General features: G+C 41.4%; 10 protein-coding genes, 1 long non-coding RNA gene, 1 other non-coding gene and 4 pseudogenes across 19 annotated transcripts in view; 12 read left to right on the forward strand and 4 right to left on the reverse strand.

The window, feature by feature from the left end:
- The first annotated feature begins 1,301 nt into the window (after nt 1-1,301).
- LOC114852937 (cytochrome P450 2J1-like) lies at nt 1,302-15,561 on the forward strand (annotated as a pseudogene).
- Nucleotides 15,562-16,208: 647 nt separating this feature from the next.
- On the forward strand, nt 16,209-19,733 carry LOC129602925 (cytochrome P450 2J4-like). The gene is made up of 9 exons (XM_055508406.1): nt 16,209-16,514; nt 16,617-16,782; nt 16,918-17,067; nt 17,728-17,888; nt 18,125-18,301; nt 18,391-18,529; nt 18,628-18,815; nt 18,968-19,109; nt 19,299-19,733. Exons 1-9 carry the CDS (start codon nt 16,314-16,316, stop codon nt 19,472-19,474), a joined length of 1,500 nt encoding a protein of 499 aa, XP_055364381.1. The 5' UTR covers nt 16,209-16,313; the 3' UTR covers nt 19,475-19,733.
- A 3,422-nt stretch (nt 19,734-23,155) lies between these two features.
- Nucleotides 23,156-39,594, reverse strand: LOC114854723 (cytochrome P450 2J4-like). Its single transcript, XM_055508418.1, has 9 exons — nt 38,741-39,594; nt 38,057-38,224; nt 33,296-33,446; nt 32,841-33,001; nt 24,144-24,320; nt 23,916-24,051; nt 23,638-23,825; nt 23,428-23,569; nt 23,156-23,347 (listed from the first exon to the last, which is right to left on the reverse strand). The coding sequence occupies exons 1-9, from the start codon at nt 38,939-38,941 to the stop codon at nt 23,172-23,174; spliced, it is 1,500 nt and encodes a 499-aa protein (XP_055364393.1). The 5' UTR covers nt 38,942-39,594; the 3' UTR covers nt 23,156-23,171.
- A 6,880-nt stretch (nt 39,595-46,474) lies between these two features.
- Nucleotides 46,475-53,290, reverse strand: LOC114854736 (cytochrome P450 2J4-like; annotated as a pseudogene).
- Nucleotides 53,291-53,998: 708 nt separating this feature from the next.
- Nucleotides 53,999-56,841, forward strand: LOC129604031 (uncharacterized). The gene is made up of 2 exons (XR_008694564.1): nt 53,999-54,712; nt 55,050-56,841. It is a non-coding gene; the product is annotated as an uncharacterized LOC129604031 (long non-coding RNA).
- Nucleotides 56,842-60,259: 3,418 nt separating this feature from the next.
- On the reverse strand, nt 60,260-68,212 carry LOC114854721 (cytochrome P450 2J4-like). The gene is made up of 9 exons (XM_029149362.3): nt 67,789-68,212; nt 65,882-66,044; nt 65,649-65,801; nt 64,852-65,012; nt 64,048-64,233; nt 63,087-63,222; nt 62,809-62,996; nt 62,599-62,740; nt 60,260-62,518 (listed from the first exon to the last, which is right to left on the reverse strand). The coding sequence occupies exons 1-9, from the start codon at nt 67,987-67,989 to the stop codon at nt 62,343-62,345; spliced, it is 1,506 nt and encodes a 501-aa protein (XP_029005195.1). The 5' UTR covers nt 67,990-68,212; the 3' UTR covers nt 60,260-62,342.
- A 1,996-nt stretch (nt 68,213-70,208) lies between these two features.
- LOC114854735 (cytochrome P450 2J4-like) lies at nt 70,209-76,070 on the reverse strand (annotated as a pseudogene).
- A 3,435-nt stretch (nt 76,071-79,505) lies between these two features.
- LOC114854720 (cytochrome P450 2J4-like) lies at nt 79,506-85,120 on the forward strand. Of its 3 annotated transcripts, XM_029149359.3 has the most exons (10): nt 79,506-79,650; nt 81,524-81,636; nt 81,739-81,904; nt 82,040-82,189; nt 82,792-82,952; nt 83,188-83,364; nt 83,449-83,587; nt 83,678-83,865; nt 83,994-84,135; nt 84,313-85,120. In XM_029149359.3, the coding sequence occupies exons 3-10, from the start codon at nt 81,817-81,819 to the stop codon at nt 84,486-84,488; spliced, it is 1,221 nt and encodes a 406-aa protein (XP_029005192.2). In that variant the 5' UTR covers nt 79,506-79,650; nt 81,524-81,636; nt 81,739-81,816; the 3' UTR covers nt 84,489-85,120. The 3 variants fall into 3 exon arrangements, with proteins under 3 accessions (XP_029005192.2, XP_029005191.2, XP_055364380.1); XM_029149358.3 differs by lacking the exon at nt 79,506-79,650 and having other exon boundaries at nt 81,374-81,636; nt 81,721-81,904; XM_055508405.1 differs by lacking the exon at nt 79,506-79,650 and having other exon boundaries at nt 81,377-81,636.
- Nucleotides 85,121-86,384: 1,264 nt separating this feature from the next.
- On the forward strand, nt 86,385-93,334 carry LOC114854731 (cytochrome P450 2J4-like; annotated as a pseudogene).
- A 2,039-nt stretch (nt 93,335-95,373) lies between these two features.
- Nucleotides 95,374-95,513, forward strand: LOC114854856 (U4 spliceosomal RNA). Its single transcript, XR_003785834.1, has one exon. It is a non-coding gene; the product is annotated as a U4 spliceosomal RNA (small nuclear RNA).
- A 4,594-nt stretch (nt 95,514-100,107) lies between these two features.
- On the forward strand, nt 100,108-109,250 carry LOC114853163 (cytochrome P450 2J4-like). Of its 4 annotated transcripts, none has more exons than XM_055508407.1 (9): nt 100,108-100,353; nt 100,745-100,907; nt 101,047-101,196; nt 107,031-107,191; nt 107,334-107,510; nt 107,599-107,737; nt 107,827-108,014; nt 108,129-108,270; nt 108,428-108,561. In XM_055508407.1, exons 1-9 carry the CDS (start codon nt 100,153-100,155, stop codon nt 108,454-108,456), a joined length of 1,350 nt encoding a protein of 449 aa, XP_055364382.1. In that variant the 5' UTR covers nt 100,108-100,152; the 3' UTR covers nt 108,457-108,561. The 4 variants fall into 4 exon arrangements, with proteins under 4 accessions (XP_055364382.1, XP_029002035.1, XP_055364383.1 ...); XM_029146202.3 differs by having other exon boundaries at nt 100,110-100,353; nt 108,453-109,250; XM_055508408.1 differs by having other exon boundaries at nt 100,220-100,360; nt 108,453-109,250.
- Nucleotides 109,251-111,997: 2,747 nt separating this feature from the next.
- LOC114853164 (cytochrome P450 2J5-like) lies at nt 111,998-115,088 on the forward strand. The gene is made up of 9 exons (XM_029146203.3): nt 111,998-112,253; nt 112,678-112,840; nt 112,987-113,136; nt 113,422-113,582; nt 113,759-113,935; nt 114,010-114,148; nt 114,237-114,424; nt 114,537-114,678; nt 114,769-115,088. Exons 1-9 carry the CDS (start codon nt 112,053-112,055, stop codon nt 114,942-114,944), a joined length of 1,497 nt encoding a protein of 498 aa, XP_029002036.1. The 5' UTR covers nt 111,998-112,052; the 3' UTR covers nt 114,945-115,088.
- Nucleotides 115,089-116,704: 1,616 nt separating this feature from the next.
- LOC114852938 (cytochrome P450 2J5-like) lies at nt 116,705-125,315 on the forward strand. The gene is made up of 15 exons (XM_055507657.1): nt 116,705-117,009; nt 118,146-118,308; nt 118,454-118,603; nt 118,858-119,018; nt 119,247-119,423; nt 119,513-119,651; nt 119,757-119,944; nt 120,412-120,553; nt 120,740-120,913; nt 123,269-123,303; nt 123,936-124,112; nt 124,192-124,330; nt 124,518-124,705; nt 124,849-124,990; nt 125,073-125,315. The coding sequence occupies exons 1-15, from the start codon at nt 116,809-116,811 to the stop codon at nt 125,237-125,239; spliced, it is 2,343 nt and encodes a 780-aa protein (XP_055363632.1). The 5' UTR covers nt 116,705-116,808; the 3' UTR covers nt 125,240-125,315.
- Nucleotides 125,316-126,228: 913 nt separating this feature from the next.
- Nucleotides 126,229-130,776, forward strand: LOC114853162 (cytochrome P450 2J5-like). 2 transcript variants are annotated; one of them, XM_029146201.3, is made up of 9 exons: nt 126,232-126,534; nt 127,670-127,832; nt 127,978-128,127; nt 128,321-128,481; nt 128,710-128,886; nt 128,976-129,114; nt 129,220-129,407; nt 129,882-130,023; nt 130,210-130,776. In XM_029146201.3, exons 1-9 carry the CDS (start codon nt 126,334-126,336, stop codon nt 130,383-130,385), a joined length of 1,497 nt encoding a protein of 498 aa, XP_029002034.1. In that variant the 5' UTR covers nt 126,232-126,333; the 3' UTR covers nt 130,386-130,776. The 2 variants fall into 2 exon arrangements, 1 of the variants encoding a protein (XP_029002034.1); XR_008694561.1 differs by lacking the exon at nt 130,210-130,776 and having other exon boundaries at nt 126,229-126,534; nt 129,220-129,792; nt 129,882-130,018.
- A 463-nt stretch (nt 130,777-131,239) lies between these two features.
- LOC114853161 (cytochrome P450 2J1-like) lies at nt 131,240-135,195 on the forward strand. Its single transcript, XM_029146200.3, has 9 exons — nt 131,240-131,553; nt 132,121-132,283; nt 132,377-132,526; nt 132,855-133,015; nt 133,648-133,824; nt 133,904-134,042; nt 134,230-134,417; nt 134,561-134,702; nt 134,785-135,195. The coding sequence occupies exons 1-9, from the start codon at nt 131,353-131,355 to the stop codon at nt 134,958-134,960; spliced, it is 1,497 nt and encodes a 498-aa protein (XP_029002033.1). The 5' UTR covers nt 131,240-131,352; the 3' UTR covers nt 134,961-135,195.
- Nucleotides 135,196-136,356: 1,161 nt separating this feature from the next.
- The window catches only part of il23r (interleukin 23 receptor), a 9,301-nt gene continuing 4,484 nt past the window's right edge, over nt 136,357-141,173 (forward strand). For both annotated transcript variants that reach the window (XM_029146186.3, XM_029146187.3), the window contains exons 1-13: nt 136,357-136,682; nt 136,771-136,866; nt 137,104-137,233; nt 137,323-137,498; nt 138,238-138,361; nt 138,464-138,630; nt 139,137-139,273; nt 139,358-139,574; nt 139,684-139,766; nt 140,000-140,201; nt 140,283-140,486; nt 140,642-140,740; nt 140,819-140,965. In XM_029146186.3, the coding sequence (XP_029002019.1) occupies nt 136,806-136,866; nt 137,104-137,233; nt 137,323-137,498; nt 138,238-138,361; nt 138,464-138,630; nt 139,137-139,273; nt 139,358-139,574; nt 139,684-139,766; nt 140,000-140,201; nt 140,283-140,486; nt 140,642-140,740; nt 140,819-140,965 (1,747 nt within the window). In that variant the 5' untranslated portion in view covers nt 136,357-136,682; nt 136,771-136,805. The remainder of the gene's footprint in view (nt 136,683-136,770; nt 136,867-137,103; nt 137,234-137,322; nt 137,499-138,237; nt 138,362-138,463; nt 138,631-139,136; nt 139,274-139,357; nt 139,575-139,683; nt 139,767-139,999; nt 140,202-140,282; nt 140,487-140,641; nt 140,741-140,818; nt 140,966-141,173) is intronic.

Raw genomic sequence — 141,173 nt, forward strand, 5'->3', positions numbered from 1 at the left:
ACCACAGGCAAACGGCAACCTTGAACAGGCAACAAGGAATGCGGCAACAGCCAAATACCTCCAACGAGTAAGGCAAGTCCTAAGAAGCCAGCTCAATGGCAAGAACAAATCCCGGGCAATAAACAGCTACGCTCTGCCAGTGATCAGATACCCTGCGGGAATAATAAGGTGGCCAAAGGAAGAGATACAGACCACAGATGTTAAGACACGAAAGCTCCTCACCATGCAAGGAGGGTTCCACCCCAAATCCAGCACCCTGAGACTATACGCTAGCCGCAAGGAAGGAGGCCGAGGACTAGTGAGCGTGAGAGCCACTATCCGGGATGAAACATCCACGATCCATAAGTACATCAAGGATAAGGCCCCGACAGATGACGTGCTGAGTGAATGTCTCAGGCAGTGGAGAACAGAGGATGAAATGCTGGAAGAGGGACCATCATGGGAGGACAAGCCCTTACACGGGATGTACCACCGGAACATAACTGAAGTGGCTGATCTCAACAAATCCTACCAATGGCTTGAAAGGGCAGGGCTGAAGGACAGCACAGAGGCACTCATCCTGGCTGCACAGGAGCAGGCCCTGAGCACCAGAGCCATAGAGGCCCAGATCTACCACACCAGACAAGACCCAAGGTGTAGACTGTGCAAAGAGGCCCCTGAGACGATCCAGCACATAACTGCAGGGTGTAAGATGCTGGCAGGCAAAGCATACATGGAACGCCACAACCAAGTGGCTGGCATAGTATACAGGAACATCTGCGCGGAGTATGGACTGGAAACCCCTAGGTCAAAGTGGGAAACACCTCCCAAGGTGGTAGAGAACGAGCGAGCAAAGATCCTGTGGGACTTCCAGATACAGACAGACAGAATGGTAATGGCGAACCAACCAGACATTGTGGTGGTGGACAAAGAGCAGAGGAAAGCCGTAGTGGTGGATGTGGCAATACCAAGCGATGGCAACATCAGGAAAAAGGAACATGAGAAACTAGAGAAATACCAAGGGCTCAGAGTAGTTTCAAAGGCATCAGTATTGTATTACTTGGGCAGCTGAAGGCATATGATTCCCTTAAAATGGAAATCAGACTCAAATCTGCCACAACAATGATGTTTAGAATAAAGATATTTAGACACGCCATTTATAAATCAAAGTTTGAAGAAATCATAAATGAAATAAAACAGTTGCGTATACTCCAAAAACTGATTTTTGCCCCCAATAAAACATTTATAATTTTTAAGTATTGTATATATGAAAAATAGGATTTCAAACGATTGTTTTTTCTTTAAATAAACATAATGGAAAAATGTTCAAACACATACCATATGTAGAAAAATCAAATCAGGTTGGTCAATAGGGCTATACCATTAAATTACATAAGTCTTCTTACTGTAAGTTATGTAATTTAATGGTATAACCCTACTGACCAACCTGAGTTTATTTTTGAGTGTAGAATCATAACTGAATGTGTGTAATTTCAACACTGAATAACAACAATAAATCTCTGTCTGTTTTCAGTTTGCAAAGAAGTATGGAAACGTTTTCAGCCTTCGTCTCTTTGGTGGAAGGGTTGTGGTCATTAATGGCTACAAGCTGGTGAGAGAAGCCCTGGTAGAAAGAGGAGAGGACTACACTGATCAACCAATCAAGCAGCATAGCGGCATTTAAAGAGTTGGTTAAGAATACTGGTGTGTGCTGCACCTTTTTAAAATCATATTTATACAGTATTTGTGTGCACATAGGCAACATTTAGTTTTAAAAGCGTTAAAATACAAAAAATTAAATACAAATAACACAATAATTTGAACCCTGAGCAACAGCATCAGAACAGTAGGAATGTAAAGATTCACTAACTTTTAGCTTAATGCTTTACCATTTCCAGATGGTATTGTGTTGTCCAATGGGTCTCCATGGAGACACCAGAGGAGGTTTGCTCTTCACGCTCTCAAGAACTTTGGTTTGGGTAAAAAGACTCTGGAGCTGTGCATCCAGCAGGAGTGTCACTATCTCACTGAGGCTCTAGCACTTCACCAAGGTACCAAATATCATTTTGGTTTAATAAATGTATTAATTAATCATTAGAATCAGAATCATTACTATCACAACAATCTTTGCTCCAAATCTACATTGGGAAATCAGGTGCTTGTGCAAAAGTGCATGTGATTCACTCTTACAGCTTAATTTAATTATTATATCACCTTGTTGGTTTTCAAGGTTTGTGACTCAGAATGAAAGTTAATTGGTGCGAGCACTTCCTGGTCTTTGGTCAGGTGAAATTTTGTGCAAAACAAAATGGAAAAGATGATGTGCAGTGGTGCATGCAGTGGGGTTGTTTATTTATGTACATACATATATGATATAAAGAACTAGATTAATTTACTACAACCACTAACATCAGGCTACTGTGTTTTTGAATTCTCCTGTCTGGTGTCTGTGCTTGTGGTCGCATAGATCGCCAACACTCTCCCGAGGTTGATGAAGTGGCTGCCTGGACCTCACAAGACGATCCCAGCTCTGGTAGAAGAGATAAGTTCCTTCACAAAGACCAAGATCAGAGAGCACAAAGAAACCCTGGACCCCTCCTCACCCAGAGACTACATTGACTCCTTTCTCTTAGAAATGGAAGAGGTGAGTCTACACAAAAGAAATTACTGTATTCTTGCCCCTAATAAAACATATTTATATTTCTTAAGTATTGTATACATGAAAATAGGATTTCAAATGATTGTGTTTTTTGAAATAAACAAATGCAAACATGTAAAAAAATGAAATAACCTTTACTTAAACCTATGAAATAGGTTCGTCTTTAGTGTTACACTATGCCATTAAATTACATAACTTAGAAATAAAGGATTACTTTAAGTTATTGCAATTTTTTACATAAACCTTAGATTTTGTTCAAATACCTGATGTACATGAAATGAGGAATTTCATAATAACGTTAACTATTTAATGAGTTCATGGTTATATAACATATCTATATAAAATGAGATACTGTAAGACACACTTTATTGATTTCCATGGGGAATGTTTGTTTTCTGGTGGATTCAACTAGGTTGAAACTGACAATCTTATGTTGTCCACACTGAAACTACTGTATAGCCACTGAGCCATTGGAGCACTATTTACAAAAGTGTTGAAGGAATTGGTACATTATTGGAAAAGCAATAGCAAAAATAGCTAGCCTAGCTGTTTAATTTTGAATTATGTTTATATATTATATTTCAGTGTTCATTTGTACCCAATCAGCCTTATTTTATAGTTATATTTATATACAGTATAACCTTTTTAAAATATATACAATATCAATACATTAAATGTCACCTCTTGCGTAATATTTATATGATGAAATTAAATTGAAATTTTACATGTAATTAAATTAAATGAAGTTTTAGGCCTCATTATTTTTTTGAATGTGTGTTCACTTTGGTCTAGTTAACAAAGAGTCTAAAGAACTAAGAAATTGAGTACTTGCTGGTTTCTGTCACACAGAAGGAAGGCAAGGGTTCTAGATTTGATTTAAACAACTTGTGCTTTTGCACAATGGACCTGTTTGGTGCTGGAACTGAAACTACCACCACTACTTTACACTGGGGACTGTTGTACATGATCCACTACCCTCACATACAAGGTGTGTTTGTTTGCCTTGTGTTTACTCTTGAACATCATGACATCATACACAGTTCATAGATTCACTGTTTCCTGTTTCCACTGTGAACAGAGCGAGTCCAGGCTGAGATAGATGCTGTGGTTGGTTCCTCCAGACAACCTTCTGTGTCTGACAGAGACAACATGCCCTACACTAATGCTGTCATCCATGAGATCCAGAGATTTGGTGATATCGTACCAGTTGGTGTGTTTCACATGACAAGCAAAGACACTATCCTTAACAACTACACCATCCCAAAGGTACAGGACAGACAACTGAGAAGCAATTACCATACTTATTGTACTTCAGAAGAGATCCTTTTTATGTTTTTTTTTTCGAGGTTTTCATACAGTATCTACATATTAAATGTGTTGGTACTTGCAACCACCTTTTCCTTCAATATTATTTCCTGGGGGAAACTCCACACTCCTTCAACCCTCAACACTTTCTAGACCAGGATGGCAAATATAGGAAGAGAGAGGCCTTCCTTCCTTTTGCAGCAGGTGAGTCACAGCTAATACTAAATACTTCGCTACTGGTTGATTAATAGGGAACAGGGAGTAACATGAAGTCAGACAAGCCTCGACAGACTGGAGCACAAAACGCAAAATCCATGACAACGTGGGTTTAGACTTACAGCAGTCTACCCTGTCCTCTGGACTTTTGTTAGCGTCCTCTTGGTTTGCTGTTGTTTGTCATGTAATTTTGTAATCAGTTTGATTAGCGTCATCGTTTTTAGTGTTTTAATTAGTATTATAGGGTCTAGTTTGTGCACAGTCCCTGTCAGTTCGTCTAATGGTGATACGTGGTGCCTTGGTGATGTTCGCTGATGTCTGGTTTGTACTTGTTCAATATTTCTGTGTCTATTGAAGTAGTTGCCATGTTATTTTCTTAGTTTGACCTTACATACAGTAGTACATAAGGTTTTCTGCATTTAGCAGTGATTTTTTGTTCCTGTTTATGTTTATGTAGATCACTTTGTTTTTTTCTGCTTAGCAGCGTTTTAAGTTAGTTAGTAATTTACTTGTTTGCCTTTGTTCCTGTATTTTATTATTTTATTATTTAATTAACCCTACGCAGTGCTGTGGATTTAGACTGGATCAATGGCAGCAGTGTTTTAGTGTTTCTGTGTGTTTTTCTGCTGTTGGCTGATCTTTGGAAGAACAGAGCCCCAAAAAACTTCCCTTCAGGTCCGTGGTCCCTGCCTGTGATTGGAGACCTTCATCGCATCATATTCGCCAGCCTTTCTTCTGCAGCTCACTGAGGTATGAGTTCAGTCGTTTTTACAGTTTGTATGTTGTTGGTCCTGTAAAAGTCACTCAGTTGCCACCAGATGTGGTTTAGATGGTGTAAACTGTACTGGGACTAAAAAGTTGTTCATTGGGTTCTTGTTGCATCTCGTTTTAAGAGGCATCCATTGGCAGCTAAAGCTTAAATGCAATTATCATATGTTTGGAAAAGATAGTCCCTATGGAGCCAAACCGGTGCCATAAGTTTTGAAAATGAAATGAAAACATTTTATAACTGAAAGCCTAAATACTGGTGTTGTAACTTGAAGAAAAAATAAAAGTGTATTCAAAGTGTTTTTTACAATTTCCAATTCAAATATAGACTTATTTTTTTTAGTTTCAGATTTTAGATTTTCTAATCTTGTTTCTTTTATCTTAGAAATTTTTTATCTTATCTATCTTTTTTTATCTTAGAAATTTTAGAACAGGGGACAAGACTTGCAGAGCTGTGCATGTGGGACCGCCACTTTAGACCGCAACGCCACTGTGACACCTTCCAGATGTTGGCAGAGAGTATTCACATGCTGTCTGTTATACATTATACCTTAGTATGTTTCTACTGCAATTCTACTAAATTCAACTGCAGTGTAGTAGAATAATGCTACACCGCAGAATCAGTGTAAAAGCATGCTTTTCTATTCCCCTGGCCAGGGGAACTTTGAAAGGTTTGACATTCTTGACTTCTTGCAGCCAATACATCACAGCAGCTTTGGACGTTATCACGCCATTCAATGGTCATTATCAGTAGTTATCAGCCCATAAGTATGGGCCGGTAGGTGAATAGGTGCAGTAGGTTGCCGTCACTGATCCGTAACGTTGATCACGGCTCGAATGATTTGACCAGCAGAGTCAGTAGGGGCGCTGTTGAGCGGTTTTTGTTCAGACGGGAGGATCTAAGTTTTCCATTTTGATTTATTAGAAAGCATAACTTAGCAAATAGACCCCCCACCCATTATCTGAACCTAACCCTAATCACAATAACGTCCAAAGCTGCTGAACGTAGCAACTTACCTAGATGCTAGCGGTTAGCGAGTAGGTAGAGCAGGCACCTACTGGTCCGTACGAATGGGTCCATAAGTTTTGATCAGCCCATTCGTTATGGGTGATAACATTTGAAGCGGGTGTACGTAACATAGAAAGTCAAGCTTTACCTTGTTAGAAAGCTGAGACATTTGTGATTCTGAGCCTATAATAAGAAATAGGTTTAACTAACAATAAAAACATTATAATTCTAAATGCCAAAAAAGTCGGAATTAAGTTAAGGTCAGTGCTCCTTACCTCCTAACCCTAGAGCACTATCGCCAGGTGATTTTCACCCCACCAAAAGTATTTAGATGATTTTCAATATGTTTTTAATTCTGTTTTTTCTGAGTTTCATGGTTCCCTGGGTAGCTTCAACAGTTTTCTTCAGTAACTTTCAAGCATGTTTTTAGGAAATTCCTATGCTTATATTTTCCATTTTGTTACATATACCACAGTTGAAAAGAAAAGAAAACCACTCTAATTTATCATGTGTTGTCATATTTTGATCTTAATTCTTTTTTTGGGTATATTATATGTCGGGTAAACTTACCCAACAATAGTGATGGTGTAACTTCTTATAGTTAAAGTGTTAAACGGGTGAAAGTCACGTCAAACATTCATAAATGCATACATGTTCCATTTTGTCGCAAGGATCCAGGGAAGGAAACAAAAAAAGCTTTTACTGTAGGTCTAACACAAAACACAGAACACAAACCTTAAACTAAAAGACTTTTTTAAGGCCCTTTTTCATGCCTGTATATTTCTTTTATATAAATCAGTGTAAACACTACTGCATATTTGTTCTTTATTGGAATCTTAACAGAATATAAGTGGTTTTGTACATTCAGTTTATAAAATATCTCAAAACAGACACTGTTTTTGTCCCTAATTAATTAGTTAATTAAAATCCAGATGATTAGAGAAATCATCTCATGTTTGTGTAACTGTTACTTTGCTTCATTATAACTAACATATTCTGTTTTGTTCTTTGAAAACCACAAATGAGTTTCCTTGCCAATGACACCAAGCTCAACAATATAGGCCTTATCATTTAGAAACCAATTTAGTTTGAGTATCGCCTAATTGGCTCCTAATGCACAAAATAGGGAAAACAATAAGGTTAAAAGTGTGCTTACGCATGGATACTAAACACTTTTAACAACACCGAAGAACCCACATCTCCAGCATTTGAAGACTACAGTATGCTAATAAGAACAAAGGTTTTGTTTTGAAACAAATAACGGTATTTAGTTGAGTCTCAACACATTCAGTTAACACAGTAGATTAGCAGGTTTGTGGTGTCATTAATTCCTAATTTCTTTAAGCGTCATTGAGTTTGTTTTTTTCCCCTAAGGCCTTGTGATGTCCAATGTTTCCATGGAGACACCAGAGGAGGTTTGTTCTTCACACTCTTAGGAACTTGGGTTTGGTGGAAGGGTTGTGATCATTAATGGTTACAAGCTGGTGAGAGAAGCGCTGGTTGAAAATGGAGAGGACTACACTGATCGGCCCACCTTGCCGGCATATGTTGCAATAATTAGGAGCACTGGTATGCGCTGCATCTCTTAGCAAAAAATTAATTATATTAAAGATTCATTAACTCATAGTCCCATTTGTTACTGTTTCCAGAAGGTCTTGTGAGGGCAAGTGGTTCCCCCTGGAGACACCAGAGGAGGTTTGCTCTTCACACTCTCAGGAACTTTGGTTTGGGTAAGAAGACTCTGGAGCTGTGCATCCAGCAGGAGTGTCACTATCTCACTGAGGCTCTAGCGCTTCACCAAGGTACCAAACATCATTTTGTAACACTGATTTAATCAATGTATTAATTTATCATTAGAATTAAAATCATTCTGAAAATCTAAATAGAAGCAGGTGCCTTAGCCCATGTGCAGGTGATTCTCTGTTGACTTGTTGAATGAAAGTCAGCTGCAGTCAGCACTTCTTGGTCTTTGGTCAGGTAGATTTTTGTGCAAAGTGTGTATTAAGAGTGGTCCATTGTCTTGAGTTGGCTTTGGTATGGTGCCTAAAACGTACAGTATTAAAACCATTTACACCAAACTGATTTATGTCTGTTCCATCATGATTTCACATGTTGCTGATGTGCTTTGTTCTCGCAGCAGATGTGAGCATGGTAACTGCTCATGGAATGAGCAGTTTACAGCAAAGGCCACTTCCTCTCACTGAAGAGAAGACAAGGATTCAGCTCATAATATGTATTGCATTCTGGGAGGTGCATAGTCACAGTACGTGGGAAATATTTTCTGCACAAAGCAAGCATTGGGCTCATCAGATAAGGAGGCTACACACCAGTACTCACACACCTATTTCTTGCAGAGCAGAAGGGAGGAAACTTCAAAGCTATGGCACAGCTAACGAGGCTTCAGCAAAATATGTTAAATGCAGTATTTTTCAACACAAATGGTGTAATTACTTGAGCACATTGAGGGCATGCTGAACAGTTAATGACATTTTATTCTGGTACATTTTTGCAACATCGATCGTTATTTTCTTAGTCTCAACATAAGCCAAAACATGTAGGTCTGAGAGGTTCACAGGTTACTTGATACTGTAAGTTGTCTATACGGTTGACTGTAATTAGAAATCACAGCTGTGTGAATTTACAAATGTACAATAAATAAAGTTTGTATGTGTAAACATTCTCTCTTTTGTTGACAGGAAAGCCTTTCAACACTCCGTCATTGAAGAAAATTTGATTTGTGAAACTTATAAATGATCTGACCTGTGCTTTCATTTATTTAGTTTTTTATTATTTTTTAATCCTTTTTTTCCTGAGAACTGTGCATTTGGATCTTCTCTGTATATATACATATATATACAGTACCTCTTTACAACACCAGTCTGTTTCTCTTAGTTAATAATTACACAGTACAACACTGTTTTTTTTGGAACAGGTTCCCAGCCTCTTTACTATAGGACTTATAAAGCTGAGGACTGGAGGATCTGCTTCCTTTGATGCTCATTTTTAACCAGGCTTATTACTCTGCCATAGAATTACACACAATTGTATTTTTAAGGCGAGGCAAGTAAACAAGAAGATTTTTAAAATATTGTTTGAGTAAACAAAACTTTTACACTATTAATCAGACTGAACACTGTGAAGACTCAGTTATCATAAATCAGTGATCAGATGGAGACCCAACACAGTGCTGTGGGTTTAGACTGGATCAATGGCAGCAGTGTTTTAGTGTTTCTGTGTGTTTTTCTGCTGTTGGCTGATCTTTGGAAAAACAGAGCCCCAAAAAACTTCCCTCCAGGTCCGTGGTCCCTGCCTGTAATTGGAGACCTTCATCGCATCATATTTGGCAACATTCATCTGCAGCTCACTGAGGTATGAGTTCAAACATTTTTAGAGTTAGTATGGTATGGGTAAATGTCACTCAGTTGCCACCAGATGTGGTTTACAATAGATGGTGTAAACTGTTCTGGAACTAATACTGGCTCTATTTGCCCCCGTGTTTGCTCTGGGTTCTTCCAAATAGATTAACTCTAAAAGAATAGAAAGTGTTGCTCATTGCAGGTCAAGAAAAATTGGCAAATTACTTTAGTCTGATATTTAAAAAATAATAGTAAAAGTAAATAAGTGAGAATAATTTTTAATTATTAGACATTAAATACTGTGTTTGTGGGGCATTAGCTCTGTATTTCTTAGGCAGCTGAAGGCATATGATTCATTGAAACTGGACACTGTATACTAAAATCTACCACCACAATGATGTTTAGAATAAAACAAGCCCAGAAGCTCCATCCAGTCTAAGCATGATCGACTATGCTAGCTGTCTTTGGTGAGCTTTTAATCCCGCTTTCAACACCGAAAAATAACAATAAAAATCTTCTGTCTGTTTTCAGTTTGCAGAGAAATATGGAAATGTTTTCAGCCTTCGTCTTTTTGGTGAAAGAGTTGTGGTCGTTTATGGATACAAGCTGGTGAGAGAATCACTGGTTGAAAACGGAGAGGACTACACTGATCGACCCATCAAACCGGCGTTTGAAGAATTGATTCAGAAAGCTGGTACTGTACAGATGGAGCGGTTCATTTTCGCTGATTTTAGTCGACTGTCAGTGCCCTTTCTGACGCTGATCACACACTTATCACACCTGTCACGATCGCACGGATGAGGACCCACATGCACAGCACAACACAGCTTGGAAGGTGATAAGGAAGGTTTTATTCCAGGTTATGCGGGTTCCACGAGGACAGGCAGAGACGGCGTCAGGGACAGGCAAGGTTCATACATGAGCGGTGGGATTACTATACCGAATCGTCGAGCGCAGGATCGTGGTCAGGCAGGCAAGGTCGGTAACAGGCAGAGTACAACACCAAGGCAGACAGAACAGGCAGGGATTAGGCAGGCTCAGAATCAGCAGTCAAAAAACAGGGTACACGAAACACGGCCGGATAGAATCAATGAACTGGGACTATGACGGGAACACACAAACAATAATCTGGGGGAGAACTAAGGCGACAGGTGGTGGTTAAATACAAGACGTTGATTACTGATATAAAACAGGTGTGTGTAATGAGGACCGGGAGTGAAGCGGGAACTGCTGTGGTGTGACCAGTAACGGAAGTGCTTACAAAATAAAACCGGAAACTGGAATCAAAAACAGAAAAGTCCTTTCAAAATAAAACCAAGAACGAAAACCTGACAACACCCTCATGAGCCGACTGTCAGCAGCCCCCCTCCTTGGTCTGTCTGGGGAAGGTGTTAAAAATGTTAAAGAGGCCACTCCCATTTTAGCACCAAAGATGCAATTCCAGGCTAAAACCAAAAGGTGGAGCTTTAGTATCTGACCTGTATGCCTGTACATCTGACCTGGGTCAAATACCAAATATATGCACAATTCTGACATAGATCTGATAATACACTGTTTGCTAGGGCAGACAGACAAACAGACAGACAGACAGACAGACAGGCAGACAGATAATAGTCTGTCTAAACATTCAACAAAAAAAGTTGAAAAAACTTGAAAAGTTGACTTGAGTTGAATGTTGAACTTGCTTTTTTTAATCATAGATAATCATCGGCAGCTTACGCTGCCACAGCTGCCAAACTACCTTCTGTAGGTTTATCAGTTGTATTGTTGTATTAGGTTGAATTGGACTTTACTAATGTACCTAATGAAATTCTTAAATTCTCATTCTTTATATTCGCCATGTTCACTTGTAGTGATGTAGTGATGGATGTAGTGTGTGTCAGTCTACCTGCTTCAGAAGCTGTTTCAAATTAAGAATTTGAATTTAATTCTTCTAATCAAGCTTAAATGAACATAACAATAGAGAGCTTCTTTTCAGACAACGACCAATCCACAGCACTAGTTAGACTGGTTTCACACTAACCCCTTCTCCCCAAAGCACCAGAGTCCTGCAGTGCTGTTACCTGATGTGATGTAACCAGATACATTTGTGAACTACTTAAACTGAGAATTCTTCAGAGATCCATCTCTTCAAAGAGCCTAGTGGTTAAAAAACACAACTTCCCACCAGTTTTTTAAACAAACCGTTTGTTAGTTGGTGGTTTAATATAAGAAACTTTTAAATCCTGAAGCCATAAACTTAACACTTTCTTTTTATAGTAGTGTAGTATAGTTTTAATTTTTAATAAATAACTTAAAGATTTTCCCTGAAAACATGGAAAGTCATCTTCCCTTTAGAGAAATAGAATCAGAATAGCAGTAAATTAACTATACTGAACATTGACTAACCTATAGTCTCATGCTTTACTTTTTCCAGAGGGTCTTGTGAGGGCAAATGGTTCCCCCTGGAGACACCAGAGGAGGTTTGCTCTTCACACTCTCAGGAACTTTGGTTTGGGTAAGAAGACTCTGGAGCTGTGCATCCAGCAGGAGTGTCACTATCTCACTGAGGCTCTAGCACTTCACCAAGGTACCAATTTTGTTTGTTTTCAGGTGTTGTGGCTCAGATTGAAAGTCAATTGCAAGTATGTATTAGAAATGGTGCATTGTCTTAGGTCATGGTGAAGTGGCTCAAGTTCTGTTTTTTCACCAAACAAATGTACTGAAACCAATTGGATTAAACTAATTTATATTGGTTCCATCATGATTCCACATGCGCTGGTGTGAATTTGTTCTTGCGGCTGGTGCAGGTTTCTGAGCATGGTCATTGCTCACAGAAGTTGACTTTAAGCGTTGTCCTTCAATGTCTAATCAGTCAATGAACCAGCAATGTAAACAGTAAACTGTTCACAATATATGAAATTCTTTGAGGACATGCTGAGCAATTGTTAGTCAGCCTGTAGATCTGAGGTGTTTACAGGTTCTGTAAGTTGTCTGTATAGTTGATTGTTATTAGGAATCTCAGTTGTGTCACTATAAATTTACATTAAATGCAGTTTGTATCTGTGTAAATATCCCCTTCTTTTTGTTTGACAGGAAAGCCTTTCAACGCCAAGTCACTGATAAACAATGCTGTGTCCAACATCATCTGCTGCCTGGTGTTTGGGGAGCGATATGAATACAGTGACAAGCAGTACCAGCGCATTCTTCATTGTTTTAATAAGATAGTCCACAGGTACAGACACATGCCCATTGTGAACAAAATATACACCAGTGTTGTATTACATTCAATTTTACAAATTAACATATAAGAAAAAACTAAGAAACTGAAGATGAACATAAATGTGTCATTAATGGTGGAAGACATTCTCAGTTAAAAGTCATAAGTACAAACAAAATGTGAAGATGACCCATTGCAAGTTTAATGTTTACTTACAGTAGGTATGAAGTTTTAGAAGTTATTATTTAGAATATTATATACTAACTAGTGGTGGGCGATACTGTACTTTGGTATTGATCTGATACCAAGTACATACTGAACGCAGTGTTTTGTGTTTTGTTTCAAATTGTATTATTAATTTAATAAATCCCAACAGTAAATATAAATATATAATATAAATTGGTGGTGTTACCACTGCATTTAACAGCCTTTTTTTTTCAGATTGTACAGGTTGCCATTGTTTCATTTCTGGCTTTTCCCCCTCCTGCTTGTTTGTTTCCTGGCCCGAGTCGTTAAGTCAAGTGTGATCTCAAAGCGAGGGAGGGCTGAGGGGGAAGGGAGGGGTGCTGGTGTGTGTCTGCTTCGCTCTGGCATAGAGGCAGAGGCACACCACTTACACACAGGCATTTAGAGATGCAGACAGACAACATAGTTAGGTCGTTTGAAGACTACGAGTAAAAATTCAACCAAAGTATCAATATTTTTGTCGGGGGAACAATATTTATCAATACTAGTGTTGGTATTGATATTATCGATGTTAGGATCGATCCGCCCACCCCTAATACTCAATAAACTAGATGGAATTTTTAACATATTGTTTTTACACATAAATGTACTGTTGTGACAGTTCAGCCCCAGTTGTCCTTGTTCTGTTTGGTGTCTGTGTTTGTGGTGTGTTGTCATTTCTGTTCTACGTCCTGTCTGTGCCTGGTCTGATTGTGCTAATCACCTACACCTGTTACCGTATCCTCTACTTAAAGGTTTCTCAGTCACTTGGCCTTTGTTGGACCATCGATGATGTTGTCAGAATCATGCTTGGGGAAGGACCCAAGTGCACAGCTCTGAGACTGAGTGACCTCAGGGTGGCACCCACCTTTGGGTGACCTGGGTTCCCTATGTCTGGGGGTGCCTGCCTGTGCCCGGAGGGGTGTTTCCCCCATGGGACACTACCCCTGCTTGGGTGAGGCACTGCCTGCCCTAGCAATCCGGCATGCTCTGGTTCCTGCGTGCTCTTTTCTTTGAGCCCTGGGCTGGGGTTGGGCCACCCTGCACATCCGTACAGTTTGTGTATAGGTTTGAGAGGAGATCCACATGGGGCAAGCTTGAGCATGCGTGACTAAGGGAATGTGCAAGTGAAACAGAGGAAGGAGGGTGGTTCTGCCTGCCTGGGCTTGGTGCCCCATGTAATAGTACCATGGTCCCTGGGTTTGGCTTGACTGTTTCTTAGGTGGTGGGGATCTGCTCAGCAGACCCTGGCGTCTTGCTTCCCAACTACATTACCACACTCATCCACTTAGGTCAGTCCCCAGTGTGAGGACTGGGCTACTGGGTAAATGGTATGTTAACTGGTCCACATTTATATAGTAGCTTCTTTCATTCACTCTCACATTCTCACACAGATGACAGCAGCTCCCATGCAAGGCTAGCTTGAACAAGGAGTAACTTGGGGTTCAGTGACTTGTCCAAGAACACTTCGACAAATTGACCATGGTGGGACCCGAACCGCCAACCCTGGGGTTAGATGGGCGACCTCCCAGCCAACTGGGCGTATATCTAATATTACATGTACACATTACACTGGTGTAATAAATTGCCATCTCGGGGTGTAGCTGCTAGGTTCCTCTCATCACCCTGGGCTTCACAAGTGGCATTGTTCATGCACCAATACCTGTTGTGGTGAATGATCTAGTTAAACTTGGGGAAGTTATAGCAGTTTAATACTGACATTACTTCATGAAACCAGGTATTAAAGTGTGACTTTTGATATTGAATTGCAAAATATGAAATGCATTTTTCAAACTGAACAATTATATTGAATTGCCAATTGACAAATGTATTGATATTTGAATTTTCAGTCTGATAGATTTCCATAGTGTCTTTACTTTCTGTTGCATAGATAGCCAACACATTACCAAGGCTGATGAAGTGGCTGCCTGGACCTCACAAGACGGTCGTCGCTCTGCTACAGGAGATAATTGCCTTCATAAAGACCAAGATCAATGAACACAAAGAAACCCTGGACCCATCCTCACCCAGAGACTACATCGATTCCTTCCTCATAGAAATGGGAGAGGTGAGTCTGTCGTCGCTTTGGTTTAGTTTACAATAAGTCTAAAGAATTGTGATTCTTGCTAATTAATTATTCTGGTTTCTGTCACATCAAAGGATCACAAGGATTCCAGGCTGAGATAGATGCTGTGGTTGGTTCCTCCAGACAACCTTCTGTGTCTGACAGAGACAACATGCCCTACACTAATGCTGTCATCCATGAGATCCAAAGAATGAGCGACATCTTCCCCCTCAATGTGCCTCGCAGGACAAGCAGAGACACTGTCCTCGACAGGTTCACAATCCCAAAGGTAACAATCCCTCTGCTTGCTGTAAATACATTTGGGTTCAAGATCAAAATTAATATGAATATTTTTAGGGCACAATAGTTCTGGCAACACTAAACTCTGTTCTTAATGATGAGTCCATGTGGGAAACTCCACACTCCTTCAATCCTCAACACTTTTTGGAACCTAATGGTAAATTCAGAAAAAGAGACGCCTTCATTCCCTTCTCAGCGGGTGAGTCAGTATAAAGGTTTGTGATAAAACAACGCCTCCTACAGCTGTGAATCAACTTATGTAGTGTTGTGTGTCCTCAGGTAAGCGTGTGTGTCTCGGGGAACAACTGGCCAGGATGGAGCTGTTCCTCTTCTTCACCTCCCTCCTTCAGAGGTTTTCCTTCTCCTCCTCTCCTGGAGAGCAGCTCATTCTGGAGTTCATCCTTGGAGCTACTCGCTGCCCCAAACCGTACCGCCTCTGTGCTGTACCACGATGCTAAATAAATTCTTTTACCATATATTAATTATCTGTGAGTCATTGTTTATATTTCGGTAGACAAAATATCATTGTCTTTGATATACTTTGAATCTGATGAAATGTGAATTGTTGACTCTCTTTTTTGTCATATACTGTATCTATTTTTTGTTCATCAATCATTTCCTGTCTATTTTTCCTCGACAACATGCCGATCTTATTACAATATAGTGTAAGTCAAAGCACAAAGAGGTTTTCTGACTTGTGAGACAAGGGTGCTGGTTCTCCTTATCCTGTTAAAGGGTGGACCAGCCTGGAACATACCCTCCAATTACTCCAGTTACACAGTATTGTTTATTGTGCAACACATCTGGCCTCTCAAATGAAAACCAGTGTTGGAGTTTGACCCTTCTAGCTGGTGATAGAGCTTATTCACATGCTGAGATATACATTAGATTCCGACATAACTCGTATGTCAGGTAGGTTTGCTGCTTAATATTTTACCAACCTTTTTCATCTGCACTGTTAAAGTAATGCTCTATAAACTGTCGTTGTAACCTAGTAATACAAATGGCATTATGTTCAATAAACTTTGTAATTTTGATTCTTGAAAATGTGTCATACACCAAACTGAAAAACCCCCAACCCCCCTAGTATAGTAGTTAATGGAGACTTTGCAGAATGTGCAAAATTTACAACTTGTTTTCAACATCAGGCTTAGTCATATGGGCTTTTATTCTGAAGGCATATACCTTTGACACAATAGCTCATAGTACTGCAGTTATTGCTCAACGAGCAGATGGAGACCTTACACAGCGCTCTGGGTTTAGACTGGATCAATGGCAGCAGTCTTTTAATATTTCTATTTGTTTTTCTGCTGTTGGCAGATGTTTGGAAAAACAGAGCCCCGAAAAACTTCCCTCCAGGTCCGTGGGCTCTGCCAGTAATTGGAGACCTTCACCGCATCAGACCCTCCAGACTTCACCTGCAGTTCATCGAGGTAGATATATATTAGGGTTTGAATCCTTGTTAAACAAATCTTGACCTCATTAGAGATATGCAAGATTGACAACTGAACTTTCAGTCCCCTGTTTTTGCTAAGTTTGCAGAGAAATATGGAAATGTTTTCAGCCTTCGTCTGTTTGGTGGAAGAGTTGTAGTCATTAACGGCTACAAGCTGATGAGAGAAGCCCTGGTTGACAATGGAGAAGACTACACCGAACGACCCACCTCTCCAGCATTTGAAGACTATGCTAATAAAAACAAAGGTTGTGTTTAACAAGAAATGAATGTATTCAGTTAAGGTCACAACACATTCAATTCATACAGTAAATTAGCATGTTTGTGGTGTCATTTACTTCCAATTTCTTTAAGTCTCATTGGGTTTGTTTTTGTTCTTTAAGGTCTTGTGATGTCCAATGGTTCTCCATGGAGACACCAGAGGAGGTTTGCTCTTCACACTCTCAGGAACTTTGGTTTGGGTAAGAAGACTCTGGAGCTGTGCATCCAGCAGGAGTGTCACTATCTCACTGAGGCTCTAGCACTTCACCAAGGTACTAAAGAATTTTTTAATCTAAAAACCACAATTAATCAGCTCAAATGAATTATTAAGGCAGTGCACTTGTCTAATGAGGTTTCTTGGTCTCAACTATAAACAGATTTAGTTTTCACTTTCAAATCTTCCCCTCTAATTAATAAAACCTGAAAAATAAAGATTTATTGTCAGAGGAGGCTCATTTCTTGGAAATACTACAGTTCCTCTGTTTGTAGGGCTAATACATCCTATCGGCACTCCACAGTGGAACCTGTGAAGTCACCTGACTCACTAACAAATGCAATATTTTAGCTCAAGGAGTGGGATTACAGCCTGCTACCCACCCTTTAAACTATTTAGGTAAATGAATAATCTTTAGTAGAATAAAAAGCAACCAGAGATGAGAATAATGACAGACTGGTCAGACAGGAGGTGCAGGAAGGGACTTAGGGAAAGACATGATAGAATAGAAGGTCCAGGAAATTTATTGGCTTGCTGGCTGGGTAGGTAGAACATTAGCCTGGGATGTGAGCGCCCTGAGGTCAAGCACTTCTTTCAGTCACCTGAGTGTCCTGCCAGCTCCCCAGCCAACAGGGTTAGTTAGGGATTAAAAAATAAATTAACGATTTGCTAAGTTTTGCTGTTTGTGTGTAAGGTATAGTATGTATTTATTCCACAGGAAAGCCTTTCAGTGTCCAGTCATTGATAAACAATGCTGTGTCCAACATCATCTGCTGCCTTGTGTTTGGGGAGCGGTATGAGTATACTGACAAACAGTACCAGTCTATACTTCAGACCTTAAATGAGCTAGTGCTACTACAAAGAGGTCTGTGGATGCAGGTGAGTCCACCTATGCATGTGCAATAGTCTTATTTGAATCATTTATGACTTCCATAAAAATGTCAAAGTTCCTCAGATCAGAGAAGTCTTGAGTGGTGAGAAAGTCGTGTGGAGTTTTCTTTATTGTCCGTACAATGGAAAAAAATCCTTCAAGATATTATAAGAAGTCCCACATGTCTATTCCTTGTACAGTAAAAGTGTGTGTCTTTATGTGACACTTCCTGTCTGTTCTATAGATCTATAATGCGCTGCCCTGGTTGATGAAGTGGCTGCCTGGACCTCACAAGAGGACGTTTGTACTGTTACCAAAAATGATTAACTTTGCAAAGTTCAAGATCAAAGAGCACAAAGAAACCTTGGACCCTTCCTCACCCAGAGACTACATTGACTCCTTCCTCATAGAAATGGGAGAGGTGAGTGTTCATCAGCACATTTATTATGTTTAAAGAGGTCAGATGGTCAGGTCTGATTTATTTCATTCCCATCTCTTTCTCTCACACAGAAGGAAGACAAAAAATCAGGTTTTGATTTAAACAATTTGTGTTTTTGTACACTGGACCTCTTTATGGCAGGAACTGAAACTACTACCACTACTTTACACTGGGGACTGTTGTACATGATCTACTACCCTCAAATACAAGGTGTGTTTGTTTGCCTTGTGTTTTCATTTCATCTTGACATTACTACACAGTTCAGAGACTTACATTGTGTTCGGTTTTCACTGTTTTACTGTGAACAGAGCGAGTCCAGGCTGAGATAGATGCTGTGGTTGGTTCCTCCAGACAACCTTCTGTGTCTGACAGAGACAACATGCCCTACACTAATGCTGTCATCCATGAGATCCAAAGATTTGGTGATATTGTACCCCTCAATGTGTTTCACATGACAAGCAAAGACACCACCCTTAACAACTACACCATCCCAAAGGTAGAGGACAGACAACTGAGAAGCAATTACTGTGCTTTGTGTACTTCAGAAGAGATCTTTTTTTTTGTTTTTTTCTAGGTTTTCATACAGTATCTACCTATTAAATGTGTTGGTACTTACAACCACTTTTTCCTTCAATATTATTTCCTCAGGGCACCAAGATCTTAGCTTCTATAAACTCTGTCCTTCACGATGAGTCAATGTGGGAAACTCCACACTCCTTCAACCCACAACACTTTCTAGACCAGGATGGTAAATTTAGGAAGCGTGAGGCCTTCCTTCCTTTTGGAGCAGGTGAGTCACAGCTAACACTAAATAGTCAGCTACTGGTCAATTAATACTGTAGACGTCAAATAAATTGAATAAGCAAAATAAATATGAAAGCAATATATCCACTATTTTTGCCTGTGTTCACTATAGTTGTTCAACAGAAGCTTGTTCTCTTTTGTGTGAATCAGCTCATGTAGTGTTGTGTGTCCTCAGGTAAGCGTGTGTGTCTCGGGGAACAACTGGCCAGGATGGAGCTGTTCCTCTTCTTCACCTCCCTCCTTCAGAGGTTTTCCTTCTCACCAGCTCCTGGAGAGCAGCCCAGTCTGGAGTTTAAGCTGGGAGCAACTCGCTGTCCCAAACCGTACCTCCTCTGTGCTGTACCACAATGAACTGTCCTAAAGTAAATTAATATAGTTTCTAATTTCTGTCCTACAGTACATTAATAATGTTATCACTGTTATGATTTGTTATACTTCTTGTTGTTCATCGTGTTGACACAACCACTCTCTGTAACTCTCTGGATTATTAATATGTACTGTTGTCGCCTTATTTTTGTAAAACACATGCACGTGTGGTTAAAAAGTATTATGCATTATTGCTATTTAACGCAAATTAAGAAGAAAATATTAAAGTGCTTAATGAATAATAATTTTCTTTAATGGAAACAAGAGGATGGTGTATTTTTTAATATCTGAGTGAGGAGTATGTCATGATCCGCCACGCAAAATGGCGGCTCGGGGCTATAAGAGTCAGTCTGGGCCAAGTCAGAGAGTCGTGAGGGCCAGGAGTTCATGACAACAGTTTATTTTCAGCCCAACACAAAACACTCCTTTAGAAAAAAAAATACCCCAGGGGGCAAACTTAACGGTACTAACAGGCAAGCTTAACGAGCTAGTAAGCAAAAAACACACACCATGGCAAGAACAAGGAACTAATACCTGGCATGAACACATAGCATAAGGCTAATACATGGCATGGACATGAGCATAGTACATAGCATGGACGCAAGGATGCAACATGGTAGAAACACAAAACTAATACTTGGCAAGGCTACAAAGCTCAACAAAAACATGGCTTGGACAGTGAACTATGGCTTAGCATGAACAGAATGCATACATGGAAAAACTAACACATGGCAAGGCAACAAGGCTAACTAACACATGTCATAAACACTGAACTAACATATGGACCAACTAGAGATGTCCAACTCGAGACCTCCCACTCGACTCAGGATCGATCTCTTGAAGCGGAAGTGTCGTCAAGCAGAATCTCCAGTGCGTTTCGAATCACGTGACCAATGAGGGCGATGCCGACGGCTTACCTGCAGTTTGAACGGACTGGTTGTTTCAATATGTCAGAGCTTTATAAACGTGGCAAGCGGACCGGAGATGATCTATAAGATGATAGATCGTCAGTTTTCACATTACGGATATCTATAATGTATTTATGACAAGTTCAAAATGTAATTAAAGACTAAAACTACATTTTGACAAGTCGCAATTCCAATAGAAATATCTTTATTAGTCAGACATCAGTGCCGTGCAAACGGCTTTTCTCCAAAGCTGGAGAGGTGGCGAGAATGTGATTAAAGTAATGTTCTGTGGAAAAATAAAATAAAATAAAAGTCTTTGATTTAACTAAATGACAAACATGTCTCCTCAGTGTAGTAATAAACAGAGTTGCAGAAGCACCAAATGCAGCTCTAATAACATCGGACTATCAAAAGTATTTACCATATCAAGGCTACTGTTATATTATTATCCACAGAGAAAAACAATTACACACCTTTGATTAAATTAGTTTTATTTGACAATAAAACATGGATTGAACAACCACGTATCAGCGAGGGTTTGATGGTCAGTCTGCTCTGATGCAGTTCTCACACACAACCAGCAGATGTCGCTCTTCTGACTGTGTCAAATGGTGTCGAGCAATGTGTCGATTTTAACCCAACTGTGTCATAGTTGCTCAGTGATTTATGAGGCTTCGTTTTCACCATCTCTAGAACTACTGCAACTAAGCATATAAAAAATATCTGTGTTTTATAGACCACACAACCCCAGATATATCTGTGAGCACCATAAAAAGCCTGTGTTTCTGTGGACACAACCAAAGTGAAAAAAAAACATTTATTTTGTACTGTATCACTGTCCACTGAGCGTCACTTACACACTCACTCTTCCCCCTCAGGGTGCAGCTAACCAAACAACACAGAACACATTATAAACAAATACAAACACAAATTGAATTACACCAAACTTATAACAGTCAACTCCTACAGTATCTTTAACTCTAACTTTAAGAACACTGAAACTGTTATTTTTCCCATGAGCCTCAGTGGCTCAGGGCGCGTCTTAGCCCCTGGGCTGCTACAATAAACTTGTTTGGAAAGTTACTCATATACTGTATAGCAGTAGACTATCTCCTAAGTACACTGAGCTCACTTATACACAGTTAATGAATATAAGTAAAAATACATTTCACAAGAATTTAGTGCAGGCCGCAAAAACCTACCCCTGGACTTGCCTGTAATCAAACATATTTCTAAATTTAAATAGTCAAAATAATATATACATGAAAAATAAGTTTGATATTAATTGTGCTTTTTTTAAAGTCCATAACTCAAATATGCTCAAGCATGTACTGTGTATACTGTAAAAAAATCGTACAAAAAAAATCAAATGACCTTAACTTATCCATCGTAATCCATGAAACAGGTTTGGGTTAGTATACACTTAAAAAGTAATCATAACTCAAACTTAGACTTTATGTACTTTAATTACATGTTAATTTCTATGTATTTCTATACTAGGTAAGAGGTGACATTTAATGTAAGGTTTATCAGTCAGGTTTGGGTTATACAGTTTAATTAAACTGCATAACTTAAGAATAAAAGTTTACATTAAGTTATTACAATTTTACACATAAACCGTATGTTTTGTGCAGATACCTGATGTACTGTACAAGCAATGAGGAACTTCATATTAACTTTAACTACTAATTAGTTTATAGTTATGTGAAATATCTACATAAGATAAAATAGATATAATATAAATATTTCCCCCATTGGGAAATTTGTGCTCTCTGCATCTGACCTTTGGCAGCCTCCTGCAGTATACGATACACTCACTGAGCTGCCAGACCACTACTTGTATGTGATGTGAATATTTTTAGAAAGTTATACGGTATATATTAATATAAATATATAAGGCTTATTGGTTTTGCAAAAACAACAACTAACTGTATAATTTTGTAAGTTGTTTCTATATTAAATTTCATGGTTCATCATTAACCAACCTTATGCATTTATATTTATATATAACATTTTAAAAATATTCACATCAAGTATTAGTGGTGCTCTGGTGGCTCAGTAGGTAAAACGTTAGTTTGGAAAGCTGGTGGTTTCCAGTTTGAGTCCAGTTGATCCCACCGGGTCATTGAGTAAGACACTACACACTACCTCCCGAATGTGATCCATATCTGGTTGCTTGCTACCCCCAGTGAGAGAACAGGTCAGATGCAGAGAACACAATTCGCCCATGGGAATAAACCCTAATATTAGGATAACCCTAACCTGACTGAAATACTTTACATTAAACGTACCTCTTACCTGGTATTTATGTGATGAAATCACATTAAAGGTATATATAATTAAATTACAATTCAAGTTTTAGGCATAATTATTTTTAAAATGTGCTAGTGGTGGTGGACTGGGTTTATTGTATACCTGTCTTTAACAGGGCAAATGAAAAAGGTTGGTAAATTATTACTGAGCAGCAAATGTACCTGACATACCAGTTGTGTGGGAATCTAATGTATATCTCAGCATGTGAATAAGCTCTATCACCAGCTAGAAGGGTCAAACTCCAACACTGGTTTTCATTCGAGAGGCCAGATGTGTTGCACAATAAACAATATTGTGTAACTGGAGTAACTGGAGGGTTTGAGAGAGTAAACAATTTACATTTCATCAGATTCACCATAATAAAGTTTAACAAAGACAATGATATTTTGTGTACCGAAATATAAACAATGACTCACAGATAATTAATATATGGTATAAGAATTTATTTAGTTTAGGACAGTTCATCGTGGTACAGCACAGAGGCGGTACGGTTTGGGGCAGCGAGTAGCTCCAAGGATGAACTCCAGACTGGGCTGCTCTCCAGGAGCTGGTGAGAAGGAAAACCTCTGAAGGAGGGAGGTGAAGAAGAGGAACAGCTCCATCCTGGCTAGTTGTTCCCCGAGACACACACGCTTACCTGAGGACACACAACACAACATGAGCTGATTCACAGCTCTAAGAGGCGTTGTTTTATCACAAACCTTTATACTGACTCACCCGCTGAGAAGGGAATGAAGGCGTCTCTTTTTCTGAATTTGCCATTAGGTTCCAAAAAGTGATGAGGATTGAAGGAGTGTGGAGTTTCCCACATGGACTCATCATTAAGAACAGAGTTTAGTGTTGCCAGAACTATTGTGCCCTAAAAATATTCAAATTAATTTTGATCTTGAACTAAAAAGTCTGTAGAGCAAGCAGAGGGATTGTTACCTTTGGGATTGTGAACCTGTCGAGGACAGTGTCTTTGCTTGTCCTGCGAGGCACATTGAGGGGGAAGATGTCGCTCATTCTTTGGATCTCATGGATGACAGCATTAGTGTAGGGCATGTTGTCTCTGTCAGACGCAGAAGGTTGTCTGGAGGAACCAACCACAGCATCTATCTCAGCCTGGACTCGCTCTGTTCACAGTGGAAACAGGAAACAGTGAATCTGTGAACTGTGTATGATGTTTAGATGTTCAAGAGTAAACACAAGGCAGACAAACACACCTTGTATGTGAGGGTAGTAGATCATGTACAACAGTCCCCAGTGTAAAGTAGTGGTGGTAGTTTCAGTTCCAGCACCAAACAGGTCCAGTGTGCAAAAGCACAACTTGTTTAAATCAAAACTAGAATCCTTGTGATCCTTTGATGTGACAGAAACCAGAATAATTAATTAGCAAGAATCACAATTCTTTAGACTTATTGTAAACTAAACCAAAGCGACGACAGACTCACCTCTCCCATTTCTATGAGGAAGGAATCGATGTAGTCTCTGGGTGAGGAGGGGTCCAGGGTTTCTTTGTGTTCGTTGATCTTGATCTTTATGAAGGCAATTATCTCCTGTAGCAGAGCGACGACCGTCTTGTGAGGTCCAGGCAGCCACTTCATCAGCCTTGGTAATGTGTTGGCTATCTATGCAACAGAAAGTAAAGACACTATTGAAATCTATCAGACTGAAAATTCAAATAGCAATACATTTGTCAATTGGCAATTCAATATCATTGTTCAATTGGAAAATGCATTTCATATTTTGCAATTAAACATCAAAAGTCACACTTCAATACCTGGTTTCATGAATTAATGTCAGTTTTAAACTGCTATAACGTCCCCAAGTTTCACTAGATCCTTCACCAAAAAGGTGAGACAGGTATTGGTGCATGAACCAATGCCACTTGTGAAGCCCAGGGTGATGAGAGGAACCTAGCAGCTACACCCCGAGATGGCAATTTATTACACCAGTGTAATGTGTACATGTAATATTAGATATACGCTCAGTTGGCAGGGAGGTCATCCATAATATCGATAATATCAATACCATCACTAGTATTGATATTGAGTGATACCCCGACAAAAATATTGATACTTTGGTTGAATTTTTACTCGTAGTCTACAAACGACCTAACTATGTTGTCTGTCTGCATCTCTAAGTGCCTGTGTGTAAGTGGTGTGCCTCTGCCTTTATGCCAGAGCGAAGCAGACACACACCAGCACCCCTCCCTTCCCCCTCAGACCTCCCTCGCTTTGAGATCACACTTGACTTAACGACTCGGGCCAGGAAACAAACAAGCAGGAGGGGGAAAAGCCAGAAATGAAACAATGGCAACCTGTACAATCTAAAAAAAAGCCTGTTAAATGCAGTGGTAACACCACCAATTTATATTATATATTTATATTTACTGTTGGGATTTATTAAATTAATAATACAATTTGAAACAAAACACTGCAATACTGGTTCAGTATGTACTTGGTATCGGATCGATACCAAAGTACAGTATCGCCCACCACTAGTTAGTATATAATATTCTATATAATAACTTCTAAAACTTCATACCTACTGTAAGTAGACATTATACTTGCAATGGGTCATCAGCACATTTTGTTTGTACTTATGACTTTTAACTGAGAATGTCTTGCAACATTAGTGACACGTTTATGTTTATCTTCAGTTTCTTAGTTTTTTCTTATATGTTAATTTGTAAAATTGAATGTAATACAACACTGGTGTATATTTTGTTCACAATGGGCATGTATCTGTGTAACTGTAATCAGTAATAACATAAGATATAAGTTAGGATAGGATAGAAGTTATTATGTATTGAAGTTTCATTTGTGTTTACCTCGATTTTATTTTGAAAGTGGGCTTATTTTGAAGGCGCTTTAAGAAGCCCGAGGGAAAACGAAACTTAGGCAGAAGCGAAGATGTAACTATTGATGTTAGACGTAAGACTTGGTTGATATTGAAGTATCTTATTCCCTCTACCGGCATGCAGCCAACGAGTTTTCACGGTGGTGATGGTGATGACGATGGAGCGAAGTTCACAATAAACATCAGTAAGGAAGCCGCTGGTGTCTGCTTTTGCCTAGAGGGGATTACAGTGAAAACTCGGACTGCTCTCCGACGCGAGTGAAACGCGACCTGCTGTTTGACGCAAGTGAAGACTACATCTACTCTTCTACGCGAGTGGACGGTGCATCACGGTAAAGGAACGATGGGCTTAACATCGCATGTCTACGCTTCCCGCAGACTAAGGACCGACAGATGAGTCGACATGCGTCATACCCACACAAGCAGCAAGAGTAGGCCCAGGCTTTGAAGCGCAACGTGTTACGTCAAAGTCAGAACTCGGACGCTGAAAGTTAAGAGAGGTCTAAGAAGTTGCAATTAAGTGCAACCTAAGGTACTGGGCATATTATTAAGCGTAGTGTGGGTTGAGAGTGTGTTGGTTTATTCGCTAAGGGCATAAGCAAGGTTGACACCATTAAAATATTAAGGTTTAAGTAAGTGTTCAACAAGTCTGTTTAAGTGAATGTTATTAGACATTTAAGAGTAAGTTCCAGTGTTCATAAAGGTTAACGAGAGTTAGAGGTTAACATAGGAGTTTAATTTACTTTAAGAACTACATTGTGTGTTATACATGTTAAGCTAACAATGTCAGAAGCAGGTGAAGCCATAGCTCAGTGTAGGGAAAGCGTAACCTCTAAAGAGGAATATGAAGCAAGTGGTGCTGAAGACCAACCAGAGCAGTCACTAAGACGGAGTCAAAGAGCAAGAACCCTAACAGAGAAGGCTAGAGAATTGCAAGCGGAGAGGATTAAAGCTCTTCACCAACGATTCACCTATATCTATGCAAAATGGAGAACACAAGTTAAGTCAGCTAAGCAGTCTTTATCACAAACAGAGGCCTTATCTGATGATCTGTTGAATGACATCATAGGTGATGTCACAGGTCTTTCAGCAGACGTCCAGCGTGTCTATGAGGATCTACGCAAAGTGACAGCTCCGAATCAGGAAGCACGCAGGAGAGTTGATCAATGCGTGGAGATTTCAAAGTTTATTGTTGACACAGCTGCAGGTCAATTAGGTAGAAAGCTCCCAGAAGAAGGTCAAGAATGGCCAGAAGGGGGCTCTGTCTTTGACTCAAGCATCTGTAAGTCAGGATCTGTCATGTCTATCCTGAAAGGTGCCTCAGATCGTTCAAGCAGGTCTTCAATAAAACGCCAAGAAGCTGCTGCTGATGTTGCTGCAAGCCAGGCTGTTCTAGAAGTATTAGAAGAGCAAGAAAGAGAGCAACTAGAAATACAGCACATAGAAGCAGAAGTCAAAAGGAAGATAGCTGAGCAAGAAGCAGCAGACATAAAGTGTCGCTTGAAACGAGAAGAAGAAGAAATCAGAATGAAATCACAGGTAGAACAAGAACATTTAGCGCTGCAAAAGACTTTAGAGGAGAAAAGGAGAAGAATACAGCATTTGGAGGTAGTAAAGAATTTAAGTGCAGCAAGAGCAAGAATGCTAGTTTATGATCAATCACAGGATGTAGAAGAAGAGCGGAAAGATGTGTTGGAAAAGACAGTAACAGTTAACAAAGTGCCTGTGTCTACAAATCCTGTCTCCGCACAAGGATCATCTAAGCCAGCAGCCAAGATCTTCTCATCAAATGAGGACACGGTAGAGCTTGTGAAGGTGCTGGCAAGCGCGTTAAGCTCCAACAGAATTCCTATTCCGGAACCTTTGGTTTTCAGTGGAGACCCTTTGTCATATAATGACTGGAAACTCTCTTTGAGACGCTGATTGATCAAAAGAACATTCAAGAAAAAGAGAAAATACATTATCTCCGTAGATATGTTAGTGGACAAGCTAAGAAAGCACTTGATGGATATTTCCTACTTGGAACTGAGTCTGCTTATGCTGCTGCATGGGCACTTCTGGAGGAAAGATACGGAAACCCATTCACAATCGCAAAGGCTTACAGAGATAAGCTCCAAGCATGGCCTAAAATAGGAATCAAAGACAGTTTTGACCTCAGAGAGTTTGTCGATTTCCTTCGTAGTTGTGAGGCTGCAATGGTTCACATTAAGGCTTTAGAAATCTTAAACGACTGTAATGAGAACAGGAGAATCCTGTCAAAGTTACCAGATTGGTTAACAGCAAGATGGAATCGGAAGGTTGTAGAGATTGAAGAAGAGCGTAGCAATTTCCCCTCTTTCAGTGACTTTGTAAAGTTTCTGTCAAGAGAGGCAAAAATTGTCTGTAACCCTATTACATCGTTGCAGTCACTGAAGCAATCTGTTGCAGAAAAGCCTAAGTATCAAAGTACTGAAGCAAAGACACTGAACACACGGTCCAGTGAAAGGATAATAATGACATGTATGTTCTGTAAGAAAACAGGTCATATTTTGCAGAAGTGCAAGAAGTTCATAGAAACTGCAGTGTCAGACAGAGTTAAATATGTACAAGCTGAAAGGTTATGCTTTGGTTGTCTCAGGCCTGGTCACCAATCTAAGAACTGCAAAGGCAGGAGCACTTGTGAACTGTGCCATAAGCGGCACCCGATCTGTCTACATGCAGAGAGAGACAAAGGGCAACAGATACCACAACAATCTGAACACAATATAAGTCAAGAAAGGTTGAGTGAAAGTCCAAAGAATCATAAAGAAACACTGACCGCAACTTCTAATAGAGTGATACGTCATCAAGCTAATGTACAAACAGCCGCAATTATTCCTGTTTGGCTTTCCTCCTCAACTCAGCCATCACATGAAGTCCTTGTGTATGCGCTATTGGATTCTCAAAGTGATACAACATTCATACTAAGTGAAATAGCAGAAGCTTTAGGAGCAACCAAAGAGCGAGTTAGGCTCAGGCTGTCTACTATGACATCGAAGACCTCAGTAGTTAACTCTCATAGGGTGAAGGACCTACAGGTACGCGGTATCTATGCCAACAAGAACCTCTGTTTACCAGTAGTTTACACACGGGACTTTATTCCAGCCAACCGAGCTCACATTCCGACAAATGAAACAGCAGAGGCATGGGCTCATCTACATCACCTCAAAGAAGAAATTGCACCCTTGCAGGATTGTGAAATAGGTCTGCTCATTGGGTACAACTGCTCACAAGCCTTACTGCCAAGAGAAGTTGTGGCTGGGGAGGAAAATCAACCTTATGCGCAGCGTACAGACCTTGGCTGGAGTATTGTTGGACACCGTGATCCCTGTTTAGATGCAGGCGATGCTATCGGCATCAGTCATCGCATAGTTGTAAGACAAGTGACTCCAAATGTGAAGTCTGTTGTCAACCTCAAAACTGAAGTACACTATGTGAGTCGAATCCAAGTAAAGGACATTACACCCTCAGACGTCCTACAGGTCCTCGAATCCGACTTCTCAGAAAGAGATAGATCAGGTGACCCTGTGTCACAGGAAGATCTTAAGTTTCTGTCAAAGCTAAAAGAGAATATCAAAAGGAATGGCACTGGTGATTATGAAATGCCATTACCATTCAAAGATGACAGTCCAAAATTACCAGTCAACAAGACGGCTGCAATTCATCGCTTAAAATGTCTTGAAAGAAGACTAAGGAAAGACATCAAGTACTACACAGATTATGTTAACTTTATGGAGGACATTATTTCACGCGGTGATGCAGAGAAGGTCCCTGAGGAAGAAGTGGACAACAACTTAGCTTGGTACATTCCTCATCATGGAGTTTATCATCCACAGAAGCCAGGGAAAATTCGTGTAGTATTTGACTGTTCTGCGAGGTATCAAGAGACATCTCTCAACGATCACCTCCTCACTGGCCCTGACCTGACGAACACTTTGGTGGGTGTTTTATGCCGCTTCCGCAAAGGTCCTGTTGCAGTTATGTGTGACATTGAAAGGATGTTCCACCAGTTTCACGTGAGAAGAGAGGATCAAGATTACTTAAGATTCCTCTGGTGGGAGAATGGAAACTTGGAAATGGCACCATCAGTTTACAGAATGAAGGTCCACTTGTTTGGAGCAGCTTCGTCTCCAGGCTGTGCCAACTTTGGCCTGAAACATCTAGCAGAGCAAGGGCAAGGTCAGTTCAGTAAAGGCACAGTCACCTTCATTCGAAGAAACTTTTATGTAGACGATGGGCTAATCAGCGTCCAAACTGAGGAAGAAGCCATTCAGCTTGTCAAGGAAGCAAGAGAGCTTTGTTCCACAGGCAAATTAAGACTCCACAAGTTTGTGACCAACAGGGAGAATGTAATGACAACTATCCCAGAGGAAGAATGTGCGGCAGTCAAACATCAAGACTTGCCTTTGAGTTTGCCACATATGGAGAAGGCTCTTGGAGTAGAGTGGTGTGTAACATCTGACTCCTTCAAATTCAGAGTTCAAATACATCCCAAACCATTGACAAGACGAGGGGTGCTATCTACTGTAGCCTCCATATATGATCCATTGGGGTTCATTGCACCATTTGTTCTTTTGGGAAAGCAAATACTCCAACAAATGTGCAAAGAGAATATAGGCTGGGACGAGGGACTTCCAGATCACCTAAGACCACGGTGGGAGTCCTGGATCAGAGATTTACCCAGTCTGGCTGAAGTAGGTCTTAACAGGTGCTTTTTGCCCCCAACATTTGGCCGCGTCAAAAGGTATGAGTTGCACCATTTTGCAGACGCAAGCGTATCTGGATATGGTGAATGTACCTACCTACGTGCTGTTGATGAGTTTGACAAGGTCCATTGTAGTCTGGTAATGGGAAAGGCAAGAGTTTCACCAGCTAAAGTTACCACCATACCAAGACTTGAACTCGCTGCAGCGGTTGTTGCAGTCCAAATCAGCGACATGCTCCGGAATGAGCTAGAAATTCAAGATTTAAAAGAGTTCTTCTGGACAGATTCTACAGTTGTTCTTGGCTACATAAACAACGAGGCCAGACGTTTTCAAGTGTTTGTAGCTAATCGCATACAGAGAATCAAATCAAGTACAAGACCTCAACAATGGGCTTATGTTGCCTCTGAAGACAATCCAGCAGATCATGCCTCTCGAGGTTTAACTGCAGAACAACTCAAGACCTCAAACTGGTTCATAGGACCAATGTTTCTTTGGCAGAGACAATTACCTAACAAAGAATTCAAGGTGGGAGAAATTACAGAAGACGATCCAGAGATTCGCAAGACTCTTGTGTGTAACACCAAAACAACGGAATGCAGATCACTGTTGGATCGTATGCAGAAATTCTCTGATTGGTCAAGAGTAGTAAGAGCTGTTGCTAGACTGAAATGACTTGTGCAAGAACACAAGGGATTGAAACAAAGAACCAATGAAAGCACAAGCATAGAAGAAAGAAAGGAAGCTGAACTCACTATTGTTAGGTTAGTTCAAGAGGAATCATTCTTAGATGAAATAAAGTCATTAAAATCAAAACATGGAGTTGTTAAGAGCAAAGACAGCAAGTTAAATATGGTGAGTCCATTCTTGGATGAAGAGGGCGTCCTGAGAGTAGGCGGACGCTTAAGTCAATCCACATTGCATCACCATGTGAAGCATCCTGCCATACTTCCAAAGAACAATCACATGACAAATTTACTCATCAAACACTTTCATGAAAGGGTACATCATCAAGGACGTGGAATGACAATGAATGAGCTCAGAGGTAATGGATGGTGGATTCTGAGATGCAGCAGTGCAGTCTCATCATACATCTACAAATGCGTCAAATGCAGAAAGTATAGAAGGTGTACAGAAGGACAGAAAATGGGTGACTTATCGCAGGACAGAACAGAAACAACTCCACCTTTCACTTATGTTGGCATAGACTGCTTTGGTCCGATTCATGTGAAAGAAGGAAGAAAGGATCTTAAAAAATATGGTCTCTTATTCACTTGTCTGTGTTCAAGAGCTGTACACATAGAAGCTGTTGATGACATGACAACTGATGCGTTTCTCAATGCCTTGAGAGCATTTATTGCCATAAGAGGACACGTGCGTCAACTGAGATGTGACCAAGGAAGTAATTTTGTAGGTGCAAAAAGAGAGTTCATGAAGCTCATGGAAGGCATGGATCAAGAGAGAATGAAGGCTTTTGGTTGTGAGTTTCTCTTGAACCCACCAGCATCAAGTAACATGGGTGGCGTTTGGGAGAGGCAAATAAGAACTATAAGGAACGTTCTCACTGCTATCCTCAACCAGTCAAAACAAAGGCTCGACAGCACCTCTCTCAGGACAGTGCTGTATGAAGTCATGGCTATTATTAATAGCAGACCACTCACTACTGAGCATCTAAATGATGCATTCGGACCTGAACCTTTAACCCCAAATCACATTCTTACAATGAAGTCCAGAATCATTGTGCCCCCCCCAGGACATTTTGTCAGAGAGGATCTTTATGTCAGAAAGCGGTGGCGTCAAGTGCAGTATTTGGCTAACGAGTTTTGGACACGATGGAAGAAAGAGTATCTCTTGAATCTACAGGAGAGACGAAAATGGCACAAGAGCAGAAGGAACTCAAAAGTCAATGACATTGTGCTGCTACATGATGATCTGGCTCCACGTAACGAATGGAAGCTGGCCAGAGTTACAGAGGTTTACCCAGGGTCAGATGATAGAGTAAGAAAACTTAGATTGTTGGTTACCGATACCACATTTGACAAAAAGGGAAAACCAATGAATAAAATAACATTCCTGTTACTTTGCTTGAGGCAGATTAAACTGTTTAATATTTGCCTGGAATATGTCAGTGTACAGACTATGACAAATGTTCCATATGTTATGTGTACGGTTGTTTATAGAAATCACACGTTACGGTTTGTGTGTTTTGGTGGGAGTGTAACTGTAATCAGTAATAACATAAGATATAAGTTAGGATAGGATAGAAGTTATTATGTATTGAAGTTTCATTTGTGTTTACCTCGATTTTATTTTGAAAGTGGTCTTATTTTGAAGGCGCTTTAAGAAGCCCGAGGGAAAACGAAACTTAGGCAGAAGCGAAGATGTAACTATTGATGTTAGACGTAAGACTTGGTTGATATTGAAGTATCTTATTCCCTCTACCGGCAAGCAGCCAACGAGTTTTCACGGTGGTGATGGTGATGACGATGGAGCGAAGTTCACAATAAACATCAGTAAGGAAGCCGCTGGTGTCTGTTTTTGCCTAGAGGGGATTACAATCTGTACCTGTATTCCCACACTTCCCTGCAGGTGGACTATCTTATTAAAACAATGAAGAATGCGCTGGTACTGCTTGTCACTGTATTCATATCGCTCCCCAAACACCAGGCAGCAGATGATGTTGGACACAGCATTGTTTATCAGTGACTTGGCGTTGAAAGGCTTTCCTGTCAAACAAAAAGAAGAGGATATTTACACAGATACAAACTGCATTTAATGTAAATTTATAGTGACACAACTGTGATTCCTAATGACAATCAACTATAGAGACAACTTACAGAACCTGTAAACACTTCAGACCTACAGGCTGACTAACAATTGCTCAGCATGTCCTCAAAGAATTTCATATATTGTGAACAGTTTACTGTTAACATTGCTGGTTCATTGACTGATTAGACATTGAAGGACAACGCTGACTTTCAATCTGAGCCACAACACCTGAAAACAAACAAAATTGGTACCTTGGTGAAGTGCTAGAGCCTCAGTGAGATAGTGACACTCCTGCTGGATGCACAGCTCCAGAGTCTTCTTACCCAAACCAAAGTTCCTGAGAGTGTGAAGAGCAAACCTCCTCTGGTGTCTCCAGGGGGAACCATTTGCCCTCACAAGACCCTCTGGAAACAGTAAAGCATGAGACTATAGGTTAGTCAATGTTCAGTATAGTTAATTTACTGCTATTCTGATTCTATTTCTCTAAAGGGAAGATGACTTTCCATGTTTTCAGGGAAAATCTTTAAGTTATTTATTTAAAATTAAATGTGGCCTATCTGGGCACTGTTGTGAGTCAGCTTCCAGACAGCCAGAGGGCACTCTGGCTCACGTGGCATTAAGGCCCTCTTGGTTGTTTCTGTTTTTTCATTTCCTGTCATGTCATGTCCTGTTATTAGGTTAATTAGAGTCACCTGTTTTAGGAGGTATTTAAGTTTCTGGTTTGGGTGCAGTCTTTGTTGGTGCGTTACTCGTCATGTGTTACTTGTTACTGGTTATGGGTTACTCGTTACTTGTCACATTATGTGTTACTTGTTACCGTGCCATTGTGCTCTGTCCAGGTTTGTGTGTTTGTTTGCTGATTATGTTAGATACTGTTGTTTGCATGTTTTGTGTTTTAGGATAGTTATTTAGTTTCCTGCTCTGCAGCGATCTTTAGTTTACCTGTGAGTTTTGTGTTAGTTTGCATGTTTTGTTTTCTGGTTTATCCTGCATACGCAGCGTCCTTAGTTCGTGTTGTCCTCTGTCTACATGTTTAATATATTAAATCATTATTTGTCAGTCCTGTCTATGGGTCGTGCATTTGGGTCCTACCTCCAGTTTGTAGGTCATTGTAGTCTGTCTCCCCGCTCTAGGAGCGTGGGTTAGAATACCTTTCAGTTCAGTTCGACGCACGTTTTAACCGTTCAGTCTAGTTTGACCCTCGCCAGTAACAGAATGCACCAACCATTTGGACCCAGCCGACCCTTTTCGTTTTGTTTTTCCCCGGTTAGTGTAGTGGAGCGCTACTGTAGGGGTAGTCTGTGTTAGCACTATAGCTTGTCTTGTTTGTGAGGCTGTGTGTTTGTGTTCACTGGGTGCTTGTCTTGTTTTCGTGCTTGTACGACTTGTTTAGTTTGTCTGTGTGTGTAACCAGTTCGAGTTCAGTGCCATGGATCCAGCTAGACCAGATCTGTCCCCACACTTTTTGATGCGCTACGGGGTCATTTTGAAAGCAGCCACTGAAGCTCCTAGGCCGGAGGCCAGGTTAGTAGCAGTCGAGCTGCTGGATGACATTTTGTGGGAGGAACCCTGGTTGTTTGAGTTCCCGGGTGTGGCAAAGCTGTGGGTTGAGGTGGGTGCGATGCGCGATGAGTTACAACGCGCACTACTTCGCCCCCCTCTTCCAGAATCGGGGTTTCGTTTTTGTACGGGGCCCCCGGACTTCCATGGACAGTCGCTCATCTCCAGCTCGTGGGTTGGCGCAAAGATGGGCGTCCCTGATTCGGCTCGCACAACGAACTTCACTGCGTCTGTTGCACAGCCCCCGAGACGTCAGCGTTCATGGCGGAAGACGCTGCGCTCGACGAGACAGCAATGGAGGGCTGCTGTTCTCGCTCCTCCAGACCGGCACTTGGAGGACCAAGTGTCGGAGCCCGCTGGCCGTCGGCCGGCAACCGTGTCAGCGGGAGACCCTCTTACCCAGCGCTCTTGGGAGGGAGCACTGGATGGGGAGTCACAGCGTGAGGATGCCGCTGTTCAGACTCCTACACCTGCACCAAGGCACTTCAAGGAGGAAGCGTCGACGTGTGCAGATCGGCAGTTCACTACTGCTGTGCCAACTCCACGGTTCCAGCGTTTGGAGGAGACGCAGGGCGTGGAAATACAGCGGGGCAGTCCCGTTGCACAACATCTGGTTCTGGTTTCGGCCCCTCGGCGTGGAACGTCAACGCCGCAGCCGAACTTCCCAGTACCTGCACCACGGTGCCATAAGGTGGTGGCGCCGTTCAGTGCGATTCAGCGCGACAGCACATCAGCTGTTGCCTTCACCTCTTCATGTTTGGCTCCGGTTCCGGCTCCACGTCTGGTTTCGTCTCTGGCTCCGGTTCCGGCTCCACGTCTGGTTTCGTCTCTGGCTCCGGTTCCGGCTCCGCGTCTGCCCTCGTCTTTGGCTCCGGTTCCGGCTCCACGTCTGCCCTCGTCTTTGGCTCCGGTTCCGGCTCCACGTCTGCCCTCGTCTTTGGCTCCGGTTCCGGCTCCACGTCTGCCCTCCAAGAAGGCGCTTATCTGAGGGTGGGGCTGCTTCTTGTTTTCCCCGAGGGCAGCACCACGTAAGGTTCCTGTCGCCAAGCCACGTTTGACCCTTGAGGTTCGTGGTGGTCCAGTGGAGGCCACGTTTCGTCGCGATGGTCCAAAGAGGACGCCGTTGGTTCCCGTTTGTCGTCGCGGTGGTCCAAGGAGGACGCCGCTGGTTCCTGTTTGTCGTCGCGGTGGTCCAAGGAGGACGCCGCTGGTTCCCGTTCGTCGTCGCGGTGGTCCAAGGAGGACGCCGCTGGTTCCCGTTCGTCGTCGCGGTGGTCCACAAGGGGCCCTAGGGCTCATGGGGGGCTATGCCACCGGACTGGTCGCCTTGCCGCCATAATCACCCGCTGCTACGCTGGCTCTGCCTCTACCGTCGACGCCCACCCAGGGAGCTGGGCCCGTGTTCAGGGGCACCAGGAGTGCCAGTTGACTCCCAGCGGCTGCTGGGTTGGACCCTGCCTCGTTGGCACCCACCATGAGACTGGTGGAGGACTCGTTATTTGTGGACTACCTCAGTTTGTTTTGGGACTTGTTTAACTATTGGGAGTTGCGTTAGTGGGGTTATGTTTTGATCAAACAAGTGTATGTGATGTTTTTTTTTTTTTTTTTTTTTTTTTTTTGTTTTGGAGTGTTTACGGTTTGGTTGGTTCATGTCTGTTGCTGGTTCTTGTCTTGTGTTTTGGTTTTGTTTGTCCCGCCTCCTCGCCTCCCTCCGCCTGCCCGGCTCGTCTAGTTCGTGCAGGTTCGCCGTCTGGGAGCCGGCTTTGAGAGGGGGGCTCTGTTGTGAGTCAGCTTCCAGACAGCCAGAGGGCACTCTGGCTCACGTGGCATTAAGGCCCTCTTGGTTGGTTCTGTTTTTTCATTTCCTGTCATGTCATGTCCTGTTATTAGGTTAATTAGAGTCACCTGTTTTAGGAGGTATTTAAGTTTCTGGTTTGGGTGCAGTCTTTGTTGGTGCGTTACTCGTCATGTGTTACTTGTTACTGGTTATGGGTTACTCGTTACTTGTCACATTATGTGTTACTTGTTACCGTGCCATTGTGCTCTGTCCAGGTTTGTGTGTTTGTTTGCTGATTATGTTAGATACTGTTGTTTGCATGTTTTGTGTTTTAGGATAGTTATTTAGTTTCCTGCTCTGCAGCGATCTTTAGTTTACCTGTGAGTTTTGTGTTAGTTTGCATGTTTTGTTTTCTGGTTTATCCTGCATACGCAGCGTCCTTAGTTCGTGTTGTCCTCTGTCTACATGTTTAATATATTAAATCATTATTTGTCAGTCCTGTCTATGGGTCGTGCATTTGGGTCCTACCTCCAGTTTGTAGGTCATTGTAGTCTGTCTCCCCGCTCTAGGAGCGTGGGTTAGAATACCTTTCAGTTCAGTTCGACGCACGTTTTAACCGTTCAGTCTAGTTTGACCCTCGCCCGTAACAGGCACACAGAAAGGAGATGCACATACGGAGCGGCAAATAACTACTATACTACACTACTATAAAAAGAAAGTGTTAAGTTTATGGCTTCAGGATTTAAAAGTTTCTTATATTAAACCACCAACTAACAAAAATGGTTTCCTTTAAAAAACTGTGGGTGGGAAGTTGTGTGTTTTAACCACTAGGCTCTTTGAAGAGATGGATCTCTAAAGAATTCTCTGTTTAAGTAGTTCACAAATGTATCTGGTTACATCACATCAGGTAACAGCACTGCAGGACTCTGGTGCTTTGGGGAGAAGGGGATGGTGTGAAACCAGTCTAACTAGTGCTGTGGATTGGTCGGCTCTCTATTGTTATGTTCATTTAAGCTTGATTAGAAGATTCAAATTCAAATTCTTAATTTGAAACAGCTTCTTAAGCAGGTAGACTGACACACACTACATCCATCACTACATCACTACAAGTGAACATGGCGAATATAAAGAATGAGAATTTAAGAATTTCATTAGGTACATTAGTAAAGTCCAATTCAACCAAATACAACAATACAACTGATAAACCTACAGAAGGTAGTTTGGCAGCTGTGGCAGCGTGAGCTGCTGATGATTATCTATGATTAAAAAAATAAAGTTCAACATTCAACTCAAGTCAACTTTTCAAGTTTTTTCAACTTTTTTTGTTGAATGTTTAGACAGACTATTATCTGTCTGTCTGTCTGTCTGCCCTAGCAAACAGTGTATTATCAGATCTATGTCAGAATTGTGCATATATTTGGTATTTGACCCAGGTCAGATGTACAGGCATACAGGTCAGATACTAAAGCTCCACCTTTTGGTTTTACCCTGGAATTGCATCTTTGGTGCTAAAATGGGAGTGGCCTCATTAACATTTTTAACACCTTCCCCAGACAGACCAAGGAGGGGGGCTGCTGACAGTCGGCTCATGAGGATGTGATAAGTGTGTGATCAGCGTCAGAAAGGGCACTGACAGTCGACTGAAATCAGTGAAAATGAACCGCTCCATCTGTACAGTACCAGCTTTCTGAATCAATTCTTCAAACGCCGGTTTGATGGGTCGATCAGTGTAGTCCTCTCCATTTTCAACCAGTGATTCTCTCACCAGCTTGTATCCATAAACGACCACAACTCTTCCACCAAAAAGACGAAGGCTGAAAACATTTCCATATTTCTCTGCAAGCTGAAAACAGACAGAAGATTTTTATTGTTATTGTTCGGTGTTGAAAGCAGGATTAAAAGCTCACCAAAGACAGCTAGCATAGTCGATCATGCTTAGACTGGATGGAGCTTCTGGGCTTGTTTTATTCTAAACATCATTGTGGTGGTAGATTTTAGTATACAGTGTCCAGTTTCAATGAATCATATGCCTTCAGCTGCCTAAGAAATACAGAGCTAATGCCCCACAAACACAGTATTTAATGTCTAATAATTAAAATTATTCTCACTTATTTACTTTACTATTATTTTTTAAATATCAGACTAAAGTAATTTGCCAATTTTTCTTGACCTGCAATGAGCAACACTTTCTATTCTTTTAGAGTTAATCTATTTGGAAGAACCCAGAGCAAACAAGTGGGCAAATAGAGCCAGAATTAGTTCCAGAACAGTTTACACCATCTACTGTAAACCACATCTGGTGGCAACTGAGTGACATTTACCCATAACATACCAACTCTAAAAATGTCTGAACTCATACCTCAGTGAGCTGCAGATGAATGTTGCCAAATATGATGCGATGAAGGTCTCCAATTACAGGCAGGGACCACGGACCTGGAGGGAAGTTTTTTGGGGCTCTGTTCTTCCAAAGATCAGCCAACAGCAGAAAAACACACAGAAACACTAAAACACTGCTGCCATTGATCCAGTCTAAACCCACAGCACTTTGTTGGGTCTCCATCTGATCACTGATTTATGATAACTGAGTCTTCACAGTGTTCAGTCTGATTAATAGTGTAAAAGTTTTGTTTACTCAAACAGTATTTTAAAAATCTTCTTGTTTACTTGCCTCGCCTTAAAAATACAATTGTGTGTAATTCTATGGCAGAGTAATAAGCCTGGTTAAAAATGAGCATCAAAGGAAGCAGATCCTCCAGTCCTCAGCTTTATAAGTCCTATAGTAAAGAGGCTGGGAACCTGTTCCAAAAAAAACAGTGTTGTACTGTGTAATTATTAACTAAGAGAAACAGACTGGTGTTGTAACGAGGTACTGTATATATATGTATATATACAGAGAAGATCCAAATGCACAGTTCTCAGGAAAAAAAGGATTAAAAAATAATAAAAAACTAAATAAATGAAAGCACAGGTCAGATCATTTATAAGTTTCACAAATCAAATTTTCTTCACAATCACAATTGATTGTAAGGATCCCGCCAACACATTTATAGCCCCCAAAAGACCCGGGAGGAAATCCAAGAGATGCAGCTCTCTGTCACCCCTGCGCCCTAGGGTCGCCTCAGTATGTTCATGTTTCGTGTTTCATATATTTAGCTATAATTATCTTATGTATTACATTGAAGATTATTTTAAATAATTATTGAGGACTGGGATGACTAAGCCCAAACCCAGTCTACCACTAGCAGATGTAAGTTGTTGCTGTCTGCACTAAATTCTTTAGAACCTCTTGCAACAGTGATTATTCATTAACTGTGTATACTGCGCCCAGTGTTCTTAGAAAATAATTTCCTACACCCTAAAAAATGCTGGGTTAAAACATAACCATAACCCAAGTGCTGGGTTACCCAATTTTAACCCAGCATGCTGGGTTAGTGAGACAAATTAACCCAACTGTTAGGTTCATTATTACTGTACGCATAAATTGGGTTATTTTATTCAACCCAACCTGATGAGTCAAATTAACCCTATTGTTTTGTTAAATATGACCTATACACTGGGTTGTTTTATTTGACACATCTGATGAGTCAAAATTAACTATATAGCTGGGTTAAATATTACCCATATGCTAGGTCATTACCTACACCCCAAATGTTCTGTTTTCCATTGGCAACTGGACTTGCTATTTCTTTTTGAAGACATGTAACCATCCAAACAATAGACTTCATGAAGTCTGGAGAAGTGAAGTTCAGAAATGAAAAAGCCTTTTGATTAAAAAACGGCACATTTTCAAGGAGAAACAGCAAGTTCAGTTTCCAATGAACAGAAACAGAACAAGAATTAATAAAACCCTCCTGTAAATCTAATCAAAAATATACAAATATAATAACAGTAACATCAATAATAATAATAGTACCCAACATTGCATAACCAGACAAACACAATACCAAGAAAGTATCTGAGTATTTAATTTCACTTGCACAAATATTTAATTTAAATGATTCACTTCAAAATCTAAATACAGTATATGAAAGTAATAAAGTACAACTTAAATTAAAATACCTTCCTAACACTCCAGCGGTCCCTTGTCCTTTAATACAGTACACTAGGTACTGGTGAAACTCTTTATTGTACTGTAGTTCACACCAAAAACCAAAAGGTCAGTCAAAAACAGCTTCCAGCAATGATTCTGTCACAAATGCAGAAACCTGGGAAGTTGTCGCTTCATCCTTGAGGCCCAGATTTTGTAGGACTGGTTGATTCCATCAGGTTGCTCCCCACCTGATGGTAACACAATACAGTATGAAGATTATTGAAACAATCTAGCTGTCTAATATCTGGCTTTTCACGAGATGAAGCTTGATGATAAATACAGTCACCTTTGTTGCTCACCTTTAACTGTCTCTGCCACGTGTCCGTTAAAGTAGTTCATCTGCATCAACTCTGTTCCTATAATAATATAGAACATTGAGGAGCAAGCACATTACATACAGTATCTTTAATCATACTTGCAGTTTATATATTTGACCCATACGCTTGGTGACAGTAACCCAAATGTCTAAAGGCATTGTTGACCAAAATTTGACCCAGCATAACCCCTCAATGTGGTTACAGAAATAACCCAGCACTTTTTAGAGTGTAAAAACTATATCTGTAAGTTTGAGTAACGGGTCATTGTTACATTTTGTACTGATAACTTGTTTTATTTATTTTTGTGCAAGGATTTTGTTCACATGGGACCTGTGTTTGTACTTTTATCTTTAAACTTCCATGTAGGCTGCAATTTAACAGTATAAGTTGTGGCTTATGCCATGAACCATCCCTGTTTACATTGATGGTTCAGTGACTGATCAGACAGGCAGGAGGCTGGCGAATGTGACGCGATGAAGGTCTCTGATCACATGCAGACACTAAAACACTGCTTCCATTGATCCAGTCTAAACCCAAAGCACTCCGTAGGTGCTTGACATCCCGGGCTAATGTTCTACCCACTGAGCCATCAACCCAATAATTTTCCTGGACCTTCTATTCTATCATGTCTTTCTCTGAATCCCTTTCCGCACCTCCTGTTTGACCAGTCAGTCAATATTGTCGCCTCTGCTTAGATTTCAATCTACTAAAGATTATTCTGCAATTCTCTGCTCAGACTGCTGCCCCCGCGACCCGTCCCCGGATAAAGTGGTTGAAAATGGATGGATGGATTATTCATTTACATAACTTGTTTAAAGGAGTTGTTAATGAGTCCAGTGACTTTATGGTCAGATGGGCTGTATTAGCCCTACAAACAGAGGCCTGTAGAATTTATTTAAGAGATTGACCTCCTCTGACAATAAATCTGTATTTTTCTAATTTTATAAATTAGTATGGAAAATTTGGAAGTGAAAACTGAATCTGTTTATTGTTGAGACCAAGAGGACACTAATGTCAATAAAAATTTGCCATGGTGTTTTTGAAAATTACACTATGTGCACTACCTTAATAATTAATAAATATTAGCCTTTTTTTATTAAAATTTATTAAATAATTTTATTAAACCTCCTTCCGTCACTTCCCTGCAGGAGGACTAGCTCATTAAAACAAGAAGAGACCTACATGTTCTGGCTTATGTTGAGACTAAGAAAATAACGATCGATGTTGCAAAAATGTACCAGAATAAAATGTCAATAACCGTTCAGCATGCCCTCAATGTGCTCAAGTAATTACACCATTTGTGTTGGAAAAATACTGCATTTAACATATTTTGCTGAAGCCTCGTTAGCTGTGCTATAGCTTTGAAGTTTCCTCCCTTCTGCTCTGCAAGAAATAGGTGTGTGAGTACTGGTGTGTAGCATCCTTATCTGATGAGCCCAATGCTTGCTTTGTGCAGAAAATATTTCCCACGTACTGTGACTATGCACCTCCCAGAATGCAATACATATTATGAGCTGAATCCTTGTCTTCTCTTCAGTGAGAGGAAGTGGCCTTTGCTGTAAACTGCTCATTCCATGAGCAGTTACCATGCTCACATCTGCTGCGAGAACAAAGCACATCAGCAACATGTGAAATCATAATGGAACAGACATAAATCAGTTTGGTGTAAATGGTTTTAATAATGTACGTTTTAGTACGTTTTGGGCACCATACCAAAGCCAACTCAAGACAATGGACCACTCTTAATACACACTTTGCCCCAAACTCTACCTGACCAAAGACCAAGAAGTGCTGTCTGCAGCTGACTTTCATTCTGAAAGAACAGAAGTCAACAGAGAATCACCTGCACATGGGCTAAGGCACCTGCTTCTATTTGGATTTTCAGAATGATTTTAATTCTAATGATAAATGAATACATTGATTAAATCAGTGTTACAAAATGATGTTTGGTACCTTGGTGAAGCGCTAGAGCCTCAGTGAGATAGTGACACTCCTGCTGGATGCACAGCTCCAGAGTCTTCTTACCCAAACCAAAGTTCCTGAGAGTGTGAAGAGCAAACCTCTGGTGTCTCCAGGGGGAACCACTTGCCCTCACAAGACCTTCTGGAAACAGTAACAAATGGGACTATGAGTTAATTAATCTTTAATATAGTTCATTTTCTGTTAAGAGATGCAGCACATACCAGTGCTCTTAATTATTGCAACATATGCCGGCAAGGTGGGCCGATCAGTGTAGTCCTCTCCATTTTCAACCAGGGCTTCTCTCACCAGCTTGTAACCATTAACGATCACAACCCTTCCACCAAACCAAAGTTCCTAAGAGTGTGAAGAACAAACCTCCTCTGGTGTCTCCATGGAGAAACATTGGACATCACAAGGCCTTAGAGGAAAAAAACAAACTCAATGACGCTTAAAGAAATTAGGAATTAATGACACCACAAACCTGCTAATCTACTGTGTTAACTGAATGTGTTGTGACTCAACTAAATACCGTTATTTGTTTTAAAACAAAACCTTTGTTCTTATTAGCATACTGTAGTCTTCAAATGCTGGAGATGTGGGTCGTTCAGTGTTGTTAAAGGTGTTTAGTATCCATGCGTAAGCACTCTTTTAACCTTATTGTTTTCCCTATTTTGTGCATTAGGAGCCAATTAGGCGATACTCAAACTAAATTGGTTTCTAAATGATAAGGCCTATATTGTTGAGCTTGGTGTCATTGGCAAGGAAACTCATTTGTGGTTTTCAAAGAACAAAACAGATTTTGTTACAGTTATACTGAAGCAAAGTAACAGTTACACAAACATGAGATGATTTCTCAATAATCATCTGGATTTTAATTAACTAATTAATTAGGGACAAAAACAGTGTCTGTTTTGAGATATTTTATAAACTGAATGTACAAAACCACTTATATTCTGTTAAGATTCCAATAAAGAACAAATATGCAGTAGTTTTTACATTGCTTTATATACAGGCATGACAAAGGGCCTTAAAAAAAGCCTCCATACAAATTCATGTACAATACACCATACATCCATCCATTTTCCAAGCTGTTTATTCCCACATGTGGGGTAGCGGGGGGAGATAAAGCCAAGAGAAGGGGGAGAAGCCAATCAACCTAATGCACATCTTTGGACTGTGGGAGGAAGCCGGAGAACCCGGAGAGAACCCACGCAAACACGGGGAGAACGTGCAAACTCCACACAGAAAGGCACCAGGGGATGAAACCCAGAACCTTCTTGCTGTAAGGTGACGGTGCTACCCACCGCACCATCGTGCCCTACACCATACATAAATGCTGTAAGAGCTTTTTTTTTTCTTCTTGTACTTTAAATAACTGTTTTGTTTCTATCCTGTTTTTGTCTTTTGTTTGTTGTTTTCTGTACAATGTTTCACTGCTGCTGCAAACAAAATGATTTTTATATTGTTACAATTTGATAAACGACTCATAAAAACGTTTATTCTTCACAAGAAAACGTTATTGGCATTTTAGGTGTAAAAAGGTATAGTTCACCCTTTTCATCACTAGGGTGACTCACAAAGCCATACTGCCATCTACTGAATAAAACCGGGCCCCGTGGGGTGGGGTCAATCCTCTGTTCCATTACAAGCCATGACTGACACATGTCAGAAACCCCTTGAAACAGTAAAGACAAGGAAGTAACGATTCCAGGCATATGCGATTTGCAGTGGATGTAAGTTTAAGGTTTGTGTTCTTCTGGCTAGCATAGTTTTAGACCTACAGTAAAAGCTTTTTTTTTCTTCCCTGGATCCTTGCCGACAAAATGGAACATGTATGGATTTATGAATGTTTGACGTGTTTTTCACCCGTTTAACACTTTAACTATAAGAAGTTACACCATTACTATTGTTTGGTAAAGTTTACCCGACATATAATATACCCAAAAAAAGAATTAAGATCAAAATATGACAACACATGATAAATTAGAGTGGTTTTCTTTTCTTTTCAACTGGGGTATATGTAACAAAATGAAAAATATAAACATAGGAATTTCCTAAAAACATGCTTGAAAGTTACTGAAGAAAACCAATGTTGAAGCTACCCAGGGAACCATGAAACTCAGAAAAAACAGAATTAAAAACATATTGAAAATCATCTAAATACTTTTGGTCGGGTGAAAATCACCTGGCAATAGTGCTCTAGGGTTAGGAGGTAAGGAGCACTGACCTTAACTTAATTGCGACTTTTTTGGCATTTAGAATTATAATGTTTTTATTGTTAGTTAAACCTATTTCTTATTATAGGCTCAGAATCACAAATGTCTCAGCTTTCTAACAAGGTAAAGCTTGACTTTCTATGTTACGTACACCCGCTTCAAATGTTATCACCCATAACGAATGGGCTGATCAAAACTTATGGACCCATTCGTACGGACCAGTAGGTGCCTGCTCTACCTACTCGCTAACCGCTAGCATCTAGGTAAGTTGCTACGTTCAGCAGGACGTTTGGACGTTATTGTGATTAGGGTTAGGTTCAGATAATGGGTGGGGGGTCTATTTGCTAAGTTATGCTTGCTAATAAATCAAAATGGAAAAGTTAGATCCTCCCGTCTGAACAAAAACCGCTCAACAGCGTCCCTACTGACTCTGCTGGTCAAATCATTCGAGCCGTGATCAACGTTACGGATCAGTGACGGCAACCTACTGCACCTCTTCACCTACCGGCCCATACTTATGGGCTGATAAATACTGATAATGACCATTGAATGGCGTGATAACGTCCGAAGCCGCTGTTAAGTATTGGCTGCAGGAGGCAATGTCAAACCTTTCAAAGTTCCCCTGGCCAGGGGAATAGAAAAGCATGCTTTTACACTGATTCTGCGGTGTAGCATTATTCTACTACACTGCAGTTGAATTTAGTAGAATTGCAGTAGAAACATACTAAGGTATAATGTATAACAGACAGCATGTGAATACTCTCTGCCAACATCTGGAAGGTGTCACAGTGGCGTTGCAGTCTAAAGTGGCGGACCCACATGCACAGCTCTGCAAGCATGTGGGTAAATGCGAACAGGTAAGTAAAAGAAGCTTAATACAAGACGTCAGGATACAGGCAGTGGTCAAACACAAAGGCAAAAGGGTGGCGGTACAAAGGTACAAAAGGATGCAGGCAAAAACGTGGTGAAAACAAGCAAACAGTCGGTAAACATGTAAAGCAGGCAAGCTAAGGTTCAGGCAGCAAACAGGTAAGTAGGACAAGAGCGCTGCCATGTGGTAGTAAGGCTCACGATCTGGCATCTGGTAAGGCTGGTGACTAAGTACGAGCGCCTGATTGACTACAGCTGTGGTCAATAACCGAAAGTAACGTTAGCACAAGACCTGGTAGCACCACACACCGGAAATTACAACAATAAAACAGGAAATGCAAATAACAGAATCCCAAACTCCCAAACTATGACAGAAGGGATATACTCCAACACTGGCTTTCACTTGAGAGGTCAAATGTGTTGCACAGCCAACAATAGCTGGAGGATTTGTTCCAGGGTGATTTGTTGGTCCCTTCAACAAGATCAGGAGAACCACAGCCTTGGTCTCAGAGCCAGTCAGACAACATCTTATTCATCTTATATTTTAACAAGCATGTTGTCCAAGAATATTAGAAGGGAAATATATCAAAATATAAACAATGGCTCACAGATAATTAATATATGATAACAGAATTTATTTAGTTCAGGACATTTCATCGTGGTACAGCACAGAGGTGGTAAGGTTTTGGGTAGCGAGTCGCTCCCATCTTGAACTCCAGACTGGGCTGCTCTCCAGGAGCTGGTGAGAAGGAAAACCTCTGAAGGAGGGAGGTGAAGAAGAGGAACAGCTCCATCCTGGCTAGTTGTTCCCCAAGACACACACGCTTACCTGAGGACACACAACATAACATGAGCTGATTCACAGCTGTAGGAGGCGTTGTTTTATCACAAACCTTTATACTGACTCACCCGCTGAGAAGGGAATGAAGGCGTCTCTTTTTCTGAATTTACCATTAGGTTCCAAAAAGTGTTGAGGATTGAAGGAGTGTGGAGTTTCCCACATGGACTCATCATTAAGAACAGAGTTTAGTGTTGCCAGAACTATTGTGCCCTAAAAATATTCATATTAATTTTGATCTTGAACCCAAATGTATTTACAGCAAGCAGAGGGATTGTTACCTTTGGGATTGTGAACCTGTCAAGGACAGTGTCTCTGCTCGTCATGCGAGGCACATTAAGTGGTATGATGTTACCCAGTCTCTGGATCTCATAGATGACAGCATTAGTGTAGGGCATGTTGTCTCTGTCAGACACAGAAGGTTGTCTGGAGGAACCAACCACAGCATCTATCTCAGCCTGGACTCGCTCTGTTCACAGTGGAAACAGGAAACAGTGAATCTGTGAACTGTGTATGATGTCATGATGTTCAAGAGTAAACACAAGGCAGACAAACACACCTTGTATGTGAGGGTAGTGGATCATGTACAACAGTCCCCGGTGTAAAGTAGAGGTAGTAGTTTCACTACCAGCACCAAACAGATCCAATGTGCAAAAACACAAGTTGTTCAAATAGAAACTGGAATCATTGTCTTCCTGTTGTTTGACAGAAACCAGAATAATATATTAGCAAGAATCAGTTCTGTAAGTGTCTAAGACACTACTTTTTAGATTACTATGTATTGGGAAATTATTGTTGTTCTCATTTTGTAAAACCATGATTGTTATTAAGTTGTCAAAATTTCATTCAAAATAATTTCCTAATGCCAGTTCATAGATAAAATGCATCATCACACTATTATTTTCTATTTCATGTCTTTTTACTGTGGCATTTTGGGACAGGGCTGGCGTGAATGCAGAGGAGACGACACAGACTTAGTTGCTGTATCTTATTCTTGCACGGGGTTCAAGAGGCGCACACGGTACAGTGATTGTGCTAAAGTAGGAGTGTTTATGTCATAATGGTTCATATGGACAGAATGTTTTATCATAATTTTCACAATGTCTGACGAGGAGAAAGAAAGGGTTAGAATCAAAGTCTCAACAAATATCAGTACGATATGATATTAGCGACCAATATGGGGTGATGCAGTGGTTAGCAGTGTCGCCTCACAACGAGAAAATCCTGGGTTCGATTCCCATTTGGGTGTACCCCACCTCTCGCCAGCCCATAGCCAGCTGGGATAAGCTCCAGACCCCCCGTGACCCCACGTAAGGGATTGAACTAGTGTAGCTACAAATTCTTTAGACTTGTTGTAAATTACCTCTCCCATTTCTCTCATTTCTATGAGGAAGGTATCGATGTAGTCTCTGGGTGAGGAGGTGGTCTTTATGAAGGCAAATATCTCATGTAGCAGAGCGATGACCGTCTTGTGAGGTCCAGGCAGCCACTTCATCAGCCTTGGAAATATATTGGCGATCTATGCAACCACAAGCACAGACACCAGACAGGAGCATTGAAAAAAACAGTAACTTCATGCTACTGTACAGTAGATGGTAGTCAAATAATTTAGTGATTTATTTCATGTTTTTCTACACAGTAATAAAAACAATGTACAGTAAACCCGTGTAAATGCACATTTTGGGTGTTTATACTTCAGTTTCTCACATCTCTTGTTTGTACATGCACTTCTTACTATTCAGAGTTAAACTTTTTAACTACATTACATTTGTCTGTAAAGCAATCTATTGTAGAAATTCTTTGACGTCTGATTTATCTTTAATGTCCTATTAAACATTACTTGTTTAGGTTTATCATTTGACCACCAAGCTTTGATGATAATCACTGGATAAAATAGTAAACAGTAAAAGGCTGATTACATATTACAGACTCTAACTTGTTTTTTACAGTATGTCAGAGATTGAGCCACTGAGGAAATCCAGTTTCATTCGGTCTACCTCATACATGAAGTAGACATTATACTTGTTATCATTGTTATAGTACATGTACATGTTTCAGAAAACATTTGATGTGTCGATCTCATGGTTTATATACTAGTGTGCAAGCGGCATATTGTTCACAATGGGCATGTGTCTGTACCTGTATCCCTACACTTCCCTGCAGGTGAACTATCTCATTAAAACAATGAAGAATGCGCTTGTACTGCTTGTCACTGTATTCATATCGCTCCCCAAACACCAGGCAGCAGATGATGTTGGACACAGCATTGCTTATCAATGACTGGGCTTTGAAAGGCTTTCCTGTCAAATAAAGAGAGAATATTTACACATAAAAACTGCATTTATTATACATTTATAAATTCACACAGCTGTGATTTCTAATTACAGTCAACAGTATAGACAACTTACAGTATCAAGTAACCTGTGAACCTCTCAGACCTACATGTTCTGGCTTATGTTGAGACTAAGAAAATAACGATCGATGTTGCAAAACTGTACCAGAATAAAAAGTCATTAACTGGTCAACATGCCCTCAATATGTTCAAATAATTACACCATTTGTGTTTACATTGATGGTTCAGTGACTGATTAGACACTAAAGGGCAACACATGATATTAACCTCTGTGCTCAGTTACCATGCACACATCTGCACCAGCTGCAAGAACAAACACACATCAGCAACATGTGAAATCATGATGGAACAGACATAAATCAGTTGGTCTAAATGGTTTCAATATATTTTACTGCATTTTGGATACCATACCAAAGCCAACTCAAGACAATGGACCACTCTTAATACACACTTTGCACAAAAATCTACCTGACCAAAGACCAAGAAGTGCTGACTGCAGCTGACTTTCATTCTAAGGCACAGGACATGACATAAGTAAACAAATATCTGACCGTTATTACAAAATGATGTTTGGTACCTTGGTGAAGTGCTAGAGCCTCAGTGAGATAGTGACACTCCTGCTGGATGCACAGCTCCAGAGTCTTTTTACCCAAACCAAAGTTCCTGAGAGTGTGAAGAGCAAACTTCCTCTGGTGTCTCCAGGGGGAACCACTTGCCCTCACAAGACCTTCTAGAAACAGCAACAAATGGGACTATGAGTTAATGAATCTTTAATATAGTTAATTTTTTGCTAAGAGATGCAGCACATACCAGTTCTCTTAATTATTCCAACATATGCCGGCAAGGTGGGCCGATCAGTGTAGTCCTCTCCATTTTCAACCAGGGCTTCTCTCACCAGCTTGTAACCATTAACGATCACAACCCTTCCACCAAAACAGACGAAGGCTGAAAACCTTTCCATACCTCTTTGCAAACTAACAAACATAAACAGAGCATTATTATTATTGTTGTTGTTCAGTGTTACATTGACAAACTGTTTCATTTGATCTGACTTTTATCTAAGCAGGATTAAAACCTCACCAAACACAGGCAGCATACTGAATCATGTTTTACCTATGGATGGAGCTTCTGGAATAGTTTTATTCTAAATGTAATACAGATTTTTCAATCAATCGTACATTATGACTTGTAATAGCTGTCCAAGTAATACAGGACTGATGCCTCATAATATTTAATGGCTCAGTAATAACAAAAAAATGAATCTTATATATAATTACAGTTACAGTGGCAAACTGCCAAATCACAAGGATTCTGGGGTTAATCAATGTTGAATAAATCCAGAGCAAAACACATGCGACCAATCAAGCTACTTGGAGCAGTGGCGCCCCCAGAAAATTTTCAATGGGGTGGGCAGGGGGCCAGAGAAAATCGTGGGGTGGCATACTGTACCAAAGTGGGCTTCTATTGATCAGATTGAGTTCAGCGGATGATTTTCGATGCATGCTCCTTGACCCCTTTTAGTTAAACAATAAACATCACTTCATTTCATTTTTACCTCAATTTTGAGAAACACATTTTGAAAAAGCACATTATGCACATTATTGTCTGTAAATTGACACACGGTCATGGTACTTCCTTACAGAATTCAATAAAGGTGTTTTTAAATTCATTCGTTATACCCATTGCTTTTTGTCAATTACCTTTTTTTTGTCAAAGCACTAAACCCCACGTGGGACATTGTCGCCCCCCACGGGTGGAGGTTGGAGGTTTTACTGCTCCCAGCCAATCGAAACTGATGGGCAGCAGCACAGTAGACAAGGGTGTACACTGTATTTATGTTTTCTCCTCATTTAATAATTGGCTTATGATTGATTGATTTATTCAATCAATTCAAATTGAAACCGGGAAAACAAGTGTATACAAAGTTTTTCAATTAAAATATAAACGTTTTTTTTCTATTGTTTTTTAGTTTTCCATTTCTTTAAGTTATTTTTTTCTGTTTGTTAAGGATGTTTTCAGATATTTTTTCTTTTAGGTATCAGTCTTTTAGCCCTGTCACGATCTGGGTTTTTGTTTTTCTAGTTTTATTTTGAAAGGTCTGAGTTTTTTCCATCTTGTCATGTTCCAGTTCTAGTTCCGCTTTTACTATGAAGGACTTCCTGTTCATGTCACACCACAGCTGTGTTTTCCCTGTCACCACCGGTCCTCATTGCACACACCTGTCAATAATCAGTAATCAGTAGAAGTGTATAGTCTCCACCTCACGCACTCTCCAGTTGCCAGATCGTTTGTTCACTCACCCGTTCAGCTTTCCAGCATTCTTACCTTTACCTTGCCGTGCTTTTGATCCTGTTTTGTACCTGACCACGTCTGTGGTCTGTGATTATCCTGTCTGCCTGTGTGAGTCTGACCATTGCCTGTCTTTGACATCCGCCTGCCTTATCCATGCTGCTGCCTATGACCTACCCGTGTACCAACCTCTGCCTGTCCGACCAAGAGACACAATAAATCCTCTGAAGCCTTACGTTGTGTCGGCGCTGTGCATTTGGGTACAGTATTCCTCCGTGTGTTCCTGACAAGCCCTCCCAGTTTTCCCAGTTCCTTAAGGTAACATGTGCATAAAATGTTTTAATAGGCTCTTAATTTAAGTCTTGTCCCCTGTTCTGAAATTTCTAAGATAAAAAAAAAATACAAGATTAGAAAATCTAAAATCAGAAATTAAAAAAAGTCTATATTTGAATTGGAAAAAAACACTTTGCATACACTTTTATTTTTTTTCAAGTTACAACACCAGTATTTAGGCTTTCAGTTATAAAACGTTTTTCATTTCATTTTCAAAACTTATGGTACCGGTTTGGCTCCATAGGGACTATAGTTTCCAAACATATGATAATTGCGTTTAAGCTTTAGCTGCTGTTAGGATTGTGACAGAAAATCTGCCAATGGATGGCTCTCTTAAAACGAGATGCAGGAAGAACCCAAAGAACAACTTTTTCAGTCCCAGAACAGAACCTAAACCACATCTGGTGGCAACTGAGTGACTTTTACATGTACAGTACCAACAACATACAAACTGTAAAAACGTCTGAACTCGTACCTCAGTGAGCTGCAGATGAAGGTTGCCGAATATGATGCGATGAAGGTCTCCAATCACAGGCAGGGACCATGGACCTGGAGGGAAGTTTTTTGGGGCTCTGTTTATCCAAAGATCAGCCAACAGCAGAAAAACACACAGAAACACTAAAACACTGCTGCCATTGATCCAGTCTAAACCTACAGCACTGTGTAAAGTCTCCATCTGATCACTGATTTATTATAACAGCGTTCAGTCAAAAAATTGTTTATCCAAACAGTATTTAAAAAGTATTCCTGTTTATTGTCTCACTTTCAAAATAAAATTGTGTAGTAATTTTATGGCAAAGGAATAAGCCTAGTTAAAAGCAATATCTAAAGAAGCGGATCCTCCAGTTGTCAGCCTGGGTAGGTCCTAGATAAGTAGAGGAAAACAGGCTGAAAACCTGTTAAGAATGATTACAATGTACCGTGTAATTATTATCTACGAGTAAAAATGTACTACAGAAAAGCTCCAGATCCCCTGATCTCAGGCAAAAAGGAATATAAAATAATAAAAAAAAGAAATAAATGAAAGCACAGGCCATTTTGTAAACTTTTCCTGGAAACAATACACAAATATGTTTTAACCAGTAAAGATTTAATTAAATAATAAAATACAGGAACAAAGGCAAACAAGCAAATTACACAAAAATCACTGCTAAATGCAGAAAACACTATGTAAAACTGTATGTGAGTGGGGTCAAACTAAGAAAATAACATGGCAACTACTTTAATAGACACAGAAAGATTGCACAAGTACAAAGCAGACATCAGAGAACATCACCAAGGCACCACGTATCACCATTAGGCGAACCGACAGGGACTGTGCACAAACTAGACCCTATAATACTAATTAAAACACTAAAAACGATGACGCTAATCAAACTGATTACAAAATTACATGACAAACAACACCAAACCAAGATGACGCTAACAAAAGTCCAGAGGACAGGGTAGACTGCTGTAAGTCTAAACCCACGTTGTCATGGATTTTGCCTTTTGTGCTCCAGTCTGTCGAGGCTTGTCTGACTTCATGTTACTCCCTGTTCCCTGCCTGTGCATCTGTTAGTGACTCTTTCCCATTGTGTTTTGTGTCGTTACTGTTACAGTATGTGATTCAGTCCTCACCTCTTTTCCATGTCTGTCCGTTACAGTGTAATGGAAAAATTTTGTCTTGTGCTGTTTCTTATCCAACACACTCGTCATGTGCTGGTTAGGTGCAATACTGAACATTCTTACACAAACAAATAATCTCTTGTGCCCTGACGTACATCAAGTCTAAACATCTGATGCTCCATTTGACTGACTAATAATTTCTGATATATGTTTGTCTTTTACACCCGGACTCTGGCTCCATCCTATCTGACTCCCCACCAGACCCAAGGCTGTTAAAGCAAATGCATCTTGTCTTGGAAGCTCAGTGTTCCTTCCTTTGGATAACAAGACATGACGATGCAGAAGTGAGAAAGCAACATTCTCACTCACAGCGAGATAAGGTGGCGCAAACAATTCCATTGCTGCAGAGAGACATTCCACCAGAGCCAGAGAAGAAAGGGTTAAAAGGCAGAGACAACTTGAGGATCGTGGGCTCTTTGCATCACACCTTCGTGGTGTGTGCACTGATCTCCCCAGCTGGTTTTTGGTTTGTTGATGTGCACGATCAACATCCATGCTTTTTATTTGCTTTTCCCCATTATTTTTATTTTCTTTATTATTTCAATAAATCGCACAAAAGGACAACTCTCTCTCATCTACTTCTTTATGGAAAATTTCCACCACAGAAATTGCGTTGTCGGCAGGATCCCGCGGCAGGTCGTCTGGACGGTTGTGACCAGGGACGATAGTCCTGAGGACTAGGGTCGCTCAGCCTCCAAACCTCTACAGACATTCAGAGCTGGGAGGACTGCTCACCCCGTCTCTGGATCGCCTCTGACGAGATCCACGAACTCAGATTCAAACTCAAATCCTAATTTGGCTCAGCTCGGTGAGAGAGATTCCTTTTAATTTGGGAAAAAACAAAAAGAAAATATAACTAGGAAAAGAGATAATATTTCTAAAACGACTATGTGGCTGAAAACATCTAAAATATAATAATTAGGACCAAACAATTTTTTTTAATTAAAAAACTTAATAGTCGGGTAAAATTAATTAGGTCAAAGTGTGCCCTGGTGGTCGAGACGGTGGTTGCTAAGGGTTGGCTCGTGGAACCGAGCTTCCGTCTGTACTGAGGATACAGACATGTTTTTCTGATCTGTGCGTGGTCCACACGTGGGGGACTGAGTATAAAAGACGGCTTCTGAAAGAGGGAGTGCGTTTGCAGAGTGAAGTATTTTCAAGAGACGAGGGCCCCGGGCCTAGAGGGGCCTAACGTTGAGGAAGTACTTCGTGAAAGACTCTGTCGCCAGATCGGGTTGGTTCCCTTTTTACGGAGACGTCCGATAAAAAGGCATTTTGGGAAGGTTCCGGCCGGAACACATAAAAATCTAAGGCAGAAAACCGCCGGGACTCTGAAAGATGGGTTCGGGGCGATCTAAGTCTCCACCACCAGACTGCAGCATTACAAAACTAAAGGTAATTAAAAGTAAAAAGTAAATATGGTTATTAGTGCGTTTCATGTTTCCATGAGTGGGAAACTGGTTATGGGTTCAAAAGGAGAATCGCTTGTGTAAAAGACATATGCACCTTTAAAAGAAAAATTAGATACAAAAAGATGAAATTTGAAAAAGCAAAACTATCAAAACTAAAGCCCTAAAAGAACAAAAGAGTGATGAGAGTAACAGGAAAAAAGGAGATAACAACTCTGGGGAAGAATTGTTTGCACTCTGCCACACACACACATACACCACACACACACATATCATGTCAAGAGCAAATGCTCCCATTCTTTCTGCTCTTTGTCCTAATGCAGAACTGAGCGCGATGAGGGTAAATCCGGATCTGGACTCCTTTCCCACCATCAGCAGAAGAACCGAAGGAGAAGAAGCGCCTGAGCAACAACCAGAACAGGGTGGAAGCTCCACAGCAGCTGGAGGACACAGACCACAGCATGGACGCCTCACAGACTCCCACAACGTCTGCAGCCATCACGTTCTGGGCTCCTCAGATGAACCAGCTACTACAAGCATGTGTGTCTGACACAGACACCTGCTTATGACAATCAGCAAAGGAAAACAAGGACAGAGCAACAGCAGAGAAGACGTGCTCTGACACAGACACTGGTTGAAACAACAGGAGAGGCTTCAGACGTGATCGGCCCAAAAGAGCTGCATCTGAGGATCCAGGAAAGGTCTGTCATCGAGGAACAACTGTCCCATTAAAAGGCTTCACCCGCTGGCGCTCACATTAGACTGATGGTTGGGGAAGGAGGAAGGTGACGGTTCCTTTTCACGTGATGTACAAGACGGTACCGCAAACACACACACACATTCATACACGCAATGAAGAAACACGCTTACAGCTGATACACGCTCAAATTCATGTTCATGCTTATCTGCTTGCAATGAAGAATCGCTTTTTGCTCAAAAAAAAAAATCCCACAGAGTGATTTTAAAAATATGACAAACAGCTAAATGACAACTGCTGCATGACTTTACAGTCTGATGGGTTTAAACTATTTTAACTTGCAACAAATTCAGTAATAAAATCCTTCATGTTTCTAAAAGGGTTTGTGCACAATGTAGGTTTGTCTGGCCAGACTAGAAGACTATAGGAAACAAAACAGACTGTAGAGAAAACAAAAACAGACTATAGAAAAACAAAATCAGACGGTAGAAAAACAAAACAGACTGTAGGAAAACAAAAACAAAACCAGACTATAGGAAGACTGAAACTGACTGAAACAGACTATCAATGACTATTAAAGGGAAGACGACTATTAGAGAGAAGTAATAATAATTACTGTACGTACCAGACTATTAAAGAAAACCCTATTCTTTCACTGTCTTGTGCAACATCTGACAGCAAGACACCGTAACATTCATTTTTGCTTTCAAACTTATGCCCAGTTTAAATTTTTAGGAAGAGATCTCATGTGTAGTTTAGGTATTTGATTGATTTCCACTCCAGACGAAGTGCAGGTTACATCTACAGACATTCTAAATAATCCCTCTTTTGTTGGTGTTAACTTCAGCTCAGCTGTGCTCCTATCATTGGCTGCTGAGGGGGGGCTGTAACTGAGGCCCTCACACAGGCTGCATCACAGCTTGTTTATGATTTCACACACACACAAACTGACCTCAACTTCCCTCTTTTGGGATGAACACAGGTCTGCGCTTGCGATTTCTTTTACTAACGAACAAAAAAGATTTTTGATGTTTATTTTACAGTTCCACACGTCCCTCTGTGAAAACATGATGGAGACAGATGCAGGACGTGGGTCCTTTCGTGAACAGATGTCAACGGGGTAGAGACTGGTGAACGACTTCTGACCCCATGTGACGTATTCACCTACTTTGCATACTTTTAGAAAACTTCTTTTTATTCTGCCTGTTATGTGCAGCAAACAGTGAACTTGGTACCTCCACATTCTAATGACACACTACATGCTTTTGTTTTTATTTTCATTTTTCAGAGGACGCTCTGACCCAACACTCAGCCTTACAGGAAGCCCTGCTTCCATGTGGCTCACACACAGACATGATGTAGGTTCGATCAGAGGATGTGAACCAGTGGTCATCGCACCTAAATCTGACCACAGACCATGTAAACAACAACACCCTCTTAAAGGAAGCCATAGATGGCGTTACTGCAGACACCACTAATCTACTGAAACATTGGATGCAACAGGCCACAAAGAGAGCCTGTCTAAATTACACTTTGTTTAGACAAAATTATTTTCTGGGTCATTGTAATTACAGCTGATGGCAAATCCATCTCACCCAACAGAGTTAAAAGCAATTTGAAACCTGCCTAAACCGTGCACGTAAAAACAGCTGATGTTTTTTCTAGGTCTTTGTTTTATTGTAGGACTTCGTTCCTAACTTTACCTTCTCTGAGGCCCCACTCAGGGTTCTGATGCAGACGTCTTCATCGTCCACTTCTTGTCTCACGTGGACGTCTGAGGCTGAACAACGTTCACCGACCTCATGCTTGCTCTTCAGTCGGCTCCTACTTTGGGTCTTCCTGATCTGACCCTACGCGACCTTTCACTCAAACAGTGGATGAGAAATCAGGTTGTACGACTTCTGTTCTTTTGTCCTCATACTTTGATTCTTTGGAAAACATCACATCTTTCTACAGCCCGATGGCTTAGATGCAACACCACCTTACTCAACATGCTGAACATTACTATCAAGAGGTCGTCTTGAAGTCTGGCGCTTTGCTAAGACACTACTCTGCTCAGGCTGCAGAGTTGATTGCGTTGACTGAAGCTGGTAAACTAGCAGAAGGAGAGACTGTTACCATCTACAGACTCCACAGATGCTTGTGACACTTTGGTTCTCCTTGGAAGCATGGGAAGCTTTTTGAAGTCTAATTGCAAACCTATCTCACATCATGATTAGGTTCTGCTTTGCTGGACGCTGTCCTGCTGCCTACAGCTAATGCTGTTTTTACATCATCAGTGACGACTTTGTTTCTGCCGACATGCAGCTGCAGACGCTGCTGCGAAGGACGACAACCCCTCCCTCTCCTGATCCTCGTTTCCTCTCCTCATCCTTGTTCCCTCTCTCCAACTCTCTCTATCCTTTCCTTCCTTTCTTCCTCTCTCCCTGTGCTTTAAACATTTCGTACCTCACAGGAACTCAGACTCTGGCTGACGAATGGTTCCACCTGTAGCCATGGAGTCTGGTTTGGGCCTGATGACACGCCGTACCGCCCAAACACCTTTTCCCCATAATTCAGATTTCCCAACAGGTGAAAGCAGGCGACAGGACCATTACACCATCCAACCAGGGCACTGGGTGATCGTTAAGGAGTTCAGGAGGAAGCACTGGGACTCCAAACGGTGGCGAGGCCACTTCCAGGTCCTTCTGACGACCAACACGGCTGTGAAGATCACAGAAAGAGTGACTTGGATCCACTCCATCCAGGAAGGTCCCGGATCCAACAGACGACCCTCCATCTACATCTACACCACACGAGAAAACCACCACTGACGAAAAGAACTAAGAAGGACGACCCTCGCTGTGCTCACACACGCACTGAGGCGAGGCTGCGTTGACCGTTCAGCTAAAGGTGTGAGCCAAGCGCCGCCTGAAGCTGCGCCGGTGAATCACACTATCAGACCAACATCTACACACACGCTCCTGAGAAAACACACACACGAGCAGCCTTGAGTTGCCAACGCTGGACGACGTGTAGACTCTTCACATCACGGGAGTGACAGTGACTCAGACGACATTGGGAGGAAACCTGGCGGTGATAACGAACCCCAAGTGTCTCTGTGATCAGCTGATCACAACCTGAAGAACCCCAACGAACTGGCAATACATCAACACACAGGTTGGAAACAATCTAACGCTACTGTTCAACAGGACGAAGCAGATTGTTACGAGACATCAATTGTAACCTCGTTGCGTTAGACATTTTATGTTACTCTGAATATTGCCTTTATCATATGATGTTTCCATGTAACTTCACACACTACTTTTGAAGAAGAAAATTTCACAACACTGAGTTTAAATATCCTGAAGTTGACTTGGTGTTTAATTTGCTCACAATCACTTATTCACTGCTACAAAAATTTTCATCCTTCATCTACAGATGAAAGACAACACAAGCGGCAATATGCATCATCATTCTGGTTAAATCCCTGAATCTCCTATTTGCTCTAGACGCAAATGTACAATTAAAGATCCGAAAGCATGAAATCTATCTTAAGATTATATGATACAGAACCCCACCGGAAACCTATGGCTATCATACATTAATTGTATTTATTACATTACGATTGAATGGCCGTAGACACGTTGTTAGCAGAGAAAAGAGGCGTTTGTGTTATGTTTGGAGAGGCATGTTGTACTTACATCCTGAATAACACTGATTCTAATGGTATTGTGGCGAAGGCGCTCCACGACCTTCAGAATCTCAGCTAACTCTGGTATAGGTTCTTTCCCTTGGAAATTGGCTAGACGAAATGTCTGGAAAATGGAAATCTGTTCTCATGTCTGCAGCTGTTTCCTTTATCATTGAGATGGCTGTGATTCTCTTGTTTGGTTTTTGCGTTATCCCACTGGTTAAAGGTCTCATCATGCGTGCGACCTCAGCAACACTCTCGTATCAAATGACACAATGCACTATGTTCAAAAACCCCAACTCTAATTCACTTAATGACTTTGACGATGGTCTTAGGCTATCTGATCACAAAATATAATCTGATACAAATATGATTATGAGCTTATTTTCTTCACATGCTCATACAGAGGTTATTCTTGTTTAACTACCCACCAAAACAGCTCCCAACCTTTTATCCCTAAATTACTTGCATTTTTATGTGAAGGTGTATTTTTGAATTTTGACTTAATACACTTACTGTTTCATTTGTAAGGGTTGTTACTACAAAACGCAATGTTTGAAAAATTTTATTACTTTAGTGTTTGATTAATGTGTAATCAAAAGGGGGGAATGTAATGGAAAAATTTTGCCTTGTGCTGTTTCTTATCCAACACACTCGTCATGTGCTGGTTAGGTGCAATACTGAACATTCTTACACAAACAAATAATCTCTTGTGCCCTGACGTACATCAAGTCTAAACATCTGATGCTCCATTTGACTGACTAATAATTTCTGATATATGTTTGTCTTTTACACCCGGACTCTGGCTCCATCCTATCTGACTCCCCACCAGACCCAAGGCTGTTAAAGCAAATGCATCTTGTCTTGGAAGCTCAGTGTTCCTTCCTTTGGATAACAAGACATGACGATGCAGAAGTGAGAAAGCAAACATTCTCACTCACAGCGAGATAAGGTGGCGCAAACAATTCCATTGCTGCAGAGAGACATTCCACCAGAGCCAGAGAAAGGGGTTAAAAGGCAGAGACAACTTGAGGATCGTGGGCTCTTTGCATCACACCTTCGTGGTGTGTGCACTGATCTCCCCAGCTGGTTTTTTGGTTTGTTGATGTGCACGATCAACATCCATGCTTTTTATTTGCTTTCCCCATTATTTTATTTTCTTTATTATTTCAATAAATCGCACAAAAGGACAACTCTCTCTCATCTACTTCTTTATGGAAAATTTCCACCACAACAGTTTTTAATTTTCGTGTTAAACTGTTTTACAAAACTAGTTTCCAGCAAATGTGTAAAGCCGTTCTCATTGAATTGATACAGTAAAAACTGATGTCGTTCAATTCTACCTTTGGTGACCAAAGAGAAACCATCTGTTCCTATCTATTAGAAACCAGTAAGACCAGTATGAACTCACCATAGCACCTGTTTGACACTCCTCCACAAAAATCTTCATTTTGCTATCAGTCCTTAGATCTTAAAAATTGTACCAGGTCCGTGTTGTTCTTTACATGTCTTTTCAGCAATATTTACAATATTTCAGTTTTCTGCCACAGATTGAAAAATAAATGTCATGGATTCAATAAATCAAAGCATTTCTTCATCTGGATCCAATTCTTTGCATAAACAATTGTACACAGGGAAACACTTAAACTCAACAAACCATTAATTTCATTTTTTGATCTCTCAGTGGGGAAATGGGTTCCCCTTATTTCAACCCGTCCATAGCACCTGTTTAACACTCCACCACAAAAATCTTCATTTCTTTCAATTTTCAGTCCTTAGATCTTAAAAATGGTACCAGGTCTGTGTTGTTCTTTATCAGCGTGGATGTAGGAGGTCTAAAGCTGTAGTATCAATAGTGGCTGTGTTTCATCCTCCAATAGGTTTGACTGTATTTTAGTTTACATGTATTTTCAGCAATATTTACAATATTTCAGTTTTCTGCCACTGTTTAAAAAATGGATTCAATAAATCAAAGCATTTCTTCATCTGGATCCAATTCTTTGCATGAACAATTATATACAGGGAAACACAAACTCAACAAACCATTAATTTCATTTTTTGATCTCTCGGTGGGGAAATGGGTTCCCCTTATTTCAACCCGTCTCCCACTGGGAGCAGTGGGCTGCAGCGATGTTGACTGGGGAGATGGCAGGACAAACCATGTGACTGAAACAAAGGCTTGACCTGGGATCGCTTACATTCCAGGCCCATTGAGCCACCAAGCGAGTAATTCATAAGGGCACACCTCACTACCTGGACATCTATTCTGTGACATAAATCCCTTCTTGCACCTCCATTCTGACAAGACTGTGATTATCTGGTTGCGTTTATTGCTTTTTTTTAAGTTTATTGATTTGTAAAAAAAGGTACCAGTCAGACAACCTTTTTGAAAACTTTGCTTTAACTTATTATATATTACATTATTACAAGATGAGGACGTTCTCCAGGAATAAAAGACAGGAAATGGAGGGTTAAATATAGGTTGATGAGCAAAAATATGTTTATGACAAAAAAAATGAGTCAACAACAGTATAACGAATAAATAATGATATCTTGTCCACCAAATTAAAGACAATGACACACAGGTAATTATTTATATGGTAACAGAACTCATTTACCCGCTTCAGATGTTATCAGCCAACGAATGGGCTGATCAGAACTTATCAGCGCATTTGTATGGGCCAGTAGGTGCCTGCTCTGCCTCCTCGCGAACAGCTAGCAACTAGCTAAGTTGCTATGTTAAGCAGCTTTAGAGGTTATTGTGGTTAGGGTTAGGGCTGGATAACGGGTGGGGGCTTCAGGTTACAGTTAGCTAACACAATACCGCTAGCTATTTGCTAAGTTATGCTCGCTAATAAATCAAAATCAAAAACTTTGATTCTCCAGTCTGAACAACAACCGCTCAACTGCGCCCCTACTGACTCTGCTGGTTCTATCATCCGGGTCATGATCAACCTTACGGATCAATGACAGCGATCTACTGCACCTATTCACCGCTGCCAGCAGGTAGATGGGCACCTACCGGCCCATACGTATGGGCTGATAACCACTGATAATGGCCATTATATGGCGTGATAACGTCCGAAGCCGCTGAATCATTTAGTCTAAGGCAGTTTATTGTGGTACAGAACAGAACAACTCACTTTGATTGCTTGAGATCATTCTGGGACCAATTTAGAGGAGGGTGTGGAGCAGCTCCACCACCTGCTCCAGTAGATCAGTGATTTGTTGGGACCCAGAGATGGTTCATCGTGGTACAGCACAGAGGAGGTACGGTTTGGGACAGCGAGTTGCTCCAAGGATGAACTCCAGACTGGGCTGTTCTCCAGGACCTGGTGAGAAGGAAAACCTCTGAAGGAGGGAGGTGAAGAAGAGGAACAGCTCCATCCTGGCCAGTTGTTCCCCGAGACACACACGCTTACCTGAGGACACACAACACTACATGAGCTGATTCACAGCTGTAAGAGGCTTCGTTTTATCACAAACCTTTATACTGACTCACCCGCTGAGAAGGGAATGAAGGCGTCTCTTTTTCTGAATTTACCATTAGGTTCCAAAAAGTGTTGAGGATTGAAGGAGTGTGGAGTTTCCCACATGGACTCATCATTAAGAACAGAGTTTAGTGTTGCCAGAACTATTGTGCCCTAAAAATATTGAAATTAATTTTGATCTTGAACCCAAATGTATTTACAGGAAACAGAGGGATTGTTACCTTTGGGATTGTGAACCTGTCAAGGACAGTGTCTCTGCTCGTCATGCGAGGCACATTAAGTGGTATGATGTTACCCAGTCTCTGGATCTCATGGATGACAGCATTAGTGTAGGGCATGTTGTCTCTGTCAGACACAGAAGGTTGTCTGGAGGAACCAACCACAGCATCTATCTCAGCCTGGACTCGCTCTGTTCACAGTGGAAACAGGAAACAGTGAATCTGTGAACTGTGTATGATGTCAAGATGTTCAAGAGTAAACACAAGGCAGACAAACACACCTTGTATGTGAGGGTAGAGGATCATGTACAACAGTCCCCAGTGTAAAGTAGTGGTAGTAGTTTCAGTTCCAGCACCAAACAGGTCCAGTGTGCAAAAGCACAAGTTGTTTAAATAGAAACTGGAATTATTGTCTTCCTGTTGTTTGACAGAAACCAGAATAATATATTAGCAAAAATCAGTTCTGTAAGTGTCTAAGACACTACTTTTTAGGTTACTATGTATTGGGAAACTGTTGTTGTTCTCCTTTTGTAAAACCATGATTGTTATTAAGTTGTCAAAATTTCATTCAAAATAATTTCCTAATGCCAGTACATAGGTAAAATGCATCTTCGCACTTTTAGTTTGATTTCATGTCTTTTTACTGTGGCATTATGGGACAGGGCTGGCGTGAATGCAGAGGAGATGACACAGACTTAGTTACTGTATCTTAATCTTGCACGGGGTTCAAGAGGCGCACACGGTACAGTGATTGTGCTAAAGTAGGAGTGTTTATGTCATAATGGTTCATATGGACAGAATGTTTTATCATAATTTTCACAATGTCTGATGAGGAGAAAGAAAGAAAGAAACGGGTAGAATCAAAGTCTCAACAGATATCAGTACGATATGATATCAGTGACCAATATGGGGTGGGGTTAGGGTTAGGTGCAGTGGCTAGCAGTGTCGCCTCACAACGAGAAAATCTTGGGTTCGTTTCCCAGGGGCGGTTTCACAAAGGAAGAACATCTCACCGGGTTCTATCTACGGTCCAAAAAACACGCATTAGGTTGATTGCTCATTTGTGTGTGTGAATGGTTGTTTGTCTATGTGTTGCCCTGTGATGGACTGGTGACCTGTTTTGGGTGTACCCCACCTCTCGCCAGCCCATAGCCAGCTGGGATAAGCTCCAGACCCCCCGTGACCCCACGTAAGGGATTGAACTAGTGTAGCTACAAATTCTTTAGACTTGTTGTAAACTACCTCTCCCATTTCTCTCATTTCTATGAGAAAGGAATCAATGTAGTGTCTGGGTGAGGAGGGGTCCAGGGTTTCGTTGTGTTCATTGATCTTGGTCTTTATGAAGGCAATTATCTCCTGTAGCAGAGCAACGACCGTCTTGCGAGGTCCAGGCAGCCACTTCATCAGCTTTGGAAATATATTGGCGATCTATGCAACCACAAGCACAGACACCAGACAGGAGAATTGAAAAACACAGTAACCTCATGCTACTGTAGATGGTTGTAGTCAAATAATTTAGTGATTCATTTCATGTATTTTTACACGGTAATAAAAAAATGTACAGTAAATCCGTGTAAACGCACATTTTGGGTGTTTATACTTCAGTTTCTCACATCTCTTGTTTGTACATGCACTTCTTACTATTCAGAGTTAAACTTTTTTAACTACAGTACATTTGTCTGTAAAACAATCTATTGTAGAAATTCTTTGACGTCTGATTTATCTTTAATGTCCTATTAAACATTACTTGTTTAGGTTTATCATTTGACCACCAAGCTTTGATGATAATCACTGGATAAAATAGTATACAGTAAAATGCTGATTAAACATTACAGACTCTAACATGTTTTTTACAGTATGTTAGAGATTGAGCCACTGAGGAAATCCAGTTTCATTCGATCTACCTCATACATGAAGTAGACATTATACTTGTTATCATTGTTATAGTACATGTACATGTTTCAGAAAACATTTGATGTGTCAATCTCATGGTTTATATACTAGTGTGCAAGCGGCATATTGTTCACAATGGGCATGTGTCTGTACCTGTATCCCGACACTTCCCTGCAGGTGAACTATCTCATTAAAACAATGAAGAATGCGCTGGTACTGCTTGTCACTGTATTCATATCGCTCCCCAAACACCAGGCAGCAGATGATGTTGGACACAGCATTGTTTATCAATGACTGGGCGTTGAAAGGCTTTCCTGTCAAATAAAGAGAGAATATTTAGACAAACAAACTGCATTTATTGTACATTTATAAATTCACACAGCTGTGATTTCTAATTACAGTCAACAGTATAGACAACTTACAGTATCAAGTAACCTGTGAACCTCTCAGACCTACATGTTCTGGCTTATGTTGAGACTAAGAAAATAACGATCGATGTTGCAAAACTGTACCAGAATAAAAAGTCATTAACTGGTCAACATGCCCTCAATATGTTCAAATAATTACACCATTTGTGTTTACATTGATGGTTCAGTGACTGATCAGACACTAAAGGGCAACACATGATATTAACCTCTGTGCTCAGTTACCATGCACACATCTGCACCAGCTGCAAGAACAAACACACATCAGCAACATGTGAAATCATGATGGAACAGACATAAATCAGTTTGGTCTAAATGGTTTCAATATATTTTACTGCATTTTGGAAACCATACCAAAGCTAACTCAAGACAATGGACCACTCTTAATACACACTTTGCACAAAAATCTACCTGACCAAAGACCAAGAAGTGCTGACTGCAGCTGACTTTCATTCTGAGGCACAGAACATGACTTGACAGAAGTCAACAGATATCTGACCGTTATTACAAAATGATGTTTGGTACCTTGGTGAAGCGCTAGAGCCTCTGTGAGATAGTGACACTCCTGCTGGATGCACAGCTCCAGAGTCTTCTTACCCAAACCAAAGTTCCTGAGAGTGTGAAGAGCAAACCTCCTCTGGTGTCTCCAGGGGGAACCACTTGCCCTCACAAGACCTTCTAGAAACAGCAACAAATGGGACTATGAGTCAATGAATCTTTAATATAGTTAATTTTCTGCTAAGAGATGCAGCACATACCAGTTCTCTTAATTATTCCAACATATGCCGGCAAGGTGGGCCGATCAGTGTAGTCCTCTCCATTTTCAACCAGGGCTTCTCTCACCAGCTTGTAACCATTAACGATCACAACCCTTCCACCAAACAGACGAAGGCTGAAAACTTTTCCATACCTCTTTGCAAACTAACAAACATAAACAGAGCATTATTATTATTGTTGTTGTTCAGTGTTACATTGACAAACTGTTTCATTTGATCTGACTTTTATCTAAGCAGGATTAAAACCTCACCAAACACAGGCAGCATACTGAATCATGTTTTACCTATGGATGGAGCTTCTGGAATAGTTTTATTCTAAATGTAATACAGATTTTTCAATCAATCGTACAGTATGACTTGTAATAGCTGTCCAAGTAATACAGGACTGATGCCTCATAATATTTAATGGCTCAGTAATAACAAAAAAATGAATCTTATATATAATTACAGTTACAGTGGCAAACTGCCAAATCACAAGGATTCTGGGGTTAATCAATGTTTAATAAATCCAGAGCAAAACACATGCGACCAATCAAGCCACTTGGAGCAGTGGCGCCCCCAGAAAATTTTCAATGGTGTGGGCAGGGGGCCAGAGAAAATCGTGGGGTGGCATACTGTACCAAAGTGGGCTTCTATTGATCAGATTGAGTTCAGCGGATGACTTTCGATGCATGCTCCTTGACTTTTTTCAGTTGAACAATAAACATCACTTCATTTCATTTTTACCTCAATTTTGAGAAACACATTTTGAAAAAGCACATTATGCACATTATTGTCTGTAAATTGACACACAGTCATGGTACTTCCTTACAGAATTCAAAAAAGGTGTTTTTAAATTCATTTGTTATACCCATTGCTTATTGTCAATTACCTATTTTTCTGTCAAAGCACTAAACCCCACGTGGGACATTGTCGCCCCCCACGGGTGGAGGTTGGAGGTTTTGCTGCTCCCAGCCAATCGAAACTGATGGGCAGCAGCACAGTAGACAAGGGTGTACACTGTATTTATGTTTTCTCCTCATTTAATAATTGGCTTACAGTATAATTGATTGATTTATTCATTTGGGTTTTGTATTTATTTATGGTTTGTATCCATCTATTGATTGAACATGCCTGTAAGGTGTATATGCACTGAATGTGAGTGTTGATTGAAGTCTTAACAAATCCAACTCGATGTTCAGTAGAATCAGCTAATAAGCTTGATAAAACTTGATTTTGAAAGTTTTGATTTTGCAACTGAAAATAAGTATGGAGGCAAACTGGAGGCATGAGTTTGGATAACAAAATAAAATGATTTATAAATGTAACTTAAAATTGAAACCAGGAAAACAAGTGAATACAAAGTTTTTCAATTAAAATATTAACGTTTTTTTTTCCATTGTTTTTTAGTTTTCCATTTTTTTAAGTTCTTTTTTTCTGTTTGATTCAGATGTTTTCAGATATTTTTTTCTTTTTGGTATCAGTTGTTTTGCCCTCCCAGTTCTCACAGTTCCTTAAGGTAACATGTGCATACAATGTTTTGATAGGCCCTCAATTTAAGTCTTGTCCCCTGTTCTGAAATTTCTAAGATAAAAAAACAAGATTAGAAAATATAAAATCAAATCTGAAACTAAAAAAAATACAGTCTATATTTGAATTGGAAAAAAATTTTTATACACTTTTATTTTTTTTTCAAGTTTCAACACAAATATTTAGGCTGTTCACTGCTGTTAGGATTATGACAGAAAATCTGCCAATGGATGGCTCCTAAAACTGAGATGCAGCAAAAACCCAAAGAACAACTTTTTCAGTCCCAGAACAGAATCTAAACTACATCTGGTGGCAACTGAGTGACACTTACATGTACAGTACCAACAACATACAAACTGTAAAAACGTCTGAACTCATACCTCAGTGAGCTGCAGATGAAGGTTGCCGAATATGATGCGATGAAGGTCTCCAATCACAGGCAGGGACCACGGACCTGGAGGGAAGTTTTTTGGGGCTCTGTTCTTCCAAAGATCAGCCAACAGCAGAAAAACACACAGAAACACTAAAACACTGCTGGCATTGATCCAGTCTAAACCCACAGCACTGTGTAAAGTCTCCATCTGATCACTGATTTATAATAACTGAGTCTTCGCAGAGTTCAGTCAAAAAATTGTTTATCCAAACACTTTTTAAAAAGTATTCCTGTTTTTCACTATTCCTGTTTTCTCACTTTCAAAATAAAATTGTGTAGTAATTTTATGTCAACGGAATAGGCCTTGTTAAAAGCAATATCTAAAGAAGCGGATCCTCCAGTTGTCAGCCTGGGTAGGTCCTAGATAAGTAGAGGAAAACAGGCTGGAAACCTGTTAAGAATGATTACAATGTACTGTGTAATTATTAACTACGAGTAAAAAGGTACCATATAAAAAGCTCCAGATCCAAGAAGGATTATAAAATAATTAAAAAAAGAAATAAATGAAAGCACAGTCCATTTTGTAAACCTTTCCCAGAAATAATACACAAATACAGTATGATTTAACCAGTTACGTTTTAATTAAATAATAAAATACGAACAGGAACAAAGGCAAACAAGTCATAACCAACTTAAAACACTGCTAAGCAGGAAAAACATATAAATTGATCTACATAAACATAAAGAGGAACAAAAACTGACTACTAAATGCGAAAACATTATGTAATACTGTAAGTGAGTGAGGTCAAACTAAGAAAATAACATGGCAACTACTTTAATAGACACAGAAAGATTGCACAAGTACAAACCAGACATCAGAGAACATCACCAAGGCACCACGTATCACCATTAGACGAACCGACAGGGACTGTGCACAAACTAGACCCTATAATACTAATTAAAACACTCAAAACGATGACGCTAATCAAACTGATTACAAACTTACATGACAAACAACAGCAAACCAAGATGACGCTAACAAAAGTCCAGAGGACAGGGTAGACTGCTGTAAGTCTAAACCCACGTTGTCATGGATTTTGCCTTTTGTGCTCCAGTCTGTCGAGGCTTGTCTGACTTCATGTTACTCCCTGTTCCCTGCCTGTGCATCTGTTAGTGACTCTTTCCCATTGTGTTTTGTTTCGTTACTGTTACAGTATGTGATTCAGTCCTCACCTCTTTTCCATGTCTGTCTGTTACGGTTTTTAATTTTCGCAACAAACTGTTTTACATAATTAGGTTCTACTTAGTCTTCATCATCACTATTCCAGCAGAGCATCAGACACATGTAGCAAATGTGAAATTGATTTTAGACATTTTCCCTCCCTTCTGCAAAACAGTTACCACTGATGTCATTCAATTCTACCTTTGGTGACCAAAGAGAAACCATCTGTTCCTATCTATTAGAAACCAGTAAGACCAGTATGAACTCACCATAGCACCTGTTTGACACTCCTCCACAAAAATCTTCATTTTGCTATCAGTCCTTAGATCTTAAAAATTGTACCAGGTCTGTGTTGTTCTTTACATGTCTTTTCAGCAATATTTACAATATTTCAGTTTTCTGCCACAGTTTGAAAAATAAAAATAAAAGCATTTCTTCATCTGGATCCAATTCTTTGCATAAACAATTGTCACAGGGAAACACTTAAACTCAACAAACCATTAATTTCATTTTTTGATCTCTCAGTGGGGAAATGGGTTCCTCTTATTTCAACCCGTCTCCCACTGGGAGCAGTGGGCTCCAGCGATGTTGACTGGGGAGATGGCAGGACAAACCATGTGACTGAAACAAAGGCTTGACCTGGGATCGCTTACATTCCAGGCCCATTGAGCCACCAAGCGAGTAATTCATAAGAGCACGAATCCCTTCTTGCACCTCCTGTCTGACAAGACTATGATTACCTGGTTGCTTTTATTTAAGTTTATTGATTTGTACAAAAAAAAAGGTACCAGTCAGACAACCTTTTTGAAAACAAAACTTTAACTTTGCTTTAACTTATTATATATTAAATTATTACAAGATGAAGACGTTATCCAGGAATAATAGACAGGAAATGGAAGGTGAAATATGGGTTGATGAGAAACAAATATGTTTATGACAAAAAATATGAGTCAACAACAGTATAACGAATACATAATGATATCTTGACCACCAAATTAAAGACAATGACACACAGGTAATTAATTATATGGTGACACAGAAATCATTTAGTATAAGGCAGTTTATTGTGGTAGAGCACAGAACAACTCACTCTCATTGCTTTAGGTCATTCTGGGAACCATTTAGAGGAGGGTGTGGAGCAGCTCCACCACATGTTCCAGTACCTGTAGATCAGAGTGATTACTTTGTTGGGACACAGAGATGGTTCATCGTGGTACAGCACAGACGTGGTACGGTTTAGGTACAGTAAGTGAATGGCTCCAAGGATGAATTCCAGTCTGGGCTGCTCTCCAGGAGCTGGTGAGAAGGAAAACCTCTGAAGGAGGGAGGTGAAGAAGAGGAACAGCTCCATCCTGGCCAGTTGTTCCCCGAGACACACACGCTTACCTGAGGACACACAACACTACATGAGCTGATTCACAGCTGTAAGAGGCTTCGTTTTATCACAAACCTTTATACTGACTCACCCGCTGAGAAGGGAATGAAGGCGTCTCTTTTTCTGAATTTACCATTAGGTTCCAGAAAGTGTTGAGGATTGAAGGAGTGTAGAGTTTCCTACATGGACTCATCATTAAGAACAGAGTTTAGTGTTGCCAGAACTATTGTGCCCTAAAAATATTCATATTAATTTTGATCTTGAACCCAAATGTATTTACAGCAAGCAGAGGGATTGTTACCTTTGGGATTGTGAACCTGTCGAGGACAGTGTCTCTGCTCGTCATGCGAGGCACATTAAGTGGTATGATGTTACCCAGTCTCTGGATCTCATGGATGACAGCATTAGTGTAGGGCATGTTGTCTCTGTCAGACACAGAAGGTTGTCTGGAGGAACCAACCACAGCATCTATCTCAGCCTGGACTCGCTCTGTTCACAGTGGAAACAGGAAACAGTGAATCTGTGAACTGTGTATGAAGTTTAGATGTTCAAGAGTAAACACAAGGCAGACAAACACACCTTGTATGTGAGGGTAGAGGATCATGTACAACAGTCCCCAGTGTAAAGTAGTGGTAGTAGTTTCAGTTCCAGCACCAAACAGGTCCAGTGTGCAAAAACACAAGTTGTTCAAATAGAAACTGGAATCATTGTCTTTCTGTTGTTTGACAGAAACCAGAATAATATATTAGCAAGAATCAGTTCTGTAAGTGTCTAAGACACTACTTTTTAGGTTACTATGTATTGGGAAACTGTTGTTGTTCTCCTTTTGTAAATCTACTGTATGATTATTATTAAGTTGTCAAGATTTCATTCAAAATAATTTCCTAATGCCAGTACATAGGTAAAATGTATCTTCACACTTTTATTTTGATTTCATGTCTTTTTACTGTGGCATTATGGGACAGGGCTGGCGTGAATGCAGAGGAGATGACACAGACTTAGTTACTGTATCTTAATCTTGCACGGGGTTCAAGAGGCGCACACGGTACAGTGATTGTGCTAAAGTGAAGTGTTTATGTCATAATGGTTCATATGGACAGAATGTTTTATCATAATTTTCACAATGTCTGACGAGAAGAAAGAAAGGGTTAGAATCAAAGTCTCAACAAATATCAGTACGATATGATATTAGCGACCAATATGGGGTGATGCAGTGGCTAGCAGTGTCGCCTCACAACGAGAAAATCCTTGGTTTGATTCCAATTCCACTTCCTGGCGAGAGGTGTACCCCACCTCTCGCCAGCCCATAGCCAGCTGGGATAAGCTCCAGACCCCCCGTGACCCCACGTAAGGGATTGAACTAGTGTAGCTACAAATTCTTTAGACTTGTTGTAAACTACCTCTCCCATTTCTCTCATTTCTATGAGGAAGGAATTGATGTAGTCTCTGGGTGAGGAGGTGGTCTTTATGAAGGCAAATATCTCATGTAGCAGAGCGATGACCGTCTTGTGAGGTCCAGGCAGCCACTTCATCAGCCTTGGAAATATATTGGCGATCTATGCAACCACAAGCACAGACACCAGACAGGAGAATTGAAAAACACAGTAACTTCATGCTACTGTAGATGGTTGTAGTCAAATAATTTAGTGATTCATTTCATGTATTTTTACACGGTAATAAAAAAATGTACAGTAAATCCGTGTAAACGCACATTTTGGGTGTTTATACTTCAGTTTCTCACATCTCTTGTTTGTACATGCACTTCTTACTATTCAGAGTTAAACGTTTTTAACTACATTACATTTGTCTGTAAAACAATCTATTGTAGAAATTCTTTGACGTCTGATTTATCTTTAATGTCCTATTAAACATTACTTGTTTAGGTTTATCATTTGACCACCAAGCTTTGATGATAATCACTGGATAAAATAGTATACAGTAAAATGCTGATTACACATTACAGACTCTAACTTGTTTTTTACAGTATGTTAGAGATTGAGCCACTGAGGAAATCCAGTTTCATTCGGTCTACCTCATACATGAAGTAGACATTATACTTGTTATCATTGTTATAGTACATGTACATGTTTCAGAAAACATTTGATGTGTCGATCTCATGGTTTATATACTAGTGTGCAAGCGGCATATTGTTCACAATGGGCATGTGTCTGTACCTGTATCCCGACACTTCCCTGCAGGTGAACTATCTCATTAAAACAATGAAGAATGCGCTGGTACTGCTTGTCACTGTATTCATATCGCTCCCCAAACACCAGGCAGCAGATGATGTTGGACACAGCGTTGTTTATCAATGACTGGGCGTTGAAAGGCTTTCCTGTCAAATAAAGAGAGAATATTTAGACAAACCAACTGCATTTATTGTACATTTATAAAATCAACACGCTGTGATCAGGGAACCTGTGAACTTTTCAGACCTACATGTTCTGGCTTATGTTGAGACTAAGAAAATAACGATCGATGTTGCAAAACTGTACCAGAATAAAAAGTCATTAACTGGTCAACATCCCCTCAAAGTGCTCAAATAATTACACCATTTGTGTTTACATTGATGGTTCAGTGACTGATCAGACACTAAAGGGCAACACATGATATTAACCTCTGTGCTCAGTTACCATGCACACATCTGCACCAGCTGCAAGAACAAACACACATCAGCAACATGTGAAATCATGATGGAACAGACATATATCAGTTTGGTCTAAATGGTCTCAATATGTTTTACTGCATTTTTTGACGCCATACCAAAGCCAACTTAGCCTGACAAAAGACAATGGACCACTCCTAATAAACACTTTGAACAAAAATCTACCTGACCAAAGACCAAGAAGTGCTGACTGCAGCTGACTTTCATTCTGAGGCACAGAACATATTTTGACAGAAGTCAACAGATATCTAACCGTTATTACAAAATGATGTTTGGTACCTTGGTGAAGCGTTAGAGCTTCATGAAAAATCATTTTAGTCCAAATGGTTTCAGTATGTTTGTGTACGTTTTGGACACCGTACCAAAGAGTGAATCACATGAACTTTTGCACAAGCACCTGATTTCCCAATGTAGATTTGGAGCAAAGATTGTAGTGATGCAGTAGTATGATTCTGACACTAATGATTAATTAATACATTTATTAAACCAAAATGATAATAGGTACCTTGGTGAAGTGCTAGAGCCTCAGTGAGATAGTGACACTCCTGCTGGATGCACAGCTCCAGAGTCTTTTTACCCAAACCAAAGTTCCTGAGAGTGTGAAGAGCAAACCTCCTCTGGTGTCTCCAGGAGGAATCATTGCCCTCAAAAGACCCTCTGGAAACAGCAAAAAATGGCACTATGAGTTAATTAATCTTTAAAATAGTTCATTTTCTGTTAAGAGATGCAGCACATACCAGTTCTCTTAATTATTCCAACATATGCCGGCAAGGTGGGCCGATCAGTGTAGTCCTCTCCATTTTCAACCAGGGCTTCTCTCACCAGCTTGTAACCATTAATGATCACAACCCTTCCACCAAACAGCCGAAGGCTGAAAACTTTTCCATACCTCTTTGCAAACTAACAAACATAAACAGAGCATTATTATTATTGTTGTTGTTGTTCAGTGTTACATTGACAAACTGTTTCGTTTCATTTGACTTTTATCTAAGCAGGATTAAAACCTCACCAAACACAGGCAGCATACTGAATCATGTTTTACCTATGGATGGAGCTTCTGGAATAGTTTTATTCTAAATGTAATACACATTTTTCAATCAATCGTACAGTATGTCTTGTAATAGCTGCCCAAGTAATACAGGACTGATGCCTCATAATATTTAATGGCTCAGTAATAACAAAAAAATGAATCTTATATATAATTACAGTTACAGTTACAGTGGCAAACTGTCAAATCCCAAGGATTCTGGGGTTAATCAATGTTGAATGAATCCAGAGCAAAACACATGCGACCAATCAAGCCACTTGGAGCAGTGGCGCCCCCAGAAAATTTTCAATGGGGTGGGCAGGGGGCCAGAGAAAATCCTGGGGTGGCATACTGTACCAAAGTGGGCTTCTAATGATCAGATTGAGTTCAGCGGATGACTTTCGATGCATGCACCTTGACTCTTTTCAATTAAACACAGGATTATGACTGAAAATCTGCCAATGGATGGCTCCTAAAACTGAGATGCAGGAAGAACCCAAAGAAAAACTTTTTTAGTCCCAGAACAGAATCTAAACCACATCTGGTGGCAACTGAGTGACTTTTACATGTACAGTTCCAACAACATACAAACTGTAAAAACGTCTGAACTCATACCTCAGTGAGCTGCAGATGAAGGTTGCCGAATATGACGCGATGAAGGTCTCCAATCACAGGCAGGGACCACGGACCTGGAGGGAAGTTTTTTTGGGCCTCTGTTCTTCCAAAGACCAGCCAACAGCAGAAAAACACACAGAAACACTAAAACACTGCTGCCATTGATCCAGTCTAAACCCACAGCACTGTGTAAAGTCTCCATCTGATCACTGATTTATAATAACTGACTCTTCACAGTGTTCAGTCAAAAAATTGTTTATCCAAACACTTTTTAAAAAGTATTCCTGTTTTTCACTATTCCTGTTTTCTCACTTTCAAAATAAAATTGTGTAGTAATTTTATGTCAAAGGAATAAGCCTTGTTAAAAGCAATATCTGAAGAGACTTATCTACTTATCTAGGACCTACCCCGGCCTCCAGTTGTCAGCCTGGGTAGGTCCTAGATAAGTAGAGGAAAACAGGCTGGAAACCTGTTAAGAATGATTACAATGTACTGTGTAATTATTAACTACGAGTAAAAAGGTACCATAAAAAAAGCTCCAGATCCAAGAAGGATTATAAAATAACAAAAAAAAAAAAAAAATTGAAAGCACAGGCCATTTTGTATATGGCCTGTTTTTGATTTAACCAGTTACGATTTAATCAAATAATAAAATACGAACAGGAACAAAGGCAAACAAGTAAATTATAACCAACTTAAAACACTGCTAAGCAGGAAAAACATATAAATTGATCTACATAAACATAAAGAGGAACAAAAACTGACTACTAAATGCGAAAACATTATGTAATACTGTAAGTGAGTGAGGTCAAACTAAGAAAATAACATGGCAACTACTTTAATAGACACAGAAAGATTGCACAAGTACAAACCAGACATCAGAGAACATCACCAAGGCACCACGTATCACCATTAGGCGAACCGACAGGGACTGTGCACAAACTAGACCCTATAATACTAATTAAAACACTCAAAACGATGACGCTAATCAAACTGATTACAAACTTACATGACAAACAACAGCAAACCAAGATGACGCTAACAAAAGTCCAGAGGACAGGGTAGACTGCTGTAAGTCTAAACCCACGTTGTCATGGATTTTGCCTTTTGTGCTCCAGTCTGTCGAGGCTTGTCTGACTTCATGTTACTCCCTGTTCCCTGTCTGTGCATCTGTTAGTGACTCTTTCCCATTGTGTTTTGTGTCGTTACTGTTACAGTATGTGATTCAGTCCTCACCTCTTTTCCATGTCTGTCTGTTACGGTTTTTAATTTTCGCATTAAACTGTTTTACATAATTAGGTTCTACTTAGTCTTCATCATCACTATTCCAGCAGAGCATCAGACACATGTAGCAAATGTGAAAAGGCGTTCTCATTGATTTGAGACATTTTCCCTCCCTTTTGCAAAACAGTTACCACTGATGTCATTCAATTCTACCTTTGGTGACCAAAGAGAAACCATCTGTTCCTATCTATTAGAAACCAGTAAGACCAGTATGAACTCACCATAGCACCTGTGTGACACTCCTCTACAAAAATCTTCATTTTGCTATCAGTCCTTAGATCTTAAAAATTGTACCAGGCCTGTGTTGTTCTTTACATGTCTTTTCAGCAATATTTACAATATTTCAGTTTTCTGCCACAGTTTGAAAAATAAATGTCATGGATTCAATAAATCAAAGCATTTCTTCATCTGGATCCAATTCTTTGCATAAACAATTGTCACAGGGAAACACTTAAACTCAACAAACCATTAATTTCATTTTTTGATCTCTCAGTGGGGAAATGGGTTCCCCTTATTTCAACCCGTCTCCCACTGGGAGCAGTGGGCTCCAGCGATGTTGACTGGGGAGATGGCAGGACAAACCATGTGACTGAAACATAGGTTTGACCTAGGAACGCTTACATTCTAGGCCCATTGAGCCACCAAGCGAGTAATTCATAAGAGCATGAATCCCTTCTTGCACCTCCTGTCTGACAAGACTGTGATTACCTGGTTGCTTTTATTTAAGTTCATTGATTTGTAAAAAAAAAAAAAGGTACCAGTCAGACAACCTTTTTGAAAACTGTGCTTTAACATATTATATATTAGATTATTACAAGATGAGGACGTTCTTCTCATGGATGACAGCATTAGTGTAGGGCATGTTGTCTCTGTCAGACGCAGAAGATTGTCTGGAGGAACCAACCACAGCATCTATCTCAGCCTGGACTCGCTCTGTTCACAGTGGAAACAGGATACAGTGAGTCTGTGAACTGTGTGATGTCAAGATGTTCAAGAGTAAACAAAAGGCAGACAAACACACCTTGTATGTGAGGGTAGTGGATCATGTACAACAGTCCCCAGTGTAAAGTAGTGGTGGTAGTTTCAGTTCCAGCACCAAACAGGTCCAGTGTGCAAAAGCACAAGTTGTTTAAATCAAATCTAGAACACTTGTCTTCCTTCTGTATGACAGAAACCAGAATAATATACAGTGCTGTACTAGGAAGTACAATTTCTTAGTTCTTTAGACTCTTTGTTAACTAGACCAAAGTGAAAACACATTCAAAAAAATAATAAGGCCTAAAACTTCATTTAATTTAGTTACATGTAAATTTTCAATTTAATTTCATCATATAAATATTATGTAAGAGGTGACATGTATTGATATTGTGTACGATATTTTAAAAATGTTACACTGTATATAAATATAAGTATAAAATAAGGTTGATTGGTTACTAATGACCACTGAAATATAATATATAAACATAATTCAAAATTAAACAGCTAGGCTAGCTATTACTGCTATTGTTTTTCCAATAATGTACCAACTCCTTCAACACTTTTGGTAAATAGTGCTCCAATGGCTCAGTGGCTATAGCTTCAGTGTGGACAATATGAGATTATCAGTTTCAACCTACAGTAGTTGAATCCAGTATCTCATTTTATATAGATATGTCATATAACCATAAACTCATTAAATAGTTAATGTTATTATGAAATTCCTCATTACATGTACATCAGGTATTTAAACAAAACCTAAGGTTTATGTAAAAAATTGCATTAACTTAAAGTAATCCTTTATTTCTAAGTTATGTAATTTAACGGCATGACACTAAAGACGAACCTATTTCATAGGTTTAAGTAAAGGTTATTTAATTTTTTTACATATTTGCGTTTGTTTATTTCAAAAAACACAATAATTTGAAATCCTATGCTTGTTTCATGTATACAATACTTAAAAAATATAAATATGTTTTATTAGGGGCAAGAATACAGTAATTTCTTTTGTGCAGACTCACCTCTTCCATTTCTAAGAGGAAGGAGTCAATGTAGTCTCTGGGTGAGGAGGGGTCCAGGGTTTCTTTGTGCTCTCTGATCTTGGTCTTTGTGAAGGAACTTATCTCTTCTACCAGAGCTGGGATCGTCTTGTGAGGTCCAGGCAGCCACTTCATCAACCTCGGGAGAGTGTTGGCGATCTATGCGACCACAAGCACAGACACCAGACAGGAGAATTCAAAAACACAGTAGCCTGATGTTAGTGGTTGTAGTAAATTAATCTAGTTCTTTATATCATATATGTATGTACATAAATAAACAACCCCACTGCATGCACCACTGCACATCATCTTTTCCATTTTGTTTGTACATTCACTTCTAACTTTAACTTTAATTCCAACTATTCAGAGTGAAACTTTTTAACTACAGTACAATTATCCGTAAACAATCTATGTTACATATCCTTTAATATGTGTAATGTAATTGTTGCTCAGGTTTATTGATTGAGCCCCAGGCTTTGTTGAGAATCAAAATAAATAAAATAGTAAATTTAAAGTTTATACCTACTGTAAATGAACATTATACTTGTAATGTGTCATTGTTACATTATTGTACTGATGACTTTACTTAACCTTTTAGGCCCAGGCAGGACCAAAAGGTGAGGAGTGAATACTGTAGCTCACCTGAATAAGCTGGGACCTCACCTGAAAGCTGTGGCCTGAACCTGAGGACGTTTTATAAAAATGCTGGCACATTTATCACATAGTTTATGGTTCATTTACTAGTGTGAATGCGGCATTTTGTTCACAAAGGGGCATGTGTCTGTACCTGTGTCCCGACACTTCCCTGCAGGTGAACTAGCTCATTAAAACAATGAAGAATGCGCTGGTACTGCTTGTCACTGTATTCATATCGCTCCCCAAACACCAGACAGCAGATGATGTTGGACACAGCGTTGTTTATCAATGACTTGGCGTTGAAAGGCTTTCCTGTCAAACAAAAAGACGAGGATATTTAATCTGTTACATCTTTCTAATGTAAGTTTCTAAACTGACACAACTTTGATTCCTAAATGCAGTCAACCATATACACAAGGTTATCAGAGAACCTAAGAAAAAAACGGGGCAAGTTGCAAAATAGAGTAGCAGAATAAATAACCATCAACTGCTCAACATATCAACATGTTCTCAAACAATTACACCGTGAACAGTTCATGTTGATGGTTCAGTGACTGATTAAACACTGAAGGACAACACATGAAGGTAACTTCTGTGCTCAGTGACCGTACTCACAAACCTGCACCAGCTGCAGGAACAAACTCACATCAGCTCATGAGAAATCATTTTAGTCCAAATGGTTTCAGTATGTTTGTGTATGTTTTGGACCACGTACCAAAGAGTGAATCACATGAACTTTCAAGCACCTGATTTCCCAATGTAGATTTGGAGCAAAGATTGTAGTGATAGTATGATTCTGACACTAATGATTAATTAATACATTTATTAAACCAAAATGATGTTTGGTACCTTGGTGAAGTGCTAGAGCCTCAGTGAGATAGTGACACTCCTGCTGGATGCACAGCTCCAGAGTCTTCTTACCCAAATCAAAGTTCCTGAGAGTGTGAAGAGCAAACCTCCTCCGGTGTCTCCAGGGGGAACCATTGGACAACAAAATACCATCTGGAAACAGTAAAGCATTACGCTAAAAGTTAGTGAATCTTTACTTTGCTGCTGATGCTGTTGCTCAGGGATCAAATTATTGTGTTATTTGTATTTTATTTTTTTTAGGAGAACGCTTTTAAAACTAAATGTTGCCTATGTGCACACAAATACTGTATGAATAGGATTTTTAAAAAGGTGCAGCACACACCGGTATTCTTAACCAACTCTTTAAATGCCGGCTTGATGGGTTGATCAGTGTAGTCCTCTCCTCTTTCAACCAGGGCTTCTCTCACCAGCTTGTAGCCATTAATGACCACAACCCTTCCACCAAAGAGACGAAGGCTGAAAACGTTTCCATACTTCTTTGCAAACTGAAAACAGACAGAGATTTATTGTTGTTATTCAGTGTTGAAATTACACACATTCAGTTATGATTCTACACTCAAAAATAAACTTAGCACACAAACACTAGCAAACAGTGTAGAGCTGACATTATCAGGTATATTTCCTGTTCTCAGAACTGTGCCTATACTTTATATTATTTGACCCAGGTCAGATGTACAGTCATACAGGTCAGATACTAAAGCTCAACCTTTTGGTTTTACCCTGGAATTGCGTCTTTGGTACTAAAATGGGGGAAGCCTCATTAACATTTTTAACATCTTCCTCAGACAGACCAAGCAGGGGGGCTGCTGACAGTCGGCTCATGAGGGTGTGATAAGTGTGTGATCAGCGTCAGAAAGGGCACTGACAGTCGACTGAAATCAGCAAAAATGAACCACTCTGTAAATATCTTTATTCTAAACATCATTGTTGTGGGGCGGCACGGTGGTGCGGTGGGTAGCACTGTCGCCTCACAGCAAGAAGGTTCTGGGTTCGATTCCCGGAGGTGGCCCTGGTGCCTTTCTGTGTGGAGTTTGCACGTGGGATAGGCTCCAGCACCCCCGTGACCCCGCACTAGGGAGTAAGCGGTTAAGAAGATGGATGGATGGATCATTGTTGTGGCAGATTTAATGATGTTGATTTTAAGGGAATCATATGCCTTCAGCTGCCGAAGTAATACAATACTAATGCCTTTGAAACTACTCAGTGTCTTAGAAAATTCTCATTTCTTACAGGTTTTCTCCTGGGAGTTTACAACCGTAACCTGCCAAATGGCAAAGATTATTCTTTAGTTGAAATGAGCAGAGTTTTCTGTTTTTCCAGAGTTATCGGTATTTTACAGTATGTTGCAAGAACCTAGAGCAAAACACATGTGGGCCTAGTTGAGCCACTCAGAGTTGTTGAGAGAAACAAAGCCTCAAACAGTCTATTAAGTGACACATACTGTACCCATGACATACAAACTGTAACTGTGTGTAACTATTGTATGTCTGGACTTATACCTCAGTGAACTGAAGGTGAAGTCTGGAGGGTCTGATGCGGTGAAAAAATGAAATGAAAAAGCACAGGTCATTTTGTAAAAGTAAAGATTATTTATTAGTTTCATCAACACAAAAATCTAATTTCCTTTATAATTACAGTTGTGATGAGTCATACAGAGACCATCACTGTTAAAGTAATGCTCTTTAGACCATCATTGTAACCTAGTAATACAAATGGCATTATGTTCATTTGAATAAACTTTGCAATTTTGATACTTGAAAATGTGTCATACACCAAACTAAAAAAACCCCAACCCCCCAGTATAGTAGTTAATGAAGACTTTGCACAAGGTGCAAAATTTACAACTTGTTTTCAACATCAGGCTTAGTCATATGGGCTTTTATTCTGAAGGCATATACCTTTGACACAATAGCTCATAGTACTGCAGTTATTGCTCAACGAGCAGATGGAGACCTTACACAGCGCTCTGGGTTTAGACTGGATCAATGGCAGCAGTCTTTTAATATTTCTATTTGTTTTTCTGCTGTTGGCAGATGTTTGGAAAAACAGAGCCCCGAAAAACTTCCCTCCAGGTCCGTGGGCTCTGCCAGTAATTGGAGACCTTCACCGCATCAGACCCTCCAGACTTCACCTGCAGTTCATCGAGGTAGGTATATATTAGGGTTTGAATCCTTGTTAAACAAATCTTGACCTCATTAGAGATATGCAAGATTGACAACTGAACTTTCAGTCCCCTGTTTTTGCTAAGTTTGCAGAGAAATATGGAAATGTTTTCAGCCTTCGTCTGTTCGGTGGAAGAGTTGTAGTCATTAACGGCTACAAGCTGATGAGAGAAGCCCTGGTTGACAATGGAGAAGACTACACTGAACGACCCACCACTCCAGCATTTGAAGACTATGCTAATAAGAACAAAGGTAGTGTTTAACAAGAAATGAATGTATTCAGTTAAGGTCACAACACATTCAATTCATACAGTAAATTAGCATGTTTGTGGTGTCATTTATTTCCAATTTATTTAGGTGTCATTGGGTTTGTTTTTTTTCCTGAAGGTCTTGTGATGTCCAATGGTTCTCCATGGAGGCACCAGAGGAGGTTTGCTCTTCACACTCTCAGGAACTTTGGTTTGGGTAAGAAGACTCTGGAGCTGTGCATCCAGCAGGAGTGTCACTATCTCACTGAGGCTCTAGCACTTCACCAAGGTACCAAAGATTTTTTTTAATCTAAAAACCACAATTAATCAGCTCAAATGAATTATTAAAGCAGTGCACTTGTCTAATGAGGTTTCTTGGTCTCAACTTGATAAAACTTGAAAAATACAGATTTATGTTCAGAAGAGGCTCATTTCTTGGAAATACTACAGTTCCTCTGTTTGTAGGGCTAATAAATCCTATCGGCACTCCACAGTGGAAGCTGCCATAAAGTCACCTGACTCACTAACAAATGCAATATTTTAGCTCAAGGAGTGGGATTAAAGCATGTTACCCAACCTTTAAACAAGTTAGGTAAATGAATAATCTTTAATAGAATAAAAACCAACCAGAGATGAGAGTAATGACAGACTGGTCAGACAGGAGGTGCAGGAAGGGATTTAAGGAAAGACATGATAGAATGTGTCCTGAATGTGTCCTTATATGTCCTGCCAGCTCCTCAGCCAACATAGCTGGAGCCCACTGCTCCCAGTTGGTGGATGAGATAAAATGAGGAAAACCAGTTTCCCCAGTGAGGGATCAAAAAATAAAATTAAACGATTTGCTAAGTTTTGGTGTTTCCCTGTATACTATGTATTGTCTTTATTCAACAGGAAAGCCTTTCAGTGTCCAGTCATTGATAAACAATGCTGTGTCCAACATCATCTGCTGCCTTGTGTTTGGGGAGCGGTATGAGTATAATGACAAACAGTACCAGTCTATACTTCAGACCTTAAATGAGTTTGTGCTACTACGAAGAGGTCTGTGGATGCAGGTGAGTCCACCTATGCATGTGCAATAGTCTTATTTGAATCATTTATGACTTCCATAAAAATGTCAAAGTTCCTCAGATCAGAGAAGTCTTGAGTGGTGAGAAAGTCGTGTGGAGTTTTCTTTATTGTCCGTACAATGGAAAAAATCCTTCAAGATATTATAAGAAGTCCCACATGTCTATTCCTTGTACAGTAAAAGTGTATGTCTTTATGTGACACTTCCTGTCTGTTCTATAGATCTATAATGCGCTGCCCTGGTTGATGAAGTGGCTGCCTGGACCTCACAAGAGGACTTTTGTACTGTTACCAAAAATGATTAACTTTGCAAAGTTCAAGATCAAAGAGCACAAAGAAACCTTGGACCCTTCCTCACCCAGAGACTACATTGACTCCTTCCTCATAGAAATGGGAGAGGTGAGTGTTCGTCAGCACATTTATTATGTTTAAAGAGGTCAGACAGTCTGATTTATTTCATTTCCATCTCTTTCTCTCACACAGAAGGAAGACAAAAAATCCGGTTTTGATTCAAACAACTTGTGTTTTTGCACACTGGACCTCTTTATGGCAGGAACTGAAACTACCACCACTACTTTACACTGGGGACTGTTGTACATGATCTACTACCCTCACATACAAGGTGTGTTTGTCTGCCTTGTGTTTACTCTTGAACATCTTGACATCATACACAGTTCACAGATTCACTGTTTCCTGTTTTCACTGTGAACAGAGCGAGTCCAGGCTGAGATAGATGCTGTGGTTGGTTCCTCCAGACAACCTTCTGTGTCTGACAGAGACAACATGCCCTACACTAATGCTGTCATCCATGAGATCCAGAGATTTGGTGATATCGTACCAGTTGGTGTGTTTCACATGACAAGCAAAGACACTATCCTTAACAACTACACCATCCCAAAGGTAGAGGACAGACAACTGAGAAGCAATTACCATACTTATTGTACTTCAGAAAAGATCCTTTTTATGTTTTTTCGAGGTAAATGTGTTGGTACTTGCAACCACCTTTTCCTTCAATATTATTTCCTCAGGGCACCAAGATCTTAGCTTCTTTAAACTCTGTCCTACACGATGAGTCAATGTGGGAAACTCCACACTCCTTCAACCCTCAACACTTTCTAGACCAGGATGGTAAATTTAGGAAGAGAGAGGCCTTCCTTCCTTTTGCAGCAGGTGAGTCACAGCTAATACTAAATACTTCGCTACTGGTTGATTAATATACGTTAAATAAATTGAATAAGCAAAATAAATATGAAAGCAATACTGTTTATCCTGTGTTCACTATAGTTGTTCAACAGAAGCTTGTTCTCTTTTGTGTGAATCAGCTCATGTAGTGTTGTGTGTTCTCAGGTAAGCGTGTGTGTCTCGGGGAACAACTGGCCAGGATGGAGCTGTTCCTCTTCTTCACCTCCCTCCTTCAGAGGTTCTCCTTCTCACCAGCTCCTGGAGAGCAGCCCAGTCTGGAGTTCATCCTTGGAGCAACTCGTTGTCCCAAACCGTATCGCCTCTGTGCTGTACCACGATGAAATGTCCTAAAGTAAAATAATATAAAGTAGTTTCTAACTTCTGTCCTACAGTACATTATTAATGTTATCACTGTTACGATTTGTTATCATTTTTGTTGTTCATCGTGTTGACACAACCACTCTCTGTAACTCTCTGGATTATTAATATGTACTGTTGTCACCTTATTTTTACAAAGCACATGCACGTGTGGCTAAAAAGTATTACGCATTATTGCTCTTTAACGGAAATTAAGAAGAAAATATTAAAGTGCCTAATCAATAATATTTTTTAAAAATGGAAACAAGAGGATGGTGTATTTTTTATTAGTTAGCGAGGAATATAAAAAAATAGAGAAGAAGAGAGAAGAAGAGAGAATGTTGTGTACACAAAGATGAAAGATAAGATGTTTAAATGAGTTTAAATTCTCCATCTAGGCTCCAATGACTGTTGAAATGTTTTATCTGAATAATAACATCTGTTCCAACACACATTGTCAATAGGCTTAATGTGAATAAACTAGACTTTGTCACAAGGTTTCTGTTAGAAATGGCCACAGACTGTTTCTGTTGATTTTTACACCAACTGGTCTGTAACAATTTATGAATGATAAAATTATATTAACTAGAATAAAGTGAGATGCAAAGATAATGTGTCCTAGTGTCTACAGTATGTTTTTACTTACAGTAATTACATTTTCATTAACTTGTTAGGATTAGGCTTTTTCCTAACGGCTTTTATTTTGAAGAACTTTGGATATTGTGAGAGTGTTGGATCTACTGCCCTTACCCTGGTGGCATAGTTATCACTCAGAGAGCAGATGGAGACGTTACACACTTCTCTGGGTTTAGACTGGATCAATGGCAGCAGTGTTTTCATATTTCTGTGTTTTTCTTCTGTTTGGAAGAACAGAGTCCCGAAAACTTCCCGTCAGGTCCGTGGGCTTTGCCTATAAATGGAGACCTTCACCGAATAGACCCCCCCAGACTTCACCTGCAGCTCATTGAGGTACAGTGTGAGTGTCAATCTACACTATGATGGTTTGTGTGTGTTGAAAGACATTAGCTTTACCAGTTGATTCTTAGCAGGTTATAGTGGAAAAAACTAACATCCAATATTGTAGCAGACTATTTAACATGTTCAGTGACGTGACTAGTTCAAGTTTGGCATTTAAAGTGCTGTAGGCATCGGTTAATACGTCCTAAAGTGTCAGAATACGTCAAAATATGTAAATCAGTTGAATGGGTCCATAAAATATTCAGAAAAAATGTTGTTAATATAGTTTATGTTTTGTAAGAAGCACATACAGTAGGACAGTTTGTATTACTAGGTAGCAGCCTTCAGTATATTGGCCTTAGTATAAACCTTCACTTACTTGGTTGCACCTTGGTTGGCTTTATGATGTGATCAGGATTTGTGTCACCTCTGTACTGAAAAAAAATACTCCTGCTCCGTTTGCAGAGAAATATGGAAACGTTTACAGCCTTCGTCTGTTTGGTGGAAGGACCTTGTTCGTTACAGGCTACAAACTAGTGAGAGAAGCCCTAGTTGAAAATGGAGAAGACTACACTGATCGGCCCAGTGTTCCATTGTTCCAGAAGGTAATTGGCAATAAAGGTATAGTGTGATTGATGGATGTTGAAAACACTCATATTTGTAGTTGTAATCAGACATTATAGTGAATATATAGATTAACATTTTTGTAGGGTTTACTTTAAATCACATTCCAATTTCTTTCGGTTCCTGTTCCTAAAAGGTCTAGTGATGTCCAATGGGTCTCCATGGAGACACCAGAGGAGGTTTGCTCTTCATACTCTCAGGAACTGTGGTTTGGGTAAGAAGACCCTGAGGCTCTAGCACTTCACCAAGGTACAAAAGTAATACTAGCTTTTTACTTATTAATTGTTTATTAAGTGATATTTGGTAGAGTTTGTACAAGCTACAATTTAAGTGAAGGTTTCATTGTAAAAACAATTTACTTCTGATAATATTCAATATCTTCTGTGTTTCACATAATGAGAGTGTTTCAGTTTTGTCTTTATTCCAAAGAATTTAAGATGAATGCCACTTCTTACACATTGTTAGCATTTGCATCACATATGCTGCATCAGAGTCTCAATGCAGTGTGATGTGTTAGCATAAATTGCATAGGCCGAGATGATCTACTGTATGGTTCGCCTGTGGGAAAATTTGGGTTGTAGTTTAAAACACACAAAGAGGCAAAAGCCTTGTGTCCGAGTCCAAGGAAAAATTGGAGTTGGCTGAGGAACCTGGACAAGAAAGCTGGGCAGTTCCCAGTATTATACCGCGTGTTAGGGATAGGCAGATCCATCCTAATATCGATACCAACACTAGTATTGATATTGATCCATACCTCGACAAAAATATCGATCCTTGGTTGAATGTTTATGTAGGGCAGTGTTCCCGAACGGCCAAAAGTTGCCGCTGTTGCACCATGTCACTGCAGATTTTAAGTTTTGTTTCTCGGCCTGTCCCTCCCAGGACGCTGTAGTTTTGTTTCCATTTGCGCGCTGGTGGCCATATTGGCTCATATTACGCTGCGCTGCAACACAGGTAAGCAGTGAGCATGGCTGCTCAAAGCATCCATGAATATCAATGCCAATAACGCCCATCTGGCTTATTTGTTTATGGGTATTAATAACTAATGTGCAATATCATAGTTTTGGTTAAAATTGAGTGACAGTTGTCTGTGTTTTTGTACTTTTATAACATTTGGAGGATGTGGCATGTGTAGCCGTTTTCTGTTAAGTTATTGATTTGAAATATTATTTTTGGTCTAACTTCTTCACTGAAAGTGCTAATTTAATCTGAGAGTACAAGCTTTAAATTGAGATTATTATGTTTTGGTTTTATTTATATGTTATGCTGATATTACGCTGCGCTGCAACACAGGCTAAATAAACGACGGCCGAGTCTGAACCGCATCCAGAACCTTGTGTCCGCTCCCTTCCTTCTCCCACCATCACCACCTGCTCCTCTCCTTCCCCCATTCACACCATCTAACACAACGCAGAGCACTGGTCAGGGGCAGTAGTGGACAGAGGAAGAGAACGTGTGGGTTACATTTACTCCTCCGCACTGCTGCCGTTTTTGGTGACCCAACTGCATCTCTAAGTGTCTGTGTGTGTCACGTTTCATGTCATTTCCTGTTTTATCCTGAAAGGACTTCCTGTTTTACCTCAGCTGTTTCCTGTATCCCGGTTCCCATTACCCACACCTGTCTGTAATTAGTAATCAACACCAGTATTTAGTCTCCATCTCTCACACACTCTAGCTGCCAGATTGTCAAGTCATAGTACTTCTATCCAGCGTTCCAGTATCGTCTCTTGTTTTGATCCTGCTTACTCCTGACCACTGAATCCTGTCTGACCCCTGCCTGTACCTTCGCTCGGATATCGACCCTTGCTTGACCATTCGACCCGTGAGTTTGTCTAGTCCTTACCTGTATCGTCGTTGTGCTTCCCTGTGTACCGAACCTTTGCCTGCCTGCTGGACCTGATATTGTCTGCCCCTTGCCTGTGCTTAAAGACCGTGCCTCTCTGTGTATTACCTGGACTGATTGACTACGTCGTGCAATAAACTCTGTTTCACTCTTCAATACTCCGGTGTGCTGTGCATTTGGGTCCTCAGTCGTGTGTTCCTGACAGTGTGTAAGTGGTGTGCCCCCTGCCTGTATGCCAGAGCGAAGCAGACAAACACCAGAACCTCTCCCTTCCCACTCACCCCTCCCTCGCTTTAAGACTCGGGCCAGCAAACAACAAGCATGAGGAGGAAAAGCCAAAAATGAAACAATAGCAACCTGGACAATCTGAAAAAAGGCTGGTAAATGCAGTGGCTACACCACCATTTTATTTTATATATTTATATTTACTGTTGGGATTATATTTGATAGTGCATTAATTATCAAAATGTATCGGTATCGATATCGGCGATACTGGTCCAGTATGTACTTAGTATCGGATTGATACTAAAGCTTGCAGAATCGCCCACCACTACCGCGTATCATATAATTAAGGCGTTTTCACAAATGGTCTAAGATATCTACAATTTTGACAGTTCCAACTTTCTTACTAAAGCTGATGCGGACTAACAATGGTCAAACAGTTCAATGTCCAGTGTGAAAAGAGAACAGTCTAAAAATGGTTGGGTTACACCCTCCCCTCTCTAGTTAATGCATGTTCCTATTGCATAACTAAAAAATTATACGTGGCGTAAGGTCTACTGCAGGGGCATGACTGAAAGCCTCAGTGTAGGCATTAGAAATGCCTTTAAAAACAGCTTTGATAACTGAAATTAATTGGTTACCTAATGCTGAGTACCTACGTACAGTAATGCTTGCTGTCGGCTTGGTGGTTGATGCTGCAGACTAGAGCATCAAAACATTGATAAACACATTAGGCAGGTTGGACAAAGTCGTAGTGTAGAATAAACTGTCTGAAGGCTGCAAACATTATACTGGAGACAAAATGTAAAACAGAAATGGATTACGTCTTGTATCAGCCCATTTAATGTCAGTTTTAGCATCGGGGCTGAGGCTTCTGGTCTTTCTGGTTGGGAGTGGGCATGGCAACTGCAAATATGTTAAAGTGATCAGTGAGAACCAGGATATCCTTTGTGTTTGCACTGTCAGGTTTAATTGACAAAGAGTCTATACACACAAGTTCAAATCGACAATAGGTTTGTATGTATGTTGATCAATAGAGCTGTTAAAAAAGCCAATGCCACTTGGACTATTCTCTCCCCGTCTGGCCCTCTAGGAGTGGAACTGTACAGTATGTGCCAATCAGGACCTTCATATGCGGAAGGCATGAAGGACAGTTTATCTGAGTCCAGCAAGTTAAATAAGTTCGACGTAAATGTTGTTGTTGAAGTAGTGTGTGCGTCCATCGAACTGTAAGTCAGTTATTATCATTTGTTAAGTATGTTTATGTTTCTATACAGGATATGATGACTTTGTTAATCGCTCGCTATTAGGGTTAATTGGTCAGAGATCATTCGCGCATTTTAAGACTGTGTTTTACAGCGCATTGATTGACTCGTATACTCTGTATACCTGGTTGAGTCATAATTTGTGTCAATATTAAGTATCAGTTGTTGTTATTATTAATACGTTTGAGTCACTGGTTTAGCGGATCTGTATTTCCTTCGGTTGCGGGGGTCTGACGGAAGGAATCATTGAAATGTGATGGCTCTATCTTTTGGCAGTGATACGTGATACATGTTACGGAGTTTGATAACAAGTTCATTTGTATTGTATTTCTTTCTATCTATCAGTGAATATGGGAGGCTCACTTTGAGTGCAATGGTGGACACCGGATTCTCACGAAATTCAGAGATATATTAGGCTTGCCTAGACTGAAACTCAAACTCTCCCAGTTAAATGTGCCTGACTCCATCTGCAGGGGGATCACGGATTCCTGACTCACACACAGCAGTACGTGAGGCTAGAGAAGCTTGTCTTTAAATCCCGGACCATCAGCAACGGATGCCCTCGAGGCTGCGTCCTTTCTCCCCTCTTATTCTTCCTGTATACAAGACGTACAGCTGCACATCTGGACACCAATCTGTCAAACTCCCGAAATTTACAGGGGGCACCACCCTCATTAATCTCATCTCTGACGGACATGAGTCAGCCTACAGAAGTGAGATAACCAGTCTGCTGTCATGATGCAGCACTAACAACTTACAGTACAATTGCTTTGAAGACATTGGAGATGACAGTTGTCTTCAGGAAAGACCCAGCCTCCCTCTCCTCGTCATCCTTTGTGACATCCCAGTAACCTCCGTGGGGTCCTTCTGCTTCCTGGGCACCATCAACAGCCAGGACCTCATTTGGGAGCAGCACATCACCTCCATCACTAAGACGGCTCATCAGAGGATGTACGTCTTGAAACAATTGAAGAAGTTTCTCCCTGTGAAGATGCTGGTGAACGTCTCCAATGCCATCACTGAATTCATCCTCCACAATCTGGTTTGCTGTAGCCGGGGAGACAATGCCAAGCTGCAGCGTGTCATACTGTTAAAAGTCCCCACAAACCTCAAAAGACGGTCACCCCACAAATGTCCACCTATTCCTGCAGGGGCTGGTTTAGCTGCTCTAGATGTCCCAGGCCCAAGGGGCTGCAGCTGGAGTGTGCTGATCCTAAGCTGAAGCTGGCTAGCACTGGACCGGATGGTCTGGCCACTGGCCTTAGTGCTGTGACCATTTCGTCGCAGGCCGTCTGTAGTCATCCCGTTCCGCCCCAGGGCCCCCAGTGCTATTCCCCAACCACCACCCCCAGACTTTTCTTCCCCGGCAATAGCAACTCGGTGGTGGTGGGAGTCCAGCCAACAGTGCTTGGTAACAGCCCCTTGCACATAGGCTTATCGTGGCTTCGTGTCTGTTCTGTCTGGTGCTATGGCCAGGCAGTCCCAGGCTAAATGCCTAAGCTAACAGGCCATAGCACCTACATGTATTCCGCCCAGTTTCTCAATTGGTTGGGAAGGTTGGGTAGCCTTGGGCATTCAAAAAACGCTAACCTAGCTAACTAGTCAAGCTAGCTAGGCTACGGTAACAGTAAGAGTGCTTGTGGCTCATGCACTGCACAGGGGAAAAGGGGGGTTAGCCCAGACAGATGCGTTACCAGGTTACGTCTGTCCAGATGTAGATTGGGGACTTTTAGAGGCTACAACGCTAGGAATACCAGTGTGTACTGTAGATGTTTCCAAACGTTTCATGCCAGTGTGTAGACTGTAGATATATGCAGTATCTCTTTTCTTTATATAACAGGAAAGCCTTTGAGTGCTAACTCACTCATCAACAGTGCTGTGTCCAGCATCATTTCCTGCCTGGTGTTTGGGGAACGATTCGAGAACAGCGACAAGCAGTACCAGAATATACTGAAGACCAACAATGACATCATCTTCTTCATCATGCATCAACTGGGAAGTGTGTGGATTCAGGTGAGTCCATTTGGAAGAAAGATGTGACAACATGAGATTCATGAACGACTGCATCACATCAGAAACTGTACTTGTGACAGTCCAGCACTCCAGTCGTTATGTTTTGCCTTGTGCAGCGTGTGCACATACACAGTTTATGTCACATCACTTCCTGTCTGTAGGTCTTCAATGTGCTGCCCTGGTTGATGAAGTGGCTGCCTGGACATCACAAGAGGATATCTGGATTGACGCAGGAGATAAATGACTTTGAAAAGATTAAGATCAAAGAGAACAAAGAAACCATGGACCCTTCCTCACCCAGAGATTACATCGACTCCTTCCTCATAGAAATGGGAGAGGTGAGTGTTTATCAGCACATGCATTATATTAAAATAGGTCAGAAGGTCTGATTAATTTCTCTACCATTTTCTGTAACACAGAAGGAGGACGAGGATTCAGGTTTTGAATTAAACAACTAGTGTATTTGCACACTGGACCTATTCACAGCTGGAAGTGAAACTACTACCACTACTTTACACTGGGGACTGTTGTACATGATCTACTACCCTCACATACAAGGTGTGTTTGTCTGCCTTATGTTACTCTTGACAACATCTTGGCATCATACACAGATTCACTGTTTCCTGTTTCCACTGTGAACAGAGCGAGTCCAGGCTGAGATAGATGATGTGGTTGGTTCCTTCAGACAAACTTCTGTGTCTGACAGAGACAACATGCCCTACACTAACGCTGTCATCCATGAGATCCAGAGATTTGGTGACATCACCCCCGTTGGTGTGTTTCAAATGACAAACAGAGACACCACCCTCAACAACTACACAATCCCAAAGGTACAGGACACACAACTGAAAAGTTATCACTTTGTGTACAGTACTTAGGATTTTTTTTCCTGTTTTTTTTTTTACATTTGCCTTCTACATGTTTTGTTGGTTTAAATAATCTGATTATTTGAATATCATTTCTTCAGGGCACCATAATTATGCCAACCTTAAACTCTGTCCTACACGATGAGTCAACATGGGAAACTCCACACTCCTTTAACCCACAACACTTTGTAGACCAGGATGGTAAATTTAGAAAGAGAGAGGCCTTCCTTCCTTTTTCAGCAGGTGAGTCACTGCAAATACTAAATAGTCAGCTACAGGCCTTTTACTGTAATAGAAGTTAAAAAAAAAGCAAAATAAAAATCAAAGCAATGTATCAACAATTTCTAGCCTGTGTTCACTATTGTCAAATTCTAAATATATAGTTGTTAGGTTGTTTTTCTTGTCTATATATATATATATCAACTATGTTTACTGTGCAATAACCCTGCAATGACCTCATACTCACTCTAACTGTACTGTACTGCTTTGTACTGTGCCAACACAAACTGTTCTGTACTGTACCTGTATTCTTGCTCATCTGTACTGCTGTTGTGAGAGGTAATTTCCCCACTGCGGGACTATTAAAGGTTTTCTTATTCTTATTTCTTATGTTTTGCCTGTGTTTGACAGAAGCTTATTCTCTTTCTCCTTTTGTGTCAATCAGCTCATGTTGTCTTGTGTGTCCTCAGGTAAACGTGTGTGTCTCGGGGAACAACTAGCCAGGATGGAGCTGTTCCTCTTCTTCACCTCCCTCCTTCAGAGGTTTTCCTTCTCACCAGCTCCTGGAGAGCAGCCCAGTCTGGAGTTCAAGCTGGGAGCGACTCGCTACCCAAAACCTTACCACCTCTGTGCTGTAACACGATGAACTGACCTAATGTGACCTGCAGTGAAGTAGCATGTTCTGTCTCTGTACTCCACACTTCAGATAACTTGCACATAGTCTAAAAACAATAATAAGTTAAAAGTTATGTATAGTGGAAGTATTTTCTGTTGTTGTGTGATTTGTCATAGATGTGATTTGAATAAAGGTGTTTTATGGGTTCAAAGTACATCTGATTAGCCGCTATCAACATTTCACCCAGTTTGACCATCTTAATCACTCAGTATCTGGCAAACAACTTGATTTCATGGTTTTATTACCAGTCAGTCTCAAAACATGTTTTCCACAGGCTTGTGGATAATACAAAATCTAAATGAGACTTTACGGTCTACAAAGAAACAAATGGTGATGGATAATGTTTAAACCTTCTTTTAAAACATTTCTAAACCCCACATTTGTTAACACTATATAGAACAAAATACAGTACAATTTTCAAGTGTAATTTGATGAGAAGTATGTTACAAAAAGGCTCTAACAGCTTAAATATAGCCAGAGCTGTGGCAGTGTCCTCGGAGGCACTCGCTGTCCCAAACCATAGCGCCTCTGTGCTGTACCACGATGAAATAGTTATTGTTATTATTGATTTTTGAGAATGAAAACGGGTATGGCGTATTTTACATTATCTCAGTGAGGAATAGAAGAACGTAGAGACACATTGTGCAACAGGAAATTGAACTCTACATCTGGGCCTTAATGACAATTAAAATGTTTTATCTGATTTCACATTAAAGGAACATGTTACAACTTTTCAATGGGTGTTGACTAAACACATGTTGGGTAGTATTAATGAAGGGACACTCATATTCTTCCATTTTTCCTAAACGGAGAAATGTATTCCCGCATTAAGTAACCAGGGCAGATGAAGATGACGTAAAACAGCTTTCCTGGCCAATTGCCATGGACTCAGACATTCTGGTGTTGCCTGTACCTGCCCCAGCATCAGTCAGAGATGGGGCGGGGCAGGGTGGCTTTCTAACAAATGACTTAGAAAAATTGAATAAGTCAGACTTTATTGATCTCCTTGGAGAAATTGTTTTCTCTGTATTTAACCCATACACACAGAAGGAGTATCAGTGAGCATCCACACGTTGCAGCTCACAGCTCATGTCATTCAGTCACGGTTTCTGTTCATTTCCGGTTTTATTTTGCCACTACTTCCTGTTTCATTACCAACACCAGCAGTTCCAGCTTTACTTCTGTTTCTGGTTAACTCACCCGTGTCCTATTGGTAATTAACCCACCTTCATTTAAGCACCACCTCATGCCATAGCACCTTGCCAGATTGTTGTCATTCTCATTACCCACATTCCAGCGCTACCTTATGTCCAGTCTTGTGTTTGATCCAGTTTGTTTCTACTATCTCGTCTCTAGTCCAGCCTTAACAGTCCTAAATCATGAGTATGACCATCGTTTTTGCCTACTCCCTGTCGGACCTTGTTTTTGCCTGCCTTGTGTGACCATTGCCTGCCTGACTTCGAACTTATTAAACATCATCCTTAATCTTAAGCGCGATGCATTTGGGTCCTTCCTCCATCGTGTGTTTGTGACACACGTGGGGCATCCAGGGATAATGTAACTTGCTTAAGGACACACCTGGTGGAATCAGTTGGGTTTGTACAGGCAACCTCCCACTTCCCAGACAAATGTTCTACCCACTAACACTGTGTAAACACAACACTTCGTGCACACAAGTGCAATGCATTCTGGGTATTGTAAGATATTGTCACGGTGTTCCGAATTAGGACCCAAATGCACAGCGAGGACTTGAGTAAAAGGTTTAATAGCTCGTGGTCAAACAGGCGATGGTCATACACAGCGCAGGGAAAAGCAGGTTCCGACAAGGTGCAGGCAAAACCGTGGTCAGAAACAAGCAATGTCAAACTACAGTACACGGCAAGGTTCTATCAGAAGCTAGGCAAAACAAAGGTGAGGTCACAAGGCTGGGTAATACATCAAAACAAGAATAACACTGAAATGCTGGCTAGGAAACACAGACAATCTGGTGACTTGATGTGGTCAACTACTTGTACAGTGCATGTACATGATCTACTACCCTCACATACAACGTGTGTTTGTCTGCCTTGTGTTTATCCTTATCTACACAGTTTGCAGATTCATTGTGACCTGTTTTCAGTGTGAACATTGAAAGAATAGGGTGTGCAGATGTTAGAGGCCTCTCCTCTGTAACACCTCTACATCATCCTTTTGCAGTGTCAGTATTGTAGCCTATGAGGGTTATCATGGCGTGATTATTGCTATTTGAAAACCTTACTCAATACCCTGCCTTGACAATTTGAAATATGGTCAGCTATGGCTATTTTTGATGATCTTTAGGGAGACTGACCTTTGTGTTATAAAAAAAAATAATCTATTAGGGCTCATGACAGAGCATGCAACATCTACAGTAGTTCACTAGTTTTTTTTTCTAAACTTATTATCTAATTAAACTAGGTCTGGACCAGTGACATGTGGTGAGGTTTGTGGGTGGTGAAGCATTGAGTGTTCCAGAGAGTTTTACAATTATAATAACTCAAAAGTCTTTTACACTACTCATTTGGCAGAATGCACATTACTACTGGTCAAGTTTTATAATTTATCAATAATCCTCTGTCCTCAAATCCTCTGTCCAAAAATCCTCAAATTGAGACAACATGACAATTTGAGTCTGTTCCACTGCTATATGTGTGGAAATACAACGTGAAAGGATGAGTGCCATTGCAGCGTTCTCACTGAAGGTGAGAATTTACAAAAAAAGGACTGTAGTTATAACAAATGTGTAATAAAAAACATTTTTGTTTATTTACAAAGTAAACAAATGAACGTTGTTGTGATATCCAGTTGACATGACTCAACCTTTAGACTATTCAACCTTGATGACTGACAATCTTCACTGACAGATATCAGACATCGTTCATTTCCTTGTTTTTCAGTCTACAGCCCCGTAGATGAGCTAGTACTGTCACATGACAAATAATCAAAAGAACAATCCGTAGGGACGACTCATGAAAGCTGCTCACCACAGAGCCTGGCTGTTACGTGACAAAAGAACGAGGACCTGAGGATGGACTCACAGTTGAGTGAGTTGTGAACTAATCATTTCTGTTTCCTTTCTTGCTGACTGAGTTGACAGTATGCAGCGGCCATCATGTGGCAAATACTGCATGAAAATGAATCACACTCATTACTCCAACGAATCATGGAAAATACATCACTAGTTGTCATTCAGTCAGAAGATGGAGACATTACACAGCTCTCTGGCATTAACACACTGGTTTCAATGGCTGCAGTGTTTAAATATTTCTGTGTTTTTCTGCTGTTGTCAGATGTTTGGAAGAACAGAGTCCCAAAAAACTTCCCTCCAGGTTCGTGGGCTCTGCTTGTGATTCACCTGCTGTTCACACTCTCTCTCTCTCTTTGGTTTGGGTAAGAAGACTCTGAAGCTGTGCATCCAGCAGCAGTGTCACTATCTCACTGAGGCTCATTTATTAATTGATTCTTCATAGTGTTCTTTTCTGTCCTATAATTAGTGTCATTATTTCCACCTGTGTATGTAGTATTTAAGTTCTTAGTTTTACTCCAGTCTTGGTCAGTTTGTTTATTCATGTCCCCCTCTTCATTGTGGTTCATGTTATTCCTTGTCAAGGATTAGTATGTTCTCTTTGTCTCCTCGTTTTGTGTTTGTTATGTGTTTTCAGTACCTTACCTTTTGGCCTGTGTAGGAAATGACTTTAGTTACTCTTTCATGTTTAGATTCTCATATGTTGCTCAGCTGCTGAGCCTCAGCACCGTCTTGAGTTTGTTATTACGATTCCTGCCACGAAAAAATGTCACACTGATCTTGCACTGATGGTGGTAGAGTCTGACCACTGCCTTAGTTACTAACCCAGTTTTAGTGTCTGCAATCTCCTTGGATGTTTGCTCTGCTTGATGCATGCACATGACTTGACCCTTTTCAGACTAAGATCTTTTTCACAACCATGGGTTGTGTCTTTTGACATGGTTAAGACATAAGAAGCAACTCACTTATAATAACTTATTGCCAGCTGAAAGATAATCGCCCATGCAGTAATTATCCAATAGGAGGCTCATACCTATTTGCTTAGGTAAATCTAGGTGGCGACTTTTTTTTTTGGACAGGCAGTGTATTTTCTTTGTTGCCTTTTCTTTACCTCATATTCTGATATTTAATTCAATCTTAAATATTGATACTGTACTTCTATTTGTTGGGTTATGCTTTTGGGTCCTCCCTTTAGATTGGCCCTAGCAACCTTATTCTCCCACTCATGGTGAGTGCGGCCTAGTTCTGGTTTGCCTAGTGTGTAATGTAACCCAGGTTACCAGGTTTGAATAGCGGTCCAGCTTATCAATTGATTAGTGAAGGGAATAAATGGATCAATATGGTTAATTGAAAAAAAAAGAACCCTGTAGAGAAAAAAAAAGTAATAAATTGTATTTGTGAATAATTCAACATGTATGCACAAACATGTAGGTGTATGTAAACAAACGTACAAAAGTTATCACGTCTTTAAAAAGAAAAAAACGTTTTGGCCACTTTGAATAAGTTTTCAGCAAGCCCACTTGAAACGGGAATACGAGGGGTTCATGAGATGCGGTGTGAGCGATCGGACTTTTCACGTGATACGGGTCATTCTGCCAAGCCAAAGTCAAGGTGGCTACACACTAACTTTTGCTGCAGACTGTTAGTTCTACGTGTAAGAGAGACAATTAATTTGATCTATTGTGGTCATAATCGGTGTGGGACATAGTCTCTTCGGCTGTGAAGTCGCTGGCGGACAGAGCGTTGTGCCAAAGATACAACGGACGACACCTGGATTGCTGAGGGCCTTGTGATGTGCAGTTGTGCCGAAGCATGTGTGTGTTGTGTGATGCTTGAACCTCTGGCCGGGTCTTTTTCTTTTCCTTGTTTGGATCTCCTTACTCTGAGGATCAAGTAAAGATCTCGTCTGCTGGGATTCCTCTTGGTCCTGAAGATAAAGAGGAACTCCAGTGGTCGTGGCGAGCCATCCAAAACCACCAATTGTGACTTGGAGTAGGATGTTTCTGTGTTACTGGTAGAAAAATGTCTCATACTGCCGTTAATGTGTCATTGATGTGGTTTTAATACAGTGCATAAAAAAATTGCATCTGCGTGCCAGAGTTTTACTCTTCCTTTCAATGCACGTTGCTGATACCCCTTTCTCCTAGAGCGAACTCAGACTTCTGACTCAATGGTCCACATGATAATTGGCATACCAAGAAACCGATACCTGTATCACTCAGTTATTATCCTGGACAGTAAGCGCTGAGGTGGGTTACAGTAACATACCATTTCCTAAACGCCATTGTGCGTTGAGACCGCTAAACATTCTCCCTAGGAAGGTCCGTAATTGAGCTGATGCAGGAGAATCTCAACCGTTTGAGTTTAGGAAGTGCTGCAGAAGGTTCACTATCACCCATGTCTGCACAAGGTGCCACATTTGTTGATGTGATGAATATGTAGACAGGTAACTCCTTTCCTTTATCCCGTCAGGCACAGCAACAACTGATTTGGCAAGTTTTTAGACCGAATGCCCTTTCAGACGCAACCCCTCTCTGAGGGGATTGAGTCAGCGACCTGGGCGTGAAGAGGAGGAGCGCGATGCGCTAAACACTGCCCCAAATGGCCAGGAAATATACCCAAAGTACATCTAAATGATAAAAGAAAGTAGAAAACCATGTGAATACCAGGGTGTGTAGGTGTTGCCAAATGCCAGAGTGTTAAATATATTAATACAGCATGTGTTTTTTTCTCTCTATTTGACAGGAAAGCCTTTCAGTGCTAACTCACTCAACAGTGCTGTGTCCAACATCATTTCCTGCCTGGTGTTTGGGGAGCGATTCGAGTACAGTGACAATCAGTACCAGTATAGTGTATATTAAAGACCAACAATGACATAGTGCATTAACTGGGAAGCGTGTGGATGCAGGTGAGTCCATGTGGAAGAAAGATGGGATGTTTTATGAACGACTGCATCACATTAGAAACTGTAGTTCTAACAGTGCAGCCCTCCAACCGTTGTGTTTTGCCTCGTGCAGTGTGTGTCTTTGACACATCACTTCCTGTCTGTTGGTTTTCAATGTGCTGCCCTGGTTGATGAAGTGGCTGCCTGGACCTCACAAAAGGATATTTGCATTGACACAGGAGACAATTGACTTCAAAGAGATCAAAGAGCACAAAGAAACCCCGGACCCCTCCTCACCCAGAGACTATATTGACTCCTTCCTCATAGAAATGGGCAAAGTGAGTGTTCATAAACATATGTATTATGTTAAAATAGGTCAGAAGGTCTGATTCATTTCTCTACTATTTTCTGTAACACAGAAGAAGGATGAGGATTTTGGTTTTTGGTTTTGAATTTGCACACTGGACCTATTTACAGCAGTAAAGTAGTAGTGAACCTACTACCACTACTTGAAACTGAAACAGCACCTGTATGAAGAAAGGAATGAAGTGATTATAGGATCATATTTTTTAGAAAAAAAATAGGTGTGGTGTGTTTTACTTATATATTATATATCCTGAATACGTATTTGGGGCTTTAATGACAGTTGAAGTGTTTCATCGGATTTTAATGTAAAATCTGTTCCAACACACCCTGTCAAAAGGGTTAATTAAAAAAAAAAGGCTTAAAGCAAACTAGACTTTGTCACAGTCTCTGTGAGAAATGGCCACACACTGACCCTCAATTAACTTCACCAACTGGTTTATAACAATGTACAAATACAATTAAATTAATTGGAATACTGCGGGCATGCAGAAATTCTGTCTTTTAGTGTCTGTGTTTTGACTTAACTACATCTCATAACTGCTTAAGATCAGGGCTTTTCTTACTGGCTTTTGTTTTGAAAGGGAAGCACTTTGGATATTGTGGGAGTGTCGGATCTACTGTCAGTAAAACTTATCCTGGTGGCGCAGTTACTGTAACACTCAGAAAGCAGATGGAGACTTTTTACAGTTCTCTGGGTTTAGACTGGATCAATGGCAGCAGTGTTTTCATATTTTTGTGTGTTTTCCTGCTATTGTTCGATGTTTGGAAGAACAGAGTCCCAAAAAACTTCCCTCCAGGTCCATGGGCTCTGCCTGTAATTGGAGACCTTCACCGAATAGACCCCGCCAGACTTCACCTGCAGCTCACTGAGGTACAGTGTGAGTGTCAATATACACTATGCTGGTGTTTGTGTGTGTGTTGAAAGCCAGTAACTTTATCAGTTATTTATTAGCAGGTAATAGTAGAAGAAACTAGCATCAAATATTGTAGTAAACTATTTAACAACATGCTCAATAATAATTGTCACATACTGTAGGATGTATTTGTTAAGGCATCTACACTATTATGTGATTAATTTCTACTACAGTATGTTCTCTACCTCAAATGAGTCTGTTTCTCATTGTTTAAGTGGCCAAATATTGAATTTGGGGTAAAAGAAGAAAACAGAATGTACAAGAGGATGTTTGCCAAATTGCTTTATGATGTGTGATGTTATCAGGGCCTGTGTCACCTCTGTACTGAATAGAAATACTCCTGCTCAGTTTGCAGAGAAATATGGAAACATTTACAGCCTTCGTCTGTTTGGTGGAAGGACTGTGTTCGTTACAGGCTACAAACTAGTGAGAGAAGCCCTAGTTGAAAATGGAGAAGACTACACTGATCGGCCCAGTGTTCCATTGTTCCAGGAGGTAATTGGCAATAAAGGTATAGTGTGATTGATGGATGTTGAAACCACTCATATTTGTAGTTGTAAGCAGACATTATAGTGAATATATAGATTAACATTTTTGTAGTGTTTACTTTAAATCACATTCCAATTTCTTTTGGTTCCTGTTCCTAAAAGGTCTAGTGATGTCCAATGGGTCTCCATGGAGACACCAGAGGAGGTTTGCTCTTCACACTCTCAGGAACTTTGGTTTGGGTAAAAAAACTCTGGAGCTGTGCATCCAGCAGGAGTGTCACTATCTCACTGAGGCTCTAGCACTTTACCAAGGTACAAAAGTAATACTAGCTTTTTACATATTTATGGTTTATTAAGTGATGTTTGATAGAGTTTGTGCGAGCTGAAATTTAAGTGAAGGGTTTATTTTAAAAATTGTACTTTTTATAATATTCATAACTTTGTTGTTTCAGTTAATGACAGCATTTTCATTTTTTTCTTGACTTTAGGGAATTTAGATGAAATGCCACTTCCTAAATGTCTTTTTGCATTGAGACCCTGACCCTAAACATTCTTCCTAGTTGGATTATGTTGATGAGAGATTAGCTGCTGTCTATAGTGTAGCTCAGTTACCAGGTGTAGACCTGTAATTGAGCTGATTTAGGAGAATCTGAAACATTTCTCAGTTTTGGAAGTGCTGCAAAAGGTTTACTATCACCTATGTCTGCACAATGTGCCACATTTGTTCATCCTGTGTTATAAGTATGCCCAATGTACATTGTCAGGGACTCGGGCAGGCGGCGGACCCACATGCACAGCACGGAGGCGAGGTTATAATCAACAAAAGGTTTATTTCTCGAGGCAGGGTCAGACGGTCCAGGTCATACACAAAAGGCTCGGCGAAAGTACAGACAGGGAACAGGCAAAAACTCACGGTCAGTAGATAGTTAGTCCAGGTTCTTTCACGGGCAGGATACACGGCGCAAGGCAAACAGGAACAAAACACGAGGGACACGAACACTCAGGGAAACTCAGGAAACTAGGGACGCTCAACTCAACAATCTGGCAAATGACTACGGGAACAGGAGGTGACTAAATACACAGGTGGGTGATTAACTGATTCAGTGCAGGTGAGGATAACGATCAGGTGGAGCAGGAAACAGCTGTGACAAAAACCCGGAAGTAAAACTAAAGCAGGAACAGAAACCAGGAGACTATCAAAATAAAACAGGAAGTAGTGTTACACAGGACATGGCGTGAAATATGACAAGCAGGACATGACGTGAAACAGGGAACAACTAGAAACAAAGACACAGATCATGACAGTACCCCCCCCCCTATGGCGCCTTCCACGGCGCCCACGGAAGCCCCCCCCCCCAAACCAGGGCGGGCGGAGGGTGGTCCCAGGCGGAGGGACCGAATCCCTACCCCTCAAGGTACATGAGCAGGGTGGGTGGAGGGAGGACCGGGGGAGGGCCAAAACAAGAGTCCACAAACACTACAAAAGTCCATGACCAGGAAAAACATGAAGTTCAGGGATTCCCTCACGGAGGGTGATGGCGTGGCGAGACCCTGCCCAGCAGCCGCTGAGCCAGGATGGCACTCTTAGTGCCCTTGAGCTGGGACGATGTCCCCGGGGACCACCCCGCATGGCAGCGTCCTCCAGGCGGACGCTGATCCAGGCGGTTGAGGAGTCGAGGCGGACGGCGCCGCAGGAGGCAGCGCCATCCCAGCAGCAGGATGCGCCGAGGGCGAGGCCACCAGTCCGGCAGCAAAGGCAGAGACGAGGCAGGAACCAGCGGCGTCCTCCTTGGACCACCACGACGAGAGACGTGAACCAGCGGCGTCCTCCTTGGACCACCGCGACGAGAGGCAGGAACCGAAGCAGATGCGGCCGGAGCCGGACCGCCAGGGACCGATGCAGATGCGGCCGGAGCCGGGCCGCCAGGAACCGATGCAGATGCGGCCGGAGCCGGGCCGCCAGGAACCGATGCAGATGCGGCCGGAGCCGGGCCGCCAGGAACCGATGCAGATGCGGCCGGAGCCGGGCCGCCAGGAACCGATGCAGATGCGGCCGGAGCCGGGCCGCCAGGAACCGATGCAGATGCGGCCGGAGCCGGACCGCCAGGAACCGATGCTGGTGCGGCCGGAGCCGGGACGGGAGCGACTCCCTCCTGGAGGTCGGCAGGAGCTACGACGGGAGCGACCCCCTCCTGGAGGTCGGCAGGAACTACGACGGGAGCGACCCCCTCCTGGAGGTCGGCAGGAACTACGACGGGAGCGACCCCCTCCTGGAGGTCGGCAGGAACTACGACGGGAGCGACCCCCTCCTGGAGGTCGGCAGGAACTACGACGGGAGCGACCCCCTCCTGGAGGTCGGCAGGAACTACGACGGGAGCGACCTCCTCCTGGAGGTGCGCAGGAACTGCGGCTGGCGCGACCTCCTCCTGGAGGTGCGCAGGAACTGCGGCTGGCGCGACCTCCTCCTGGAGGTGCGCAGGAACTGCGGCTGGCGCGACCTCCTCCTGGAGGTGCGCAGGAACTGCGGCTGGCGCGACCTCCTCCTGGAGGTGCGCAGGAACTGCGACTGGCGCGACCTCCTCCTGGAGGTGCGCAGGAACTGCGACTGGCGCGACCTCCTCCTGGAGGTGCGCAGGAACTGCGACTGGCGCGACCTCCTCCTGGAGGTGCGCAGGAACTGCGACTGGCGCGACCTCCTCCTGGAGGTGCGCAGGAGCTGTAGCTGGCGCGACCTCCTCCTGGAGGTGCGCAGGAGCTGCGGCTAGCGCGACCTCCTCCTGGAGGTGCGCAGGAACTGCGGCTAGCGCGACCTCCTCCTGGAGGTGCGCAGGAACTGCGGCTAGCGCGACCTCCTCCTGGAGGTGCGCAGGAACTGCGGCTAGCGCGACCTCCTCCTGGAGGTGCGCAGGAACTGCGGCTAGCGCGACCTCCTCCTGGAGGTGCGCAGGACCTGCGGCTAGCGCGACCTCCTCCTGGAGGTGCGCAGGAACTGCGACTGGCGCGACCTCCTCCTGGAGGTGCGCAGGAACTGCGACTGGCGCGACCTCCTCCTGGAGGTGCGCAGGAACTACGGCTGGCGCGACCTCCTCCTGGGGGCCGGCGGGCGCTGCGGCTCCACGGGTGACGGGGACTGGAACGACCGCTACAGGGCCGACAGGAACGGGGACTGGAACGACCGCTACAGGGCCGACAGGAACGGGGACTGGAACGACCGCTACAGGGCCGACAGGAACGGGGACTGGAACGACCGCTACAGGGTCGACAGGAACGGGGACTGGAACGACCGCTACAGGGTCGACAGGAACGGGGACTGGAACGACCGCTACAGGGTCGACAGGAACGGGGTCAAAGACAGGGGTGACCTCTGCTTGGCCTACGGGAACGCCCTCTACTTGGCCTACGGGAACGCCCTCAACTTGGCCTACGGGAACGCCCTCAACTTGGCCTTCGGGAACGCCCTCAACTTGGCCTACGGGAACGCCCTCAACTTGGTCGACAGGGACAGGAACTGGAACGACCTCAACTTGGTCGACAGGGACAGGAACTGGAACGACCTCAACTTGGTCGACAGGAACTGGAACGACCTCAACATGGCCGACAGGAACTGGAACGACCTCAACATGGCCGACAGGAACTGGAACGACCTCAACATGGCCGACAGGAACTGGAACGACCTCAACATGGCCGACAGGGACAGGAACGACCTTTAACGGGCCGACAGGGACAGGAACGACCTTTAACGGATCGACAGGAACTGGAACGACCGCAACATGGCCGACAGGGACTGGAGCGACCGCAACATGGCCGACAGGGACTGGAGCGACCGCAACATGGCCGACAGGGACTGGAGCGACCGCAACATGGCCGACAGGGACTGGAACGGCCTCTACTTGGCCGACAGGAACTAGAACGGCGTCCTCCTCTGAGGAGCCGACAGGAACTGGAACTAGAACGGCCTCAATATGGCCGACGGGAACAGGGACGGCGTCCTCCTCTGAGGAGCCGACAGGAACTAGAACGGCCGCAACATGGCCGACAGGGACTGGAACGGCCGCAACATGGCCGACAGGGACTGGAGCGGCGTCCCCTCCGGAGCTGGCATGACAGCTTACAGCTGCCGAGCTCGACGGGGGAGACGTCGGGCCTGATTGGGTGGGGTTAACAGTCGTCAGACGGACAGCGCCCTCTGACGGGGACAAGGACGGAACTGGGGTCAGGACAACACACGACTGATCTGGGGTCTGGGCAACACACGGCTGATCAGGGGTCTGGGCAACACACGGCTGATCTGGGGTCTGGGCAACACACGGCTGATCTGGGGTCTGGGCAACACACGGCTGATCTGGGGTCTGGGCAACACACGGCTGATCTGGGGTCTGGGCAACACACGGCTGATCTGGGGTCTGGGCAACACACGGCTGATCTGGGGTCTGGGCAACACACGGCTGATCTGGGGTCTGGGCAACACACGGCTGATCTGGGGTCTGGGCAACACACGGCTGAACTGGGGTCTGGGCAACACACGGCTGAACTGGGGTCTGGACTAGGTTCGACTGGGCTGGGGCCTGGAGACGACAGGGCTGCACCGGGGCATGAGTAACACACGGTTTAACTGGGGTCTGGGCAACGCGCGGCTGAACTGGGGTCTGGGCAGCGCGCGGCTGAACTGGGGTCTGGGCAGCGCGCGGCTGAACTGGGGTCTGGGCAGCGCGCGGCTGAACTGGAGACTGAGCAGCGCGCGGCTGACTTGGAAACTGAGCAGCGCGCGGCTGACTTGGAAACTGAGCAGCGCGCGGCTGAACTGGAGACTGAGCAGCGCGCGGCTGAACTGGAGGCTGAGCAGCGCGCGGCTGACTTGGAGGCTGAGCAGCGCGCGGCTGACTTGGAGGCTGAGCGGCGCGCGGCTGAACTGGAGGCTGAGCAGCGCGCGGCTGACTTGGAGGCTGAGCAGCGCGCGGCGGAACTGGAGACTGAGCAGCGCGCGGCTGAACTGGAGGCTGAGGACCGCGTGAGAGCAGGAAATCCTCCCAGGGAAATAACCATGGAGCTGGGCAGGTTGGTGTAGGCACGACGATCCGACGGGGCGGGGAGGAGGAAACCGAAACCATAGGCGGTGCGACTGGCGCTGGCGTGGTACAGAGCGTGTCGCTTAATTCATCAAACTTCGCGCATAGTCGCTCGTAGAGGCGATGAACGCTGGGGTGATCTAACGCGGTGTCATCGTCCTCCAGCGTCACTATTGCCACCTCTACGGCGCTGCGCTGATCCTCCGAGTTACTAGCCCGTCGGTAATCCTCCGCAAGGATCTCGAAATACTTATGTAGGTCGCTGGGTAGCTCGGCGCAGGTAAACTCCATACTTCCGCGGGAGAGTTATATTCGCCGTAAAAAAAACAAGGAAAAACAGTCACTGACCTGACCGGAGGCTAAGTGCTGGCTGGGTCCAAGTTTGGCCAGATTGTTCTGTCAGGGACTCGGGCAGGCGGCGGACCCACATGCACAGCACGGAGGCGAGGTTATAATCAACAAAAGGTTTATTTCTCGAGGCAGGGTCAGACGGTCCAGGTCATACACAAAAGGCTCGGCGAAAGTACAGACAGGGAACAGGCAAAAACTCACGGTCAGTAGATAGTTAGTCCAGGTTCTTTCACGGGCAGGATACACGGCGCAAGGCAAACAGGAACAAAACACGAGGGACACGAACACTCAGGGAAACTCAGGAAACTAGGGACGCTCAACTCAACAATCTGGCAAATGACTACGGGAACAGGAGGTGACTAAATACACAGGTGGGTGATTAACTGATTCAGTGCAGGTGAGGATAACGATCAGGTGGAGCAGGAAACAGCTGTGACAAAAACCTAAAGTAGTAAAACTAAAGCAGGAACAGAAACCAGGAGACTATCAAAATAAAACAGGAAGTAGTGTTACACAGGACATGGCGTGAAATATGACAAGCAGGACATGACGTGAAACAGGGAACAACTAGAAACAAAGACACAGATCATGACATACATCTAGTTTAAAGAAAATAGAAAACCCTGAGAATACCAAAATATGTAGGTGTTTGCAAATGTTTCATGCCATGTTAAATATATGAATACAGTAGTTGTTTCATATAGTGTTTTTTTTCTCTATATTTGACAGGAAAGCCTATCAGTGCTAACTCACTCATCAACAGCGCTGTGTCCAACATCATTTCTTGCCTGGTGTTTGGGGAGCGATTCGAGTACAGTGACAAGCAGTACCAGTATATATTAAAGACCAACAACGACATAGTGCATCAACTGGGAAGCGTGTGGATGCAGGTGAGTGCATGTGGAAGAAAGATGGGACAATATCAATTTTACGAACGACTGCATCACATTAGAAACTGTAGTTGTGACAGTCCAGCCGTTGTGTTTTGCCTTGTGCAGTGTGTGTCTTTGTCACATCACTTCCTGTCTATAGGTCTTCAATGCGCTGCCCTGGTTGATGAAGTGGCTGCCTGGACCTCACAAGAGGATATTTACATTGACACAGGAGATAGTTGACTTTGTAAAGATTAAGATCAAAGAGCACAAAGAAACACTGGACCCCTCCTCACCCAGAGACTATATTGACTCCTTCCTCATAGAAATGGGAGAGGTGACTTACGTGACCTCAGCAAATGTATTATGTTAAAATAGGTCAGAAGGTTTGATCTATTTCTCTACCATATTCTACTGTCACATAGAAGGAGGACAATGCTTCAGGGTTTGATTTAAACAACTTGTGTATTTGCACACTGGACCTGTTTGGTGCTGGTAGTGAAACTACTACCACTACTTTACACTGGGGACTGTTGTACATGATCTACTACCCTCACATACAAGGTGTGTTTATCTGCATGGGTTTACTCTTGAACATCTTGACATCATACACAGTTCACAGATTCACTGTTTCCTGTTTCCACTTTGAACAGAGCGAGTCCAGGCTGAGATAGATGCTGTGGTTGGTTCCTCCAGACAACCTTCTGTGTCTGACAGAGACAACATGCCCTACACTAATGCTGTCATCCATGAGATCCAGAGACTGGGTGATATCACCCCCATTGGTGCATTTCACATGACAAATAGAGACACCACCCTCAACAACTACACAATCCCACAGGTACAGGACACACAACTGAGAAGTAATTGTTTTGTGTCCTTCAGTCTTAAGCCTTTTAGAGTATTCTTTCTGCCCTTTATATGTTTTACGGGTTTCAATTATCTGCTTCTTTAGGGCACTGCTGTCATGCCAAACTTAAGCTCTGTCCTACACGATGAGTCAATGTGGGAAACTCCACATTCCTTCAACCCTCAACACTTTCTAGACCAGGATGGTAAATTTAGGAAGAGAGAGGCCTTCCTTCCTTTTGCAGCAGGTGAGTCAATGCAAATACTAATTTCAGCTACAGCTTGTTTAATAGAGGTCAAAGAAAATTAATAAGCAAGATAAATCTGAAATTAATACAGTATATCAACTATGTTTTGCCTGTGTTTGACAGAAGCTTATTCTCTTTCTCCTTTTGTGTCAATCAGCTCATGTAGTGTTGTGTGTCCTCAGGTAAGCGTGTGTGTCTCGGGGAACAACTGGCCAGGATGGAGCTGTTCCTCTTCTTCACCTCCCTCCTTCAGAGGTTTTCCTTCTCACCAGCTCCTGGAGAGCAGCCCAGTCTGGAGTTCAAGCTGGGAGCGACTCGTTACCCAAAACCTTACCACCTCTGTGCTGTACCACGATGAACTGTCAGAAAAAACATCTTGTGTTACAACAGAACAAAACAAAAAACGTTTAATTACCTTCAAATATGGTTTGATACTTTGTTTTATGATGATAGACTTCTGAGTTGCAATATAAAAATTCAATGACAATTTTATGATACTTCTTAAAATTGCACTGGTAATATGTCCCCCTATGCTTTGAAAACATGCATGAACTGTGAACATCTCACCAACTTTCCCTTCTTTTTTAAGCCAATCAAAACAAAAGAAAAACAGTAAAGTTTATAAAGTCAGTGCTTCTACATTCATGAGATACTTTGTTTTTCAAAGCCTTTGACCGATTTACACACTGTGTAATGGGGCAGCTCACCTTATCTATGGGAGGAGTGGGCTGAAGTTTGAACTCTAGCAGCTGTTTGTGTGTGACGCACAATCCAAAGTATCCTAAGCCTGTTTTAAAGCTAGTCCTCATTTATAACAAAGCATTTTACAATGTCAGTTAAAATTGAATGTGGTAAGTACACCTAGCCTTTTGGGCCCTCAGGTAAGGTCCCAGCCCATTCAGGTGAGCAGTTCACGCTACGTCCTGGGCCTAAAAGGTTATTTTGATGAGTAGCAATAAAACAATTTACTATCTACAAGATACTTTGTACAGACTTCTTTTTATTGTACTTATGCTAAAGCTGAAACCATTACAACTGCAAGGATTAGCTAGAAGAAAACAGGTTAGGATCTAGTGTTTACCATGATGATGAGCTCCCACTATGACCTCTGACCTCTTTCTACGGCCACAATAAAAAGTCTGACCTTGAACTTAAATTGAGCCTCAATGACACATTAATACAGAGGTATTTGTTTCAGTGATACTGAATCCATAGAGGTTTGCATGTCTCATTCTAGGTAAATTTTAGGCGTAACAAACAAATGAAGCCTAACCGTATAAAGCGCTTTAAGGATGCGTTTCGAGCGGAGATTGCAGCGTTTATTTTGAAAGGATGCATGGAAGCGGAAGTTTATAGTTTGTGTTTGGCTCAATAAAAACATTGCGTCTGTTTATTCGACTAGCTTGTATGAAGTTTTGTCACCTAACTTATATTAAACCGGAGCCAACAAATGGCCGCACTGAGCAGCGTAGCGGGTCTGGACTGGCTGGACGGCAGCACTCTTATAATATTTCTGTGCGTTTTCCTGCTCATTTCCGCTGTTTGGGAAAACAGAGTGGCGCAGAACTTTCCTCCCGGACCGTGGACGCTGCCTCTGGTCGGCGACGTCTTTCGCGTCAGTCCCAGCAACTTTCACCTGGATCTCAAAGAGGTACAGTTCGAGTCCCAGTCCAAACTCACAGGAGCCTATTTAATGGAAAGAGGAGAGGGAAGTAGGCAGAGTCGATTGAAAAAAAAAGCCTCTGACTGGACCGGACCTGTGCATCAGCAACTGCAGGGTTAACTCCCATGTTGCGCATAGATCATTAAGAGGCGACTACAAATCCAATCCTGTAGTTCTTAAATGCAAAGAGTGACATTACTGAGCTTTGAGTCATTGGAAAAGAAACATTCTAGGACACGACTTGAGCTCAATTAGCAAACAATTACAAAGCTGAAAACACTAGGCATCACAGTGTAACACACATCAATCGGAATCAGGATAGATAAAAGCGCCTGAATCAATTCTGAGTTATGGAACGATGGATCCACTGAAAAATGAAAGAATGGGTCAAAGAGGAGGAGGAGAAAATCAGTCTCAGATGAAGTTGGAGCCACTGTAGTTGTACTGTAGTTGACAGTGTCCTTGTCCATGATGACTATGAGGAAGGCTGGACAACGAGTGCAGCCACATCTGAGTGGCTTTACCGTCGCCTCCATCATCATAACCTTCAGGGAGGAAACAGGTCGGTTACTTACAGCAGTGTTGCTCTGTATGGGAGGCCGAATGTAAAAGGAGCACCTATAACTATTTATCTCACGTTTAAGTAAATGACACCACATGTTTTCTCACATTTAGTTAAATGTGCAAAAGTCTAAATGTAAATGTTAAATGTTAAATGTTACATGTTACATGTTACATGTTAAATGTTAAATGTAAATGTTAAATGTAAATGTTAAATGTTAAATGTAAATGTTAAATGTGAAATGTAAATGTTAAATGTTAAATGTAAATGTTAAATGTTGGCCGAGTGTAAAACTGAATATTCATGAATGGGCAAGTAGACTCCACCCCTACCCTCAAACAGCGCTGGTCTCAGATCAGAGACGCGAACTCAAACATCTCAAACAGTGCACGCAAACCCCGCCCACATCTGACCTGGAAACTTTAGTTTTTAGCGTGGACGTAACTTCGGCTAGCTAGTAAAGTTAGCCAACTAATTCTCCACCGGCGCCACAGAAATATTCTAATTCCGCTAAAGGGGAGGGAGTCGGAGCTGGCGGCCATGATGGCTTCGACTTCAGGCTTCTCTCCAGTATTGTCATCCACCGATCCAGAGTCAGATGTGGGCGGAGCTATGCGTACTGTTTGAGGTGTTTGAGTCTGCGTCACTTACCTAGGATCATAGGGGGTGGAGTCTACTTAAATATTCAGTTCGATCATTTAGCATTTACATTTAACATTTACATTTAACATTTACATTTAACATTTACACCTAACATTTACGTTTAGACTTTTGCACATTTAGCTAAATGTGGGAAAACATGTTGTCATCTAGTTATATCTGAGAAAACTAGTAATAGGTGCTCCTTTTACATTCGGCACCCCATAGGTCTGTGCAGTAACGTTAGAGTGCAGACACTGGAGCAGCCTCACTACGTTGTTGGTTAGAATGATGTCAGCTTCCATCGTATCTGGTTTACATATAACCTGAGCTTTTCCAAGATCTTTTGACTTTTGGTCTGGAACAGAACCTACGAAGAAAAGATTAAAGTGGTTAAAGAATCAGATTTTTAAAAAAGGACAACAGGGGGATGGTGTGTTTTATATGATCTGAGTGACTAATAGAAGAAGCTACAGACATGTTGTATGCTCAAAGATAAAAATGAAAGAAAACATGGAGTTTCAATTCTCTGTCTGGGCTCTATTGACAGTTTAAGTGTTTTACCTGATTTTATAAATAATAAAATAATATAATAAAATGAAATCTGTTCCAACACACGTTGTCTTAATTTCTCTATGAGAAACAGCCACAGACTCATCCTCAGTTGACTTTTACACCAAGTGGTCTGTAAAAATGTATAGATACAATTAAATAAATTGTAATGAAGCTGACATGCAGAAGTTAAGTGTATTTTAGTGTTTGTGTTTATAATTATTTGCATTTTTATTAACTTGTTTGGATCAGGGTTTTTCCTACTAGCTTTTATTTTGAAAGGTCAGCACTTTAGATATTGTGGGAGTGTCGGATCTACTGTCAGTAAATTTAACCTGGGTGGCGCAGTTAACAATCTGCGAGAAGATGGAGACTTTTTACAGTTCTCTGGGTTTAGACTGGATCAATGGCAGCAGTGTTTTAATATTTGTGTGTGTTTTTCTGCTGTGGTTCGATGTTTGGAAGAACAGAGTCCCAAAAAACTTCCCTCCAGGTCCATGGTCTCTGCCTGTGATTGGAGACCTTCACCGCATCAGACCCTCCAGACTTCACCTGCAGCTGACTGAGGTACAGTGTGAATGTCAATCTACACTATGATGGTGTGTGTGTGTGTTGAAAGATAATAACCTTACCAGTTATTTTTTAGCAGGTAATAGTGGAATAAACTAACATCAAATATTGTAGTAGACTATTTAATCACAAATACTCATTTGACGTAATGTTGGCATGAGTTAATATATCCTGAAGTGTGAGATTATGTCAAAATATGTAATTTAGTTTAATGAGTTGATTGAATATTATGAAAGGAAAAAAATAGATTTCCATGTTTGTGTTTGTGTGAAGCACATATGACAACTTCTATGAGGTTTTGGTAGCAGCATACAATATATTGGCTTTAGTTTAAACTTTAGCTCGATTGATTGGCTTTGTGACGTCTGATGTTATCAGGATATGTGTCACCTCTGAACTGAACAGCAATACTTGTGCTCAGTTTGCAGAGAAATATGGAAACGTTTACAGCCTTCGTCTGTTTGGTGGAAGGACTGTGATCGTTACAGGCTACAAACTGGTGAGAGAAGCCCTAGTTGAAAATGGAGAAGACTACACTGATCGACCAGTTGTGCCCATATTTCAGGAATTAACTGGCAATAAAGGTATTGTGCGATGACGCACTGTGCGATTGATGCACATTGAACACACTGATAATTGTACTTGTTTTTTATAGATTAACATTGAGTTTATGGATAAGTAGGGTTTGCTCTAAATCACATTTCACTTTGTCTACTTGTGTTCCTTAAAGGTCTTGTGATGACGAACGGTTCTCCATGGAGACACCAGAGGAGGTTTGCTCTTCACACTCTCAGGAACTTTGGTTTGGGTAAGAAGACTCTGGAGCTGTGCATCCAGCAGGAGTGTCACTATCTCACTGAGGCTCTAGCGCTTCACCAAGGTACCAAACTGATAGTAGCTCTTTACATTTTTATGGTTTATTAAGTGATGTTTGGTAGAGTCTGTATGAAAAGTGTAATTTGAAAAACACATGTACTTATTTATAATATTTAATATCTTGCGGTGATTCACATAATGAAAGCATTTTCAATTTTGTCTTAACCTGTCTGTTTAATCTACCCCAAGACCCGCAGGGGATTTAAGAGGCACTCAATTCCTTGACTGGAGATAACATTGTTTTGCATTAAATTATATAAGAACAGTATGTATTTTCTATATTTAACAGGAAAGCCTTTGAGTGCTAACTCACTCATCAACAGTGCTGTGTCCAACATCATTTCCTGCCTGGTGTTTGGGGAGAGATTCGAGTACAGTGACAAGCAGTTCCAGTACATATTGAAGAACAACAATGACACAGTGCATGAAATGGGAAGTTTGTGGATTCAGGTGAGTCCATGTGGGTTTTATGAACGACTGCATGAAAGAGGTGATGATAACAGTGATACAAATATGAAGTCAGTCTGTTTAATAAAAAAATCTATACAATACATACAATATACTTTAAGATGTGTCATCATACTGTTAGACAAGTCCTACAGTAAATGTTTAACTCTATACTGTAGGTCTTCAATGCGCTGCCCTGGTTGATGAAGTGGCTGCCTGGACCTCACAAGAGAATAGTTGCAATGTCACAGGAGACAATTGACTTTGCAAAGTTTAAGATCAAAGAGCACAAAGAAACCCTGGACCCCTCCTCACCCAGAGACTATATTGACTCCTTCCTCATAGAAATGGGAGAGGTGAGTGTTTATAAGCACGTTTTTTATGTTAAAATAGGTTAAAAGATCTGATTCATTTCTTTACCATCTTACAGAAGGAGGATTGGGATTTAGGTTTTGAATTGGAAAACTTATGTGCTTGCACAATGGACCTGTTTGGTGCTGGAACTGAAACTACTACCACTACTTTACACTGGGGACTGTTGTACATGATCTACTACCCTCACATACAAGGTGTGTTTGTCTGCCTTTTGTTTACTCTTGAACATCTTGACATCACACAGTTCACAGATTCACTGTTTCCTGTTTTCACTGTGAACAGAGCGAGTCCAGGCTGAGATAGATGCTGTGGTTGGTTCCTCCAGACAACCTTCTGCGTCTGACAGAGACAACATGCCCTACACTAATGCTGTCATCCATGAGATCCAGAGATTTGGTGACATCGTACCAGTTGGTGTGTTTCGCATGACAAACAAAGACACTATCCTCAAGAACTACACAATCCCAAAGGTAGAGGACACGCTTTATGTACTTCGAAAATGACCCTGTTATGTCTTTTATATGTGACATTACATGTTTTACTAATTTAAATTATTTGCTTCCTTCAATATTGTTTCTTCAGGGCACCATAATCTTACCTTTACTAAACTCTGTCCTACATGATGAGTCAACATGGGAAACTCCACACTCCTTCAACCCTCAACACTTTCTAGACCAGGATGGTAAATTTAGGAAGAGAGAGGCTTTCCTTCCCTTTGCAGCAGGTGAATCACTACTAGTCCAAAGCTGCAATGGTATTTGACAACAATTTCCATAAAATTTTGTGTGTGATTTTTTTTGTTGTGTGCCTTCAGGTAAGCGTGTGTGTCTCGGGGAACAACTGGCCAGGATGGAGCTGTTCCTCTTCTTCACCTCCCTCCTTCAGAGGTTTTCCTTCTCACCAGCTCCTGGAGAGCAGCCCAGTCTGGAGTTCAAGCTGGGAGCGACTCGCTACCCAAAACCTTACCACCTCTGTGCTGTACCACGATGAATAGTCAGAAAATGAACCATCTTGTGTTATAACAGAACAAAAAAAAACAACGTTTAATCCCCTTCAAATATGATTTGATACTTTGTTTTATGATGATAGATTTCTGAGTTGCAATATTAATAAATCAATGACAATTTTATGATACTTCTTAAAGTTGCACTGGTAATATATCACCTATACTTTGAAAACATGCATGGACTGTGAACATCTCACCAACTTTCCCTTCTTTTTTAAGCCAATCAAAACAAAAGAAAAACAGTAAAGTTTATAAAGTCAGTGCTTCTACATTCATGAGACACTTTGTTTTTCAAAGCCTTTGACCGATTTACACACTGGGTAATGGGGCAGCTCATGTTATCTAGAAGAGGAGTGGGCTGAAGTTTGAACTCTAGCAACTGTTTGTGTGTGACGCACAATCCGAAGTATCCTAAGCCTGTTTTCCTCATCTATAACAAAGCATTTTACAATGTCAGTTAAAATTGAATGTGGTAAGTACACCTAGCCTTTTGGGCCCTCAGGTAAGGTCCCAGCCCATTCAGGTGAGCAGTTCACGCTACGTCCTGGGCCTAAAAGGTTATTTTGATGAGTAGCAATAAAACAATTTACTATCTACAAGATACTTTGTACAGACTTATTTTTATTATACTTATGCCAAAGCTGAAACTCTTACAACTGCAAGGATTAGCTAGAAGAACACAGGTTAGGATCTAGTGTTTACCATGATGATGAGCTCCCACTATGACCTCTGACCTCTTTCTACGGCCACAATAAAAAGTCTGACCTTGAACTAGATGGGTGTACTGTCATCTTTTCAGTAATTTTTAGCATTTGCATGTTGTTGTATATGAATAACGAAATTAACAAAATCTACATTTAAAAAAACTGTGAAGAGTTCCGTGTCTACATGAAAGCGGGCAGAACAACGTCCGTCTATGTTTCACTGCCGAAAGCGGCTGGTGAAACATGGCTGTAGCGCTGCAATGACTTATTATGTGGTACAGGTGAAAGGGGAAATAAAGAAATAAATGGAATATAAAACCGAAACGCTTTCAAGCGTTTTTTGGTTTATAATATATTTTTAATTGCACATTTGTTAAAACTAGATGGGTGAGCGGTGTACTGTCGTCTTTTCTGCAATTTTTAGTAACGTTACAGTGAAATAATGTGTGGACTTTATTTAGTTTTTTTGTAAATAAGCAAAGCAGCAAAGCTGTCTTATTGTATTGTTTGTATGTTTTTCATTGCTTCCTTCGGTGAGACCGCAACAATGACACTCGTCCTTTCACGTTGTAAATCCAAGCACATAGCGGTTGAACATTGTAACAGTGGATGTCACTCATAGACTCATAGGAACATGAGTAGGAACCCTGCTCTGCCTTGCAGGCAGCAGCAGGGTCAGCGAGCCCACGCAACCCACCACCTAGAGTGCGTCGGTGATGGCTCTCTTTACGTAACAAAAGCGGCTCTTGGCAGGGTGCCAGCTGGAGCGTGGCGGACAAGTGATCACCCAGCCGTAGTTAGGGGTATATGTAAAGGTCTACGTCCTTTAGTAGTTCTAGTGTTAAATTGAGCCTCAATGACACATTAATACAGAGGTATTTGTTTCAGTGATACTGAATCCATAGAGGTTTGCATGTCTCATTCTAGGTAAATTTTAGGCGTAACAAACAGAAATGAAGCCTAACCGTATAAAGCGCTTTAAGAATGCGTTTCGAGCGGAGATTGCAGCGTTTATTTTGAAAGGATGCATGGAAGCGGAAGTTTATAGTTTGTGTTTGGCTCAAAAAAAAAACATTGCGTCTGTTTATTCGACTAGCTTGTATGAAGTTTTGTCACCTAACTTATAGTAAACCGGAGCCAACAAATGGCCGCACTGAGCAGCGTAGCGGGTCTGGACTGGCTGGACGGCAGCACTCTTATAATATTTCTGTGCGTTTTCCTGCTCATTTCCGCTGTTTGGGAAAACAGAGTGGCGCAGAACTTTCCTCCCGGACCGTGGACGCTGCCTCTGGTCGGCGACGTCTTTCGCGTCAGTCCCAGCAACTTTCACCTGGATCTCAAAGAGGTACAGTTCGAGTCCCAGTCCAAACTCACAGGAGCTTATTTAATGGAAAGAGGAGAGGGAAGTAGGCAGGGTCGATTGAGAAAAAAGCCTCTGACTGGACCGGACCTGTGCGTCAGCAACTGCAGGGTTAACTCCCATGTTGCGCATAGATCATTAAGAGGCGACTACAAATCCAATCCTGTAGTTCTTAAATGCAAAGAGTGACATTATTGAGCTTTGAGTCATTGGAAAAGAAACATTCTAGGACACGACTTGAGCTCAATTAGCAAACAATTACAAAGCTGAAAACACTAGGCATCACAGTGTAACACACATCAATCGGAATCAGGATAGATAAAAGCGCCTGAATCAGTTCTGAGTTATGGAACGATGGATCCACTGAAAAATGAAAGAATGGGTCAAAGAGGAGGAGGAGAAAATCAGTCTCAGATGAAGTTGGAGCCACTGTAGTTGTACTGTGGTTGACCGTGTCCTTGTCCATGGTGACTATGAGGAAGGCTGGACAACGAGTGCAGCCACATCTGAGTGGCTTTACCGTCGCCTCCATCATCATAACCTTCAGGGAGGAAACCGGTCGGTTACTTACAGCAGTGTTGCTCTGTGCAGTAACGTTAGAGTGCAGACACTGGAGCAGTCTCACTAAGCTGTTGGTCAGAATAATGTCAGCTTCCATCGTATCTGGTTTACATATAACCTGAGCTTTTCTAAGATCCTCCTGCTGTGAACTCAGCATGGTGGTGGAAGGTGTTTGACCGGGAACCTCATATCTGTGCTCACCTCCTTCAAGCCATGGAAGAAGCTGCCTAGACATATGTGCAGATGCATTCCAGGGACGGACGCGGCACCCTGCCTGGATAGGGCTAATTTATCCTGTGATCAAGACGAGTCTCTGGCCTGATGCAGACCAAAGGCAGCACAGCAATAAGAAAACAGTTGTAATTGTAATACCAATTTACTGATACTATATGACATACTAAACTCCTACATTCTTGGGTTTGTCGCTGAAGGTGGATAGCCACACATAAATTAAATGATTACGTATAGGAGTGAATAAAAATATTAAATCATTATCCCAGTCACATTTTCTGTCTTTTAAAACAAGTCACAACTAACTCCAAACATGTGTCTGTGTTTAGTTTGCAGAGAAACTTGGAGACATTTATAGCCTTCGACTGTTTGGTGAAAGGATTGTGATCGTTAACAGCTACAAGCTGGTGAGAGAAGCCCTGGTTGAAAATGGAGAAGACTACACTGATCGACCATACATGCCACTGTTTGAAAGGCTATTTGGAAGTAAAGGTAGGTTTGTGGGGGTGTGTTGCTTTTTGATAACTGTCCATGTTTACATGAACCTGTTTACTGTCAGTATCTTATGTTTATTACCCAGCATTTAATCAGTTCTGGTGAATTAATACCTACAGTAATAACATTTCTGTTCCCTAAGGGCTTGTGGGATCCAATGGTTCTCCATGGAGGCACCAGAGGAGGTTTGCTCTTCACACTCTGAGAAACTTTGGTTTGGGGAAAAAGAGCCTGGAGCTGTGCATCCAGCAGGAGTGTCACTATCTCACCGAGGCGTTTGCAGTTCACCAGGGTACGAAACATGTTGTGTTTTTCATTTGATCAATTAATGATTTTTAGGACATTTGCTTAAAACACTAGTTGTCTTATTGTATAGATGTTGTTTTTGGGTCTGTCCTAATTAGTAAAAAACACCTCAGTGCTTTAACTGTGCTTTTAAGAACATGCACATGTGACTCTGCCTTTTTCTGCTTTACACTATTCTCAACACACATTTTATACTTCTGTTTCGTAAAATATTGTTTCTGTGCTCTGCTCATTTACCAGGAAAACCTTTTAGTGCAGAGTCATTGATAAACAATGCTGTGTCCAATATCGTCTGCTGCCTGGTGTTTGGAGAACGATTTGAGTACAACGACAAACAGTACCAGTCTATACTTCAGGGCTTTGGTAATTCACTGCGATTTGGAGGAAGTTCCTGGGCACAGGTGAGCTCCTTTGTGAACAATATGCCGCTCACAATGGTGTTTTTTGCTGTGTTGCCCATTTCCATTGCCTTGGCATTCATTTAAGTCATATGGATGCAACACGATGACAAGAGTAGTGTCACCATTATGTTCAATTATGTTCAGGGAAGATTACAGAGCTACTTAGTTACCAGTTACTATTGTGGAAGACATGTTCTGACACAATGTAACCGTCTTCTCTCGTTCTAGCTTTGTAATCTATTGCCGCGGCTGATGGACTGGCTACCTGGACCCCATCAGAAGGTATTTCTGGTCATGAAGGGTATAAAAGGCTTTATACATGTGAAGATCAAAGAGCACAGTGAAAAGCTGGACCCCTCCTCACCAAGAGACTACATTGACGCCTACCTCATTGAAATGGCAGATGTGAGTGTTGTGATTTGAATTTTCCAATAAAAATATATTGAATGAGCAGCTTCTTGCTAATTTGCTAAGACAATTTTTCTGTCTCACAGAAGGGGGAAAAAGACTCTGTTTTTGATTTAGACAGTTTGTGTTCTTGCACCCTGGACCTATTTGTTGGTGGAACTGAAACTACTGCCACTACTTTAAAATGGGCCCTGTCATACATGCTCTACTACCCTCACATACAAGGTCTGCGTGTTTGTGTTTTAATGTTTGTGCTCACACGCATCTGCACCTTATTGTCTTGTTAGTTGTCACAGACTTGCATTATTGTCCTGTTTCCACTTTGAACAGAGCGAGTCCAGGCTGAGATAGATGCTGTGGTTGGTTCCTCCAGACAACCTTCTGTGTCTGACAGAGACAAGATGCCCTACACTAATGCTGTCATCCATGAGATCCAGAGACTGGGCGACATCTCTCCACTTGGCTTGGTCCGCAGGACAAGCAGGGACACAGTTCTTAACAAATTCACAATCCCAAAAGTATATGGCACATATTTGAAAAATAATTTCTGTGACTATTTTTACTGTGTTTTGTTACATTTTCTAATGTAGCACAATCCACTTCAACGCACTCCATCCTGTACTCAAATATTTAAACAAAGCTACAGTGATTTTCAATCCAGTCCCTGATCTCTCAATAGATAGACATCATTTATTCACCTGGTGGATTTCGATGCAGTTATGCAGATATAACCCAAAAGCAATTTTGATGATGAAAATTGGCTTCCAAAAGCCATACCGCATGTCCCAGAGGACATTATCACTCAATCACCCAATGCTGGATACTTTGGAGGCCTAGATCAGAAGCAGGGTAAAATGAAGCTCAGCGAACTGATGTGCTTAGTTCCAGGGAAGTAGGTGAGGGTCAAATTAATACCAAGGAGCGTGACTAGAATTGCATAGTGGGAAAAAGGGTTAAATAAAAGGGTTCTACTCTTCTTCTTTAGGGCACTGCTGTCTTAACAAACTTAAGCTCTGTTCTACACGATGAGTCAATGTGGGAAACTCCACACTCCTTCAACCCCCAACACTTTCTGGACCAGGATGGTAAATTTAGGAAGAGAGAGGCCTTCCTTCCTTTTTCAGCAGGTGAGTTACAACATAGAAAGTCACTGACTGTCTGTTCTAGTGTAGGCCTGTAAAATACTCCTGACCTTTTACCATAATAGTAGTTACATCTTAAAAGCATTTGATGTTTTCCAAAACTGCAGTAGAGTTTGATTATAACAACAATTACCATAACATTATGTTGGATATTTTTTGTTGTGTCCTCAGGTAAGCGTGTGTGTCTCGGGGAACAACTGGCCAGGATGGAGCTGTTCCTCTTCTTCACCTCCCTCCTTCAGAGGTTTTCCTTCTCACCAGCTCCTGGAGAGCAGCCCAGTCTGGAGTTTAAGCTGGGAGCGACTCGCTACCCAAAACCTTACCACCTCTGTGCTGTACCACGATGAACTGACCTAATGTGACCTGCAGTGAAGTAGCATGTTCTGTCTCTGTACTCCCCACTTCAGATAACATGCACATAGTAAAAAACAATAATAGTAACCTTTCTCAATGTGTGGCAACACAAATCCTAACAAATTTTAGCTTTTTAAAAATGTTTAAAACAACTGAAAACTCATGATTTGTTTGAAAAAAATAAAAGTCCTAAAATAGATTAGTGTCCAGTACAAAGGATAATAAAAGCTTTTAACAAAGTGAACTAAATATATTTGTCACTAATTAGTGGGAGAGCTGAACAGCTCTCACACTATTGAGATCTTCGCTCTTTATTATTATTATTTCGCCCCGTTTTTCGGCCGCTATCTACTTCTCAACGCTTTATCGTAGAATCATCGTTCAACGTTCTAAACGTGCGTCATCGTTAGACGATGCAGGCTATTACTTTTCACGTTTTCAGCTTTTCAACTTTTAACGTTATTCAACGTTTTCCGTCGTTTTTTTATAATGGTCGTCTATGGGAATCATCGTTCAACTTTCTGTCAACTTCCCTCTTTTCATCAGCGTCTATCATCGTCATACTTTGGCGTAGAAACTTCATTTCAACGTCAAAAGCGTCTATCATCTTTCAACGTTCTCCGTGTAAATTAGCGTCCTCGTATCTTTTCTAGTTTTCGACTTGTGAGCGTTTAAATATCGTGTGGTTTTTGTTAAATTTTCAGCTTTTCCATTAGTGTGTATTGCGTCTGTTAGAGTGCGTGATGTCACAGCTACAGTGAGAAAGTGCGCTTTTTTAAGACAGAACTTCTGTCTCTAACTTGTCACTACAGCCACAATTTTTACTCTATCAACGTAATTACTTCACTAAATCGTAGTCATACTTGTCTTCTTTCTAATGATGTGTCTGGATATACCCTCAGACCTATACTTTAGTCGCTATCGACCTCAAAGTGCAGAGAGATCCTGAAATTCTCCCATTGACTCTAATGATAATTTTTGGCAGACGTCTGAGGAGAAAAACAGAGGAGACATATTTTGAAATTGCCACTGTGGCTACAAGCTTTTGTCCTTAAACATAAAATTCACACCATTTGCTCATTGAAGCCTTGGGACTCGTAAAATGAAATAATTTTTGTGATAACTATCATGGTTTAGCTGAAACAAGCCTGTTTATACAGGGTGAAACTCTGCTTTCACAGAGCAGAGTGAGCCTGATTTTCCCGCCTTTTGTCTCATTGGCGACGGCGCAGCTGCAGATTTGACTGACAGGTCAAAACTGCTGATGCTCTGTGTACAGAGCAGTTCCATGCTTATTATTGATTACTCAACTACAATATTGGATTGTGTAGTAATTAAGCACACACTTCCTCTTAATCCTTTCAAAATAAAAGCACCAAGCCAAATAATTAGCTTTAATAGCAATATTTCTACTTTTAGATGGGTAATTATGACTATTTAAAGATAGATTAACAGTTTAGTAATTACCCACACATGCTTCCTCTACATCCTTTCAAAATAAAAGCACCAATGCCAATTATTAGCTTTAACTGCACTTTTTTTGCCTTTGAATGGGTAATTATGATTATTTAAAGACTAATTGACAGTTACGCTATTACCCCCACACATTTCCTCTAAATCCTTTCAAAATAAAAGCACCAATTACAATTTATTACCTTTAATGCCAAGATTGATTAGAAGGTTTGTGGTTCCGAATACTAACCACTCGTTAATGAGACTACTTTAGAGTTCAGTAAATAGCCACTCAAACTTATTAGGGTGCTTTTATTCTGAAAGGGCTAAATCAAAATCTTTTGCTTTAATAGGGCTATTCTTGCTATTGAATGATAAATTATGACTATCTAATGACTATTTTATAGTTTAGTAATCGCTCACACACAACCTCTAAATCCTTTCAAAATAAAAGCACCTATGTAATTTATTACCTTAAATGGCAAGATTTTCGTTTCTGACTGGTAAATTTCTACTAGTTATTAAACTATTACACAGTTAGGTAATTATTTACAAATACTTTCTTCAAATCAAAAAGATAGTCAGCTTATTTATGATTGTCAACAATGCACTCTGGTCAACATCTTTTTACCTTGGTCAACTTTTGAATCATTGTCATCTCTTTAATATTGTCATAGTATGACCTTGGTCATCTTTTTAATCATCATCTTTTTAATCGCCATATTTTGTCATCGTTTTAATCTTTGTCATCGTTTTCTCGTTTTCATCGTTTTGCCGTAGTCAACTTTTGGACGTAGTCAACTTTTTGACGTCAGCAGCTTAATCAGCGTTTGGCACCATTGCGGCAGCAGATCAGCTCTCCCACGTAATTTCTCGAGAAATTACTTTTTCTAGTTCAACTGATATTAGAAGGAAGCTTGTGTGCACAGGTGAGCTGTAATATTGCACTATGTACACTAGTATCCTGTACTTGACAATAATATTGTTTTGTATTATTACTATAACACTGCCTTAAGAACACAAGGCCACTAGGTAGGAATATTTATTTTTTAATATTAAACTCATCAAATCAAAGATGGCAACTCAGTGAAGTGAAGACAGTGTGTGTTAGTGAGTTAGTGGTGCATCATCAGAGCTCTAAGGACAGAAGGTGTCACTGTAGAGCAGGCTGCAATTCCCTCACTCAGTTACAGAGTACGAATTGCACTTTGTAAGAACTGTTCAACCTGGCTGTCTACTAACTAATCATTGCGCTGATAATCTTATAGTATGTATCTGGGAAGGAGTGAGGAGTGGGTAAGTGTTGAGCTTTTTACTGGAGCTACTGTACTGATGCTGCTGCAGGGCCAGGGTCAGTTTACAGTAACTTGGAGCCGCAGTGTCATCATCCCAGCTCAGCAAAACACCAGTTACTCATACAGGCCAATGTCTCTCCAGATCTGACTCTAGCTCTGTCTTTGACCCACAAGTTATCCAAACTCCCACATTAGTTATGTTTACTTCACGAGAGATACGGTGGATCTTTCCCTTATGATTTACTGTAAACCACTCTGCTCTGTAGATTTACAACATCATGCCCCAGCTGATGGACAGACTTCCTGGACCTCACCAGAAGATATTTGATTTGTCAAAGAGAATACAGGACTTTATACTAATAAAGATCAAAGAGCACAAAGAAACCCTGGACCCCTCCTCACCCAGAGACTACATCGACTCCTTCCTCATAGAAATGGGAGAGGTGAGTGCCGTAATGAGTCTACATTATTTTTGCACTTTTTCAAACAGCATCTGATTATATTTTTGTTTCTGTCACACAGAAGGAGGATGAAGAGTCTGGTTTTGATTTTAACAATTTGGTTATCTGTGTTCTGGACCTGTTTTCTGCTGGAACTGAAACTACTACCACTACTTTACACTGGGGACTGTTGTACATGATCAACTACCCTCACATACAAGGTGGGTGAGTGGCTGAGTGAAAGAGAGAGAGTCACATCTGCATCTTCTGTAAACATCTTGACGCGTAAAATGTCAGGGGTCCCACCAAGGTCAGTCCTGTGATGAAAGGTATGTGTGATGTTGCACAATTTTCCTCTCATTCACAGTTCCTCACAGATTCACTGTTTCCTGTTTCCACTGTGAACAGAGCGAGTCCAGGCTGAGATAGATGCTGTGGTTGGTTCCTCCAGACAACCTTCTGTGTCTGACAGAGACAACATGCCCTACACTAATGCTGTCATCCATGAGATCCAGAGATTTGGTGACATCACCCCTCTCAATTTGTTCCGCGTGGCAAACAAGGACACGATCATCGACAAGTACACAATCCCAAAGGTACAGTCTGTGATAAGCTTCAAGCAAAGATTTGGTTTTTACTTGTTATATATTTAGACTGTATGTTGAATTGTGGTGTGATTCTGGGACAAATTCTAAAATATAAATTAGTTAAATTAAAATTTGTGTCCATGTTTTGTCAGGGCACCACAATCGCACCCACACTGAACTCTGTCCTGTATGACAAGTCAATGTGGGAAACTCCACACTCCTTCAACCCTCAACACTTTCTAGACCAGGATGGAAAATTCAGGAAGAGAGAGGCCTTCCTTCCTTTTTCAGCAGGTGAGTCACTAGTGATAATTTTTTCCTCTCTGGTCCATCCGAAAATATTCTATTCAAACATTCTTGCGTTGTGTGTCCTCAGGTAAGCGTGTGTGTCCGGGGGAACAACTGGCCAGGATGGAGCTGTTCCTCTTCTTCACCTCCCTCCTTCAGAGGTTTTCCTTCTCACCAGCTCCTGGAGAGCAGCCCAGACCAAGTTCAAGCTGGGAGCGACTCGCTACCCAAAACCTTACCATCTCTGTGCTGTAACACGATGAATCGTCAGAAAATGAACCATCTTGTGTTACAACAGAACAATAAAAAAAAAACTTTTAATCCCCTTCAATTATGATTTGATACTTTGTTTTATGATGATAGATTTCTGAGTTGCAATATAAAAAAATCAATGACAATTTTATGATACTTCTTAAAATTGCACTGGTAATATGTCACCTATACTTTGATAACATACTGTGAACATCTCACCAACTTTCCCTTCTTTTTTAAGCCAATCAAAACAAAAGAAAAACAGTAAAGTTTATAAAGTCTTCTACATTCATGAGACACTTTGTTTTTCAAAGCCTTTGACCGATTTACACACTGTGTAATGGGGCAGCTCACGTTATCTATGGGAGGAGTGGGCTGAAGTTTGAACTCTAGCAGCTGTTTGTGTGTGACGCACAATCCGAAGTATCCTAAGCCTGTTTTAAAGCTAGTCCTCATTTATAACAAAGCATTTTACAATGTCAGTTAAAATTGAATGTGGTAAGTACACCTAGCCTTTTGGGCCCTCAGGTAAGGTCCCAGCCCATTCAGGTGAGCAGTTCACACTACGTCCTGGGCCTAAAAGGTTATTTTGATGAGTAGCAATAAAACAATTTACTATCTACAAGATACTTTGTACAGACTTCTTTTTATTATACTTATGCTAAAGCTAAAGCCATTACAACTGCAAGGAGTAGCTTGAAGAACACAGGTTAGGATCTAGTGTTTACCATGATGATGAGCTCCCACTATGACCTCTGACCTCTTTCTACGGCCACAATAAAAAGTCTGACCTTGAGCTTAAATTGAGCCTCAATGACACATTAATACAGAGGTATTTGTTTCAGTGATACTGAATCCATAGAGGTTTGCATGTCTCATTCTAGGTAAATTTTAGGCGTAACAAACAAATGAAGCCTAACCGTATAAAGCGCTTTAAGGATGCGTTTCGAGCGGAGATTGCAGCGTTTATTTTGAAAGGATGCATGGAAGCGGAAGTTTATAGTTTGTGTTTGGCTCAATAAAAACATTGCGTCTGTTTATTCGACTAGCTTGTATGAAGTTTTGTCACCTAACTTATAGTAAACCGGAGCCAACAAATGGCCGCACTGAGCAGCGTAGCGGGTCTGGACTGGCTGGACGGCAGCACTCTTATAATATTTCTGTGCGTTTTCCTGCTCATTTCCGCTGTTTGGGAAAACAGAGTGGCGCAGAACTTTCCTCCCGGACCGTGGACGCTGCCTCTGGTCGGCGACGTCTTTCGCGTCAGTCCCAGCAACTTTCACCTGGATCTCAAAGAGGTACAGTTCGAGTCCCAGTCCAAACTCACAGGAGCTTATTTAATGGAAAGAGGAGAGGGAAGTAGGCAGGGTCGATTGAGAAAAAAGCCTCTGACTGGACCGGACCTGTGCGTCAGCAACTGCAGGGTTAACTCCCATGTTGCGCATAGATCATTAAGAGGCGACTACAAATCCAATCCTGTAGTTCTTAAATGCAAAGAGTGACATTATTGAGCTTTGAGTCATTGGAAAAGAAACAATCTAGGACACGACTTGAGCTCAATTAGCAAACAATTACAAAGCTGAAAACACTAGGCATCACAGTGTAACACACATCAATCGGAATCAGGATAGATAAAAGCGCCTGAATCAGTTCTGAGTTATGGAACGATGGATCCACTGAAAAATGAAAGAATGGGTCAAAGAGGAGGAGGAGAAAATCAGTCTCAGATGAAGTTGGAGCCACTGTAGTTGTACTGTAGTTGACAGTGTCCTTGTCCATGATGACTATGAGGAAGGCTGGACAACGAGTGCAGCCACATCTGAGTGGCTTCACCGTCGCCTCCATCATCATAACCTTCAGGGAGGAAACCGGTCGGTTACTTACAGCAGTGTTGCTCTGTGCAGTAACGTTAGAGTGCAGACACTGGAGCAGTCTCACTAAGCTGTTGGTCAGAATAATGTCAGCTTCCATCGTATCTGGTTTACATATAACCTGAGCTTTTCTAAGATCCTCCTGCTGTGAACTCAGCATGGTGGTGGAAGGTGTTTGACCGGGAACCTCATATCTGTGCTCACCTCCTTCAAGCCATGGAAGAAGCTGCCTAGACATATGTGCAGATGCATTCCAGGGACGGACGCGGCACCCTGCCTGGATAGGGCTAATTTATCCTGTGATCAAGACGAGTCTCTGGCCTGACGCAGACCAAAGGCAGCACAGCAATAAGAAAACAGTTGTAATTGTAATACCAATTTACTGATACTATATGACATACTAAACTCCTACATTCTTGGGTTTGTCGCTGAAGGTGGATAGCCACACATAAATTAAATGATTACGTATAGGAGTGAATAAAATATTAAATCATTATCCCAGTCACATTTTCTGTCTTTTAAAAACAAGTCACAACTAACTCCAAACATGGTCTGTGTTTAGTTTGCAGAGAAACTTGGAGACATTTATAGCCTTCGACTGTTTGGTGAAAGGATTGTGATCGTTAACAGCTACAAGCTGGTGAGAGAAGCCCTGGTTGAAAATGGAGAAGACTACACTGATCGACCATACATGCCACTGTTTGAAAGGCTATTTGGAAGTAAAGGTAGGTTTGTGGGTGTGTGTTGCTTTTTGATAACTGTCCATGTTTACATGAACCTGTTTACTGTCAGTATCTTATGTTTATTACCCAGCATTTAATCAGTTCTGGTGAATTAATACCTACAGTAATAACATTTCTGTTCCCTAAGGGCTTGTGGGATCCAATGGTTCTCCATGGAGGCACCAGAGGAGGTTTGCTCTTCACACTCTGAGAAACTTTGGTTTGGGGAAAAAGAGCCTGGAGCTGTGCATCCAGCAGGAGTGTCACTATCTCACCGAGGCGTTTGCAGTTCACCAGGGTACAAAACATGTTGTGTTTTTCATGTTGTTTTTGGGTCTGTCCTAATTAGTAAAAAACACCTCAGTGCTTTAACTGTGCTTTTAAGAACATGCACATGTGACTCTGCCTTTTTCTGCTTTACACTATTCTCAACACACATTTTATACTTCTGTTTCGTAAAATATTGTTTCTGTGCTCTGCTCATTTACCAGGAAAACCTTTTAGTGCAGAGTCATTGATAAACAATGCTGTGTCCAATATCGTCTGCTGCCTGGTGTTTGGAGAACGATTTGAGTACAACGACAAACAGTACCAGTCTATACTTCAGGGCTTTGGTAATTCACTGCGATTTGGAGGAAGTTCCTGGGCACAAGTGAGCTCCTTTGTGAACAATATGCCGCTCACAATGGTGTTTTTTGCTGTGTTGCCCATTTCCATCGCCTTGGCATTCATTTAAGTCATACGGATGCAACACGATGACAAGAGTAGTGTCACCATTATGTTCAATTATGTTCAGGGAAGATTACAGAGCTACTTAGTTACCAGTTACTATTGTGGAAGACATGTTCTGACACAATGTAATCGTCTTCTCTCGTTCTAGCTTTGTAATCTATTGCCGCGGCTGATGGACTGGCTACCTGGACCCCATCAGAAGGTATTTCTAATCATGCAGGGTATAAAAGGCTTTATACATGTGAAGATCAAAGAGCACAGTGAAAAGCTGGACACCTCCTCACCAAGAGACTACATTGACGCCTACCTCATTGAAATGGCAGATGTGAGTGTTGTGATTTGAGTTTTCCAATAAAAATATATTGAATGAGCAGCTTCTTGCTAATTTGCTAAGACAATTTTTCTGTCTCACAGAAGGGGGAAAAAGACTCTGTTTTTGATTTAGACAGTTTGTGTTCTTGCACCCTGGACCTATTTGTTGCTGGAACTGAAACTACTACCACTACTTTAAAATGGGCCCTGTCATACATGCTCTACTACCCTCACATACAAGGTCTGTGTGTTTGTGTTTTAATGTTTGTGCTCACACGCATCTGCTCCTTATTGCCTTGTTAGTTGTCACAGACTTGCATTATTGTCCTGTTTCCACTTTGAACAGAGCGAGTCCAGGCTGAGATAGATGCTGTGGTTGGTTCCTCCAGACAACCTTCTGTGTCTGACAGAGACAACATGCCCTACACTAATGCTGTCATCCATGAGATCCAGAGACTGGGCGACATCTTTCCACTTGGCTTGGTCCGCAGGACAAGCAGGGACACAGTTCTTAACAAATTCGCAATCCCAAAAGTATATGGCACATATTTGAAAAATAATTTCTGTGATTATTTTTACTGTGTTTTGTTACATTTTCTAATGTAGCACAATCCACTTCAACGCAATCCATCCTGTACTCAGATATTTAAACAAAGCTACAGTGATTTTCAATCCAGTCCCTGATCTCTCAATAGATAGACATCATTTATTTGCCTGGTGGATTTCGATACAGTTGTGCAGATATAACCCAAAAGCAACTTTGATGATGAAAATTGGCTTCCAAAAGCCGCAAAAACCTCATGTCCCAGAGGACATTATCACTCAATCACTCAATGCTGGATACATTGGAGGCCTAGCTACACAGAAGCAGGGTAAAATGAAGCTCAGCGAACTGATGTGCTTAGTTCCAGGGAAGTAGGTGAGGGTCAAATTAAGACCAAGGAGCGTGACTAGAATTGCATAGTGGGAAAAAGGGTTAAATAAAAGGGTTCTACTCTTCTTCTTTAGGGCACTGCTGTCTTAACAAACTTAAGCTCTGTCCTTCACGATGAGTCAATGTGGGAAACTCCACACTCCTTCAACCCCCAACACTTTCTGGACCAGGATGGTAAATTTAGGAAGAGAGAGGCCTTCCTTCCTTTTTCAGCAGGTGAGTTACAACATAGAAAGTCACTGACTGTCTGTTCTAGTGTAGGCCTGTAAAATACTCCTGACCTTTTACCATAATAGTAGTTACATCTTAAAAGCATTTGATGTTTTCCAAAACTGCAGTAGAGTTTGATTATAACAACAATTACCATAACATTATGTTGGATATTTTTTGTTGTGTCCTCAGGTAAGCGTGTGTGTCTCGGGGAACAACTGGCCAGGATGGAGCTGTTCCTCTTCTTCACCTCCCTCCTTCAGAGGTTTTCCTTCTCACCAGCTCCTGGAGAGCAGCCCAGTCTGGAGTTTAAGCTGGGAGCGACTCGCTACCCAAAACCTTACCACCTCTGTGCTGTACCACGATGAACTGACCTAATGTGACCTGCAGTGAAGTAGCATGTTCTGTCTCTGTACTCCCCACTTCAGATAACATGCACATAGTAAAAAACATTAATAGTAACCTTTCTCAATGTGTGGCAACACAAATCCTAACAAATTTTAGCTTTTTAAAAATGTTTAAAACAACTGAAAACTCATGATTTGTTTGAAAAAAATAAAAGTCCTAAAATAGATTAGTGTCCAGTACAAAGGATAATAAAAGCTTTTAACAAAGTGAACTAAATATATTTGTCACTAATTAGTCAATGATGATGTCAAAATGGAAATGAGCAAGTTATGTATAGTGGAAGTATTTTCTGTTGTTGTGTGATTTGTCATAGATGTGATTTGAATAAAGGTGTTTTATGGGTTGAAAGTACATCTGATTAGCCGCTATCAACATTTCACCCAGTTTGACCATCTTAATCACTCAGTATCTGGCAAACAACTTGATTTCATGGTTTTATTACCATTCAGTCTCAAAACATGTTTTCCTCAGGCTTGTGGATAATACAAAATCTAAATGAGACTTTACAGTCTACAAAGAAACAAATGGTGATGGATAGTGTTTAAACCCTTGATTTAAAACATTTCTAAACCCCACATTTGTTAACACTATATAGAACAAAATACAGTACAATTTTGAAGTGTAATTTGATGAGAAGTATGTTACAAAAAGGCTCTAACAGCTTAAATATAGCCAGAGCTGTGGCAGTGTCCTCTGATTAAATTAAATATCCTAAAAGTAAGTTATGTTGTGACTTCTCAGGTAAATAAGAAAGCTTGGACCATGCTTTGTGGAATGGACCTTTATTGTGAAGGTCAGACAAAAGCGGAAGACAACTATGACGTCAGGTTATATTGTATGTTACATTTATGTACACTAACCTGTCATGTCGTGACTTTATTATAGTTTTGTTATCGCGAGACTGACAGTACTATAAGCAGCGAAAGAATGGACACACTCGACAGTGTTTTTGGTTTAGACTGGATCGATGGCACCAGTGTTTTCATATTTCTGTGTGTTTTTCTGCTGTTCGCCGATGTTTGGAGGAACAGAGTTCCGAAGAACTTCCCACCTGGTCCGTGGGCTCTGCCTGTGATCGGAGACCTTCACCGAATAGACCCCGCCAGGATTCACCTGCAGTTCACTGAGGTACCGTGTGTCTGCAAGTGGCTCATGAAACGTGCTAACAGACAAGCTAACTGCACCAGCAGTGGTAAAGTGGCTGCATCCCCTTTAATAACTATGAAACGATAACGATGACGATGAAAGAGTTGGTGAATGAGTCATGGCTGAACCATGTGAAACCAGCAGTCTGATAACTGTGGACGGAAAATAAAAGGGGGAAAAAATCCCAGATCGTTTATTATTATCATCGGTTTTATGATTTATCATTTATTATTATTATTTGTCTCATTTATCTAATGTCATTACGATCCGTTTTCCAAACAACTGGACCACTACTGTACCTAATCATTAGTTCATCTTGGTTTAGCATCCTTGTAAGTAAACAACTTATACAGTTGTACTAATAATTGTAATAACAAACTTATAGGTCAGAAATAAGTTAAATTTACATTATATTTTGTGTTGTCTGTGTCACAATCTTAATGTGCCAGCTTTTAATATCACCACTGGAGCAGAATAACCAACAATGATAATAATAACTTTATATGCTGTATTTGAGTTCAGCATTTCCAGTCTGCTGTCTGCGCTCAGTTTGCAGAGAAATACGGAAATGTGTTCACCCTGCGACTCTTTGGTGGAAGGATTGTCGTCACTAACGGCTACAAGCTGGTGAGAGAAGCTCTGGTTGAAAAAGGAGAGGACTTTGTTGATCGTCCGATCATACCACTGTTTGAAAAAATATTTCAGAGTAAAGGTACTGTAGTGTATGTGTGTGTAGTACATGTGTAGCTAGGCCGACATACACACACATTTTTTTTTTACTGTACGATCGCTTTTGTTTTCACAGGCCTTGTAGCATCAAATGGACACCTGTGGCAGCACCAGAGGAGGTTTGCTCTTCACACTCTCAGGAACTTTGGTTTGGGTAAGAAGAGTCTGGAGCTGTGCATCCAGCAGGAGTGTCACTATCTCACTGAGGCTCTAGCACTTCACCAAGGTAATGTACCAAACAAACAGACTTCTTTTAATCAGCTCCTGCTTAACTTGTTAGAGGACAGTGCACACAGATCAGGGCTGATCTACACATGATCCTGCAAAAGCAACTGTAGGGGAGTAAAAGTACAAGATTTCCCTCGTATTGCAGTCGAGTACATGGACTGTGACACTGAGTATGTCCTTTTACCACAACTGGATGGGTGACTTTTTTTCCACCATCATACCAACAAAGTACTAAACTAAATCATCTTCTTCTCATGTGGCTTGTAACATATTCTGTGTTGTCACTACTTCTTTCCTCTCATTTCATCTTTGTCCTACTTCTACAGGAAAACCTTTCGACGCCCACCCACTTTTAAACAAAGCTGTATCTAACATCATCTGCTGCCTGGTGTTTGGGGAGCGCTTTGAGTACAGTGACAAGCAGTACCAGCATATACTACAGACGTTCAGTGAACAACTGATATTAGAAGGAAGCTTGTGTGCACAGGTGAGCTGTAATATTGCACTATGTACACTAGTATCCTGTACTTGACAATAATATTGTTTTGTATTATTACTATAACACTGCCTTAAGAACACAAGGCCACTAGGTAGGAATATTTATTTTTTAATATTAAACTCATCAAATCAAAGATGGCAACTCAGTGAAGTGAAGACAGTGTGTGTTAGTGAGTTAGTGGTGCATCATCAGAGCTCTAAGGACAGAAGGTGTCACTGTAGAGCAGGCTGCAATTCCCTCACTCAGTTACAGAGTACGAATTGCACTTTGTAAGAACTGTTCAACCTGGCTGTCTACTAACTAATCATTGCGCTGATAATCTTATAGTATGTATCTGGGAAGGAGTGAGGAGTGGGTAAGTGTTGAGCTTTTTACTGGAGCTACTGTACTGATGCTGCTGCAGGGCCAGGGTCAGTTTACAGTAACTTGGAGCCGCAGTGTCATCATCCCAGCTCAGCAAAACACCAGTTACTCATACAGGCCAATGTCTCTCCAGATCTGACTCTAGCTCTGTCTTTGACCCACAAGTTATCCAAACTCCCACATTAGTTATGTTTACTTCACGAGAGATACGGTGGATCTTTCCCTTATGATTTACTGTAAACCACTCTGCTCTGTAGATTTACAACATCATGCCCCAGCTGATGGACAGACTTCCTGGACCTCACCAGAAGATATTTGATTTGTCAAAGAGAATACAGGACTTTATACTAATAAAGATCAAAGAGCACAAAGAAACCCTGGACCCCTCCTCACCCAGAGACTACATCGACTCCTTCCTCATAGAAATGGGAGAGGTGAGTGCCGTAATGAGTCTACATTATTTTTGCACTTTTTCAAACAGCATCTGATTATATTTTTGTTTCTGTCACACAGAAGGAGGATGAAGAGTCTGGTTTTGATTTAAACAATTTGGTTATCTGTGTTCTGGACCTGTTTTCTGCTGGAACTGAAACTACTACCACTACTTTACACTGGGGACTGTTGTACATGATCAACTACCCTCACATACAAGGTGGGTGAGTGGCTGAGTGAAAGAGAGAGAGTCACATCTGCATCTTCTGTAAACATCTTGACGCGTAAAATGTCAGGGGTCCCACCAAGGTCAGTCCTGTGATGAAAGGTATGTGTGATGTTGCACAATTTTCCTCTCATTCACAGTTCCTCACAGATTCACTGTTTCCTGTTTCCACTGTGAACAGAGCGAGTCCAGGCTGAGATAGATGCTGTGGTTGGTTCCTCCAGACAACCTTCTGTGTCTGACAGAGACAACATGCCCTACACTAATGCTGTCATCCATGAGATCCAGAGATTTGGTGACATCACCCCTCTCAATTTGTTCCGCGTGGCAAACAAGGACACGATCATCGACAAGTACACAATCCCAAAGGTACAGTCTGTGATAAGCTTCAAGCAAAGATTTGGTTTTTACTTGTTATATATTTAGACTGTATGTTGAATTGTGGTGTGATTCTGGGACAAATTCTAAAATATAAATTAGTTAAATTAAAATTTGTGTCCATGTTTTGTCAGGGCACCACAATCGCACCCACACTGAACTCTGTCCTGTATGACAAGTCAATGTGGGAAACTCCACACTCCTTCAACCCTCAACACTTTCTAGACCAGGATGGAAAATTCAGGAAGAGAGAGGCCTTCCTTCCTTTTTCAGCAGGTGAGTCACTAGTGATAATTTTTTCCTCTCTTGTCCATCCGAAAATATTCTATTCAAACATTCTTGCGTTGTGTGTCCTCAGGTAAGCGTGTGTGTCCGGGGGAACAACTGGCCAGGATGGAGCTGTTCCTCTTCTTCACCTCCCTCCTTCAGAGGTTTTCCTTCTCACCAGCTCCTGGAGAGCAGCCCAGACTGGACTTCATCCTTGGAGCAACTCGCTGCCCCAAACCGTACCGCCTCTGTGCTGTAACACAATAATCTCCAGGAGTCCTGAACACAGGGCCAATCATAACTTTAATGCACTACTTATAGAGTTTATTACCTGTATTTACAGTACCAAAAATATATGGTTAATATATTTTTCGTACATTGCAATGAATTGGCACAAATCAGCACATTTTATCACTCCTAAAACATCTATAAATTAAACCTAAATTTGCTGAATGTGCTGTAACTTCATTTGTATATAAATAAACATGCTTGTTCAGGCTTGTGTTTTTGTTCTCCTTGTTGTTTCAGCCTGAAGTTTGACAGGTGAGAAAAATACATATGGACAATACAGTGTAAACAATATCAGTGATGTTTGAAATATTCCTCTTAAAGCAAACATAATATTTTATGTTCATCACAATCAATATATCCAAGAACACACTGACAATGACAAAAAGTCTCCATGTGTCTCAGAAGTGGCCCATATATATGTAAAACAATGAAACTACTTGTTTTTTTTATCAAACTGAACCAAAATGATGTAGCAACAGAAATAAAAAACCTCAATTCTGAGGCTTCTTTAATCTTCTGATAGATATGAAGCCTTTCTCACATTTGGGTTTTCCCTGAAGTTATACATGGAAATTTGTAGCAAAAAGGAAATCGTTAGAACTACAATAGCTTGAGAAAGTATCGCTCTGCTCTAATCCTTCTTCAAACACATTCAACTCTGCTCTGAGGGATTATGAAGGAGACCAGAAGCCTGATGAATGTCTGGGCCAACGGGTTGATGTCAAGCTAAAGTAAAGGTGTAAGTCATCTTAAAAGCTGAATGTTAAAAATGTTTGTAATTGTTAAAAGAGTTGCTGGTTCATATGTTTCAGAGTGTGACTCTGCTAATGTCTAGCATGTTGAGCATCATGTCACATGTACTTAAAAGTGCATGGATGGAGGCGGTTCACATGTAACCACTGAACAAAGACTGAGAAAGATTGTAGATCCTTTGTTGCAATTCTTAAGATCACACCCACACACGAGCTGCTTAGAGCCGGAGCATCTGTGTCAGAGTTACATGTGGCAGCAATAATTAAACCGCTGCCTCATTGAATTCAGACCGTGATCCTGAGTAGGTTTTTAAATTTTGAGTTTTTTGTTTTCCTGTTACTTTGTCAGAGTTCTTGTACAAAACCCTCACAATGAGGTCGCTATGATCAGCATCTTCTTCTTCACTAACGCTGATGTCACGTGTTTGCTTGATCCCGCTATGATCTGCTTACTGCTGCAGGAGCTCAGCACACAAAGGGTTTAAAGTCAAATGTGCTGTTTTTGTGGTGGTGAGAAACAACGAGCTAAGTAGGGCACCAAGGTATTCAAACCGGAGTGTCTGCTTTTGTCAAAATGCCACCAAAGTAGGTCATTGGCCTCTTTAAGACGTTTCATTCGCGCAGCAGAAAACATTTTAGTTAGATGCCTCTTACGAAGCAAGTCGTCTGATAAGAAAACCCAATCGTAGAAATTCTCGGAGCATTATAAGAACATATATTGGGGTTTTGGGAGGAACTAAGATAGTTTAGGTCCTGATCCGTTCAAGATATCTGATCCTCCCAGACTCATAATTTCATTGTTCGGCAGAAGAAAGCAGAGTCTGAAGAGTCTTGAAGCTCAGTGTACAAATGTCAGCGGCTCTTATTTCGGTGTTGTCAACCACAAGCTACAACGCAACAGTGTCTCTTCCTCAGACTGGCCTGAGCGTCTACACACATGGATGAGGTGAGACTTAATCTCTTTTTTGTTTGAAAGTTCTCATTAGAAAATATTGTGTGATTTACAGTATATAAGAGGACAACTTTGTGTACAGATCTATAGATTCATGATTAACAACGATGAGCCGTGATGAATCAGCCCTCTATCATTTGGAGATGCATTATTATCCTTCTCATTTTTTCAATAAAACGTGAGTATTGGGACGTTTCTTTACTTCAGTGCCTGATTTGAAGGAGTCACAGTTTATAGAAACCCTGCTTTGACTGCACTGACAACAGCACTGAGGTGTTTGGGTTTTGTTATCCAATAGTCAAATAGTCATAGACACATTTCGATCCTAAACTCCTCTCATAAAATCATGTGAAATGCAGACTGACATCAACACAGGAGAAGAGAGAGCATCTGATGCTCTGTGGTTTGTGCACAGGTTGCCCTCTGGCTCCCGCTGGAGGCGTGCGATTCATCAGCTATGGCCACCTGACAGTGGAGCCAGGTCCAGTCTTCCTCATAGGCTCAAACCTGACAGTCTACTGTCACGTCACAGAATGTCACTCCAGGTAAAACTGGACATAATAGATATTAGGCTTGAGATAATATGATGCATCATGTGACGTCTGTTCAATAAAAATATGCTCCTCACTTTCAGCTCCATAATATCCCTCCATCTGAACGACGAGATGGTCAAATCTTCGAGGAGAATCAACTGCACCACAGCGAAATTTGACCTCATCAGTGTCCAGAAGCCGCAGTCTACGGTGATCTGCAAGCTGCAGACAGATCAGAGGTCTCGGATCGTCAGTGGACTGGACCTGCGCGGCGGACGTACGTTCACTCACAGTGGCATTTACAGTTCTTATTGATCGCTTTGACCTGTTTTAAAAAACAAGGTTTCACTTCACTCAGTCATCATCATCACTGTTCCAGCAAAGCATCAGACACATGGATCCTGTCTTCTATTTGGGTCTGGCCAGGACCTCCTCCACATCACAGGCGATGTCCTCGTCCTCTTCCACGTCCGACTCCTCTCTCTCCCTGTTTGTAGCACTGAGGCTCAGACTGTTTGGTGTTGTGTTTTTTGGTCTAAGAATTCATATTTAGTGTGTAAGCCATTGGCATTCCCGCCGTAAAAACAGTCGCCTCAGTTTATGTCTTCATACCGTGAGAGAGAGCAACATGTGATGAACAGATCAAATAACAGAAAGGGAGTTGATTTGAAAGAGGAGAGCGCGGGTGCAGTGAGTGTTCACTCTTGGGTTTGTTAGGATTTGCCTCTAGAACCTGCCAGCATCTTCTGGTTCAGCCTCTGTGCTTCTGTTCATACGTTCAGTCTCTAGAGGTTGTTTCTGTTTCCGTATTTCTGTCGCCATCTGCTGTTGCTTTCGCTGGTTGACCTGTTCATCGTCTGTTACTCAGTGCACCAGTGGTTTTCTTGCTTTAGGACTCTCCTCATGAGACTAATTCCCACATTTGAGTTCATTTGTGTTAAATTGTATTCATTTGTTCTCACCACACATGCTTTTTTAAATTTTTACTCCACCTTATTTTTATTCTTTACTCTCAGTTCCTCCATCTAAACCTGACAGCGTTATCTGTGAGACGACGCGGAGCTCAGACGTCATCGCCTGCTCATGGAAAAGGGGACAGCAGACGTATCTCCCCACCACCTACAACGTTTCAGTCAGCAGGTGCAGCTCAAAACAAGTCACCGTTTTCTCACCGTTTTCCAGCATTGGCTCTGCAGAACAGCCCATTTATTTCACTCACATTTATTTGTGTTTTTGCCTCAGAGAAAATGGCACCAATCTACTTTTCAGCCTGATCCGAGATGCTGAAGAAGTGTCCATTCCACGAGGGATTCTAGACGAACACACTAACTACCAGCTAATCATCGCCAGTTACAACCGCTTTGGAGCCTCGCAGTGCGATACGTTCACCTTCCGTGTGATAGAGATAGGTAATATCAGCCTCAATCTTATGAATGAGTGAGCCTGCGTGGGAAGTTTTGTTAATCTGAACGATTGGCTGTGTTCGTCAGAAGTTAGTCATCCTGGGACTTGTGCTGTGCTGAGGCCGTTGTTTTGTTGTTGCGGTTTGACTCACTTGTCCTGGCTATCGGCAAACTGCCTCTGTTTCTGTAATATGTCTTTGAAGTGAAAGACTTGCACACCGTGTTGACCTATCTTTGTCCCCCTTTTAGTAAACCTTTCAAGTTTTAACATCCGCCTCAACAGCTTTGGCTTTTTGAGTCAGGTCTCTAAAGGAATTTACTGTTTTATCCCATAAGGAGCCAGATGTCACCAAATGGGCCTCAGATCTTATGGGTTATTCTTTGTTTTAAATGGTATAGTATTTATTTTGTGTATTTGTGTGTGTGTGTGTGTGTGTGTGTGTGTGTGTGTGTGTGTGTGTGTGTGTGTGTGTGTGTGTGTGTGTGTGTGTGTGTGTGTGTGTGTGTTACAGTAATGCCAGAGATCCCTCATATTATGCAAGTTGAGTTTGGAAACAGCTCCTCTGCAGCTGTGTTACGGTGGAATACAACAGAATCCTCAGAGCATCTCAGAGCCCATGTCAGGCTCCGCACAGCTGATCACCCTTGGGTAAAGTAATGCTTACCCACAGCACCAGTCTTCATCCAGTAGTGTGCAGATGTACTAACATCGTGACACCATGATGTTATTTAGGAAGAGAGAGAGGCAACGGAGCTCCACAAGGACCGGGTGAGAGTGGACGGCCTGAGGCCCCTGACAGAATATCAGTTCCAGGTGAGAGCGTGTCGATCAGCGTCTGAGCTGCTGAGCGCCGGCGCGACCCCCGGCCCCGCTCCCCTCTCGTCCCCCACCAGAGGGTCCTTCTGTAGCAAGTGGAGTGCAGCTGTGAGCGGCAAAAGCCCAGGAAAAGGCAAGCTCACGACACAAACCTCAAAATTCACACCAACTGACTGTGATAAGGAAGACGTTTGACGTCACTTAAACAACAACCCACGTTTTGTGGCAACCGTTATCCTCAGGTCCATCTCAGCAGCTGCGGGTTTGGAGAGCGTTCAGCAACCTTGATGCAAACAAGCTGTGGAATGTGACTGTTTTGTGGAAGGTGAGGTGTAAAACCTATTTACTGACAGTGACTCTGGGTGTTTACACACAAACAGCACTGCTCACTGAAATAAATTAAACTACTATGAATGAATGGAAAAATGGGCTTCCTTCAGTTTCTTCTGCTTCTGTGGTATCCATATATTCTAAACATTCAAATGTCCAAAATATGTCTTTTAAAACTTACTTGTTGATGTAAATGAAGCTGTAGTGATGGATGGGTTTCTTCCACAGCCTCCGTCTCCAGAGGATTTCAGTGGCCAGGTGCAGCGCTATGTGATTGTAGTGGGCCATAACCTGAAACAGGCTGTGACCTGTGGTGCTGCTTTGACCCAGTGTTCAGTTCCGGTACCGGGAGAGGTTCCGGCTCTGACCGTCAGTGCTGTCACCTCATACGGGGCCTCTCCTCCAGCTGTGGTGCCCATGAGACGCTCAGGTAAACAGATATCAAACCAGTAAACAAAACAAGGAAGCTGGAGCCAAAGGGGCCGACAGGTGTGATGCTCTTTTGTGTTAGGTGGTTTTGCACCGACTCTGAATGAGGTGACTCCGGCAAGTAGCGGCAGCGCTGTGCTCGTCTCCTGGTCACAGCCAGACACCAAGCAGCAGTCAACATCTGGGGAGGAGCTGCTGCACTATGTGGTGGAGTGGACAAGTGTGCCTGCTGTTCAGCTACAGTGGCTCAAGTTGGACAAAAGTCAAAACAGCACATCCATCACCGGTAGGGGGCATCTGCCCTTTATGTACAATAACCCCCTCCCCCCACACACACGAAATACAGATGATGGAGTATGAGACATGCAAAGGCTTCACATGTGATCAACCAGTGGCCTCTTGTGTTCATTTGGTGAATCACATGTGCATGTGTTCTTTTAGGTCTGACTCCAGGTGTGAGGTACAATATCTCTGTGTACACTGTGACCAGCAGAGGGGTCAGCTCTCCATCATCTCAACTGGTCTACTCTAAGCAACAGGGTACGATGAGGCTCACATTGTCTCATGTGGTGTATGCTACACACATACACATACTCTCTGTCTTGCTGTTTGTGGCAGAACCGGTGGCCAGACCCACAATGCAGGTTCTGGTCCAGAAGACCAGGCGGCTCCTTGTCCAGTGGGATGAGCTGCCTGTAAACCAGCAGAAAGGCTTCATCACACACTACACCATCTACATCCAGATGCTGGACTACAGCAGCAATGGTCAGTGTTCATATACAATATGTCACATAAGTGAGTACACCCCTCACATCTCTGCAAACATTTAGTTATATCTATTTATAGAACAACACTGCATAAATGACACAATGAAATGTAGTCAGTGTAAAGTTTGTATAGCAGTGTAAGTGCTAAGCACTGCTTAGACTGTACGCTGCACACTGCAGCAAATAGATCTGCATGGTTGTTGCCT

Source organism: Betta splendens, chromosome 4, assembly GCF_900634795.4.
Source record: "Betta splendens chromosome 4, fBetSpl5.4, whole genome shotgun sequence".
NCBI classification, from domain to species: domain Eukaryota; kingdom Metazoa; phylum Chordata; class Actinopteri; order Anabantiformes; family Osphronemidae; genus Betta; species Betta splendens.

Excerpts from the sequence above, each read along its gene's own strand:
- LOC129602925 (XM_055508406.1), top strand. The coding sequence starts at position 16,314 with ATGGAGACCTTACACAGCGCTCTGGGTTTAGACTGGATCAATGGCAGC. Across the intron at positions 18,530-18,627 it reads CTACTACCCTCAAATACAAG|AGCGAGTCCAGGCTGAGATA; the intron begins GTGTGTTTGTTT and ends TACTGTGAACAG. Across the intron at positions 19,110-19,298 it reads CTTCCTTCCTTTTGGAGCAG|GTAAGCGTGTGTGTCTCGGG; the intron begins GTGAGTCACAGC and ends GTGTGTCCTCAG.
- LOC114854723 (XM_055508418.1), bottom strand. The coding sequence starts at position 38,941 with ATGGAGACCCAACAAAGTGCTGTGGGTTTAGACTGGATCAATGGCAGC. Across the intron at positions 24,052-24,143 it reads TCCTCATAGAAATGGGAGAG|GATCACAAGGATTCTAGTTT; the intron begins GTGAGTCTGTCG and ends GTCACATCAAAG. Across the intron at positions 23,570-23,637 it reads ACAGGTTCACAATCCCAAAG|GGCACAATAGTTCTGGCAAC; the intron begins GTAACAATCCCT and ends GAATATTTTTAG.
- LOC114854721 (XM_029149362.3), bottom strand. The coding sequence starts at position 67,989 with ATGGAGACTTTACACAGTGCTGTGGGTTTAGACTGGATCAATGCCAGC. Across the intron at positions 62,997-63,086 it reads CCTCTACCCTCACATACAAG|AGCGAGTCCAGGCTGAGATA; the intron begins GTGTGTTTGTCT and ends CACTGTGAACAG. Across the intron at positions 62,741-62,808 it reads ACAGGTTCACAATCCCAAAG|GGCACAATAGTTCTGGCAAC; the intron begins GTAACAATCCCT and ends CAATATTTTTAG.
- LOC114854720 (XM_029149358.3), top strand. The coding sequence starts at position 81,436 with ATGGAGACCTTACACAGCGCTCTGGGTTTAGACTGGATCAATGGCAGC. Across the intron at positions 83,866-83,993 it reads ACAACTACACCATCCCAAAG|GGCACCAAGATCTTAGCTTC; the intron begins GTAGAGGACAGA and ends TTATTTCCTCAG. Across the intron at positions 84,136-84,312 it reads CTTCCTTCCTTTTGCAGCAG|GTAAGCGTGTGTGTCTCGGG; the intron begins GTGAGTCACAGC and ends GTGTGTTCTCAG.
- LOC114853163 (XM_029146202.3), top strand. The coding sequence starts at position 100,153 with ATGGAGACTTTTTACAGTTCTCTGGGTTTAGACTGGATCAATGGCAGC. Across the intron at positions 107,511-107,598 it reads TCCTCATAGAAATGGGAGAG|AAGGAGGACAATGCTTCAGG; the intron begins GTGACTTACGTG and ends ACTGTCACATAG. Across the intron at positions 108,015-108,128 it reads ACAACTACACAATCCCACAG|GGCACTGCTGTCATGCCAAA; the intron begins GTACAGGACACA and ends CTGCTTCTTTAG.
- LOC114853164 (XM_029146203.3), top strand. The coding sequence starts at position 112,053 with ATGGAGACTTTTTACAGTTCTCTGGGTTTAGACTGGATCAATGGCAGC. Across the intron at positions 112,254-112,677 it reads TTCACCTGCAGCTGACTGAG|TTTGCAGAGAAATATGGAAA; the intron begins GTACAGTGTGAA and ends ACTTGTGCTCAG. Across the intron at positions 113,137-113,421 it reads GGCTCTAGCGCTTCACCAAG|GAAAGCCTTTGAGTGCTAAC; the intron begins GTACCAAACTGA and ends TATATTTAACAG.
- LOC114852938 (XM_055507657.1), top strand. The coding sequence starts at position 116,809 with ATGGCCGCACTGAGCAGCGTAGCGGGTCTGGACTGGCTGGACGGCAGC. Across the intron at positions 117,010-118,145 it reads TTCACCTGGATCTCAAAGAG|TTTGCAGAGAAACTTGGAGA; the intron begins GTACAGTTCGAG and ends GTCTGTGTTTAG. Across the intron at positions 120,554-120,739 it reads CTTCCTTCCTTTTTCAGCAG|GTAAGCGTGTGTGTCTCGGG; the intron begins GTGAGTTACAAC and ends TTGTGTCCTCAG.
- LOC114853162 (XM_029146201.3), top strand. The coding sequence starts at position 126,334 with ATGGCCGCACTGAGCAGCGTAGCGGGTCTGGACTGGCTGGACGGCAGC. Across the intron at positions 129,115-129,219 it reads CTACTACCCTCACATACAAG|AGCGAGTCCAGGCTGAGATA; the intron begins GTCTGTGTGTTT and ends CACTTTGAACAG. Across the intron at positions 130,024-130,209 it reads CTTCCTTCCTTTTTCAGCAG|GTAAGCGTGTGTGTCTCGGG; the intron begins GTGAGTTACAAC and ends TTGTGTCCTCAG.
- LOC114853161 (XM_029146200.3), top strand. The coding sequence starts at position 131,353 with ATGGACACACTCGACAGTGTTTTTGGTTTAGACTGGATCGATGGCACC. Across the intron at positions 131,554-132,120 it reads TTCACCTGCAGTTCACTGAG|TTTGCAGAGAAATACGGAAA; the intron begins GTACCGTGTGTC and ends GTCTGCGCTCAG. Across the intron at positions 134,418-134,560 it reads ACAAGTACACAATCCCAAAG|GGCACCACAATCGCACCCAC; the intron begins GTACAGTCTGTG and ends ATGTTTTGTCAG.